Source organism: Lacerta agilis, chromosome 10 (genome assembly GCF_009819535.1).
Source record: "Lacerta agilis isolate rLacAgi1 chromosome 10, rLacAgi1.pri, whole genome shotgun sequence".
In the NCBI taxonomy this organism is placed as follows: domain Eukaryota; kingdom Metazoa; phylum Chordata; class Lepidosauria; order Squamata; family Lacertidae; genus Lacerta; species Lacerta agilis.
The window spans coordinates 47,977,132-48,111,541 of NC_046321.1; the positions used below are offsets into that span (position 1 = coordinate 47,977,132).

General features: G+C 41.7%; 3 protein-coding genes across 6 annotated transcripts; 2 read left to right on the forward strand and 1 right to left on the reverse strand.

The window, feature by feature from the left end:
* The first annotated feature begins 12,714 nt into the window (after positions 1–12,714).
* PRICKLE1 (prickle planar cell polarity protein 1) lies at positions 12,715–79,139 on the forward strand. The gene is made up of 8 exons (XM_033161546.1): positions 12,715–12,801; positions 71,236–71,422; positions 72,309–72,422; positions 74,079–74,216; positions 74,540–74,743; positions 75,054–75,240; positions 75,838–76,695; positions 77,342–79,139. The coding sequence occupies exons 2-8, from the start codon at positions 71,303–71,305 to the stop codon at positions 78,184–78,186; spliced, it is 2,466 nt and encodes an 821-aa protein (XP_033017437.1). The 5' UTR covers positions 12,715–12,801; positions 71,236–71,302; the 3' UTR covers positions 78,187–79,139.
* A 1,038-nt stretch (positions 79,140–80,177) lies between these two features.
* PPHLN1 (periphilin 1) lies at positions 80,178–108,563 on the reverse strand. Of its 4 annotated transcripts, XM_033161777.1 has the most exons (13): positions 108,507–108,558; positions 106,102–106,147; positions 104,820–104,921; positions 103,462–103,547; positions 101,287–101,322; positions 100,731–100,796; positions 98,429–98,602; positions 97,663–97,724; positions 88,831–89,081; positions 87,597–87,679; positions 85,881–86,000; positions 85,063–85,203; positions 80,178–80,697 (listed from the first exon to the last, which is right to left on the reverse strand). In XM_033161777.1, exons 3-13 carry the CDS (start codon positions 104,830–104,832, stop codon positions 80,506–80,508), a joined length of 1,224 nt encoding a protein of 407 aa, XP_033017668.1. In that variant the 5' UTR covers positions 104,833–104,921; positions 106,102–106,147; positions 108,507–108,558; the 3' UTR covers positions 80,178–80,505. The 4 variants fall into 4 exon arrangements, with proteins under 4 accessions (XP_033017668.1, XP_033017669.1, XP_033017671.1 ...); XM_033161778.1 differs by lacking the exon at positions 104,820–104,921 and having other exon boundaries at positions 108,507–108,563; XM_033161780.1 differs by lacking the exons at positions 100,731–100,796; positions 101,287–101,322; positions 108,507–108,558 and adding an exon at positions 107,895–107,943.
* Positions 108,564–109,120: 557 nt separating this feature from the next.
* Positions 109,121–115,336, forward strand: ZCRB1 (zinc finger CCHC-type and RNA binding motif containing 1). Its single transcript, XM_033162690.1, has 8 exons — positions 109,121–109,321; positions 110,868–110,957; positions 111,563–111,591; positions 112,193–112,304; positions 112,398–112,505; positions 113,467–113,597; positions 113,711–113,786; positions 115,094–115,336. Exons 2-8 carry the CDS (start codon positions 110,874–110,876, stop codon positions 115,220–115,222), a joined length of 669 nt encoding a protein of 222 aa, XP_033018581.1. The 5' UTR covers positions 109,121–109,321; positions 110,868–110,873; the 3' UTR covers positions 115,223–115,336.
* The last annotated feature ends 19,074 nt before the right edge of the window (positions 115,337–134,410 follow it).

Sequence of the window (134,410 nt, forward strand, 5' to 3'; positions counted from 1 at the left end):
CTTGGGTTCCATGATCACTGCAGATGGTGACAGCAGTCACGAAATTAGAAGACGCCTGCTTCTTGGGAGAAAAGCAATGACAAACCTAGACAGCATCTTAAAAAGCAAAGACATCACCTTGCCGACAAAGGTCCGTATAGTTAAAGCTATGGTTTTCCCAGTAGTAATGTACGGAAGTGAGAGCTGGACCATAAAAAAGGCTGATCGCCGTAGAATTGATGCTTTTGAATTATGGTGCTGGAGGAGACTCTTGAGAGTCCCATGGACTGCAAGAAGATCAAACCTATCCATTCTCAAAGAAATAAGCCCTGAGTGCTCACTAGAAGGACAGATCCTGAAGTTGAGGCTCCAGTACTTTGGCCACCTCATGAGAAGAGAAGACTCCCTAGAAAAGACCCTGATGTTGGGAAAGATGGAGGGCACAAGGAGAAGGGGACGACAGAGGATGAGATGGTTGGACAGTGTTCTCGAAGCTACTAACATGAGTTTGGCCAAACTGCGAGAGGCAGTGAAGGATAGGCGTGCCTGGCGTGCTCTGGTCCATGGGGTCACGAAGAGTCGGACACGACTGAACGACTGAACAACAACAAAATATGTGACTCTTTGTAATTTGTAACAACTGTTGAAGTTCCACTCATTGAATATGTTATTCAACTCTCCTGATGCTTGCGCCCAAAGTTTTGATAAATAACATATTTAGTCAAATAGTATGATACTTCTGTTTGTCCGAAATCTGTATGGTTTATATGAGTTTATCTTGTTTTCCTCCAATTCGTGTGTGTGTGTGTGTGTGTGTGTGTGTGTGTGTGTAAAAGAGATTGCTGGTGTGAATCTTTGCTGGAAAGCCCAAAAGCTCAGTTTTAGGTCCTGCTATAGACTCCAATCTTGACAGCTGGTATGAATCCATTGTGTACTGCTTCCAACAATATACTAGTCATCATTTGTACGTCAAAAGCTCTCAGCACAGTTGAGTGGGCTTACTGGCCATGTGTCTTCATCATATTATTAAACTTGTGAAAGTTGCAAAGCTGGAACCTTTTAAAACGTGATTGTTGTTCAAACTCCCCTTTACTGTTTGTTACTTTATTTATTGTTGCATTATTACTTGTTGTAAAGTATCCTGGAATTTATTCTTACCCTACAGTAAATTTGGCTCTCTAAAATCCTTACCATTGTGCAAGAGCTGAAACACATCAAGCAACAAAATGTATAGGAAACATTTCTTTACATATATGACTTTTTGGGTGAATAAACAACTTTTAAAAAATCATATTTAAAGGGGGGGCTGGTAACACTTTTACCAAAATATATATTTACTAAATATATTATTGTTTGTTCCCATGCTGCTTATCCGTTGACTTTATATGGGGTGTGTACACATGCACGTCATATACATATATACACACTCTGGGAATCTCAGAAATATAGTGAATGCCTAGTGAGTAGAAGACTCTGACCTGTGAGTGAAAGTGAAATACAATATTTCAACATCAGGGCCGGCCCAACTATTAGACAGAGGGAGACAGCTACCTCAGAGAGATGTTCAGAGCTAGCCTGCCTCACTATTAGTCTAGTTCAGCTCTGTATATGGAATGTGTGGTGCCTATTTTGTCCTTCAACTTAGGCAGCAAAATATTTTTGGGCCTTCTGTGCAGCCTGGTTTGGAATGGAAACATAATACTACAATTCCCGTCATCACCATTCAGTGAGATCTTGGAAGATGTAGTGAGGCAGGTGAGTAAAACCACACCAGTTGTCCAAAGGCAGGAGGGATGAAGCAAACCCTCAGTATTTGGATGCCATTTTTTCCAGATGACTGATAGTTTTGGTCTCCTTCCATGTATTTATAGCAGTGTCGTTTCACTTAGCTATTGATAGGGCAATGAAGAATCTTGGCATAGCAGACCCCTGGGGTGGGATCTGAAAGACCCTAGGACTTGCAGGCAGCCTAAAGTCACATGGATTACTGCTAGCAACTAGTAAAGGTAAAGGTAAAGTATCTGGGAACAAATGAGGAAATTGTTGTTGTTGTTGTTGTTGTAGGTCCTTTTAATAAATAAACAATTAGGAGTTGAAAATGGAGAAATGTCGCTTCTTCTGTCCAGGATGGCTAAATATCCAAGTGTAGCATTGTTCCCTTTTCTTAAGAACCACAGACATTCACTGGCAGGAACAAGGAAGTCCTGGCACTAGTTCCTCAGTCCTTGCCAGCCGAGACCTCCCTCAGTTCCCTTTAGTACATACAACATTCCTGCGTAAATTGATTTACCAGTTCCCTGGGTAGAGGCTACACAGTATCTGGCACACAGAGATCATCTTCTGTAATAGTTGAAAAGTAGAATTTATGGGACTCTTGCAACCCCCCTTTTCTCTCCTGTTTAAATCGTGCTGAGAGGCTCTCTAAACATTCTGGTGGCAATTCTCGTTATATAATGCTAACACGTTTTCACCATATTGCAAGATTGTAGTAATTCTTCAAGCAAGAGTTATTATCGAACCTTAGAGGAATGGCTTTTATTTCCACTGAGCAATAATGGCAGCTGAAAAAGAAATTGAAAGTCTTTCTTTTTCTTTCAAGTAGAGTAAATTCTACTCGCAGGCCTTACATTATCTATGCCATGTAGAGGGTTGGGTGCAATGTTCTTAGCCCTTAAAATTTACCTCAGGGGGTTGCCCATATTTTGGGGGGTCCCATGGGCTCATTTGCAAATGAGATAACCTGTGGTGGGCAACACGCTCGTACCACAGCCACACAAATCCTTCCATTGTGGCTTCAGGCTCTAGGATGTTCAACCTCCACAACAATTAGGTCTCAAAAAGGCCTTTTGTTTTGATGGGGTGGGGAGAAGTGAACCATTCTCTCCTCAGTCACCATCTCCCATTGCAATTAGGCTTGGGGGGAAAGCCTAATGGTTCAAGCCTAATTGCAGTAGGGAGCATTTTTTATGCAGGGGCAAGAGCTAGGAAGGGAAGGGTTAATCTTGCTTTCCCAAGTTGCCCCCCCAAAAAAATCACCCCTTCTCCATTGTAATTAGGCTTGAAGGAAGCCTTCTATTATAAAGAAATGTTCCATTGGCTACAACTCATTGTGGTGATTAATGTTTCCCTCCCAAACTATGACCCCCTCAAAAAAAAAAAACCAACCTTATTCACTAAAATGTTCATCTTTATTTTAGCAGAAAGAGGGGCAGGGCTTGGGAATGGGATGTTACGTTTTGCAGAGAAGGAATCCTGTACTCTCTGTCTTTACTTCCTACATAGCACCATGCCTGAACCCTCCCCATTCTTCCATCTTTATCCCTTTTCCTGTCATTTCTCATTTTCCCAGAAGCTCCACAGTACTACTGAAAGAGAAAGTCCCCATGTCTGTGGATGCCTGTGGTTGAATAGTGGCAAGGATGTTATTTGCCGTTTATCCCAACAATACCCAAAGCAAATGTAAAAAGACCTAGCATGCACATTCAAAAGAAGCTAGAGCGGTGGTTCCCAATTAGCTAAGTACTGTGGCTCTCCTGTTTTTCAAAAGCCAAGCCATAGACCCCCTGCTTTTGAAAATGTTGATATCTCTATGGTAGTTTTTGTTATGTGAATGGGGCTGTGGAACCCCTGGATGAGTTACAAGGACCGCCTGGGTTCTGCAGACCACCCATTGGGAACCGCTGAGCTAGAGAATTACAGGAGCCTCACATTTTGTGCTGTTGTTATTCAACTGAGAATAATTTAAAGATAAAATAGTTGTATGCTGTGCAAAAGATCACTGGACAAAAAGTCAGTCATGCCAGTTGATCATAATATCCCCTTTTGGCCTTTGCAATCTAAGAATCTGTGACCTTCAGGTCAAACAGCAACGGGTATCTGTTTATCTCTTTTCCAAAGGCTGGCGAGCCCCAAGGTTTGGCTAATCAGGGACTTACTATTGTTTGTTTTTTAGCTACTACAGTAATTACTTGGTGGTGTTTGATACTTCTGTTGTTGTTTATGCACTATGCATATAAGATGGTGGTCTTCTCTCCCAATAATGTTTTGAGGAATTCATTGCTCTTATGGAGATGTAAAAGAATATTGACAGGTTGCAAAATGTTAATTTTCCAAGTGCACCTTTTAGCACTTGGTGGTGAAATAGCTTATCCCCATGGGATACAGAAGTTGGGAGTCCTGCTGGTTTTGTTTACTGGTTTTTTTATTTTGGAAAAGGAAATTTGTCCTCTAGCACTAAAGAGGGGAAGAACAACTTTTTTTTTCAAAAGAGGGGAAAACAAATGTTGTGAGGGAAAGGAAATGGCAGTGTGTTTATTGCGGTTTTTTGTCTGGTGTTAAGAGCATAGAATCATAGAGTTGGAAGAGACCACAAGGGCCATCCAGTCCAACCCCCTGCCAAGCACAGTTCTAATCAACAGACCCACTTTTAATGGGTACAGAAGCACTTCCACTAGAGGGAGACTCATCTCAAGAGTTTAAAACAAGGGTAGCATTTTAATTAAATGATATGGGCATGGGCATTTATATTTACTTATATAAAGGTTTATATCCCATTATTTCCAGTCCAAAGGGCACCATACAAAATGAAAATTACAAGGGGGGAGCTAGAAAGAGCCACTGAACCCCATTTCTCAATGATCTCTGAAAAAGAGTGATTGTAACCAGTCTCTGGAAGGAAAACGAGGCCAATCTAATGCAACAATCCAACACATATTTACTAAAAAAAACCAAGGCCTACCATGTTCAACAGGGCTTACTTCTCAGGTAAGTATGCCTAGGATTGCAGCTGTAAGCACTTTTAAACCTGTTTTCAGGGACAGGGAACCTGCTGCCATCAAGATCAGGGTATCCCAAACTTGGGCCTCCAGCTGTTTTTGGACTACAACTCCCCATCATTCCAAGTTAGCAAGACCAGTCAGTGGCCAGGGATAATGGGAACTGCAGTTTCCCAAGATAGATAAACCCTGATCTAGATGCTATTGGACTCCAGCTCCTACCAGCCCCAGCCAGTATGGCCAATGGTGAGGGGACTTGTAATCCTGGAAAATCTGGAGGACCAAAGGTTCTACAGCCCTGTCTGATGAACCTTTTTTTTTAACAGGTTAAGCATTTCTGCCACTGTCCCCCTGACATGAACAAGGATTTTCACCATTAACCTACAACAGTATTAACAGGGGATGCACATTGCAAAGAGAAATGTATTTACTGTTCCACATGAAGAGCATTTTGCATGGTCAGTCATAAATTGCTCAGAATCTGAACGCACAGGAGACAGAACTGTGTCTGCTATTTTCTTACCTTACTCAAGCTTCAGATTCTGCCTTTCACCACCCTACTGATGTGGTAAAAGCAATATCAATAGATATGATACAAAAGGAAAAAAGAATGGGGAGGGGAAAGGAAAGGAAAGGAAAGGAAAGGAAAGGAAAGGAAAGGAAAGGAAAGGAAAGGAAAGGAAAGGAAAGGTGCGGAAAGGAAAGGAAAGGTGCAATTCACCTTCTGCTCATTCACTGGCCATTGGATGCATATAATTGCACTTTTAAAGCAGTTATATATATCTGTCCTTCCAGTGAACACTCAGGGCTGATTTCCATCCTTAAAGAAATCAGCCCTGAGTGTTCACTGGAAGAACAGATCCTGAAGCTGAGGCTCCAGTACTTTGGCCACCTCATGAGAAGAGAAGACTCCCTGCAAAAGACCCTGATGTTGGGAAAGATGGAGGGCACAAGGAGAAGGGGACGACAGAGGACGAGATGGTTGGACAGTGTTCTTGAAGCGACTAGCATGAGTTTGGCCAAACTGCGGGAGGCAGTGGAGGATAGGGGTGCCTGGCATGCTGTGGTCCATGGGGTCATGAAGAGTCGGACACGACTGAACAACAACAGGCTATATTGGAAGATGTGAGCTTAGTATAAATGAAGTGAAACAAACAAAAAAAAAAACATTTGAAGCATCTTTTGGTCACTCATGTCACCCCACATGTGCAAGGCCCCTTCGGGTTACACAGACTGAACTATCATTACTCAATGCCTTCATCAAGCTGCTCGTGTCTAATTTCCATTTTTATATAATTGCAAGAATTGTGGCATAAAAGCAGATCACCATGGAATCCACTTACGGTCTGCCTTAATTGCTGTTCTTTTTTTGTGGCATCTATTCCCATCCAAAGAACGGCGAATAAAGAATTTCACGATCTGCCACAATTAATCTGATGAATAATCAATGGCATTCAGTCAATTTGTTTAGCGATGCTGTTTAGCAATCTGCATGGGAACAAAAAGATTACGATACCCTGTCTAGTTAATAAAGACTTCGTTTTCAAGAACACTCGAGATTGCAGCATAAAGCGACAAAAACTAATCAAGGGGGAAATCAATGTTATGGCTTGCATTCCACTTTAAATATGTTTGATTCCAAACTTCTCTGTATGGGTTTGTTATGAAGGTTATTATCCTGCAAAGCAGCCTCATGGAAGCTGATCACACTCTTCTAGATTGTGTGATTTGACGATTGTGGTCACATAAAATTAATTTTAGGCAAACGTAATGTATAGCAAAAGGGAGGGGGAAGGTTTTATTGTAGATTATAAATATTGTTTTGGTGGAAAATGCCTTTCTACCCCTTTTATGGTGTCTGGAGGCATACTTATACAGTGTGTGAGATATGCGAGGAATGACTTTCCAGTTGAGACAGGTTCAGCGTGATTCCTACTGGCTTCCAAAAAAAAGAAAGAAGTCGCATTTTCTCTTTTCTCTGCCTACTTAACAACAGCGCTCTAACAATTATATCTGCTAGCAAAATATGTTGCATGGGACTATTACAGAGGAAGCTGCCATATACCAGATCAGCCTATTTGTCCATCCAAACCAAGAGTGGGGAGGTTGTTGGCCATCAGCTTCCATATGGCCAAGCTAGCATGTTCAGTGGTGAGATCATAGAATCGTAGAGCTGGAGGGTCATCTAGTCCAACCCCCTACAATGCAGCAATCTTAGGTAAAGCATCCATGACAGATGGAATCCAACCTCTGCTTAAAAACCTCCAAGGAAGGACAGTCCACAACCTCAAGATGGGAGACTGTTCCACTGTCCAACAGCTCTTAGTGTCAGAATGTTCTTCCTGATGTTTAGTCGGAATCTCCTTTCTTGTAACTTGAAGCCATTGGTTCGAGTCCTACCCTCCAGAGCAGGAGAAAACAAGCTTGTTCCCTCTTCCATGTGATATCTGAAGATTGCTATCATATCTCCTCTCAGTCTCTTCTTTTCCAGGCTAAACATACCCAGCTCCTTCAACCATTCCTCATAAGGCTTGGTTTCATCAGAGATTATGAATACTGTTGTCTTGTTAGATGTTGTTACATCTGGAGGGCCACATGTCACCCATCCCTGATCTAACCTACCTGCTCAGACGGGCAGCAGCTCTCCTGGATTTTAGATAGTGGTCTTCCCCATAACTTGCTACCTGATCTGTATATATAACTGGAGACACACGGGATTGACCCTGGAACTATCTGCATGCAAACCAGCTACTCTGCCCCTGAGCCATGTCTCCTCTCTGTAGGGCTCTCATAAATATAACAATGGAGGTAACAGCATAAAGTGGGCCTTTAAACATCAAGCGCTACGCTGTGCAACACAGCATCTGTGTTGGATTGATCTCACCTATCACATATATAGAAAACGATACTTGGCAGTAGGAAAGGACCTCTGTGAATTGTTTTTTGAAGTAAGAGCCTGGCAATAGAGACACCAATCCATAAGGAAGCCAGTTTCAATACCAGAGCCCGACCTTGGAACATGGAAAATAAAAGATAAAAAGAAAACGAAACAAAGAAGAATGCATCTCCGAGCAAATGTAAGATTTTGTCATTTCCTCCTTTCCTTGCCTCCCCACAATGAAATGTTCCTTAATCTATAGCTGCATGGCAGGATGAAATTCTGTAAGGGTTCTTTCCTCCTTCCTGAAGATTCATGCCGAGGGGGAGAAGATTCCCTGCAGCTTTTGCTTGCCATGTGGCCATTAGAGGCAGGAGAGCCTCTTGGAAAGGGAAGCCAAACATATTGGTACTTCATACGTATGTATAGCCTACAGATATAGAAATAACAGCCCAGCGGCTTACGAGGATGTGGAGCAATCGTTTTTCTCCTTGTCTCGGAATGAGAGGATACTGGACAACCCATTTGTTTGGGAATCATTTGGATTTGTTTGCAGGGAGCTTAGATGACCTTGCTTCAAAGCAAGGGTTATCCCACACTTTCCAGGCCACTTCCTCATCTCGCTTTTGTTATCGCAAAAAGTTCAGTCTTCGGGGAATGTGGGTTTCCCAATCAACAATAATTGTGCAACTGGAATTTGCTGGTATGTGATGGAATCCCACCTGAAAACGGCGACAGTCTGGAAGTTCATGAGGCTGTAAGCCTTATTTCCCATTGCCTGGATATACGGTAAGTCCCACTGAATCCAATGGTTTCTTATTTCTGAATACATATGTGTAACCTTTCACTGTGGATCTTTAATGCTTTAACATTTGCTTCTGTCTCGAAGATTGCCGTTGCCCTTTCCACCATGAGCACCGGCTACTGAGCTAATTCAGTGCTCTGATCCTGTGAAACCTCTTCGACAGCAATCCTAAATTGCTTCCAAGACACCTTAACCCTTTTCTTCCATAGTGCAGCATAACTGGAAGCATCAAAGAGTATGACTAACTGGAGGCGTGGTACAAAAAAAGGGGCCGTACTATCAGCTGAGATAGGACGTGATGTCATCTTTATCTTGAGAGCTTCAGAATTCATGGGACTACATATCTGAATTAATTAATCATGTGTAGAGTGTAGTCTACCCAAAGGTAAATTCCACTGAGTCAATGGGGTGCTCTCTCTCAGGTAAATGGGTATCTTACTGTGTTTCCCACATATTGCTTCCAGTAAAAAATATGGAAGGCATGTTTCCATGTGCAAAACTACATATATGATATTGTGGGAGTATATTGCATTTATCCTCTATAAAAGGGGTTTCCAGCCCCACAGCAAACAAATAACCGCATTTTTAATATAGCAGACAACATACAGGCAACCCCAAATTTGTGTGAGAATTGCATTCTGGGTCATCGTGCACGACAGCAGAGCGTGCATAAGCCTGTTCTGCCCCATTCTGCCCCCACTCCCATTACACCCCCCTTTCCCAGCCACTTCCAGGTCACTGTGATGGGCACGCGCACAATCACACATCAATTGGACGTGCATAAATTGATTGTTGCCTGCACACCCCCAACCCCAAATGACCACATAGAAAAGCAGGCAAACACACCTCCCCCCCCCCCGCAAAGAAACAGCCAAATCTCATTTCCAGCGCCATCATACCATTAAAATTCACATCACACATTTCTTGATTTTTGTGAATGGGAGTACAGGACCCTCTAAAACTCAAGCAAATAGCTAACAAACGCTTGAAATATAGTGATAAATGGGGGTCCCCTATACATTTAGGCTCTAATGTGTATTTTGCCAGTGCCTTGAATCTCAACAATCTGGAAGCCTCCACTATTCATAACATTTTTTGTACGCTGTGGGGTTAAATGGAAGGTGAAGGTTTTTCATCGTAATGAAATGCATTTAAAATTAGTTTTAGATAAAGAAATGTACAACTTAAACACAGTAGCAAAGTGCAAGATAATCAAACACCCCAGAGATAAATCTCTTAATATGACTGGAAATACAACAAAGAACCTGTTTTGGGGTTGTTTTTTAATATTATATATCTAATTTCCTATATTAGCCAAGATCAATATGGGACGAAACAAGTGAAGGAAATGATACAGCAGGGTAGATCTGAAGGTGCCTAGATATTACTGTGATAAGAGTTTCAGAAATGCTTGAACAGACAGCACAAAAGAACAGAGCAGAATCTACATGGCATAAATTAAGAGCAAACAGAGCACAACAGTTCTGATAAGGTTTTCTGCAGTCTTCCTCCTCCCCATCCACCATCTATTTCCCTTACTAGGTAATCCTTGAAACATTTTCGTCTAGGGTATGGTGTTTCAGGATATTAGCTGAAACTTTCATAATCTTTCAGTCCCCTCCGCCCTCCACCCCCTAAAATGCTAATTCTAGATCACACACAGTTATGGATGTTATTGGTCTCGCTGAATTTCAAATGAAGTGTACACCACCTCTTCAATTAGAAAATCTCAATGGAGGTGAGATCTGCCCAGGTTTTACCCTGTGATTGATAAAAGTACTCTGCTCTATTTTGATGACCCAGATCCTGCATTAAAACACTGGGAAACAAAGCGTACTCTTCAACTGAAGAAAAGCTGTGCCTGATTGTTTTAATTAGTGCATTCATTTTCTGCATTTAATATACAGGAAGGTTATTAGACTATTATTTTAAATGATTACACATACTTTTTGTTGTGGCAAACCACATGCAACTACACTGTGAGAGAAATGTTATCCATTTCCCCTCAAATCATGTCTGGCCTATTTTTGTCAAGGAAATAAAAAGCATTCTACAAACGATGCTAAGAAACTCATTTAAGCTGCATTCCTTTGCTAACTGAACTTGGTGGGACTTACTTTTGAGTACGGGTGCATTGAATTGCAGTTTTAATATGGGGTAATTCATTTGTTCATTCTCAAGGAATCCATTCTCAAGGAAATCGGCCCTGAGTGCTCACTAGAAGGACAGATCCTGTAGTTGAGGCTCCAGTACTTTGGCCACCTCATGGGAAGAGAAGACTCCCTGGAAAAGACCCTGATGCTGGGAAAGATGGAGGGCACAAGGAGAAGGGGACGACAGAGGATGAGATGGTTGGACAGTGTTCTTGAAGCTACTAACATGAGTTTGGCCAAACTGCGGGAGGCAGTGAAGGATAGGTGTGCCTGGCGTGCTCTGGTCCATGGGGTCACGAAGAGTCGGACACGACTGAACAACAACAATTCATTTGTTATCCATGTAGGTTAACAAGCAAAAAAAAAAAAATTCTAAACAGTGAATGTCAATTCTAGCCAATGTAGGTATTATATTTCAATGTCCCTTGTGAAAATGGCCAGAATCAGAGACCCTGGAAGAATCTACTTGACTTCATTACGATTACTGTGGTTGGAATATTTTTGTAGAATTGTAGAGTCCCTGAGGGTCATCTAGTCCAACCCCCTCCAATTTATACATATTAAAGCCCTAACTCATAAGGCAGCTTCCTAGGCTCACTTCTGTGTTACATACATGATTTGGAAAGCAAAGTCTGAGTGAAGAACACATGCAACTGGCTTACATACAGACTCATAGCTGAAAACTGTGTCGCTTATTAAGAAGCCAGACTTGTATACAGCTCATTCAGAAAACAAATCATTCCCTGCCCCAATGTTGCAGCAATATATGCCTGAAAAGCTCAGTATATATAGCTAACGTGCATATTGCTCAATTAACCCATCACTTTCCACATGTACAACATTGGTGAATGTTGACCATTAAACCAATTTAACAGTTGACTGAAAAATCTTGAGCACAGCTTGCAGCATTTGAAAATAATTTTGTTTTAGCATATTTATTTATTACTATTTGCGGGGGGGGGGAGGTTGCCTTTACTCCTCTTCCCTGAATGCAAATTCCATTGACTTCCGTAGGATTCCGTAGGATTTTGCTTCCAAGTAAACGGCTTTACGAGCCATATGCTTCGCGGTTCATAGGAATACAACTGGCAGCACATCAAACGGTGAAATCAAATATTACGGTATCTCGACGACTTTTTCAGTATGCCAGCGGGTGGGTCCGATATATACTTGTATGCATATTATGGCAGAATCCCAAAAACCTTGGGCACATCTGCGGAGAGATGCCTGGGGCAAATATAGAAACCGAACGGAGCGACCAACTGCCTCCCTCTCCCAAGATTAGTAGCAGTTGTGGCTGGGGGAAGCTAATTGTCAACTTCATCGGAGGAAATTGGCAGCGCCAGCTCTTCCGCCCCTTTCCTAGACGCATATCCATCAAGGGAAGCGTTTAAAACTTTTGCCATGCCTGGGCGAACTTCAAATGGCGAGCAAAACGCTAATCACCAAACGACACAGTTGGTTAGAGCGTGGTGCTAATGATGCCAAGGATGCAGGTTCGATTCCCATTATGGGACATTCCTGCATTGCAGGAGAGTGACCCCACAGACAGGTTCCCTTCCATGCTTCTATGGGACGTTGTCCTTTTATAGCGCGTCGCAGCAGTCTTGCGGGGCCCCTCCTCCTTCTCCCTGCTCTTCCTCCCCGCTTCCGCCCCCCCTCAACCCCTCTCCTGCTTTTGGGGACGGGCAGCGCCTACCCAAAAAACCTTTCCATGCGACACCAGGGGGGAAGCGTCGCGCGTGCAAAAAAAAAAAAAGGAAAAAAATGCCCACCCGTCTCCATTGACGCGATCCACCCAACCGGGTTTTCCGGAGTGGCGACGAGACGAGGCCCTCCGGCGATTGGTTGACGCGGCCAGCTGCAGCCAATGGGCTGCGGGGAAGGCTTTCCTCATGGCAAGCGGGCGCCGGGCGCCGGAGTTCCAGTAGGGGAAGAGGGTCGGCCGCCGAGGGGGTCGCTGCTCGCGCTCTGCTGGCGCGGAGGCTCGCCACTTGCTCGCTAGCCGTCCCCGGAGGCGCCCTTCTTCTTCGCCGCGTTTCCGTTCGACATGCGCGGCTTCGGCGTGTGCTGATTTCTTGCGACGAGTAGAGTCGCCAGGCGAGGCACCCGGCAGGCGCTGCTGCTGCCGTCTCCAATGTGGGGATCGCCGTCCGGCGTACCGACGAGAGCACCTGGGCAGCTTCGTGACCGGAGTCCTTCTCGTCGAGGGTGAGTCTGTGCTGCAGCAGAGACCGGGTGGTGGTGGTGGTGGTGGAGGATTTGCTTTCTGTGGTGTGGGGCACTTTCCGTAGAATCCCTCAAAGGAGGTCGCGCAGGATCGCCGCCCCCCTCCGCCCTCTTAGCATCTCCTGCCACTCTCCAAGAAAAGTCCCCAGAAACTGGTTACTGGAATAGGAAATCTAGCTAAAACAGAGCCTTAACTTCTACCAGTGATCATCTTTTCAAATTCCTCAGTGGTAAGTTTTAGTCTGCACTTAATGAGGGACTTGATACCCCCCCCCCCCATTTACTTAAGAGTAAAGCCCACTGTTTTTTTAAAAATGTTTTAATTGAAGATTTTCTTGGGTTACAAAAGTACCATCGTCTCTGTTTTCAGATCATAAAATCCTTTCTACAGATCGGTTATCTTCGATGTGAGACGCTAATGTTGTATATAGTATAAGTTTGGGGGAGAAGAGAGGTGGGGGGTAAACCCCACTGTGGACTGCGTGCGTCTTGCGTGGAATGTTACTTCGCCTCTTTTATATACGTGCATTTTGATTCGGGCTGGTCAAGGTGAATTACGGAACCGAGACACGGAGTACTAGTTAACTCTCATTAAGGTTGGATAGCGAGAGATTGCTCTCCTTTCTCTGTTGTAAGGGATACATTATTCAGTTCAATCCGCCGTTGCTTCTGTTTGGAAAAGGGTGAGTGCTTTAAGGCTGAACCCTCTAACGCCGCACAGAGTCCACTTTTACTGGGAGTAAGCCCATTTGAACTCGGTGGAGCCTACTTTTGAGTAAAGCACCCGTAGAATTGGATCTGCAAGAAGAAAGGACTATGCGTGCATTGGTGTGGGGGTGTGCAAACCTAGAATTCGGAGGGTTTCGCTTGCAGAAGAATCGCGTCCAGAATGGGGTTGGTGCAACTTTTTGTTGTAACTTTCTCAAGCAGGATCTAAAACAGCTTTTAATTTTTAACTTGGCATGGCTATGCCTTCTTCATGCCCCTGCCCCAACCACCACGAAGAAATAGAAGTATCAGGAATAGAGCATAGCACTAGGAACTAGTGGAACTATTTATTATATCAAGGTCAGGGTATGTGTGTCATTAAATCTCTTTGCACTTTTTTATTTATTAAAAAAACTATATTTATCTCTTATGCCTATAGCAATAAACTGTTTCGCTGCGATCAAAAGGATGCATTTAAAGAGCACGCAGCCAGTGTGGCAGTTGCTGAGGAATATCTGCCACTTTATATATTTATTTATACAGTCCATGCAAGGAAAGCTCCCATCTGTCTTTCTAGCAGCGGGCCATGGCTATAGATGGGTGTGAGTTTCAGGGAGTCTGCCTGAATCAGGCTCCAGATGTGTGAGCTCAGCTGTTGTCTGTCACTTGGGTGACAACTGGCTCTCCCCCCCCCCCAAATACAAGCAAGGCTTTGCTTTCTCCATTATCCTCAGTCAAGTGTCAATGTTTCAACTCCCTCCTATTATTTTGTATATACAGGGCAGCCCCATGGGAGTTCCTTTGGCGATCCCTAACAATATGTCTGGGTCTTGGTTCTTTAAAGTTGTAAAGGGATGGGAGGAATGTTTTTTTTTAACTCTTGAAGGTGAAAACCATCTAAAATTCAGTTTTAAGGTGCAGAGTTAGCCTTTACTACTTCACTTAGAAAGTGCAATGAACGAACGTTAATCTCCCCTCCCCTTTCCAAACAACATTGAGTCTTAGCTTGGAGATCTAAAACTTAAAGCAGTAACCGTTTATTTTGGCTGACTTGGCTGGGGGGGGGCGGGGGCGGGACTCATCTTAAGGTGTATATGTGGCTATGTTTGGGCCTAGCTCCGAAATCTGTCACTGTTCCCACAGCTGGGGGTTGAGGAAAACAAAATAAAGCTCTTTTTTGTACTAGCTTTAGTGTTTTTAAATGCCATCAACCGGGAACCTTGAAGCACAGTGGGGAAGATTTTACAACTCCCAGCGCAATCTTGATGCAGAAGATTTAAAGGCTCTCCCTGTGTATTTCCCACATACTAAAACAAAAAGGTGACACAAATAAATGGCTATCATGCCTTTTTCCATAGCTTGAGGTGTGATTGAGAACATTGACCTTTAGCTAGCGGTTTCCCCACCCACTTTGCCTGCAGCAAATTTAGCAGAATCTAGGTTTTTAAGAATCATTTGGCCCATTTCCCAAGTATTTCAGTTCATGTGGAAGGTTCTGTTTTCAGTTGCTCGCTAGAGGAAACGTTTAGTCTTTATTGATGCTTAAGTTTTAAAAGTAAATATTCCAGCAACAGACATGGATTTTTTTTCCCCAGCAAAAGCGGGTAGAAAGCTAAAAACAATTACAGCTTGATCTTGTGAATGTTTACTTGGAAAAAGTCCCACTGCACTAAAGGGGGGCCTCATGACTGTGTAAGCCTAAAGCTGTAATCCTAGGCATCTTTAGTTTGAAATGAGTCCCATCAAACTCTGTAAGACATAAACTTCCAAGCTAACTTTGCTTAGGATCACAAGGCAAGTTGTAGATTTTATAATTTGGGAGCCACATGGCTATTTTCTCTTTGTATTAACAGATATTGCAGTTGGGTCAGCCTTAGTTATCTAGGCAAACTTTAACATCAGCTGGGTGGTGGTGGAAACCTTACAGGGTTAATAGCTGAGCTATTAAGATTGAAGTCAGATGTGGCTAAAAGCAACAGGGGAGTCTGGATTTCCCTAATATCCTGTAGTATAACTGAAAAGGTAATTGTATTTTAAAGGTTTTTAAAAACCCACCAAAAAACCCACACTGTTTCTGTTTAGGACTTTTTAAAAAAAGAAAAGCTAAATGGAACCCCAAAATGCTTTAATACAGTGGTTAATTGAGAATTACGGTAGGTGAAGATGAGATTTTAAAATCATGCAGTATGGGAATGTTTTTGCACAGAAATGAAAGTAATCCCAAAATTTTCTTGCTTAAATGACAAAGTTTGCCACTATAGAAACCAGGATGTAGACTTGTTATATCCATGTGAGTAGAAAATGTTATTAGAGACTATTGATAATAAAAATGCTTAGTCAAGAACATTATACTTGTCAGAGATGTTGAAATATTTTGTTTCTTGCTGCTTGGATAACTGAGGCGTACTTTGGCGAAACAAATGCGTCTCCCTTGGTTGTTAACTGTTTGGTCTGTCTCCCCCTATCGTCTGAGAAAATGCATGGGTTTAGTATGTCTTAAGTACATTGGAATCTCTTGTTTGCTCATAACTGGTGTGGGGACTCTGGGGAGTTATAACTCTGGGGGAAAGAGGGCCTTTTTGTAATTGTGCATGAACCTCAGCTCATTGCTGTGCACGTGTGCTTGACTAAGCAACAGTAACCAACCAGGCTCCTTTCATGTGTTGTGGGATTCCAACTCCCATCAGCCCCAACCTGCATGGCCAATGGCAAAGGGTGATGGAAGTTGTCATCCAACAACATCTGTAGGGCACCATGTTTGCTACCCCTGCCATATGCAGTAGGAACGACTTCATCTGTATCAGCAGCTTCACATGAAAAATAATAATAATAAAGGGATTGGGCCAACACATACCCAGCCTTCAGTAGAAAGCTAAGGTATTGAAAGTGACTCAAAGGCCTATGCCACATGTAGAACTGCCACCCTCTGCAGTAGGGTCAACATTTTCCAATAGTGGTATGGGAGTCAGAAACAAGAGAAATTCAAACCCCAGCCTGACATGCTGGAGGGGCTTTGGATGTTGTGGAGACATTCCTGCTGCTTGAGGCCCTCTGCCCCAGTGAAAAGACCCAGTGTGCCCATTGGAAGTATGGGCAGGCAGAACTAATGCCAGCTCAAACCCCTGAAATGAGGTCTTCTGGGGAAGAGGTAGAGCTGAACCAGCCAAGGATCTGCTGAATCCTACGTCAGTCTAGCTACTGGTGATGGTCCCAGTTCTGGCATTGCCACTCCAAAATGGAGGGGAATGCCTATTATCCTCTGCCTTGACCAATGAGAGCAGCAGAGCTTTGGGTGTAGTGGTGGCTTCTCCAGTTCATTCGACCATGCTCCCCCCCCAGCCAGAAGTTGGGTTTGCTTATTTCACATTATGCCCGTGAACAAACATACCAATTTGTACCTGACTAATGGCTGTGGCAAGGGGAAAGGAGGTAGAGGATAGGCTTTGGATGCAAAAGGCAGTATATAGCATTTTCTGGCTAGGTTGGGGAAAATCCTTGTCTGCAGTCTTAGAGAAGTGGGGGACCTTTAGCCCTCCATAAGTTACTGAACTGCAGCTCCCATCAGCCTTGGTAAGCATGGCCAATGGCTAGGTATGATGGGAGTTGTAGTTTAGCAAGATCTAGAGGACCAAATATTTCCCAAGCCTACCTGCCCCAGAGAACTGCTACCATTCAATGTAGGCAATATTGAGCTAGAAGAACCAGTGGTCTGGCTTGGTATAAGGAATGTTCTGTGTTTTGGTGAGCATACCTAGTCTCACCATTTGACCAAAATGATTGTAACCTTAAAACTAAACTGTAGATTGTGATGATGATGATGATGATGATGATTTGGTCTTATTGTGCCTTGATATGAATGAGCCTTTTGCCTGCTCTCCGTTTTGTCTGAACCAAGTAACTTTGCCTACCAGGTTTGGAACCATCCAGATTCCTAAACCAGCTGCAGACTGTGGTTTAGACTTCTATGTTACTCTGAAGCAGTTGACCAGAGTTTCCTGTGTCAGATAAAACAGACAGCTACAGTCAGAGGTTTCCTGGTTTAAACACACATGTGTAGTGGAAAGGCTTGTCCATGTCTCAGTTTAATAAGCAGAACTATGCTTGTCTGAATGCAACCAAATACTTGGCTAGTTGCTTCACATCACATTTTCAAGGCCCCTTCACACTAGAGCATAAAGCCATTCCAGTTTCTAGATAACATATCAAGGTATATGAGTGTGTGCTTGCCCTTTTCTCGCCTTTTATTGTCTTTACTATCTACAGTCTTTCTTTGCTTTTTATCTTAGCCAGACTGGCTTATCATTCCCCTCACAGTGATTATTACCTTTTCCTCCTCAGAAGTTGGAATATTCACAGATGTTCCGTGACACTACAACACTATTAAGGCACTAGTGTACTTGTGGCATCATTTTAAGATTAAGCTTTGAACAATAAGGCTAATGTTAGCAGTTGCTTTGACGATGGACCCTAGAGGTTCATTCATGTATAATTATTTGTCATTGTTTCCAAACAAACTTTTAGTAGCAAATGTGAGAACACCTTTCTCCTTGTCTTGTAGTGGAATTTCTAGTATAACCATGCAATTGAGACATCTGATGTTGTAGCTGCCATGAATATTGTGGGATAGCTGTTGGATATGTGTTCTCTAAACGTGAGCAGAATTTAACCATGTGAAACAATTTGTGTAAGGCTTTTATGTAAGGACAAGTTTGTTAACTCAGCCAGCTTTAATTGTTCGGTTTAATGGAAAAGGTAACCTGAAGTTACCTGTTTGGGGCATCAGTCTTCTAGGTATACAGGTCTTCTAGGTATACCTTCCCCCACTTGCTTATGGGTTTGCCATAACAGGAACTGGAGGGAGGGAATTTCTTTTCTTCATCAAGCTGAAGAATAGTGAGAAGCAACATGTTTTACAACTTATAGCACACTGATGTCATGACATTTCTGGCAGCAGTACTCAGACTAAATCAGATCATTTTCCTCCTTGCCAAAATGACAGTCTTTCCAGATGCGGTTTCCTTCGTTCTTGGTCCATTGTCAAAGGGTATTTCCAGTTCTTGAGATAAATTTCTCAAGGGCCCTGTAATAACTCTTAACTTTGTTTTTCTATTATATTCATGTTTAGACTTTGTTCTAACTGAATTAATTATCTTTGGAAGACTCCAGCAACGTGGTATGGCCATGCAGTGTGTATTCATTACAGCTTTTTTTTATCTGCAGAGAGATTTCCCACAATATGCACAATAATTAAGATGCTCCAGTCCATTCAAACACTTAAAAGCTGTCTTTAATAATAATAATAATAATAATAATGCTATAAAGGTGCTGTCATTTACCACCTTCTCTTCCCACTTCCCCCTTTCTCCCTTTTTTTGGGAGACGCAACAGACTTAAATGTACTTGAACACATTCAAATGCCTGGCCCAAGTGCAACTAACCCTGTTGGATTGTGGCCATAATTTGAAATACTGATGACCAAAGGCACGATAATACCATAAAGTTAACCTGCAGGATATTTCCCTACAAACTTTGCTGGTTCTTAAAAAATGTTTTCTTAGAACACTTCTCTTTTGCTGACCAAGCTGTTTAGAGGCTGGACACTGCAAGCAGCAGTGAAGACTTTATGTGCTGTAGTGGTTAAGAGACTGAGCTGCATATAAGTAAATCCCTGGTTTGGATTTTGCCTCTGCCATATACTCGCTAGATACCCTCAGTCTCATATTGGCAATATAGAAATAATACTAGTTTTATTTACTTTGCAGGGTTGTTGTAAATTGGATAATCCAAAAGCACTGCAAACAGTTGACAATGCAGCTGTTGGCAGGTTACTTTGTCAAAATGAAAGGAGATTCCCCACAGGTTTCCCTGCCGCTTCTTATGCTGGGATGGCACTTGCAGATTACAGCCGTACCTTGGAAACTGAACGGAATCTGTTCCGGAAGTCCGTTCGGCTTTCAAACGTTCAGAAACCTGCGGCCAGTGGGAAGCCCCATTGGATGTTCGAGTTCCAAAGAACGTTCACAACCGGAACACTCACTCCCAGGTTTTCGGCGTTCGGGAGCCAAAACGTCCCGAGTGCCAAGGCGTTTGGGATCCAAGGTACGGCTGTATTCCCTGCCCAGACAAAAAAAAAACAAACCACATGAAATACCTGTGCTTTTCTTCTAAACTGGTGATGACTCTCCCAACACCCAATTTGAAGACTTTCAGAAGCTTCTGGAAGGATCTTTCTTCTGATGTTAGATGGAATGTCTTCGGGTGCAGGCCTCTAACTAAGTGCAGGTCAGACCAGAGGCAAGATGAAGTCCATTACCTGTCAGTTGGCTATGTCTGCTTGAAATACATGCATTAAATCTTGCCATCAAAGGTATAGAAGCTTTTTGAGCTGCTCTGCTCTGTTCTACCTCACTTTACTGCCCTTCTTTTGGTCTGTAAGCCAGAATGTCTGGGATATGCCCAGGAATGCAAGCAAATCTATGAAGACATTAGAATGCTTACATTGCATTCAGCTGTGCCTTAAAAAAAAATGAGCTGCAGATCTCTCACTTTACAGTTGTGGTCTTTGCCTTCAGTAACAACTCTTGTTTTGAACTACTGCCAATTATGTACAACATTGGCAGCATGAAGCAGCTGTGTGTTTAAAAAAAGATAGCTTCTCTAACAACCTTCTGAGAATGCAATTGTGATTGTTTTTAATTTGAATAAGGATTCTTGGTTTCCTGTTACTTCCTCCTCCTTTTTGCTAAGCAACTTTCCCAATAGCTCCTATGGACAACATCCAACTTAAAGCCCATTGCTTTCGGTGGGTCCATTATTGAGTATGACATAGTGTTAGATATCACCCATTGCCTTTTCAATCTTGCAGAAAATGGCCCCAAAATGCCCATTTGCTGTAAGACTTGTTGAAACTAAGGACAGATCTACCAGCAATAGAGGGAAACTCATGTCTTTAAACACCTCCTGTAAAAGTGATTTTTCAAGCAGAGGGTAGGACTTAAAAGTTATATTAGTCTAAAGTATTTGATGCTTTTTTTCTAAACGAGACTAGGATATACCCATATGAGATAAGTGAGGTTTGTGTGTAAATAAAAGTTCTGGAAGGCATTCAGTGACTGCTGCAATACTGCAGTGTCATGCTAATACTGAATTTGGGCAGCATGCCAAGCCATGGTTAAGGAAGCTTGGTGTGAAGTCTGATTTACTACAGACCATTGTTGTGATCTATCAACAAAGCAGAACTGGGTACTATAATTTGAAATGTGTTTGCAAACCATGGTTTGGCATTACATCTCAATTGAGAAACTGCTAAGGCTCCTGTTCCACCTGCTAACAGCCTCTGCACCTAGACAATTCACCTTGATTCCACCAGTAGTATTTTCGGTGGCCTCTTCAATGTGGAGTTCACAACTACCGGTACTGGAAAGGAGGGGCAGTACAGCTCATTTAGATGCATAATGATAGTTTAATTATTGTCTTGTAGTACTGAATTGTAATTTTTACACTGTGTTAGTTTTGATGTATCTTTTATATTCTATTTTAGTTACCTGTGCCCCAAGGAACTAGTTGATAACGGGTATAACTCTAGGGATGGAAGGAAGAGACAAGAGTGTGGAAACATAGCATGGCAGGCGTTGTAAACTCTAGAATTTGGTGTTTGCCCTGGCCTTCTATTCCTATTGCCATGGACTTTTTAACCAAATCATCTCTAGTTTTGCTAAGATAGCAGACCTCATAGGTTCAGTGAGTCTTCTGGGAAGTTAAGTATGTGCTGGATTGCAGTGCTAATTGGAATAGCAGCCAATCTTTCCAACAAGCCAAGCTTCTTGCCTTCTGAGACTTTGATGGGCTTTGGGGGATAAATATCTGAAGTCCAAGAATAGAAACGTGAGACAGGCCCTTGCTCAGCACCTGTGATCTGCAGCAGAAGTATCCAGCCAATCTAGTTAGCTCTAGCCAATGCCAGCCCTTCATCTGTTCAAGAGCTTAGCTTCTCTTTGTTTCAACCAAAAATGCTTAATATAGCTTATTGGTGGTTTTGATGACCTGCATGTCTCGAACATTTTCATTTTGTTTAATTTGGGACATTCGTAAGATTGACTATGGTCCACTGGTGTTCTGGTGGTCGGCCTAGTCAGTACCTGCTGGTTCCTAAGATTTCTGTTGGGAGCATTGGATTAAGTGGAGCCTCTTAAGAGGCAAGATACTTCTTATGCTCAGAAGCAAGAGTGCATGCCTGGGATCCCTTAACGCTGATTAGTTATGCCTTGCCTGTTAAGAGTAGATACTTGGGATCTCTTGCTTTGTAAAATTTGAAACACTTGGTGGACCACAGGGAAACAATTGTTTTTTTAAAAAAAAACCAAAGTAGCCCACACACATCTGAATGGGTCCTCCTCTTGCTTATATTACATGCCTTCGAAGAAATAATTAATGTGTCTGTGTCGACTTATAATATACATACTCATTTCTAAATGGAATTACTGTAAGTTTGGCATGAAACCCTGTCTTGTGTTTTCGCAGATGTTTCCTGAAATGTGTGGATTGTGTAATAAAACGTAAGAATTTTGGAAGGCTTTCTGTTCCTTTTGTTTATCATGATTATCTTATGGAGAACTTCATTGTGAGATCTTTCTGCCTGTGTTCAAGGCACAAAGAGAGGCTCTGAAGTGATAAATATAGTTTTCATTTATGGCTGATCACTGAAGTGATTTAGATCTTTGTTTCTTGTGCATGTGGAAGAAAGGAATAATATAATATTGTGCATTTGTTTGTTTTAGTAAAATGTAATCCTATAAATTCCTTTGTGCTCTTTCTATAAGTCTAGACAGCTTGGTGGGCTAAAAGCCAACAAAACGTCCTTGCTCACTGCCCAGTGTGCTTGAAAGAGCAAGACAACTGGCCGCCTATGCTGGAAATAAATTCTTTATTTACAAAAGAGGTTAAACCAGAAGCTGCTTTGCTCGGAAGAGTAAAGTCTTAACGGCTAAGAAGTCCAGATCTCAATAGGCTTCCCTTGTGCTTTCAAAAGGCTTGTTCTGAGCTCCTGATTTATTGGGGTGGGGGAATACTGTTGAAGATCAAATGATGTTGCCATTTGATTGATTGACATACTGTTCTAATGCTTTGTGGTAGGTTGTTGAGAAAGCACTCCCATACAACCATGTCTCCAAGCTGGCTCTAACAACTACAATATAGAAATTGCTGCCAACATCCTTGGATCACGCTACTGACAACTGGGGGTGGGGTGGGGTGGAATGGGCAGGCATGCTCCTTGAGGAGAAAGACTGCTTCCAAACACTTCCAGCCTCTCCCTTTTTAAGGTTAGGCATTGTAGCTCTGTGAGGGGGTAAAAACTACAGTTCCCAGGATTCTTTTGGGGAAGTAATGCCCTTGAAATAAATGGTTGCTGCCATTTCAGTGGTTTTTAACTTTGGGTCATTTTTGGTAAGTCTTTCCACCTCCACCCTCTTTAGATCAAAGCAGAGCTTTCAGATGAAGCCATCTAAATACTGCAAAATACGCATCTTGTTGATGAATACTGAGGCTAAGCACAGGTAACTGTCTCTAGATTTAGCCAGCGTTGTAGTCTTCCTCTCCCCCCACCATGACAACAAAATGTAATAATATATTTAACAGACACATGCGCACGAAATGGGACTCTTATTACACTGTGGACTTGCATTAATTTGGAATCCTTTTGACATGTTGTGTTACCATTTGGGACTGAGGTTTTGTCATTGTTCTTGGCATTGTTGTATTTATGGTCTTGTTATGGATTCAGTTGGTAATGAATAATATAAGGGCTGATTATCTAAATTGTGGAATCAGTCTTTTAGAATTAGCTTATCATCTGATGCTCCTTAATGTAACTAGGAACAGTTAGGACATTTCAGAGACATTTTGAAAGTCCAACCCAGGGCCGTCTTAAAGGGATTGGCCGCCGTGGCGCGACGATCCCTCGGCGCCCCCGGTGGGCCGCCTCTCCACCCACCTCCCTCCAGCACTGGACACCCCTCGGGATGGGGGGTGGGGGATCAGGGGTGTGGGCCTGGAGCGGCGCGGGGCTTTGTGCGCCCTTCCCAGCGCTCCAGCTGGGGCTCCGGAGGGCGGCCGGCTTGCAGCTCGCCCGCCCGCCCATGGGGGCGGGCGCAGGTTGGGGAGGGGGTGCCCAGTATGCCGACGGGCTTGCGGGGGTGCCCCAGCGCCCTGGTGTGCCGCGCCACCCAGCCCCTATGACGAAACGGCCCTGGTCCAACCCTTGAATTTAAATGCTTTCTTTATCTGGGCCCAGCTAACAATGTTGCAGTAAACCAGGCATAGGCAAACACGACCCTGCAGATGTTTTGAGACTACAATTCCCATCATCCCTGACCACCGGTCCTGTTAGCTAGGGATGGTGGGAGTTGTAGTCCCAAAACATCTGGAGTGCTGAGTTTGCCTATGCCTGCAGTAAACTGTGATAGTGGTGAGCTGAACTTCCCACTTTTCAGCATGCACTGACTACAAATGGTTAGCTGTGCAGGATCTCAAAGTTTAAGTGGAAGGAAGCTTATTGGTTACAATTCCCTCTTGGAAGATTTTCCTTGTCAAACCGCAGTCCTGCAAATGATAACTACACAAGGGATCCTTGGTCAAATTGTACTTCCACAGCATAGATGTTGCAACCCAACTGTTGTAAGCCTTTATAAGGAGGTGATTGAGTGCCAATATCTGTCTCTCTCAGAGTTGTATACAGAAATTTCCATTCCTGTCCTGCACCACTGTAAATATAATTTACCTCCAACTTGTGGAAATCTAACTGCTCACTACCAAGCTGGACCTTGAATAACTCAAGACAGATACTGTATATTCTGGCGTATAAGACTACTTTTTAATCCAAGAAAATCTTCTCAAAAGTTGGGGGTCGTCTTATACGCCGGGCGGATAATCTGCAGTCGAGTATATCTCAAACTCTATATTTTAACTGGAAAAGTTGGGGGTCACCTTATACGCCCAGTCGTCTTATACACCAGAAAATACGGTAACTGCTATGACATAAGTTATTGAAAAAAGAAAGAGCTATTATTCATTGTATTTGTTAGCTGCTTTTCTTAAAGGTCACTGAAAGTGACTTACCTGAAACCAGTTAAAAAAAATTGTCAATGAATGCTAACACTCAAGATACAGTAGTTGGCCCCAGAGTAAGACATGTAAAATCCAGGGATATGGACAAGGAGTAAGATCATTTACCGTTAGTCTTTTATGAAGCCACAGAGAGAGGTGGCTATGTGAATTAGACTGCCATGATGGGAGCAAGGCTAACACAAAGCAGTTAATTTGCCTAACAATGTTCTTTTTTGCTCATTGTTTTCTGCTCTCCTTTACCATTGCACATCATGGGGTCACTAGATAAACTCCACTAGATGGGTTTCTCATTGTTCAGCTATACCAGGGTTTCCCCAATCTTTGGTCTCTTCTGTTTTTTTGGACTACAACTCCCATCATCCCTTGCTAGCAGGAGCAGAGGTCAGGGATGATGGGAACTGGAGTCCAAAAACTGCAGGAAGCCCAAGTTTGGGAAACCCTGAGCTGCACCAATGAGACTAAGTGCATCCTTTAAAAAATAAAGCCCGAAAAGTGTTAGATTTTTGCATTTCCATTAGATATCACACACTCTTGAAACTACAAATGTACCGGTATTCAGTGTCTATATCGTATTGACTTGGCTGAGTATGTGATTCTAACTCTTTACACTGTAACTAGCAAATTCTGGGCTCATAGTTTGCATGAACTCTGCATCCTTTCAAGCTCCATACATTAACAGTATGTGAGTAGTACTTTGTAACTTTTTAAAATGTCATTTTGTTTGTAGGCTTGGCTCTTTAAAGGAGGTTCAACTAATGGTGATGAAGAATTAATCTTCTTGGGTGGGGGGGGGACCTGTCTCAATTTGCTGTCTCCATACCGCCGGCCGCCCTTTCTAACCACAAGTTTTTCCATAAATGGAAAACTTGTTCTTTTTCTTCTTTTTTTTCAGACTCTCTCAATAGTTAATCCTGGGGAAGTGTCTGCTGAACAGCTACATAAAAACCTCAGTATTGCTACAAGTCTTGCTTGGATACTGGTACATGTGTACTTCTTGGCAATATATGGAGGTACTTAATTGGCATCTGTGCTCAAATCACTGACTCTGATTATACAGCAATGCTATAAATAATAATAATAATATCCACACAAGGTCTGAGTTTGTTTTCCCACCCCCAAACAGTCCCCTTATTCATCAGAAGCAAGCTCTTCACTGCTAGCTGGTGGAGTTTGAAAAACAACAACCCTTAAACAGGATTCCCAACTGAAAATTTTTCTTATTTGAACAGTTCAAAAAATAACTTTGCCCAATTGGCTAATCTGAATCTGGGACACACAAAAAAGGATACATAGAAATATTTCTCTCAGTCACTTGAAATAAACTGGGCCACGCTGTTCTTAACAGTGGCCAATCAGATGCCCACGGGAAGACTGAAAGCAAAATCTGAATGCAGCAACCTACCTCCCCACTTGTGATTCTCAACGGCTGGTATTCAGAGAGAGACTACTGAATTGCGTACCACATTCCAAGCAATTATTTCTTGATATTTTCTGATTCTATATTATAAACTATTATTTCCTTTATTTGTAGTTTTTTAAAAAAATAAAATAAAAGCCTTACTCATTCAGTTCCAAGAGATTAGACCTGTTGCTGCTTCATCTCAAGAAAGCTCAGTTTTTGCCAATGCAATGTGTTCTCACACTCTGAAACTTCTTGTGTTGAAAAAAAAAGCACATGGTTCAGAAATAGATCTAGAAGTGGTTTGTAGGCAGTGGCTTGCTTCAGGTGACACCATAAACTATAGCTTAGCAGAACTGCAGAAGCATCTCTGAGAGAAACTCTGATCCACTTTGCTTCTCCCCAGTCTTATTTTTAATCTCATTTTTGATAAGCCAAGGTTTGGCCTTACTGTATCATGCAAACCAGGCTAGTGAGGGGAAATTTCAACTGGAGCCCTTTGCAAAGCGGAAATAACTTTGCCTTGTGCTGAAGTTTAATACAGTGGTACCTCGGGTTACATACGCTTCAGGTTACAAACTCTGCTAACCCAGAAATAACGCTTCAGGTTAAGAACTTTGCTTCAGGATAAGAACAGAAATCGTGCTCTGGCGGCGCAGCGGGAGGCCCCATTGGCTAAAGTGGTGCTTCAGGTTAAGAACAGTTTCAGGTTAAGAACAGACCTCTGGAACAAATTAAGTACTTAACCCGAGGTACCACTGTACTGTATATCAGTCATTAGCATAATTGCAAATGGGTCATTGGCAGCAGGGTTTATTTTTGTGTGAACTCATCAGATTTCCATGGAAAGGGTAAATTTGGATTATATGGCAAATTTCGATGGCATTTCGATGGCAACAATGTCATGTGGGAGCTGCAAAAAAACATGTATTCGCAAGAGCACCAATCCTACCATAAACTTGCCTTGGTCTTTGGTTTGTCCTCTCCCATTACTGTTAGGCTGCGCTTGGAAATGTTTATTCATGAGGAAGTACTTACAGCAATCTCTACATGTGGCTCATTTTTTTAAAAGGTAAAAATGCTGACAGAATCTAGTGTGAGGGGGGGGGAACCCAAATTGATAGAGCCGAACTCCTAAAGGCACATGAAAGCTTTGTTTGCCTCATACAATTACTATAATAGCTTACTAGTTTGCTGTGGTGTAGCCCTGAGTTCATTCTCCAAAGGGAAGAGTATATTCTGCACTCATACGCTGTCTGCCACATTTTTTGGCTCACACTGTGAAGCAAGATAATAAAAGCTTCAGTTTAACTTTTTAAAGTTAAAACCTTGGATTGCCCTCTGTTTGCAGATACATATTTGAAAAGATGAATGTAAGGAAGTGTCTTGCTGTGTTTTAAAATTGCTACGCTCCCTGAAATCAGTGTAACGCTGTGATTTTTGTCTGTTACACTGCTTCTTCCTGGTGTTTTTGCCACTATACATAGCTGTTTCTGTTGCCTGGTGCCTTTGTACACCGTTATAGCAAGCAGTGTTGGCAACTGAACATGCACACTTGAGAGCAAGCCCAGTGAATTCAGCAGGACTGACTCCTGGGTAAACATTCGTAAGATTATGCTGTTAATCTCAGGAATAGCCGGTTTTTGCTTTCCACAACTTGACTCTCTCCAGATGTAGCCTTAAACATCTGGAGGGCATCAGGTTGGGAATAACTGTCCTATCTTAATGTTTAAATGGAACACCTCTGCTCTGTGCATGCAACAAAGGAAACTGTTGGGAGTGAATATATATGCACTCTCTAATGATGTAACAACTTCTGTCTAAAGTTTTCACCCTTCCACATTTTTTTGCTTTCTTCATGGGATTGGAACCCTGTGAAATTGTGCTTCTGGTTATCTTTGACATTTAAGAAGATTGAAACGTTTTGGAGTTTAAGACTAGGTTCTCCTACTGTTGGGGTGGCAGAATTTTTCTGAATACAGTACCAGTTGCTGTGAATCACAAGTGGAGAGAATGGTGTTGCCTTTGGTTCTGTTTTGCGGAGCTTGCTAGAGGCATTTAGTTGTCCATTGTGAGAACAAGATGCTGAGTTAGATAGGCATTTGACCTGATCCAGCAGGGATCTCCTTATGTACTTATGAGTTAAGAACTACTGTTGAATATGCAGCATAATGTTATGGATGGGGTTCTGGGTGTCCTGGGTGCCAATTAACCACCCCTGTACTTGTGAAGGGGGCTCTACTCTAAACATTTTTAAAGCTGATATTTCCTGGAAATACCTTTGTCCTATGCTCTAATGTATTACCTTTATTATTATTATTATTTTATTATTTATACCCTGCCCATCTGGCTGGGCTTTCCCAGCCACTCTGGGCGGCTTACATTAAAAAAAAATTCCCAATACAGGGCTGCCTTCAGATGTCTTCTAAAAGTCAGATAGTTGTTTATTTCCTTGACATCTGATGGGAGGGCATTCCACAGGGCGGGCGCCACTACCGAGAAGGCCCTCTGCCTGGTTCCCTGTAACCTCGCTTCTCACAGGGAGGGAACTGCCAGGAGGCCCTCACAGCTGGACCTCAGTGTCCAGGCTGAACGATGAGGGTACGGACTCTTCTTCAGGTATACTGGGCCGAGGCCGTTTGGGGCTTTAAAGGTTTAGGGCACCAACACTTTGAATTGTGCTCGGAAACGTATTGGGAGCCAGTGAAGATCCTTTAGGACTAGTGTTATATGGTCTTGACGGCCACTCAGAGTCACCAGTCTAGCTGCTGCATTCTGGGATAGTTGGTTTCCGAGTCACCTTCAAAGGTAGTCCCATGTAGAGCGCATTGCAGTGGTCCAAGCGGGAGATAACCAGAGCATGTACCACTCCGGCTAGACAGTCTGTGGGCAGATAGGGTCTCAGCCTGCGTACCAGATGGAGCTGCCACACAGCCACCCTGGACACAGAATTGACCTGCACCTCCATGGACAGCTGCAAGTCAAAAAATGTAGCCATTGATGCTGAGCATTTATGCAATAATTGCATCTGTTAGGCAAACTGGATGTATAGAAGTGGGAACACAGAGTGATGTTGTTCAGCGCAGAGGGAAATGGGGATGGGGAGCGTAAGAACATGCTAAAGCTCTTAACTGTAGCTAGCAGAAATCTGTTTGAGATGCTTATATAAAAGAAAATGCCTGTTGACAAAGAAAACTGGCTTGTTGCACAGGGGAGACCTTTAAAAAAAATTCACATAATGTAAAAAAGGTGGCCTACTACTTTGATCTTTTGCTTCTTGGACAGGATGTGTAAGTAAATAAGTTAAAAGGGGAACGGCCTGCCAATAAGATGATTACATTCCCACATTCATTTTACCTGACATGAAACTGATGCCTTTTGCAAGCATGCAGATCTTAACAAATTAATTAACGACCTGTTGTCTCTGTGGCATCAGAGAACTGTAGGAAAAAGCAAAGCATAATAACGCTTGAATCCAATTTTAATCTCCAGCCAACACAAAAGTGATGGTTGCATTGCTGGTTCTTCTTGGCCCCAAAGCAAGTACCGTAAGCTTGAACCAAGAAACCTTACAAATGGAATGATCTGTGGGAAGTGTTTTTATGTTTAAAAACCACATTTAATCATCAGTGTGAAAACCCAATCGAGATCAGTAACGGGGGAAAGCCAGATGCAGCAAGAAAACAGATGGAAGACACTCACTTTGTGACTGGGCCAGGGCCAGTTTTGCTGGTGATTTGGCATTGCTCATGTGTGGATGAGAATCTTGTTTAAAAAGTAAGCACAGCTCATTGGTAGAGCATCTGCTTTGCATGCAGAAGGGCGTAGGTTCAATCCCTGGCATCTCCAGATAGGCCTGTCACCGACTGATGTTTGAAATGTTCTGGGTCTGCTGCCAGTGGTTCCAGCTGCTTTTGCACTACGATTCCCATGATCCCTGACTGAGCACTGGTCCTGCTAGCTAGGGATGATAGGAGTTGTAGTCCAAAATCAGCTGGAGACTCGAGGTTGGGAAACACTGGTGTGGACCAAACTGGCTGGACCCATGGTGAATCTGTATAATGCAGCCTCCTTCGTTAGACAAACATACAAATTGACACCCCTCCCCCCAAAAAAGTCTTATTGCTGCCGTTGAAACTAAGGTTAAGTTTTTAAAAATCAGAATAGCAAAGAACTGGAGCCGTTTGAACAGCTTGTGACAATACTTCCTTTTTATTTAAACAAACAAAAATATCTGAAGAATTAACCACTCAAAGGAGCCCTTCCCAAATGTTAATTGTCTAGAGCAGTTTCCCCACCCCCCACCCAAGCTAAACACTGATAATGGAAGGGCTTCAGGGCTGGGAGTGTAATATAGCGGTAGTATCTGTATGCCATAATTTCTGCAAGTCGCTGCACTGGGCTTCTTTCTCAGAGCCACACAGAGCCGTCTCATTCATAGGGGCAGGTGGCGCGGTGCACCAGGGCGCCAGGCCCCCCAGGGGCGCCCCCGCGAGCCCGCCGGCATACCGGGCGCCCCCTCCCCAACCTGCCCCCGCCCTGAGGGGCCTGGCACTGCAAGCCAGCCACCCTCCGGAGCCCCAGCTGGAGCGCTGGGAAGGGCGCGCAAAGCCCCGCGCTGCTCCAGCGCCACGTCCATCATCCCCCGAGGGGCGGCCAGCGCGGGAGGGAGGTGGGCGAGTGGGGGATGAGGGGCGTGGCGCTGCAAGCCGGCCACCCTCCGGAGCCCCAGCTGGAGTGCTGGGAAGGGCGCGCAAAGCTCCGCGCCGCTCCAGCGCCACGCCCCTCATCCCCCGCTCGCCCGCCTCCCTCCCGCGCTGGCCGCCCCTCGGGGGATGATGGACGTGGCGCTGGAGCAGCGCGGGGCTTTGCGCGCCCTTCCCAGCGCTCCAGCTGGGGCTCCGGAGGGTGGCCGGCATGCAGCGCCACGCCCCTCATCCCCCGCTCGCCCACCTCCCTCCCGCGCTGGCCGCCCCTCGGGGGATGATGGACGTGGCGCTGGAGCAGCGCGGGGCTTTGCGCGCCCTTCCCAGCGCTCCAGCTGGGGCGCCGGAGGGTGGCCGGCTTGCAGCGCCACGCCCCCATCCCCCGCTCGCCCACCCCCCCTCCCGAGGGGCGGTCAGCGCGGGAGGGAGGTGGGCGGAGAGGCGGCTCACCGGGGGCGCCGAGGGATCGTCGCGCCAGGGCGCACGATCCCTTTGAGACGGCCCTGGAGCCACATTTGTGTGGCTAAACTGTGGCCCTCCAGATGTTGTGATTCACATCTGCTTTCACCCCTGAGACCACAGGCTATGGGTGGCTGGAGCTGATGGGGAGTTGTCTAAAATATCTGGAGGACATTGCTACCGGTACCTACCTGTAACTGGAGGACACCTGGTGAAAGAAGGCGGCCTTACAAGCTTCCAAGAACACATTTGGATAAATGCTGGGGCAATCGTGGTTGTTGTTGTTTTGTACCAAATATATGCACTCACATGTGTGCTGCAGCACTGGATTGGGGTTGAAGGTTTGGTCCAGAAATAAGTTTTCTTCTGAGAGTGTAGGCCTCTTCTAATGACTGTTTTGGAATTTGGCGAATCTTGGATGATCAAGTTTAATTCCTCCCCCCCCCCTTTAACACTTGAGATGAGGTCATAGTGAGAGCTGGCTGTGATGTTCTTTGCTTTGAGAGCTTTGCTTAATTGCAGGGGGATAATTAATTTTAAGCTTTGTAGATTAGTGGTTACAAGTGTGTTGGGTTTCTTTTTACCATCCTCGTGGTTGCACAACTCTCCAGTAGTTATGCTACTTACGACTGAAGCTACTGGTGAGATCTTTGGCACTGTTTGGTTTTTAAAAATAAAGTCAAGGAATCCTTTTGAGGCTGAAGAAAACGCATGTATAATTTTATCAAAGTTTTCCTTAAGGAAGGGAGGAAAGGGAGTCACTAGATGGCACTCTTAAAACGTGAAGCAATAATGACTCCTGGTGTGTGTTTTTTCTCCCTATCTACTTCAACTAGGAAGAGAACTCTGAAAATTAAAAAGCTCAGTTCAGGGATTTTGTACCTTAGGGAAGCAGTATCAGAACAGATAGTAATCAAAACCCTTGTTCTCCCATGTCCAGTTCTTATAATATTATGGCATATTTTTAAAGGGGAGGGATGTGAAAATGCAGTGAAGAAATAATCAAAAGCAGATTCCGTAAAAGTATTTGATAAACAAAATATATTGTGCAGGGTGCATTTCAACCCACATTCCTTGGTGCCAAATGTGTTGACAGCATAAAACTTGCTGCATATAGTCTTCTAATTTGACAAAGTGGGTTGTCCGTGTGAAATAATTTTATTAAAAACCATAATACAACAAACAACTCTACAAACAGAAACTGTAGGACATCCATGCCAAAGAGACGTGCCTGCCCTCTGGAACGCCATTCCATCAGATGTCAAGGAAATAAACAACTATCTGACTTTTAGAAGACATCAGAAGGCAGCCCTGTTTATGGAAGTTTTTAATGTTTGATGTTTTATTGTATTTTTAATATTTTGTTGGAAGCTGCCCAGAGTGGCTAGGATATAAATAATACTTATTTATTTATTTATTTATTTATTTATTTTATTCATTCATTCATTCATTCATGATTGCATTGTCACCTCTACAGATAGCCTTCAGTCTTTCAGCTGTGGGCATATGCCTTCTCAGAAAGATTTCTGGGAGCTCAGAGGAATGGGTTCAGATTAGCCATGCCCAAATTCTGTTTCGGGGGCTAATCCTAATCCGGCTCCCTGTGGGAGTATAAGTCTTGGGGTAAAATCTTTTTAAAAAGTCGACCAACTTGCTTCAGTCCTAATCCTAAAAAAAGCTCAACAACTTTGGTCAGCCCTCACGCAAGTTCACTTCATCAAATCTGGCCCTCTTTGAAAAAAGTTTGGGCACCCCTAGTTCAGACACTCCCGTGGCTTACCTGCAAGATGAATGGGCGTCCAGGGTTTCACAGCTCTGCTTTGTGCTACTTACCACCTACTGAACCAACAAGTGCGAGTGAGCTTCTCAAGTAGAGCTGGGCCCCCAAGCACATTTTTACAAAGAAAACAACATTACGTGTACAGCATAAGACTTTGAGTTAGTGCCATGTTGGCATCAAATCGTGACCCACCCATCCTGTAGCTGATTCCTCCTTGAGAGCTGTGCGTACTGCACAGTCTCTTGCCGCTATCTTCCCTCTTGCTCCAAAGGTGGCGCAGTTCTTTTTTTAACATGTTTTTTCTCAGTCAAAGAAGGTAATGAGTTAATAAAGAGGATAATAGTTTCAGTGCCCCCCCCTTTGCTTTTCTCCAAATTATGACAATTTTCTGTTTATAGCGGAATGCATGGGAGGAGGGTGTGTCTTGGTAACATACAGATGGAAATTATTGCCTATGACTTAATCTGCCGCCGCCCAAGGGTATTTCCGAACCCAACTATGAGAGAAACCAGCTCAATCTGCTTCACTTGGTTTTAACGGTGCCTTCGTTTCCGGAATTTGAAGTCAGCACAATATGGCTGTGGGCAGAGTTCTGGAATGTCATCTTCCTCTGCCTTCCCATCATATCGGCCTCTTTTATTAAATTAGATGTCATTGTTCTTTTCAAAGATTCACATACTGATCTTGGGTTGTCCTATCATTCATCTCCTGTTCTGAAATCACTGATAGATTTAGATTGATCCTAAATGTTTATGGGATGTGCCCTTGCCCTTGGAACACAAGTGGCTGTTCCTTGCCCCACCCGATCATGGGAGAGATGAAATTTTATAAGGGGGTTTCAGCGCAAAAGCTGTTCATGTGAGCACAAGGACTCAAAAATTTAGTTCACCTAATACTGAGTAAAACAACAGTAAATTAATACTTTGAAATTTAGCAACTTCCATGTGTGAACAAGGGCGTGTTTATTGCAAACAAATGGAACTAAAACTTGCATCTAATTGAAGTGAGTTCTCTCCCTCTGTATTCTTTTATTTATAATTTTGGTTACTGTATAGTTAAATTGTTGACAGCTGTAAGCCTTGCATTGGTGGGCGCATAATTAAATTACTTGAATCGTTACTTTTCCAGATGTAAAAGCTCACTGATGCATCCTTTGCCAAAACTGAATAACATAATAAAAAAGTGTTTTTCTGCTTTTTTAAAACTTTTGTTGCCTTTCATATTTCCCCAGCACTTACTGTAATTCCCCCCCCTGCCCATCCTCCCCCTACTTACTCCTTTTTTTTTGGTGCCTCCTTCATTTTGCTATTAAATGGGTATAGGAAAATGTTTCCTAAACCTTTAAATTTCATCCTGCCCGAAGGCATTCTCATTGCAAAGCCAATGTTCTTGGAATATACCAGTTTCTTATATGTCCCAGTAACCTTACTTGCAGACAGATTACCACCACCTGCATAACCTCAGATCGCATGCTGAATGCCAGTTGTTTAGAAGTAAGGTCTGCTTGAAATTCAGTGGGTGAGTTTAGATTCTCTTGAGGCTCTTTCTGCTATAAAGCTGCCCTTAGCATAGAAAAAAAGAAAGGCACAAACAAGGCAAAAATTCAACTACTGAATTTGTTTCTTAAAACAGGGTGCCCTTTCCCTTCTGCAAAAGCAGTGACCTGGAATTAAAAAAAAAAGCCTATGCAAATTAGGCAAATTTGTGTAGAGTTATTTGCACTGGGAAATTTGCAGTTTGCATTGGAAATTTTTCTAATGCCATGGGGAGCAAGCCAATTCTTAGTACAGTGAACCTCTGGATAAGAATTTAATTCGTTCCAGTGGTCCGTGCGCACTCTGAAAATTTTGTAAGAAGAGGCGCCGCTTCTGTGCATGTGTGCTGTGTGATAAAGCGCTTCTGCCATGTTCGCAACCCGAGGGTCCACTGTACATTCATTCTACTTGTAGTTGGTAAGCAAGAGTGTTAAAAAAGTACCCAGTGTTGATATTTTGTTCCAATATGCTACAAGTTTTTGACCTGAAATATCTGAGAGGAGAAATTAAATCACATTTTTAATGGTTTATATTGGAGATAGCCCCCCAGCTGCTGTTGAGCTCTTAACTCCCATCAGCCCTGGCCATTATAGCTAAGGATGATGGGAGTTGGAGTCTAGCAGCATTTTGGAGGAACACACGCTCCCCTTCTCAGCTATAAGCAGTGCAGGATATTGGATGGTGATGACTTAGTGGAGAAAGGATTATTTTTTTTGTAGAGAGAGATGCAGAGGAACAAGAAGTAGAAGAGCCGCATGTTTCCTATCTCCTTGCTTCATGGTCATGTCAAAAACAACCTTTAACACTTGCTCTGTAAGGAAAGTAGTAAACCATATCCGTGTCTAAGACAGACTGTAAAGGAATCAGATTTTTTTCCCCCTGGAACAATTTGAGATACTTATGGAAGATCATTGTACAGATTCTGCAGTTTGTTTGTTTTTAATGTGGTGAGCATGAAAAGCTTCTGTAGAGGTGGTCTTAGTCCAGAGAGGCCCTCTTCCTCTTAAAATACTTCCTGCATGCTGGCAATTAAAATTTTAAGAGTTGGAACGCCTTAAATTCAATCCAGATTTGCCAATGTATATAAAAACGTTTGCTTTGTTGTATGTGCACAAGCGATGAGGGCACGTGCAGTCACATATGTTCTGTAAAAGGATAGTACCAGTTCTCTGAATAGTTAGTTACAAGAAACATTAACACTGTTTCTGAGTTCATAGCAGAAGCAAAGGATAGATGAGTCAGATAAAATAGAGACACACACGTGTGTGTGTGTGTGTGTGTGTCCCATGAAATCACCGTCATTTTTAAATTTAACCTGTATGTAATTTCAGCTGCAGGAAGTATATCTAGAGAGACGGTGCTTTTAGATGGAATTGCTTCTTAGTTTTGGCAATACGTATGAGAAGCAGTCCGACCTATAATAAGCTTATTCTCAAGATAGAATTAGGAGAAATAAGAAATGACCCTCATTTCAGCAAATGTACAGTTTATTGAAGACTCAGCATTTTTGGAGGTAACAACCAAAGAAATGCTTTTGCATATCTTGCGTTTTCCAGTACTTGGCTATTAGTAATCTGGCTGCTGTTGTGGCATACAAAAAGAATGCACCATCCTTCCTTGGGATCTCATCTCCTACAATTCCAAGCAAAAAGGCTTCTGGCTTTTTAGTAAAAGTGTTTTTAAACACTTTTTCCAGTTCATTGTAACCCCCCCCCCCAGAAGTCTTTTATCTTGGGGCATGTCCACCACATGTGGAAAAAGGTGCCTTTTTCTTTACATTTATTATCAGCTGCGTAATGCATTTTTGCCAATTTCACAATTTCACTTTTGTTTTCTGTTCCGAATAAATTGCATTAATACCATTTTAAAAGTTCTGAGCGACCTCCATCTTTTGCAAATTCCTTTTCATAAAATTCCAAGACACATTGTCAAAAGCTTTTTCTGCATCAATAAACATCAAAAATGCTTTATGGTCCTTTTTCGCTTCCAGCTGTTCTAAGGTATCCACAATATTTCTAACATTATCCTTCATATGTCTACCAGGTAGAAAACCTGCTTGATCTTTGTGGATAAAATCACTTAAAACATTCTTCAATCTTCTAGCCAATATGTTTGCAAAGATTTTGTAATCCACATTCAGTAGTGAAATACAGGTAGGTTGATAGTTTTATCCGTATCTGGTTTTGGAATCAATGTGATAAAGGCTTCCTTTCATGTTTCGGGTGCTTTGATCAGTGGGGCTACTTTAAGTTAAAAGCATTATCACATATTTCTTTTTAAAAAACTACAGCTATGGGATCTCCAATATAAATCCAAATAACCCTTTCCCTTTGTGCTGTTTTGACAAATATCACCCTCCCTCAAGCTGCTGTTTGCTCTGGAACAGAAGCAGGGGGATAGCATGGGGGTTCCAGGGGTGCCATGGTCCTGGGTGCACTCAGACTCCACCTGCCCAGTGCTGTACCAGCCAGCCAGGCTCCCCCCTGCACTGGGTGGGCAGGCAGCTCAGCACGGCCCCGCTTTGTTCTGGTGGGGGTGGGGTCCCTCTAGTGGCATTGGCAGTGAGGGATGGGACTTCCGGAACAGATTACCTTTGAGAACCATTTCCATTTGCCAATTCCGTATCTTTATTTATATTCCAGGTACAGTAGTAGTACCTTGGTTCTCAAACGTGTAATCCATTCCAGAAGTCCGTTCCAAAACCAAGGTGTGCTTTCCCATAGAAAGTAATGCAAAATGGATTAATCCTTTCCAGACTTTTAAAAACAACCCCTAAAACAGCAATTTAACATGAAATTTACTATCTAACGAGACCATTGATCCATAAAATGAAAGCAATAAACAATGTACTGCAGTCACACAATCAATCAATCAATCAGTAGCTGAACTGGGTTCCACACAGTCACAAAAACAAAAAACAAAAAGGGCCGCAAAAACTAAAAACGCAAAATAAATAGCAAAAACAGATAGACCTCAGCATAACACTCAAAACGGAGCACGTTCAGCTTCCAAAAAAAGTTCGCAAACCGGAACACTTACTTCTGGGTTTGCAGTGTTTGGGTACCAAGTAGTTTGAGTACCAATGTGTTTGAGAACCAAGGTACTGTAGGACAAGTCTGTACATAACTACACATTCTTTAGACAACCATATGTTTAGAAAACTAGATGGTTTAAAATGCTATCATTTGATATGGTATAGACCTTAAAATCCTTCTTTTACATTAACCTTTTTATGTATTCAAGAAGCGCCCCCCCTTTCCTACCCAACTTCTCAGCCTAATTTTGTCTGGCAGTATGACATGCCTTGAGGGACACTGCAAGCTTTCCAAATACTTATACCTATGTAGCAGTTTCACATCTCTGTAAATGCCATTATATGACACATTCCTTTGGGAACACATGTCTTGTGTGACATATCTTTTGAGAACACATGCACACAATTAACCAATATGTTTGTTGAATCTTTCAAGAACCGTAATGGATTTTGATTCACATGCTCATTCAAAAGATTCCAGGCAGAGCTCAAGTGTGGCTTTTTGACACATTTGCAAGAAGTTAGTGGGATTTTGGATTTTAGCTTTCATTGCTTTTATGCTGCATTTTTCTTTGAACTGGAAGTATTCTACATATACAGTGGTACCTCAGGTTACATACGCTTCAGGTTACAGACTCCGCTAACCCAGAAATAATGCTTCAAGTTAAGAACTTTGTTTCAGGATAAGAACAGAACTCGTGCTCTGGTGGTGCAGCGGCAGCGGGAGGTCCCATTAGCTAAAGTGGTGCTTCAGGTTAAGAACAGTTTCAGGTTAAGAACGGACCTCCAGAACGAATTAAGTTCTTAACCCGAGGTACCACTTTACAGTATTGGGGGAGAAAGGATAAAATACACCTGACAAAATACAGCAGGTTAAGGTATTGAGAGAGAATTCTCCAACCAAAGCTAACGTCTGCAAATTGCATTTCATGCTGTAGTTTTTTGGGCTCATTTTTAAAGTGTCAATACTAACTTTTGAAGCCCTTAAAGTCAGAGTTGTTTGAAGCACAGCCTTCATCCTAATGAACTTGTCTGAACCTTTCAAGTGGCAACAAAAAGCCTACTCTCTGGCCACCTTTAGCGGATATCTGGTTGGTTGGTGCAGTAACTAGGAGAAAGCACTTTTCTCAATAGTGGTGCTACAGTTCTTGGATTTTCCTCTCCAGAAACATCAGACAGACTCCCCTGTTTCACATGTTTATTCCAGAAAACTTTTTATATTGACCTCCTGATGCTTTTGTACATAAATCACAATATGCCAGATTTACTACTGCTGGGTTTGTGTTAGGAATATTTAGTGACAGAAACTCGCATCCTTCCCCACCAGCACTGCCAATGGCCAAGGGTTATGGGAGTTTTAGTCCAACATATTTGGATAGTAACAGATGGAGATGTAGGCTGCTTCTGCAGCTGTTTTGTTCAACTGATAACAATAAAAGACTTGGAGCTATTTCAGCTATGCCATTTTTAGTCCACTCTCTAATGACTTAGGTTCATAACCACATTTAGAAGCTTCAGGAAAACTCCAGGTAGAAATACTTCCCAATATTGGGAAGGTGACCTCAGTTTTACACCTGTACTTTTGTCAGAATAAAGGTTCGCATCATACTTCATGCATGACATCAGACTTTTTCTTCCAAAGCTACTATTAACATGGGCATATAGGTTGGAATGAACCATGTGAATTGGCTCTTGGTACAGGAAGTTTGTGACCTGGAGTCTGGACACTTGAAGGTGGATTTATGTTCTTAAATTAAACAAAGATGTGATCCGATGTTAACATCAGTAGGGAAGAGCTATGAGATACATTAGTATGATAAATGTTTTGTGGTAGCCGAAGACTTCGAGGCAGAATTTGATAATGGGTGTTGTACTGTCCATGCAAATACATTTCTAGAACTCCTGAGGGTGTATTAACATGACTCATTTGTGCTTGTGTTCAAATCTGCTAGTGTACGCAACCCCTAGCTACATGCAGGAAAGACAAAAGTGTGAGGACATCTGTGTTGCAGTAGTAATACCATTTCTGCTAACAAATCTGTGTGAACTTACTTGTGTGAGTTTTAGTGGATTGTTTAGAGGATGACTCCTTCTAAATTGCCAATAAAAAATAGCAATTTAAACTAAAAGTTCCCATTTCCTGATCAAGTCTTCATGCTAATTGCTTGCGAGAACAATTAAAACACATTAGTTTGCAACTTAAGTATGAGCTTTTTGTTACCTAGAATCATAGCCCCAAACCAGTTGTCATTCTGTCTGGTTCAAATGCTTTCTCCTCCCTCTCCAAATGATTTCCAGTATTTCCACACTTCCATTTTTTCCCCAGGTCGCTGTCCTCTCTTTCCCATGTGCATAGGCATATAAATTGTAGTCCTGTCCCAGTGGCGGATGGTGTCCATTGGGACTGGTGGGGCAGAAGACTTGGGCGACAACTGTGGACCATGACTGGTGGACCCAGCTAATTCTGTTTTTGTCCCCATACTCCTCTATGCTGAATTCTACCAAGGCAACAAAGGCAAAGGGTGAAAAAGCTGATGGCTGGTGCCATGCTCAGGACTGACTGTAAATAAGGAGGAAGGCAAGTGGTGGTTGCTTAAGAGCAGACTGAGATTGGTGTGGCAATGCTCCATGCGCATTTGAAAGCTCATACGCACATGTAAAGGTGCTCCTTGTATTGGGATTTGTGCAGGTGAGTAGTGAATGTGCTGTAGCATTTCCATGACATAAGACACTTTCCCAAAAAGTTGTTATAACAGAAGTGGCTGATAAAGTCAGTCAATAGCTCTCTGCAAAGGAAATCGACAGAATTATCAAGCAAATAAAGGTTCTGTTTGGAAATAGTCAAATGCTGCAGTTTGCGCAAGAGAAAATGCTACTGGAATTTTCCTGAGGCAATTTTAGCATCTGGAGTTTTACAGAAAGCCTAGTCTTCAGGAAAAAAGGGTAGTAAATCTTAAGGGAAACATTGTACCTTTTATACTTAATTAAATTTGCATTTCTTAAATAAGTTATTACCATGCTCTTAAGCTTTTTTTTTCATTTTAAAGCAGCAGAATGGATAAAGAAGAATTATTAAGCAGGTTTGTTTTTATTAAGCTAAGGTGTCATGTGAGCATAAACTAATTGTAAGCAAAGTGTGCATAAAGTACTTTTTTGCTACATAACATTCTGGTTACAAAGACTCCATTGACTGTATTTGAGCCTATTGAATTTATGAATTGACCTTCACATTTCCTTAAGAATATTCTCTTAAAACTTTTTACTTGTAGGTAGGTTCTCTGCCTCCCTCCTAGTTTATTACCCTTCCAAACCGAAACATGTTTACTGAGGGGAGGGTTTCAAATCACAATTAAACTCACTTCCAAGCAACTGTACTTGAATCAAAGATTTGTGGTGATTCTAAGGCTGTTGCTTAATAAGCAACAAAAGGTTTGGTCAATATGGGAAAATCCAACATTCAGCCTTAGACCATATCCTTTTTGGATTCTTGAGCACAATACATCCCCAAAAGTTTAGTAAGGATACCTATTAGGCACATTTAAAAAGAAAAGGCCAGTCATCCAACCAACAAAGAAGTGTGCATTCTCATATTGGATTGCAAAATGCTTGACAGAAAAAGCATTTGGGTGATAACCTGTGTTTGAGCTGCTAAATCATCTCTGGAGCAAGGTTAATAAAAAGATGAAGAACACACATAATCTTCTCTTCATGTGATCTTCTGGTTGGGGCTAAGCATATGACATTGTGGGGGAAGAGGTGCCGAGTTTCCCTCGGCTCCTGGCTCGCTGGCCTTGCCATGGCTGGCCCTGCAGTCAAAGTGAGCTCGGTGGAGGGGTCTAAGGCATGGTGGGAATTGTAGCCCCTGCGCACCATGGATTCTGGGCCAGGAGGCACAGCAGTGGTGACGACCCGTTGGGAGACAGCGCAGTGGCTGGGAAGGGGAGCCTTCCTTTTGCCGCCATGACTAGGAATCTGACCGTGGGGAGGGGCTCAGCCAAGACAAACTGGGGGGCTGGAGATACCTCTGCCCCCTAGAGTTGGTGCACCTGGATGGGGTTTTGGATAGAAATATAGAAAACCGCTGCCAGGTGATGGTGTAAGTCTTTGCTGATTTTAGCAATGTTATCAACTGTGGATGCAAATTACAAAGAGGCATGAATTTGGTGCTGCACATGTGGAACATCTGGTGTGGCCCATCATATATTGTTGCTCTGAGCCAATGGGAGGCTGAACTGCTGTCTGCCGTTTGCTCACCCTACTCCTAACTTCAGACTCTGCCCTAGACCTCCCTCTCTTCTCCCTGCTCTTGTGCTAGAAACCTAGCTTGATGTCTTTGTTCATATCAGCAGGGGCTGTTGAGATTTCATCACTGTTGGGGAAACGGAGCAGTTTTCAAGGGGATTATCAAAGTGCTTTCTCTCCCCCCCCCCCCAGTGTTCATTCATGAAAGTATGAGCTGCTGTGTTTTAATTAGCTACTCAGATTCTTCATATAACTTCATAATGTGTGAAAGCTGTTAGTTCTATTTGTGTTATGTGTAATGCAATCTAGAGTTTATGATGTATTCCGGTTCACCTCCTCACAGAGAATGTGGTGGGTAGCTGTACTGACTGATGCCGTACTAAATCATTCTCCTATTTCAGTTCTGAGGTGAAAGCCTGTACTCTGAGAAGACACAGGGCAGCTGCTTGCATGGACCATTCCACGCATCTTCAAACTGATGGACACTCGATAGGAAGGGTCAAGTGTCTACAGGAGGCAGGAATTGCAAGAACATTCTCTAGGAAGTGATCAATGGTTTCATGGGAATAGCTTGCACACAAAGTATTTAACATAACCTTGTTTGGCCCTGGATTTGGCTCATTGACATTTGCCTTGGTACTGGTTTTCTGGTGTCTATATTAAAATTCATTAAATGCGCAACAAGGTGGAAGTTGAGTGGCTGCCAAGTACGGTTGCATTCTGTATATGGATGGACTCAATATTCAATGAACAAATGTCAAACATGCAATTTAACCTCAAAATATTCTTTAACTGGGGGCCACATGCACCTGTTCAGTGAGAGTAAATCTCACGAGTTCACACTTTGCTGTATGCTATAGATCTGCTGCTGTTAGCTGGAGCAAAGCTGGAGAAGTAGCACATTCTGCAGCCTCTGTTGCATGACAAAAGGTAATATCTGAAGGTACCCTGTTAGCCCAGATTAGCTCTAATAGCTGCTTTTGACTCTGTTCATTACTGTTTCTTATTTTTACTTCTTTGTTAAGTAGGGGCTTTGAGGAGATATTAATAGCAACATGTTGTGAACAATAGGAAACCTTAATGCAAGTGATCTAGCTAAAATAATGTAACTATAGCAAACAAATGACAAGAAGTTGGTGGGTGTTTACCTGTCTATTCTGGGTGTTTCTGGCACAAAGTATGCCTTTCTCGTGCTGCTACAAAATTAGCTACAGGTATGCCTGAACCATATTTTGCATCTTTGTGTCTATGCCTCATCCTTAAAGCTTACAGGTGGGTCAATATTGACAGCCATCAGGATAATAGATGTTTCTCACTGCTGAGAACCAACAAAGAGCTCAAAACCTGCTTATTTTTCTCCGACCCCTTCACATCTGCTTAGAAGTCCTGAATGTTAGTTTAGTTAAGAGTCTAGAGAGAGTCCTAGTTCAAAGAGAAGGGTGAGTTGGAAATGTTTGTGGTTCTTTTCTTTCTCAAAAAGGAGCATTTATGCCAAACATGGATATTTGGTTTAGGATTGCAGATAATTTACGCAGAGAGTGACATACGTCTCTGAAAAGAAGGGCTTGAAATATATTCAGTGTGTTATGTCTCTGCAATTATAGTTTCTAAACACAATATAACTATAAAATTGAAGGGTGTGAAGGCATACATTATCAAGAATAGTGTTTGATAAATTTGGACAAAAAACTCAAAGGCAGCTGATAAGAAATCAAAACAGCCCTTTAAGATTAATGAATGCTATTGATTTAGGGGTGGGTTTCGTTTTTTTGTCTGTCAGGTTTCCTCCCTGGTGCTATTTTGCATTCTCTCCCTCTAGCAATAGAAGTAATTACAGAGCTTGCTTATCATTAAACAGATGGGTTCTATTAATTCTGAATGAAAGTAAATGGTTGCAATTAACCATTTTACTTCAGACTTGAAAGGTTGTTCTGCTGCTCCAGTGCTGCAGACTGGCAGTCAGCTGGGTGGGTTGTCATCCACACTGGCTCCATTAAATTGCGCAGTTCGGTTGGCTTGTGTGTATTTGTGTGAATGCTACAATAATAGGAAGACTTGACATAAAGAGCAATATTGTCATGGTGTCAAAAATAGGGCTGTGAGAAGCACAACTGGGCTCACTATTTCCTGTTCCTAGAAGACTCTTGAGAAGAAGTCTTCATGAAACATAGAAATCTGCCTTATAACGAGGCAGACCATTGGTCTGTCTTGCTCAGTATTGTCTACACTGATTGGCCACAATTTTCAGAGCTTCAGTTGGGAGTCTCTCCCCCCCACCTCCCACACAGCCAACCTGGGGCCTTCTTCATGCAAAATAGATGTTCTACCACTGTGCTTTGTGGTCCTGTCCCCGTGAAACTCCAGATTTTATTTCCTGCCAGCAACTCCATTTTCCTTCTATTTCTGCACCATTGTGCAGTTAATGCCTTCCACTCAGCTGGGGTAACTTACTGTTCCTGGTGCTGAACAGAAAATTGCACTTATTGCTTAGCAGCCATCCTGTTCTAATTGCAAAACACTTAATAGTTATTAACTTTTGTTGATCCTGCTAGACAGATGGGAAGCAGAGACCATATTACTTGCTCAGGGCTGCTACACAAAGTTCAGCTGTGCACGTTTATTTGTTAAAACCTTTAAATGGTAGCTGTTGGGAGGGAGCACTAGGAATGGGGACTAAGGTGGAAAGGAAGAAGTTTTCTCCTCCTCCCCATACCATGTTTCCTAAAAGAACATGGATATGGAAGGGAAGCTCTCCTCTGGACCAACAGCTGCTCTCCTTATATGCTAAATATTGCAGGGTGGGGCTGATTTTTCTTCAGGACCACAGTATGGGAAGAATTAAATTCCACCTTCCTATTTGCTACAATCCTGATGGAGCCTTCCCTTTGCCCACTTCCCGGCAGTCACAATTTAACCCCCCCCCCCCACAAAACTAAATGTACGTGTCTAAACTACATGTTTGAAATATACTGTTTTTTGGCCACCATGAATCTACAATGCAGATGGTAGGTTCTCCATCTTATCTCTCTGGGATTTTTCTTGCCACACCAGGACAGTGTGTTGTGTAACTATACACAGCTCCTCTGTAGGGACGTGGATGGCGCTGTGGTCTAAACCACTGAGCCTCTAAGGGCTTGCCGATCAGAAGGTCGACAGTTCGAATCCCTGAGATGGGGCAAGCTCCCTTTGCTCTGTCCCAGGTCCTGCCAACCTAGCAGTTCGAAAGTAAGCCAGTGCAAGTAGAGAAATAGGTACCGCTGCGGCGGGAAGGTAAACGGCATTTCCATGCACTCTGGTTTCCATCACAGTATTCCATTGCATGAAAAGTGGTTTAGCCATGCTGGCCACATGACCTGGAAAGCTGTCTGTGGACAAATGCTGGCTCCCTTGGCCTGAAAGCGAGATGAGCGCCCCCATAGTCGCCTTTGACTGGACTTAACTGTCCAGGGGTCCTTTACATTTACCTCTTTTCTACCTCTCTAGTGCTGAACAAGTTGGCCCAGAGCCCACCCTTGAATACTGTCCAACTCATTTTCTCATTTTGAGTTAATATGGCAAGTCTATATCTGACAAACAAGTGACTATTCTCACTCACCACTGACTCGTATAAGGGACCCAACCATAGTAATTTTGCGTTGTGTATGTAAAATATTACCAGTTGCCAGTTTTAAACCTCTGCCATCTGCAGCGTTCTTCTACTGGACTGCATGTAAGTGTGCAAAAACAGGTTTAACTGGGCAATTAAGGATGTGGCCAACGTTTCCTGTGGAACACTTTAAATACAAGTAAAACTTTGAATATTTTAATGCCGAAAGATCGTGTTCATTAAGTTCTTTTGTTTTTACTTCCATTTATTCCAACATCCACATGGTAAATGTGTTCCATGTGGGAACCTAAGGTTTTCAGAATGAATTGCTCTGCTTGGGGTACTATACAAACCGGCTTGGATGGTGAAACAACTGGGTTGTCTACCTCTTTCTTGGGCACACATCAGGAAAGCAGCGTTCTCATTCCCCACAAGCATGTCCAGAAAGGGCTAGACAGTCATTAGACAGAAAGGATGGTTTATTATGACAAAACAATGCCTATGCTTCCTCTGCCTAAACAGTTGGTATGATCTGTTATATAGTCCTAAAATCTTGGAACACTGCTACCTGCATTGAGTGACCTATATTTGAATTGCTGAGTAAACTTATATTTCACCTTTCCTCCATGGAGATCAAGGTGAACATTGACAATGGGAAACCAGTGTCTCCTCAGATGCTGTTCAAACTACAACCCCCACTGCCATGTATCATTGGCTGTGCTGACTGTGGCTGAAGGGAGTTTAGATTATATGCCTCCATTTTGGGGGTGTTGTCTCTGCTACCAGAGCTCAACCCAAACTATTTATGTTCAATAAGTCCAGTCACAGACGACTCTGGGGTCGCTTTACTGGCCAAGGGAGCCGGCGTTTGTCTGCAGACAGCTTCTGGGTCATGTGGCCAGCATGACTAAGCCGCTTCTGGTGAACCAGAGCAGTGCACGGAAACATTGTTTTCCTTCCTGCCGGAGTGGTACCTATTTATCTACTTGCACTTTGATGTGCTTTCGAACTGCTAGGTTGGCAGGAGCAGGGACCAGTCGTGGGGATTCGAACTGCCGACCTTCTTATCTGCAAGCCCTACGCTCTGTAGTTTAGACCACAACGCCACCCATGTCCTTTATATAGTACCTTATAGATGCTTTAACTTTGATACTGCAGATGTAAAAGCACTTTGTCCGGATGTAAAACTATTTGTCATAATACAGCAGGGCATATATTTTCCAGCCTTCTTCTGTTTCAGTTCCAAAACCCCAAAAAGGCCAAAAAGTAAAGTACTTAAGAGTAGAGCACTGGCAAGCTTTATTACTATATATAAATTTACCAAATTCCAAGCCAATACAAATGTGATTATGACGATAATGAAAAGTTTTTAACTGAGGTGAGAAGAATTTTAAGAGTCAAGCTGCCCGTTGTAGTTTTCCTAATTCATGTTTCTGGGAGAAGGAATATGTCATGTGCATAATGCTATTTGTCTGCTGGTGTTTGAGCTAAAGTTGGAAAATCAGGGAGTGGTTAAGAAAAAAGGGAGCAGAGTGGCATTCTTCCTGGTGCTTAGGCTCTGAAGCAAACAAACAGGAGCCTCCTGTTCAAACAAAGCCAAGTAAACAGGCAGTGAAATAGCCAAGCTCTGGCACTTAACTTTTTATAGATGCTTTGCATCTCTCTTTAAGTGTCCTACTCTGGAGAGATCAAGGGATGTTTACTGCAGCAGTTACAATGGGGAAGGAGGTGTCATGATTTGATTATTTTTTTTAAGGGGAGGGTGGAGAGGGCATGGTCCTGATCTATAAAGCAGCAGCAAAGCATCCTTTTATGAACACCTGAGGGCAGTTTACCTGCATGCTGAGATGCTGCATATTTAAAGCTCATAAGAAGATGTGTGGGTGATTTTTTTGTTACTGTGATCACATCCTGAGAGCTGCTCATGGGGAGAGGGTGAGGTGACAGGGCTGAATGAGCTTGGTTATAGCTGGTGGGTGGCTGTGTGTCTTCTATTGTTTTTGCATAACTAAAAGTTTTATTTGGGCTATTTCTGCATAACTAAAAGTTTACTTGTGCAGGTGGGCAAGATCTGGCTGTTGTTTTTCCCCCCTACCTGCTGCCATTCCCAGAGGTGTTTACTAGTAGTAAGACAATGGACTTTTAATGTGCAAAAAAGAGGACCTGTTGACTGCTAATCACTATCACCTTTAGATGCTAATACTCATTTTGCATTTCACTACCAAGACTATGTCTATACTATATATACCAATGGCTGGGTGTATATATAGATAGGTTCCTTGTGTCCAATTTGTGACATTGACTTTTCACATTCTTCTATACATAGTCCTGAAGGGTGTGTTCAGATTTCTTCATGAAGAAAGCCTCTTGGAACTTAGCATGAAGACTGTGGTCAATTCAACACTATCTTTTGAAGTGCCTGTTTGATTGTGCCATTGTCATAGCAGTTGAAGGCAACACTTCTCTTTACAATTATGAGGCCCCTGGTGAAGAGTAGGCTGATAAATACTGGTATCCTGGTGTGAAATTGACCCTTTGAACTGGGAAGAATGCTTCAGATAAGCGGCAAGTGATGTGATAAAAATGCCTAAACTTTTATTGTTTGGTGTGTTCAGCATTTAAAAGTTCAGTCTGGTTGCTAAATAAGTGTCTTTCTCTCACCTCTGCTGGGGTGCAGATAACACAATATACATCTTTTGGGATCTGCCACTTCCTTATGATCCTTGGAGTTTGTTCAGAGCAAGTAGGACAATGGAAATGCTTCTTGTCTCAATCCCGTCTTGGTAGTGCAAGGTTAGTGCAAATCTCACTGGGAGTAGATAGGCTTTCTGGAGGAGGGTCCCTTTGTCCCAGGAGAGGGATGGGGGAGTCTTTGTTGTTGGATCTCACTCCCTGATCAGCCCTAAGCAGGATGGTCAATGGTAGGAAATGGTGAGAGTTGTAGTCCAACAACATCTGGAGGGCCACAGGTCTGCAATCCCTCTCCTAGAGACGTGTTTTTCCTGTGCAAAACACTCCTCCTTATGTTGCCTCCCTCTGGACATCTCATGGTGATGATTGCAAGGTCTCTTCATATGGGGAGAGGTGGTCCTTTGAGGTTTTGCAGTCCTGAGCTGTTTTATACTGGACCATCCACACATTATTCTGCTTTAGCAACAGTTCTGCTATGCTTCCCCAGTTTGCCACATAATTGCCGTCTGGAGAGGCACCCTTGAACTATAGCACAATGGAAGTCTGACTAAACAAACAAACATACATACATGCATACATAACCTATGGAACATTTGTGGTATGAAAAGTTACAGGATTTTAGCAGGAAACTACTACAGGACACGTGCCTATTGCAAACAAACCTGAAACCTTGGCAGGAGCCAATGGTGTTGAAGGTGTGATCACATATAACCACTCAAATAACATACATAATGACCACAAATCATGATGTATGCTCAGTTACAAGGGATATCTGGAGGGGTTGCGTCCATCTCTTCCTATCCATGTCCATCAACCTTTTATTGGCATCAAACAAACAAACATACATACAAAACAGAAGCGGATTAATACTTTCACAGTGGCACAGACTATGTTAGAAAAGAAAAGAGACAAGACTCCGCTGATAACTCAGACGACTGCAGGATATTACGACGAGAAAAGAGCAAATGTAGGTATTGAGCTACCAATTTGGTAAGCTCCTGCTCAGTCCCCGTTAGTAGGAAACGTAAGACTTCCCGCTCTGGTCTCCTTCTAGGGATACAGAGCTGGTCCAGGAATTGCTGACGGAGATCGTCGTAAAGTTTGCAGTGAAAAACCATATGAACAAGGCTTTCCACCTGGTGGTCATCGCATGGACAAATCCTCTCACCCTCCACCCTGCCTGAGAACCTTCCCCATAGGAGGTTTGATGGATTTGCATTGAACCTGGCCAACGAAAAAGCCCTTCTTTCTGGGGGGTTCAGTAGAAAATCAAGATAATTACAATTTGTTTCATGTGCCCATGGAAGATGAAAATAAAGAGGGGAACATGTTTTGCCTGCTGCCTCTATGCTGCCATTGAGAGAGGAATGGCTTAGCATCCTCTGTAATGGTGTAGCTCAGGCATGTCCAACTTCCAAGAGACAGTGATCTACTCCCACTACAAATAAACTGGCAGCGATCTACCCATTGGATTGACAGTTTTTGTTGTTGTTGGTTTGGGGTGATCAATCAGGATCCCGCCCATGATCGACCAGACACCCCATGATTGACCGGTAGATTGCGATCAACCAGTTGGACATCCCTGGTATAGCTGATGTAGCAGCTTATGCATTCCCTAATCAGGAGTGTCAGCTGGATGCTCAGCTATTTGCTTGACATTAGGCGGTGGAACATGATGGCGATTCCAACACACACATTCTCTCACACATGTCCGTTCTCATGCTCCCTAATCAAGAGTTCTTGGAATAAGAAGTTCCATTATTTCTGCAGCCACACCCAAGGCTCCTCCCTTGTCTACCATGACAGCAATTGCTTCCTTCCTAAGGAGGAGGAATCTCAGGTGTGTGTCTGTGGAGGACCTGGAAGGAGCTGGAAATGAAGTGAAGAACTTCCCCACACAGTCTTGGCGCAGGAGAGGTTTTGTGCCATTAGAGGGGGCACAACAGGGAGATTTTGGAGGAGGAAGGATTTGGGACCAGGGAGCCCAAAGAAGTAGATTACATAATGGTGGGGGACTAAATGGAACATATTGGTTGGAGTTTCCCAAGCAATTATTGGCTGCAGACCTCTTGTGATTCTGCCACACCTCATCGGTTTTCTTTTGGAACAGAAGTCTCAGTTTCTTGGCCAAGGATCATATCTCGGTGTGTAGATCACATGCCTTTCATTTATAATGCCCCAGATTCAATCCCTGATATATCTCCAGTTAAATCAGTTAGTGGATGATGGGTAAAGACCTTCCTGAGGCTCTGGGGAGCCACTGTCAATCAAGAGTGGACAACACTGGGCTTAGAATTAGGAAGACAACTGTTTTTGCCTGGTATAAGGCAGCGGTTCTCTGTACTGGTGAGAGCTTCAATGTCTGTTGCTTCAGGTTATTTTCTTTATCTTTTCCAGTCACCCTTTCAAGATTAAGCTTAGAGGAGGAGATGAACCCTAAGCTATGCATGCCAATTTATCCAGGAGTGTCCTGCCTTTGAGACGGCTGTCACTGCATATGACAGAACTCCTTTCCCCCCTCATCTTAACGCATTCCAGTGTAGCCTTGGGAAATGTTCTCTGAGCTAATAATTTGAATCTTGTTTCAACTTACTCAAAAGGGCGTTGTTCTGATAGAGGATAATTGGGAGGACTTAAGAAATATATAAAATTTCAGATTAGGGGATGGGTGCCTTTGGAATGACTAGCTTTGAGGAAATTGAAAAACATGTTACTTTAAAAAAAATTGGAAGTGGCTCAAAATGAGAATGATGCATTAATTTAATTATACTGAACTATAAGTATATAATATGGGAAGAAATATGGTCTGTGCCTGGAAGCAGTTTAGTAGAATTAAACTACTGTATCAGCACTCATTTATTCTTATTTTTTGGAAAGAGCGTCAGTTTTTGAAAACCACAAACTGCTTCTGTGCATGGAAGCAGGGGAACATATCCCACCCCCAATATGTAATAAGTAAATGTGTGAGAAGTCAGAATGTGCTTGTTGAATCTAGGGATCAATTCTAGGGAACGGTCATGACTACTGCATTGCTTTTGTACAGGTAAGAAAAATGTTTCTCAGATTTTGAAATGGTTGTGGATGGGAACATAGAAAGTTGTCTTAGTACAAGACCTTAGGTCCTTATAGCTCCATCAGCTATATATTTTACAAAGAGTAAGTGCAGTGTTCCTGTCTGCTCATATCAAACGGAATACTTTAGCATTTATTTGGAAGTTAATATTGTTAAAACCACATAAGAGTGTGCTCAGGATCATAGCCATCCTTGTACAGATACTAAAAAACTAGGGTTCCAATCCAAAGATTGTTTTGAAAGATTAAGGAAAACGAATGATTAATGTTTTTTGACTGGTGCACAATTAGCAATAGCGTCACTGCAACCTACACAACAGTGGATTAAAGGTCTCACTGTAGGAGGTAACAGAAACTGACATCCAAGAATAGGCCATCTGACCTTGAGTAACACTGAATATAGTCTGTCTGGTTTGGAGAAGAAACGAAGATAACAGAATTTCAACCAGGCTTTGATGCTTCTGTGCTAGCAATATTGTGCACCGAACAACAACTTCCTTGTTCATCTCTGCTGCTTTTTCATCCAAGAAGTTGCTAGTCACTTTTGGAGTAGGAGGGAGAGCAGATAGTGGTGTAGGAGCGGCTACAATTGCCCACCTGCATCCTTCTTATCATGTGGAGTCTTACTCACTGACGCCCATGTGAACCTGGACTCCCCGGATCCAGACTTAACTTAGTCTGATTGAGAAAATTGAAACATGGCTAACCTGTCACATTGATTTTAATGGAACTTGTGTTCTGCTGCAACCTTATACTCCTTTACCTGGGAGTATGACTCATTGAACTTGGGGCTTACTTTTGTGTAGAGTTGTATTGCACTGTTAGTCTGCATCGAACCTGTTGTTTATTCAGCATAAATATGAGGTGAAGTGGTAATGCAAGAAAATAAGTTTCTGGAGTTGTACCCAGAGTTCTTCCTGCTCACGACTACTTTAGGTCCATTAATTACATTTAGTCTACTTGAAGTACAACTTGTTTGGCTACCACCTTCGATCCAGCTCTCACATCTGATCAAGTAAGCATGGAGGAAGCTCCCTTGCTGATTAGTGAGGGAAAAGATGATGAAACTAACTAGGAAGAGTGTTGTAGACTTACCACTGAGTAGCTCATGATAGAACAAATGTCAGGTTGCGGGCACAATTGCGTATTTCTTAGAATTTGACTCTGGATAGATGGCAGTTCTGTGTACACCAGCGTGTATAGTGGTTAAGAACAGTGCACTCATAATCTGGTGAACCGGGTTCACTTCCCCGCTCCTCCACATGCAGCTGCTGGGTGACCTTCTCTGAAGTCTCTCAGCCCCACTCACCTCACAGAGTGTTTGTTGTGGGGGAGGAAGGGAAAGGAGAATGTTAGCCGCTTTGATACTCCTTAAGGAGAGTGAATGGCAGGATATCAAGTCCAAACTCCTCCTCCTCCTCCTCCTCCTCCTCCTCCTCCTCCTCCTCCTCCTAGCAATTGTGTTTTGCTTGCCTTGAATTTTGGGAAAACCCAATTGGCTCAAAGCCCATGCTTCACTTACCAGGGCATGGTTGCATTACAGCTCCCTTACACACATGTATGGGTGTGGTGAGGGCCTGGATGGGAGACTGCTTGGGAACACCCATGTATGCTGCCTCAAGCTCCATGATAGAAGGAAGGCAGAATATAAGTGCATGTAATCCTGTAGCCTTCAGTTCAGACTCTTTCTGAACTACAGCAGTAAAACACGTCCCCGCAACAGACAGCACGAATGTTTTGGAAATAAAGGTTTGAGTTCAGACTTTTTCCTGCAGTTCCCGACAAATGACCTCCTCCTGTTATGGAAACTTCAAGGAAAAATCCCCTCCAGGAAAGATGTGAGTGAATAACTATTCTTTACTCATAACAGGATCCAGACAGCTATGTAAGCTAAATTGACAAGCAGAAAGTTGGTCATCCCCCTGTTAAGGTGGAACTCAAGTTTAGCTTTCAGATTTTTTGTTGGTAGACTCTTTCTTGGATTTCTTCACAAACTTATGCAACTATGTGATACCCGTGAAACTCATCTTAAACATAATATAGTTACTTGGCTACCAGCAATCATGTATGAAAATGTTCAAGGAAAAGTATTTTGTGTGTGATGCATTTTGGAAATTTCTGCTCAGCATGGGACCAAGATGGCTTAGAACTGTCATCTCAGTATAACTGACACCCCTTATCTATTCTCTCTGCAGTACAATATATTGTTGTATTTTGGCTGGATAACACCAGAGTTTTAATTAATTGTTCTGACTGAAACTTACTAGTGGTTCAGTCCAATAAATAGGTTTTTGTAGGTTTTTAAAAAAAGATGAGCTGGGATAGCTCAGTCAGTAAGGCATGAGACTCTTAATCTCAGGGTCATGGGTTGAAGCCCCACAATGAGCAAAAGATACCTGGATTGCAGGGGATTGGACCAGATGACCACCCCACTCTACCGTTCTGTGATTCTATGCGTGTCTCGGTTTGATCTGAGTTTGATAGTAGGGAGTGAGTGTTGTTAGCACTCAAGCAGCCATAAACAGACCTGCAGTTTCAGTGGGTCCTGCCCTAGGGGGCCAAAAACCCAGCACCATCATCTGTTCCATTGTGGGAAGGGCACTTCCTGCTTCCTCTCCTATAATAAACACTTTAACATCAGCTGAGAGTCCAAAGGGAATTTGGCAACCAGTTGAAAGTGTTGCTAGCGCTCTTCCAACCACTTCCCACACATCTACCTGCCAATCTAGTGTGTGTGTGTTTTGTTGTGAAAAGGGTAGGGAGAAGTGAGTGGGCAGCAACAAAGTATTTGAAGTAGCATCAGCGAAGCTTCAAGGTGAGACTAGTGATAAGCAGCAAGAGGGAAGTGGCAGCGCATCATCAACAAGAAGTGGCCACAAGAGGCTTCCATTGATCAACTGCGCAGAGCATGTTTTCTGAATGGAATTTGTTCTTCACCTTGAAGGGTTGTAGTTCCATGGGGAGAACACATGCTTGCTTTGCATGGAAACAGTCCCTGGGATCTCCAGGTAGGGCCGAGAGAGACTCGTCCATTGTTGTAGACAGCATTGTGCTAGATGGGCCAGAAAATGGCAGCTTCCTATGTTAAACAAACCTGATTAAGAAACAGACCATAGGTATTTCAGCCAAGTCCTATGAATAGCATGTGAGTACTCTGGCATAATAACTCTGTATGTTCAAAGTTTGCTTTACTCTGTATGTTCAAAGTTTGCTTTTAGAACTGCCTCTTTACCAAATACGTGAGTTAAGATTTCAAACAGGCAGAGTGTAAATATAATACCTAGTCAGAGATTGGTTGTAGATTGGTCCGTCCATCTGTCCGTCCGTTCATCCCACCCCCCCGAAAAGAGCAGAATGTACTGAGCCATTTTAAAAAGAAACTTAAATGGCAGTGACTTTTAATCACCTTGATGTCTGGGTTTAATCTTTTTCCATGTAGAAAAAAACCATAGTGGTCCATAGACCACTATTTATAACAGACCATTGTTTTTATTTATCTCCCTGTTAAGTTCATTCAATGGATAGACACAGTTTCAGGGAATGGGAAGTTTCAGTATCCCTGCCCAGGGCCTCTCCTCTCCCTGTTTAATAAGAGTGCTCATATTCCTTGACACTGAGCACAGGGCACAAGCTGAAGGGAAATACAAAGACCCTTTTCTCCCCTTTTATGCTCAGCTTTTAGTGAGGTGGTTTTTGTTTTCTTAAACCACAGTTTCCCATGGCATCTGAAATGGGAAACTGTGTCTTAAGGGCTCCCTGCAAACCAGCTTATGAATTTGGATTAAATTCAAAGAACAAGGTCACAAGTCAATATTTTGTCAAGATCTGGAAATACAGTGTACACACACACACACACACACACACACACACCCTTGCAATGCACTGAGTTAAAGGGGATTATTAAATTAATTACCAGGAGGTATATTACTGCTAAGCGATTACATGTGATGATGGAAACTACAATTCTGTATGTTGCAGATCTGGACCATATGTAGGAACTTTCTTTGTTTAATGATGTGTCCTAGAGTAAACTGTTGGGAGGAGGAGAATAAATGGTTTTATAGGACCACAGCTAAAGTTGTATTGTCTCCTGTTTTTGTATATACACAGAAAAGTTGCTGTAAAAAGAGTGGGAATATATATCCTGTGGCCTTTTTAGCTGGTGTTTGCTGAATATTGGAAGGCAAATAAAATCCCCCAAGAAGAAGAAATAATTTGTCTATGGTAGTTCTTTCCCTCTATTATAAAAGAGTAGAAGTGCGAAGATTGGAAATAAATATATTTGAGAAATATTTGTTCAAAGTGACTATTCAGGTTTCATTTCCGCAAGTATTTACATACTGTATTAACATTTATAATGTTTATGGTGCATTCTGGTTATCTTTACAGTTTTCAACTTGTTAATTTGATTTACTCTTCAATGGACCTAAAACCCTACATTACCATCTTCCAACTTTATTTCCTGCGCCTAATTTTGAGAAATTTGTGCCAGAAGAATTTGGTAGTTGACTACCGTACTGTACTTTGCTTCAGGTCAGAATCAATACAAAAAGCAGTGTGGAAAAACAAGCCTAAACAAAAGTTAGTAGTTACTTTATGTGGATTACTAGAACTGAATGAGAATTTGGGCCAGAACTTGTTGATTTTTGCTGTCTAGTGTTCTGTACTCCCTGCATATGCAGATTTGTTTCACAGCACTTTGGAATGCCAATCCAAAACATCTTTTCCTATGATAACCCACTGAGGCAACAACTTTACCATCTTCTTCAGAAGAACATTCTTAAACTTTGCAGCAGCATGTGACATGCCCCACAATCAAAGCATTTCCATTGTCATTGAAAACAAGTTTTTAAAACAAAACAGCAATGCTAAAACTTCTCTACAAGTGTAGCTATTTTACCCCAGGGTGTCCAGTCATCCCTTAGGAAGTGATCTGCAATACACAATTTGCACCTGGATAATGTGTATGTGATGTTTAAACTGGCCATCAGTGATGTAGGCTGATTGCTATCAAGAGAGAGATCCTCTAGCCTGAAGGTATATGTCTAATAGTAGAGGGATTAGTCTAGATAAGGATGTTTATACAATGTTTATTCCAAGTCTCTGCCATGTACTGAGAGGCAAGAGAGTCTCCTCATGACCTGGAAGTGCTTCAGTAGCCAGAACCAAAAGTAAGATCAATACTACTATGGCGACGACTAGTAGTAGTAGTAGCAGCAGCAGCAGCAGTGGTACTACTACTAGTAGGCATTATTGTTGTTATTTTGTACACCACCACTCTGGATGGATTCCAACATATATAAAAACACAATGCATGTATGTATAAACCCTCATTCCATTGTCATTTTAAAATTAACAATGCAAAGAAATACGAAAGAGGAATTCTTCCCCTCAGCAGCAAAGATGCTAGCTGTTCCTTCATAGTGCTGCACAAAATAGAGAGGAATGGTGTCCCATTAAACCAATAGTTGAGACATGATTAAATCATCCTTCTAATGTAAGATGTAAGATAGAAAGAGAATCGTGGTGAGCAGCAAGCCATCAATTTAATGTATTAAAGTACCATCAATGTACATGGCACTTGACAGAGTAAGGGAAGTAGAACAACAACAACAACAACCCAAAAACACACAAAACAGGAGGAGCTTTCAATCTAAAGGGGAGAAAGATGATATAGTAGAAGTGTTGTCACAAGGCTACCTGTTTCTTTATTACTCAGATATGGGCATTTTCTTACTCCAGTCAGGAGTGGTCAGCTCAACACCATTACAGTCGTACCTTGGAAGTCAAACAGAATCTGTTCCGGAAGTCCGTTCAACTTCCAAAATGTTTGGAAACCAAAGCACAGCTTCTGATTGGCTTCATGAAGCTCCTGCAGCCAATCAAAAGCCGTGGAAGCCATGTCGGACGTTCGGCTTCCAAAAATAGTTTGCAAACTGGAACACCCACTTCTGGGGTTGTGGCGTTCAGGAGCCAAAACTTTCAAGAATTAAGCTGTTCAAAAATGAAGGTACGGCTGTATTATCTTTCTCTAAAGAGGCATGGACATCACTATTGATGTTTCAAGGGAACTTAATGTGTAGCAATACTTCTGGGAGCAAAACCGTACCGACGAGTCAGATTTTGTCATGTTTTTGGGGTGAGAAAATGCTTCTCCAGTTGGAGCTGCTCATGTTTCTTTCTAAAACTCTTTAAGAACAAAAAACAAACAAACTTGGAAGTCCCTTTTAAGAGTTCTAGTGCACAATTTTTCTCCTGTCATCTAGAACTTTGCCTCTACATTTTGCCACAATTCCGGGGGATGATATCTACACGAGGAACCTCTGGAATAGAGGCATCTCTGTCTGGCCCTTGGGGACACTTCCCAGGCTGCACCCTGCACTCCAAACCCTTGACTGCTTTTGCCCATCTAGATGGTGCCCCTGAACTGTAGCAATTCTTTTTTGCTTACCTGGGTGGAGGACGGACACATTTTCTAAGCAGAAACCCTCTGACATTTGCATGGATGGAATGTAAATTAATGTGCAAAGTAAGAGTAACATCTGTTTCTCCAACTGTGCTTCGCGTTTGTCTCCTGGGATGCTGCACCCAGAAGCTAACCCACAAGGAAGAAACATTCCCTGCCTGGTCGACATGCTTTCTCCCCCCAACCCCCAAGGTTCTTGAGCTCAGTTAGCTGACTACTCTTTTTGCCACAAATGTGGGAGAGCTCTTCCATCAGCAACGTGTTCCAAATAATTCAAACAAGACGAGTGTGGGCTGCAATATGGTGTATTTGCTACTGTGCCACAAACTCCTGTATAGCCTCCTACTTTACTTGGAACCTGGCAATAATAGCAACAAACAGGACATTATAGGGGTTGGGTTCTGCCCCAGTGTTATCACACTGGATTCACAATTGCTAAGAGAGACAGACCTTGAGGTGGGGATTCCGCGTAGAAATGGGCTTCATATAGATCAGATTTTATAAATAGGTGTAATATCTTACAGCATAAGCAGCAATTAATTTTGTAGGAAGGGAGTGCTTGCCAAGCTGCATGGAATTTGGCTTAATGTCGCTTGTAACAACAACAGTCTTTCTATGTGCTCTTAAATCTGTTCTGCCTGACAAATGTCATCTACCAGTAGTTTACTTCATGGTACTCTTCTTGGATAATTTATGAGGCAAACAGTTTTATCTTTATTGATGAAGGCTTCAAGGATGGGAGGGGGGAATGGGTGGAGCCGGTTAAAAAAAGAATTCATTCTGCTGTGCTGCCAACTCTGGGACGGCTAAACTTCCCCACTGAAATAAGACTGAGCCTTGATGGACCTTGTGACACACAACCTTTTCCTTTTAAGAATGGTGAAAAAACAAAACAAACCCAAAAAAAGAACGGATTCACCCTTGGCAATAACAATGCATTTGTGACATGATTAATTCCTCTTGGCATCCTGTGGATAAATTTGCCTCATTCAAATTTTGAACCTTGTAGGAAGTTTCTGCAGACTTCTTCATCCCACCCAAAAATAGCAGGCTGTAAAATTGTAGTGCCATTGCACATGGAATAGATTTAAGCAGCCCCCAGTTCCTTGTACATATTAGCCATTAAATATATATATATATACCTCAAATAAAACATTCCCTTCTGCCTCCCTGCTGTCACTTTTAAAATTAATGACTGGAAGCAAGAAGATGGTGTCCTGCCTGGAATCAGTCACCTGAATGAATCATATGCAAAGACCAGCCCTGAGTCCATCTTTGTTTCCTTCCATTATCTTTCCATTGTAACAATTTCCAGAGGGATAGCTGTGCTGTTGCCTTGAGTTACAATTACTGTTAGCTTGGTGTTCTTTGTTACAAAAAACAGAAACAAAAAGCCCTTCACATTTAATTAACATAGACTTCCCCCGCACCCAAATAATGTTTCATTTGTGGATTTAGATCAGGCATAGGCAAACTCTGCCCTCCAGGTGTTTTGAGACTGCAATTCCCACCATCCCTGACCACTGGTCCTGTTAGCTAGGGATGATGGGAGTTGTAGTCCCAAAACATCTGGAGGGCTGAGTTTGCCTATGCCTGGTTTAGATGAATTGTTTTAAATAACTATACATTCTTGTTTAAGGTACATAAACTCCTTCCTTGAGAGGAATAAAAAACAAGTCACCTGTATATAAAACATAGCCACATAATGTAAAATGTGTGTGGTCAGTCACATTTGGGATTAGTTAGCAGCTGTGTTTGTCTTACGGATAATGTTGCAATATGTGTTGTGCACTACATACTCTTGATAATGCATTCTTACAGGGAATATGAAGTTGAGAAGACACTTCATATTCCCTGTAAGAAATTTAGTGTCCCAAAGAGGATTAAAAAAAAAGTATGTATCAAAGACAAACTTCCTGAATACCAAACATGAACAGCTTTTACAAGATGTTTGGGATTCTTTTAAGTTTCAATATATATTGTTTTAAAATGCTTTTTTTTAAAAAAAAAATCCTGGACAAATCTTTTGCATCTTGGACTGAAAAGTTGCAGCTACAGATGAAATGGATGGTTGGAAAAAGTATTCACCTTCAGGTGTTTTTTGTAATAATTCTTCTATGTAAGTAAGTTGGAGATCTCAAGGAGTAATACGGCTAAATAGTTGTCATCATGCAGGTACGGGGAGTGATTAATCATCACAGAGATATGCCTGCAAGCTCTGTTATCTTCTCCTCTGGCAGGATCTGTTTGTGTCATTCTCCCCCAAGTGATAATTTGTTTGCTGCGCACCATTTTAAGTTGGGTGTAACACAGGGTATCATTTAAAGAACAATGCAGATTAACTGAATTCAATAAAATGTTTTCGGTTTCTGACCAACAAACAGAAACAGAGGCTAAACAGAAAAATAAATTGGATCTTATTTGAGTAGAGTTTAGGGTGGATAAATCTGCATGTGTACTGTATTTAATTATTTTTTAAAAAAAATCTGCACCGAAAACCATTTAAACATGCACATTTGAACATATATTATCTCACAAGAGCGTCAATTAAAAAAAAAATCACTGTTATGAAGTTTGGGACCTGAAAATTGTTGCACTGTGTAGAGAAGTGCAAAATAAGGTGAACAGTTATGTTCCAGTGCACAAATTCTTGTGGATCCACTTCTATACTGGAATTGGTAAAGATTGAATGTCTGAGGCATACCTAGTAGAGTTATGCTGCAGGGTTCCTAGAGTGAATGGCAAGCTAGTTGCTGAAGGCTGTTGAAGCCTGAAAAATCATATCTAAAATGAGAGCTGGAAAAAAGGGTTCCACTTTAAAATATACAAAAAAGGAGCAGCCGTGTCATTAGTTCATTCCGTTCTGAAAGTTCATCAAGTTGATTCAGTGCTGGCTGTTGGCCAAGCATGTCTGAATTATAAATACTGTTGTCTGACCAGGGCCAAGTCTTGCTAGCTGTTGCACTTACAAACTTAACCTTCAGCTATCTGTGCTCAAATACCGACATTCTTCGCCGGTGTCCCTGTTACTTGGCACTGGAAACCCAGTTCTACTTCTGAGCTGTTAAGCTTTACTAAACTCTTCACTGCTAAGTGTGCAATGTTACACTGAAGCTTAACAATGAGGTCTGTTGTTCGGCTGAATGGAAATGTTTGTTTAGACAGCTTTTGCACCCAAGTTCTTAGATAACACATGTTTAAACTCCAGTATTGTAGGTAGTTCAGTCATTTCACAATCAGTAGTTTATAGATTCAGATGTTGCAGAGGCTTGTTCAGCAGTAATACAAATTAATCACTGGCGACATTTGGAAGGTCAGTTTCCTCACCCCTGATATAAACCTTTGACAACTTTTGACAGCAGACTAATATGCCTGTTTTTTCAGGAACTATAACCCTCTCATCTTCCTTACCTTGTTGACTTTACAGATGCCCTACACTACATTTATTCATACCCATTGTAGGCACCGAAGTATAGATTGAAATCCTATTCAGTGTTACCTCGGGTTAAGAACTTAATTCGTTCTGGAGGTCTGTTCTTAACCTGAAGCACCACTTTAGCTAATGGGACCTGCCGCTGTGCCGCAAGAGCACAATTTCTGTTCTTATCCTGAAGCAAAGTTATTTCTGAAGCGTTATTTCTGGGTTAGCGGAGTATGTAAATGTAACCTGAAGTGTATGTAACCTGAGGTACCACTGTACACACTTAAGTCCCACTGAAATTCATAAGTTCAGTGTTTCTGAGTAGACATGCAAAAGACTGTACTATTAAGTATCTTAATGCGGCAAACGCCAGTGTAATGTAATGGCAGCAATTCATACTGGGGCAGAGGGAGCATGGCTTGGCAGATTTACCACTGGATCAGGCAGAAGGTGCTAGCATAGTGTTGCTATGGCAGCTCTGGAGTGGCACCGCACAGGGGCCCAAACTGTGTCAGTTCACAGAACCTGGACCATCGCTGGCCCTGCTGCCATCTGTGTCCCATTTTGAGGCATTCTGCTGGCTGCTTCAGAATGCAGGTGCAGAAGGGGCCTGCCACCACTGAATCCTACTCTATACCAGCAGCACTGATCAAGGAATAGGATTGCTCCTGAGTTAAATACAAGTAAACTGTCTTGTGTTAAACACAAGCAAGCACCAGAGTTCTATCTGCAGCCCAGCTAAACCAGGCTATTTGGCTATGCTAGAGTTTAGTTCTACCGAAGTTAATGGGACAAAAACAGAGCTAAAATGAAATACCTGGGTTCCCGGAGTCGTGCAGTAAGCTGCTTGCACCACCTGCCCACAAACTGAGGATTTTGTGACTTCACAAATTGGTTGTGAGGCTAATACTTGAGCTTTGAAAGAGAATTACTTAATCGCTTTTGACTATAATTGTTAAAGGGATCAAAGGTTCATAGAGACCTGAAAAAGCAGTGAGGCATGCTCCTATATTTCTACCCCAAGGTGTATAATTATTAGGCGGTACAGTTTTAACACGTAAATCCAGACTTTTAATGGCATGTGCAGATACATTTTGAATTAGATCTTGAACCTTGCTGTAAGACCCATGGCCAATGCACAGAGAGATGAGAAGTGGACAAACATGAAGTTCCAAGCGATTGTTGCTTTTTGTAGTCTGATGGGGAGCAATGCTTTTCCTTCCAGAAGTACCTAACCTTACTCGGCTTACATGGTAGGGAATGCTTAGGCGATTCATATGGAAATGCTTCCCTTCTCAGAATAGCCAATATGCTTGTTAATTTCTGACCCAGTGGCATCCTCTGGCTGACTTCCTTGTTGTGCAATGATGGAGGGAGTGCCTGGGAAGAAAAGGGAAATTGATGAGGCCTCCCATCTTTTTGGTTTTACGCACCCATGTGTTTCAGGACTGACTTGGGCTGCTCCTTTCCCCAGCTTTTATGGCCACTTGTAGTTCATACTGGGTCACCAGTGATTGATTGGTAGCGTTGACTGGCGCTTAAGGAATTAGAAACTGCACAGGGGTCAGCTCAGATATGTAGCCAGGAGGGCTTTTAGGCACAATGGAGGGTGGAGTTAGGGTGACATAGACTGAAAACTTAACATGAACACCATTAAAAAAAACCCTTTTCTCCAGCACGTCCCCACCCTCAGGATGTGAGCTGCCTCCTGTGTCTGAAAATATCCTGCCTCGGACTCAGTTGCCTGAAATGAGAGAGGAAATTGAGAGTCTCCTCCCTGAGGAAATGCAATGCACCCGTCTCCCTCTCAGGCAGGGCAATTGATCTTCCAAGTGGGCAAAGACTGACAGCAGAAAGTGGAGGAATTTCCTTAGCTGCTTCACAGTGAAAGAGCTGAACTTGGCGTTAAAGAGGGCCGTTTCCCGCCCCATTCAACTGCGTGTCCTGCTCTGAGTAAAACCCCCTTGAGGAATGATTTTCTGTGTGTGTGGGGAGGAGGCGACTGACTGAAGACGCTCCTTCGGCGGGATTTGTCAGGCCCCTTGAGAGGCTTGCGCGGCGAGCTCGGCGGCGAAGGGGGTGGGCGGCTGTGAGTGGGGGGGGGGAACGTCGGGGAGGAGCGAAGCCCGCAGCGGACTCCGGTCTCGCGAAGAAATGGGCAGGAGCGGCGGGGGCGTGCAGGGAGCCGGAGAGAAAGGGGGCTGACTGGAAGCGCTGTCCAAGGGGGACAGCAGAGAGGCTTCTTCCTCCGGGAAGTTTTTTCCGTGTGGAGGCGGCCGCTTCCAATGCAGTGGAGCCACCCACCCCCCAGTCCTCCCCGCGGTAGGTATGCCTTCCTGCGCGCCGTGTGCGTTGACTGCGGTGCTTCGTGTGGGGGTGCAACGGCCATCCGTTTTAGAGCGATGGTAGCTTCGAGGGGGGGCGGGAATCGGGGCCTGAGTAAGATGCTGCGGAATTTTGTGTTGCGGGGAGGTTTGAGAGTGGGGAACGCTCTATCCTTCTTTTTTATTGTTGTTGTTTATGCTTTTTCGGCTCCCCTCAGGCGTTGTGTACGGGAGCGGGAGAAGCCCTCCGCCCCGCCCGGGCCGCAGAGCAGCGCGCCCTGCCTGTGGCGTTTGCGGCGGTGCTTCGGGCTTGCGGAGACTGCGCGCGCTTTTCATTGGTGGCGAGGAGTCCCGCGCTGCAGTCCTTGGCGAGCCCAGGGGAGCGAAGGAGGAGCGCGCGCGGGGAGAGCGAGCGAGAAGTGAAGGGCAGGCAAAGCAGTTGACGTAGGAAGGGCAGCCCCCTGCCTCACCGAAAAAGGGGGCGAGCTTCCCTCTCCTGAGGAAGCCTGGGCTACTTCGGGTTTCGGAGTGCGTTTCCCTTCTTCCGCGCCCCGCACAAGTTCCCCATTCATAAGCTCCAGCTTTATAAGTAAAGTCACCCATCCATGTCATGTGTGGGGGGGGGTATTGTCTGGGTCCCAAACAGAGATGAGTGCTTTTTTTTGGGGGGGTGCTCTTTTGTAATGAAGATGCATTTTTCCCGGGGGGGGGGGGAACCCTTCTGCTTCCGCGCCCCCTCCTTTTTTTAAGAAGAGGCTTATGGTTTTCCTTAATCAACATTTAAAAGTTCAGCGCCTTCCATTGTGGCAGAAAGTTGGGATAGAAATGTCACACAGAAATGATTTATTTCTTAGGCAGCTTTTCTCTTTGCCTGCACCTCTGAGGAAGAAAAGCATCCTGGCATTTCTGCCCCAGAGCCCTGAGCATTTTTGTTGTGCCAATTTCTCTCCTCTTGCTCCTGTAGACATGCCACAGATGGAGGACCTTTAATTAATTCATCAGACCTGCCTCCTGGAAATGACCTTTTTTTTTTTTTTAAGACAGGCAGCATTGACCAAAATGTAGCAAAGATCTTCCAAGTTTAAAGCCGATATCTTCGAGCCATTAAAAAAAAATATATTATTATTTTTAAAGAGGAAGCCATTCATAAGTAAGGTTTGGTAGAGGGAGTCTTGAACACTTCAGAGAGACTAATCCTGACTGAAGTAGTTTGTCCAGACTGCATCCTGTGTACTTTTGGGAGTAAGGCCCCCACTGGGTCTTCACAAATAAGATTCCCCTTTAAAGTGAAGTTAAAAGCATTCTCTTTTATTTTTTAAAGATAATCAGGGCTAATTTATATGCAGATCTACTGCTTACTTTACTACTTCCTGGAACAGTTTTCTTTGTAAATGATTTCCCTCCCAAAACTTAGAGTGGTATATTTAACAAAAAAGTATGGTGTTCAAGAGCCAATAGGTGATGGGAATGAAACCTGAGTATATATTTACAATGGAGTAAAATCTGGCCGCTGTTTCAGAGAAATGTAAAGCATATATCAATAGGGATATTTTTAAAAGTTAGGAAAAACTACTTCTTTGGGATATTGCTTTCCAACCTAAACTGTTTTGTTGAGCTTTAATTTCCATTGAGAAATTTTGTGTGTTTCCATCCAAATTAATATGTCATTGCTTTTCCTCTGCAAGATACAGCCAAGTTAAGCATTTCTAAAATCTCATTTCTTTCCAGTGGGCGCATATTCTCATTTTCCTGGGAGTAAATCCTATTGACCTCAATGGGACGTACTTCTGAGTAGACACATATATAGAATTATGCCCTTGAATCTATTCCAGTGGCACTTTGGATCATGCCTATAGAGATTTAGAGGGACAAATATAATGTGTTTTGGGATATCTGAAGACAAAGAGAAACTAAAGCATTCTGAAATCTTTTAATCAACATCTAAGTGCTTTTTGCTATTTTTTGTTTTGTTTCTCAAGTGTTACTAAAGTGCAAATGATTTCAATATAGAATTTAATAAGTCTGGTTCCATATCACCCCATCCTTTTGCACTTGAAATATATGTATGTCAATATCCAGCTTTGGTAATATTGCCACTCCTTGCTCTCCTAATATCATGCACATTAGAACAGCAACAAAGACACCTGCTTTTTAACCTCAAGTTCTGACCCTTTGGGTTATAGTTGCAGTGTACTGTGAGCTAGGGGTGTGATATGCATCTTGAATTCCCCATAGCCTTGTTAACAAACAGTTTAACAAAAAGTTGTTAAACAATTTGCCCTGCAGGACAGAGTTAAACAGCAGGGGGCAGGGAAGGATGTTTGTGTAACTGGCCTTATGAATTGTGACCTCTTAGGGATCTGGTCAGAGGTGACCACAGAGCATACATACTCTGGGGGCTGGAAATCTTAACATAAGGGCTAGTTTCACACATGGCTTCAACTGTTGCCCAGAGAACAAGGATACATCTATCTTTTAGAAACTGGGTGTCTCCGGTAGCTTTTATGCAGAGAGTTCTGTCTTTAGAACAGTTTTTTTTATTAAATGACAATAGGTGAAATTTACACTGGTGTGTATCTAAACATCATAATCAAATTACCCTTTAATCCAATTACATGGTTAATAATTGCTCATTCACCAGTACAAGGATTCTCTTTGTAAGCTTTAGTAGTTAGTCAGCACTTATATGGAGGTGGCACTTAAGGTCATTCATGTTCTGCAGAACAGAGCAGGAGGATGTCACATAGTGTTTTCTTCTGTTCTTCATAACAACAGTATATGTTTAACACAAACTACAGTGGTATCATGAGCTGAGAACTTCCTTCAATCATAAAAACTGTTCTTCACTCATACAGGTGTGTGTTTTTTTTAATGGGTATAGTTAGTTCTAAAACTTGATTTAAAATTAACTTATAAGTACCAACCATTGTTGCTGCTTAAGCAGAAACAGTACCTGAAATGTGTGCAGAGTTGTGGTTTTTCTTTTCTTTTTAAAAAAATCCACATTTTAATAAAGCAATTTCATACGTTAGCTTTCTGTTCCTCCAGTGCAGAGGAAGACTATATTTATTTATTTATTTAGTTGATTTATTTTTCTCCCACCCTTTTATATGTATATACTCAGGGCAACATAACAATCATATAAATAGATAAATACAATAATGTCTATCAAAACAAAAAAGCAACAACAGTTAAAACAAACATAATAGTAAAATCTGAGGGTTGCAATGCAGCCTAAAATTAACTTAACCATCATTTAGAACGGGGTGGGAGCCTGGGGTCCTCCAAATGCTGCTGGACTGCAGCTCCTGGTGGCTGGAACTGGTGGAAATTGAAGTCAGCGACCACCTGGATGGCCTTTACGTTCTCCACCCCTGTTTATAAAAGTTAAGAGAAATGGAGAGATCCTGATGCTGGGAACCCAATATATGATGGTGGCTTCCAGGCAAGCTAAGCTGCCTTGGAAGAGCATTCCAAAGGTTAGGGTGACACACCTGGGAAGGGCCTATGCTCAGTTCCCGGTTTCCTCACTGCAGAACGTGGGGGGGTACCCAAAGGAGGGCTTCCAAATATGGAAATTGTGAATGTGCTGGTTCATGTGGCACTTTGTTTTAGTGGCTTAAAAGCATGCTTTTACTTTTTAAAAATATTCTCCTATTTAATGTTGCTTATTGAACAAGATTGGTAAAGGAGGCTGAGCAAAGTTCTCGGTCTTTTCCATTGGAATTGTCTAACCTAGCGGAATGGCAACGCTGGCCAAAATATGCGTTGTGTCCAGAGAGTCATGCAAGGCAATGAATGGGAGATTAACTTAATTAGTCTTATTTAGTGTTCCGCCAAAACTTGTCCTCTAATTTTTTTCCCTGCAAAGAGAGGCTTGTTCTCTCTTTTTTCTCTCATTTGCAGACTGCTCAATAAATAATTTTTAAATGTATAATTTTGGTTGGTATTGTGCAGGCTTCCTCAACCTTGGCCCTCCAGATGTTTTGAGACTACAATTCCCATCATCCCTAACCACTGGTCCTGCTAGCTAGGGAGTTGTAGGCCAAAAACACCTGGAGGGCTGAGGTTGAGGAAGCCTTCTATTGAGCTAACTTAATCTTTGTGAGGTTTCGTTTTGTATGGCTTTTCTTTCCACTGACCATTTCTTCAATGCTCTGCAGTTCCCTGCAGCTGCCCATTAGTTTCCTGATCTAAAAAAAAACCCACATTGGAGGAGAGATACCTTATGATATCTTCCCCTGGGATTAAGAGTGGGAACCTGGGGAGATTGGGTACCAAGTTCCCAACTTTCTATGCATTTGCCAAGTTTCTCTTTATTATTAGTTTACCCCCTTTTAAAAAACTTTAGGCAGTGATTCCTTGAAAAGTTAAAACTTATTCACAGGAAAAGCAACAACAAATCTGTAGCTGTCAAGAGCATGTTAGGCAGCCCCCCCCCCCAGATTCCTGTGCTAACAGGAGAGCGCAGCTGTGGGTTTGGGGGAAAGTGCAGACCCCTGGGAAGGCTATATAATGGAAACACTAGAGAGATAACATGTAGAGTGAAGCAGTGCTTTTCCCTCCTTAAAAATGTTTAGGGGTACTCTCATTTTGGCTCAAGAAAGCCACCATTTTATAGTTCAAATCGTGAAAAATAAATACAGTAAATGGACAAAAGTACAAAAATTCACAATGTTTAGGGGTATGCTTACCCCTGCGACCCCCCTCCCTGGAAAAAAAGCAATGGAGTGAAAGAATGGGCAGTCACCAAAAACAGTGGCCACCTTGATAGTAAGGTAAATGCCTTGCACTTCATCCATAATAATTTTCTCTCCTTAGAAAATTATAAAATCCAGGCTCCCCCCCTCATTAATTGATAGAGAATGGTTGAAAACCGTGCAGAAGAAATTTTCAGCACAGTGCAGTTAAGCTTCCTAATGAAGAAAAAACCAACACCATAGTTATTAAAGTGCTGTTTTTGAAATTGTGGATTGGGTCAAAGAAACTGAGCAGCAGGGAAGTAACATTTGGTTCGTTAAGTGCTGTAATTGGTAAGCTCTGTATAGTACTGAAGCTAATGCAGTCTTTGGATGCTTAAATAGAAACATGGTGTCTAGATTGCAAGTGTCTAGACCGCAAAAAAGGTCATAGTTCTGTTCTATTATGCACTTACTGGTCAGGCTTCATGTTCTGGCTACTGTATTTTAAGGAGGAAACTGGCAAAACCCATAACGGTAAGGTCTCTGGAAATGCAAGTCCCAGGAGGAATGCCTGGAAGAGATAAGCATGCTTGGAAAAGACTAATGAGAGACATAGTAACTGTTTCCTGGTATCTGAAAGGCTGTCTTGCAGAAGATGGAGCAGTCTTTTTCTCTACTTTCAGAGGACAGCGTTAGCGCTAATGGGTAGAAACCAAATTTTGGTTAAACATAGGAAGCTTTCCCCAATCAGTAAGAGCCTCGATAGCGGAACAAGCCACCTCTTGAGATGGCGGTCTGTTTCTTCATTGGTGGCTTTTAAGCAGAAGGTGTATTGTAGAGTTACTGTGGAGCATGGAGTTGACCTCCAAAGTTATTTCCAGTGCTTGTAACTGTCTTCGAGTTCTCTTGCTTCAGCATACACAACCAGAATATGATTTGGGTTTTGCTTCAGTTTACTCTTAGAAAACTCTTGGGGAAAATGTAAAAGGTGCTCATCTATGGATAATATATGTGATTGGTATCCAAATGAATGCCTGTATATTTCATGATATTTTGAACCATCAGTGTGCTCCATATTCTTGGAATGGCTCCTTTCCAGTTACTGTATAATATATCAATAAAATGGCAAAGCTGATCTTCAGTATATAAATTAAAGTATTAATTAGCATACTTTCTTTTGAGACTGCATTTCTAACACACACTTTCCTTGGAGTAAGTCCAATTGAACTCAGCCTGGTTTACTTCTGTATTTTTTTGTTTTGGAACTGATTAATATTTTCCATGTGCTTAAACTCTGTAATGAAACTTGACACTGTGCTACACTGAGTTTAAAAATGGGGTTTTGATCAGCTCAGTAAAATGGATATTAGTCTTACCAGCTTCAAAAACAGTTCATGAAGGTGTGGCCTAAATGTCATCAGCAAATTATTTTTACTATCTGCAATGTGCTGAATAAAATTAAACTTACAGTGAAGATTTGTTCCTAATAATAATAATAATAATTTATTATTTGTACCCCACCCATCTGGCCGGGTCTCCCCAGCCACTCTGGGCAGCTTCCAACAAATATTAAAATACAATATTGATCTCTTTTCATTTAGCATTTTGCATTCAAGGAAAAGAGAGATTTGAATGCTCAAGAGACTGTAGTATTACTTGCTGTTTCCCATCTTACATTTTTGCAAATGACACCAAGAGATAAGAGTTAGCAAAATCTGTTCTACTAACATGAAACTGAAGATAAACTGTTCAAATGTAAGATAGTCCCTCTACCACACACAGCTATCAGATTGCATAGGAAGGACAGGAAGTTCATTCAAGACAACAAGAGGAAAAGGAGGGGCAGAGGTGAGAGAAAAATAGGGGGTATATTTGTAGCACACACACACACACACACACACACACACACACCAAATTTAATCTTGGCAAACCTATTGAGTTAGACTTCTTTTCATTGTCCAAAATGTGCAGTTCACCACCTAGAAAAGCATGCACTGATTGGTTTACCAGGGTTAAAGCAAATTTGTAATTTAAACCACATTGAGTTGCCCCTTGTGATAATTCCAACAGTTGTCTCGGTGCTATAGATTTAACTTGCAGAAGTTATCTGATGGGAAGGGGATGAGTCACCTTCCACAGTGATAACCCTGTTTTATAAGTAGTTAGTGATGGTTCTTAATGATCTCAAAATTTGTGTATGAGAGAAATTCAACATTGTGCTAAGGCAAACGTTCCATCAGAAGTTAAGCTTACTCAACACATCCCTTCCCCCTCTGCCGCCTGCCTGTGCCCTGTTTTAGGAGTTCTCCCAACCCCAACCAAGCCAATTTTGGAAGGGGCAAGGGGAAGTCTTTTTGCGCTGGTGGAAGTCCTTGTGTGGGCTTCTGCTAGTGGGACTAACTAGTTTAATATGTACAGCCCTGTGTTTCTCAAATTGGCTAGTGTATTGACACATATTTCAGGGTCTAACTCAGCATGATTATTAAAGAATTGCGGTCTGTAACTTTTTTTTTTTTGTAAGTAGCTATCACTACCACCATAGAACCCCAAAGCATATTTTTGCTTGAGGAAGTTCATTCTAGTGGTTTAAATAGTGACACTTCTTTCCAATAGTGTGTTTGCGTTTCAAATTAAAAGCTAAAAGTTGTTTCTCATCTAGTCTGAGATCTTTTGTTAAAGTCCAGTGCATTTTACAAGTTGAAATCATGCAGCCAGAAGTAAGCAGTTCAGCGAAGCACAATGTGCTTCTGCACTTCAATATTTATCATTATGCCACTGAGCATGAGATGCTGCTAACAAGCATCTAAAATGTCCCAGAGTATATGTAAGAATTGCCTTGGGATCGTTTATGATGACCCGACCACATCATACATTTTTTCTTGACATTCCCCCCCCCCCATTTGCTAATTCTGTATCTTTATTTATATTCCAGGTATATAGATTATAGAAGTATTTTCTCCATTATACTGCTGCTCAGTCTGTAGAGTTTTTGTGAGTTTCGGCTTTTTTAGAAACATGCAATTAAAAGCACTCAACTGTTTATTTGAAAAACAGGTTTGTTTTTTTAAGCCCCTTGGGCTGTTATCACCTAATATATATGCACACCAGCGAGTTTGACATTTCTTTGTTTTGAAAACAGCAACCAAGATTTTTTGTTGTAACATTTGACTTTCCAACTTGTTTTCAGAGCTCTTAATTGATGAACTGCAACTGAGTGTCCTGACACTTCCCCACTGACCGTGTGTGTTTTAGAAATGGAGCCAAAGGGAGGCAACCTGACATTTGGCTTCCAGCGAAGCTCGACATCTGATGATGACTCTGGTTGTGCCCTAGAAGAATATGCATGGGTTCCTCCAGGTCTCAGACCTGAACAGGTAAGAGCTTACAAAAAGAGGCAGCTCTTTTATTTGTTAATTTGATTTAAAATATTTTCTACAGCAAGTTATTTGTCGGACCTTAATTTCTTTGACTCTTTAAGTGTCCTTTTATGCTGACATGCATAGTTAGTGGTCCAAAAGCAAAAGATTAACCCAGTTTCCCCTTACTTAGGCAGCACTATTCTCGTGACTTTCTGCAGGAAATGATAATCAAACTTTGAACTCCTTAACTGTGTAGATGAAGCAAAAGACCTTTTTTATATTGGGGATTTGTCAGTAGTTTTGTTAATCTTAACTTAAAAAACAATGCTACCCATAGAGCAAAATAAACTTTTGGTGGAATAATTTTATTTTTTGAGAACTACACTGAAAAAAAAGGACAAATTCTTAGTGGATTTCCACTTTTATCAGATGGGAAATGGGAGTTTTTTCCAACCTTCTCCAAATTTACAAACAAATGTTTGTTTCTTTATTTAACCTGAAAGATTAAAACCTGTCGATTATAACTGTTATTTTTTTTCTGGATATCTTCACACGTTGGGTGACAAAAGGCAGAAAGAAAATGTGGAATTTTAACAGACTTGCTGACAATCCTTGAAGGATGTGGAAATTAGATGTGCATAATTTATGGCACCCCTAATTGCCACTGCAAATAGCATTCCAAAACAGCAATTCAACAGCTGGGTTCTGGCTATCTGAAGCAATCCAGTTTCACAGAGTTGGCTCACCTGCTCTTCTTAGCAAGAGGAATGCAAACTTTTGCCGGACATCTAAAGAAGAAAATCCTAGTGTCTCTTGTTAAAAACAACAACAGCCCTAAGATAACAGCAGTAGATAAGAGGGAGTGCATGGGTCATTATGAATATTTCTGGTCTCTGTTCAGGTGCAGCTCTACTTTGCTTGTTTGTCTGAGGAGAAGATCCCTTACGTTAACAGTCCTGGAGAGAAACACCGAATCAAGCAGCTTCTGTATCAGCTGCCACCCCACGATAATGAGGTAGATATGGTCAAGCATTTCTCGCCCTGCAGTCCGGGCAGAAGGTCCAATTTGCTGAATGTGCAACAAGCCTGTGATTTTCTCAATTACGGCACTGTGTTAAGGGAACTATTATATCTGGCCACAATTCTCCATTCCCTGGCAAACTCCTGAATGCATTACTGTGGTAGTGGTACGTCATGCGTGGGTCTGCCTTTGAAGACAGTATATAGATGCTTCAGTTGGTACAGAATATAGCTGTCATCATTTTGACTGCAGAGTTTATTTGGGTAGTATCTTATTTAGTGTTAAGGGTTCCACTTCTTGTTCACTTCCGAGGCCAACTCAGGGGACTGATACTTTGAATGACTTGAGACATAGCTACCTGAAGTGCCTTCCTCCAGCTCCCACACCATTGATGTCTACATTTCTGCTTCTTCCTCTGTTAGGGGTGTGGGTGACACTTGAATTTATGGGAGGACTACCTTGCACCAGTATTGCTATCTTTTCGGCACCAGGCTATTAAATAAAACACCCTAGGCTTTTGAAATGCATTTGGCGTTTTACAATCTTGCTGGCTGCTAGTGTGTGCTGGTTGCTTTACTCTGTGGCTTATGCTATTTTAACTTTGTCAAAAGCCCTTCACCAGATAACGTTGTGTAGATTTAGTAAATAAAAGTGTGTTGCAAGAGATCACGAGATTCCATTCTACAGAGGAATCTACCTTCTGTGTATTTGCATGATTACCTGCTCTGGTGTTCCAGCGAACTACTCTGAGAGCAGGTAAATAGTGCTGTATCTCTGCATCTGTTGTGATTGTCATTCCTGGTGCAAAGATGCAGAGACACAGCAGAATGACCTGAAAAGGAGTAAACTAGGAAGGCCAACTCACACAGAAACACAAGAGGTGAGGTTCTCTGAGGCAAGTAGCTCCCTTGTACACTGAATGCAAACATCTTTGGATGTAAGTAACCAAACCTCTCAGCTTTTTCCTTTGAAAAGTACTTGCTTAATGATATCTAATCATTATGCTGGTACAGTGAGTATAGGTGCCAGATGTAGTAGAGGTTTGGGCTGGGCAGGTTGGGTTTGTAGTATCTCATTAAAGGTACTAGACAAGAAACTACTGTCAAGGCTTGGGGCAAGTACTGTTTGCCAAGTCTCGGTGGTATATCCATTTGAGTGTATTGTGTTAACTGTGCTGATATAAGTAATGTTTCCCCAAACAGTCCTAAATTACAAAAGCCTGAGGCTCATACAATGTAATCAAGTTTTAATCTATTCCATCCCTTTACTTCACTGTTATAGTCTAAAGGGGGGGGGGACCTGGAAGGAACTTTGCTTAAAGCATTTTGTATTAACTTGTAAAACTAAATGCCCTTATACCATCTCCAAAAAGCAATGTCTGCATATAGGGTAGAACTGCACTCACATCTTCTGATCGTTGCCTCGTGTCACTGTACCAGTTCACATTACTAAAGACCTGAATCATTGAACAGGAGTGAAAACGTCAGAAGGAATCTGTTTTCAGCTCTCTTCCATTTTGATGGACATAGTCCCTTCTGAGATAGATTTCTGAGGAAAGACAGACTGGTTTTTATGTATATATAAAAGTGCATTTCTTTCCAATATAACTAGCATAGATCTTAAAGTTGTTATCCTTTCCTTTTGCTGAAGGTGAGATACTGTCAGTCTCTAAGTGAAGAAGAGAAGAAGGAACTTCAAATATTTAGTTCACAACGAAAGAAGGAGGCTCTGGGACGAGGCACGGTTAAGTTGCTCTCAAGGGGAGTGATGCATGCACTCTGTGAGCAGGTAACGTTCTTATTACCCAAATTAAAAATAGTGTTGGACCTGTGTGAAGCTCAACTATAGATATTTAAAGCTACATAAGAACCAAAGTTAATGGACTAAAGCTTGAAAACGGCACGAATTTAATAAGGCTGCATAAAAGGTATGCAGTTCAGCTCTGTTAAAATGGAAAGAGCAAGTAAATATTGAACTAGAATAAACTGTTAATTATGTTAGTTGGAAGAAAAAGCAGGATGGAATTAGGCTATAGAGTATGGTGAAGATTCAACATTCATACAGTGGAAAACTAATTTGAACTTGTCTGTTCATTTGTATTTTATTTTCAGTGTGGTACAAAGATCAGTGGAGGTGAAGTTGCAGTATTTGCCTCAAGAGCTGGGCCTGGAGTCTGCTGGCATCCATCCTGCTTTGTGTGTTTCACATGCAATGAACTACTTGTTGACTTAATCTATTTCTACCAAGATGGAAAAATTCATTGTGGAAGACACCATGCAGAACTACTCAAGCCGCGTTGCTCGGCATGTGATGAGGTAATACCACATTCCCATAACACTTAAAAGCTGGAGGTCGAAATGAGAATTGTGCTCTTTGCTCAATTAAGCAGCTAGCTTCCTGAAGACAACTGAAAACTTGAGGGTAGTATTCTACTAACCTTTGCTCAGACTAAGACCCATTGAAATAAACACATTGAATACCACCCTGAGATTCTCTTGACTTTTCACACATTAACTTCTCCAGTAAATTGAAGAAACGTTCCTTGCAAAAAAAAAATATTGTTAAACATAGTGGCTGCAAATGTGCTATCCACATCTTTGCCTAAACTATTTCCTCCCCTCCTAGATTATTTTTGCTGATGAATGCACAGAAGCGGAAGGTCGCCACTGGCACATGAAACACTTTTGTTGCCTTGAGTGTGAAACTATCCTTGGAGGACAGAGATACATTATGAAGGACGGGCGCCCATTCTGTTGTGGCTGCTTTGAGTCCCTCTACGCAGAGTATTGTGAGACTTGTGGGGAACACATAGGTAAGTGTATGTTAACACAGGGGAAAAATGGGTACACTACAAATTAAGCTAGAAGCTCAAGTTTCTAATCTGTAGGTGAAGGGGTCTCTGAAAATGAATGATAAAAGTGTTGCCTGTTGGGGGGACAGTTGGCATCTAGGGTTTTGTTGGGGGGGGCTTAATCTCCCAAGTTTGTGTCTGTTAAGTTATAAAATAAACATTTAGTAACAATCTCAGAATGATGACCTCAAAGTCACCATACTTGATGAAAGGCTTCAAGGAGAAGCTCCAAGCATGTTTGCTAAACTAGTCTGCTGGCAATTTCAATTTCATTTAATTTGAAGTATGAGTTTCTTTTATTACTTCAGCTGTGTTAAATTAGCAAAGAACAGCTAGTTCTGAAAACTGGTATACCGCCAAGTGAAAACTTTTCATCCATCCACTGTTGTGAAGTGGGTTCTGGTGCCACAAAAAGCTTTGTTGCAACAGATCTGTTAGTATTCAGTGTGGCTCCGATTTTTTCTTTTCTAATTGACACCAGCATGCTTCTAGCAGATATGTGCACACACACACACACACACACACAAAACCCATCTCAACTACTCCTTTTCTTAACAGGGGTTGACCACGCTCAGATGACTTACGATGGACAACATTGGCATGCCACAGAAACATGCTTTTCTTGCGCTCACTGCAAAGTTTCCTTACTTGGCTGCCCTTTCCTTCCCAAGCAAGGACAGATTTATTGCTCCAAGTCATGCAGTCTGGGAGAGGATGTTCATGCTTCGGACTCTTCCGACTCTGCTTTCCAGTCTGCTCGCTCAAGAGACTCCAGGAGAAGTGTTCGCATGGGGAAAAGCAGCCGGTCAGCAGATCAGTGCAGGCAGTCTCTCCTCTTGTCCCCAGCTCTGAACTACAAATTCCCTGGCCTTTCTAGCACTGCTGATGATACACTCTCACGGAAACTGGATGACTTAAGTCTTTCAAGGCAAGGAGTAGGCTTTGTTGATGAAGAGCTCTGGAAAGGAAGGCAGGAGGAAATGCCTGATGATCCAGAAGAATGGGCTGAGCATGAAGACTACATGACTCAGCTGCTCCTAAAGTTTGGCGACAAAGGCCTTTTTCAGCAGCCAGTGGAAGCAGACGTTAGATCAAACGAGCAGTGGATTTGCGAGAGCATGGTGAAAGGCAGATCGGAGATGAAGAAAAACAGTCAGAGCCTAGCGAGCAAGAAATACCACTCAAATATGTACTGGGCACAGTCCCAAGATGGCCTAGGCGACTCTGCCTATGGTAGCCACCCGGGCCCTGCCAGCAGCAGGAAAATCCAGGAGTTGGACATGGAACATGCCGCAACTAGATACAAACATGACCAAAAGCAATGGTATGATGATTCGCTGGAGCGATTGTCAAACCTGAAACAAGAGCAGTGTGTTCGGGATTCAATGGATTCCCTGGCTTTATCTAATATCACAGGTAAGAGGATCAAGAGAATGTAATATTGTGATTTGCACTTCCATTTAGAAAGCACTAATGATACCTAATCTATAGTTAGCATTCATCCCAACAGATTTGCTTCTTACTAGTAGGCTGTAAGAGGTATGCTCTGTGCAAGGCTTTTCTTTCTTTCTCTTGGGCTTGTTGTGCAGATACCACCCCAGTTGAGGCGTGGGAATTTAAGATGAGATATGAGTCTTTGATACGGGGTTCTTCTCTTTTTATTACTAACCAGCTGAACACTGCATATAAGTTTCCACTGCTGCCTTCCTCCTCCCTTTTGCCTTAGCTGAGCCTGACAGGGTAGGGGAGATAAGGGCCTACGATTTTTACTAACTATAGGGCAGTGGTGTCCAAACTTTTTTCAAAGAGGGCCAGATTTGATGAAGTGAAGGGCCAACCAAAGTTAAACATTTTTTTTAGGATTGAAGTTGTTGAGCTTTTTAAAGGATTTTACCCCAGGAAATATACTGCCACAGGGGCCAGATTAAACCAAGCTATCCTTCGTAACCCACACTTGAGTAACTTAGCAAGAGCTGAAATTTATAAACATTTGGATCTGAACTGTGGGAAATAATGGTGGTGGATTAATGAAAACTACTTCATTATATTGTATTCCTCTTAGGTGCTTCGGCTGATGGAGAAGTCAAACCAAGACCTTCTTTGTATTCCTTACAAACCTACCCAGAGCTGGAAGTAGAGGATTGTGAGAAAATGAGCAACATGGGCACTCTGAACTCCTCAATGCTTCATAGGAGTACAGAGTCTTTAAAAAGTTTAAGTTCTGAATTATGCCAAGGCAAGACACTGCCAGAGGAAAAGCCAATGCATGTGCCAGTACTGAGAAGATCCAAATCGCAGACTAGACCTCAGCAAGTCAAGTTTTCAGATGATGTCATTGACAATGGAAGTTACGAGAATCTCGAAATCCGCCAGCCTCCTATGAGTGAAAGGACTCGAAGGCGTGTTTATAAGTTTGAAGACCCTGGGAAGAGACACCAGCATCGCCGCAGGAGGAGTAGGAAGTCTAGGTCCGATAATGCGCTTCACTTGGTTGCAGAAAGAAAATCTCCACCAAAGGAAAGACTTAATTTTTATTCTCCTCAGGATTATGACAAGTTTGTTCAGAATAAAGGTCCTGCCGTTCGAGCATACACTCCAAACCCATACAGCCAATATACTCATATTTCCTCAGACTACACAATGAGGAACCAGAGGGACCAGTTTCTTGGATTTTTTGGAGAGGAGGAAGACTCTTGGTGCTCATCTTCATCCTCCTCATCCGATTCTGAAGAAGAAGGTTACTTCTTAGGACAGCCCATTCCACAGCCCCGACCAGTCAGATACCCCTACTATACAGATATCCTTTCCAGCCCGACTGCTGAACTCCCCAGTTCTCAGTTTGGACAGAGGGTAACCAAATCTAAAAAGAGAAAACCTCCCAAAGGCAAAAACTGTATAATTTCTTAATTTTGAACTGTTTCTTCACTGTTCTTCAAATGTTATGTACATAAATGGTTAAAACAACTTGTGTAACCTGTAACGGGGCAGTCTCTTGTCCATGTTCGCTATAAAGGCCTTGCAATCAATAATCAGTTGAATCAGGAGGGAGTGGTAGAAGAATAATTTGAAAGAGTTTATAATACTGTTCAGATGTGGTTTTAGATAGCCTTACCAGCAAGAATGCCAGTCAGTATCTTAGGTTTAGACATTGCCTGCTACTTCTGTTGCCTAGCTAAGACACAGTATCTCAATTATAGTGTGCAACCCTATTCATCCTATAGATATGACTGTAGCCCAACCATTTTGATGCTAAGCAAGAATGTTGTTTCTGTACAGGGCAAAATGCATCAGATTGACTATTCTATTTGCTTTGCATTGTATCTGAGTGACCCTCAGGTAAATTAATTTAAATATATGGTGTTCCTTGCCCTTAAAAATATGGTGTAAGCTACAGCCCCTACTTATGAAGTTAATTGCATTAAGTCAGTGAGTCTGCTTATATTAAACTTTTGTGAAAATAAGTCTGAGAATCCTGTATATTTGAAACACTACCCCAAGTTCCAAATGTAGCACATAAGCAAAAATTAGAGCCATCTGATATTTATAATGTAGTATTTCATAGCTAAATCTGTATTTGTAACTTAATGGTGCAAATAATGTACATATTGTAAAGTTGAGATTTAACAGACTATTTTTATATCCCTGAATTGCAAGACATTTGTTTAAAATACCATTAGTTTTGTTTGAGGGTTTAACAGCAGTTTGAGTCAAGCGGGGGGTTTGTTAAATGTTCATAAGTTTATAGTAGTGAAATGTTTAATTTTTGACGGAAAAGCTCTGTTTTGCATGGTAGGAGCTATGTAAATACTGTTTAAGCTATGGTACGTAATATTAAAGGAATTATTTATGGGTTAAGACAACTAAGTGTAAAGCAACATTACAACAAAACACTTCATTTTCACTGTTTCCATATGGCAGGCTTGAATCTAATAACATGCTTTAAAATGAGCATCTGATTTGTGACCAGGTGAAATGCACCATGTTGTATAGAAGTAGTTGAAAAATAAATCAGCTATACGGTAGTGTTAAAAGCTGCTTGATAGCAGCAGGTTTCCTAGTAGCAACCAAGCCACCCCACAGGCAGTAAACATGGCCCCTATGCTGTCAAAGGAAGACTTTGTGTGTGTGTGAGAAAGAGAGAATGCAGATGTTCTTCCTACAAAAGGCATTGACATCTTTCAGCTCAGTCTGTGTCTTAGCAGCGTTTGCAATGTGTTATTTGCTGTTCATCCACCACAACCATGTCATAGTTCATAAGCATATGCTTAACCTGCTTATACGGACAACTATTATGTTGTCCACTTTGGAGATAACTCAGGCAGATTTAATTGATCCTAATGTGATGCCATCCACACTAAGCGTCACACTGGTGAATCCTTTGAGGTAGTTTACTTAATCCCATATTGCAGGTGAAAGCTATGAGCAAGTTAACACATGTTCACTCTCCCTTATCGGTGGAGGGGAGAAATGCACACATTAAGCATCATTGCTTCTAGAGTGATTATGCTACCTCCAATTACCCTATACGTAGATGTGTGTACACACACACAGTCATACCTCGGGTTACGGCCGCTTCAGGGTGCGCCGAACCCGGAAGTACCAGAACGGGTTACTTCCGGGTTCAGTGCTTCGCGCATGCGCAGACGTGGTGCTGCGGGTTACGAATGTGCCTCCCGCACGGATCGTGTTCGCAACCCAAGCGTCCACCGTATAAAAAATATGAACTATGTTTTTATGTACACACAAATGAAAACGCTGGAAGGGGAACAGCATACCTTTTCTTCCATTCCTTTTAGGATTAAATATTTTTTTTAAAAAAATGCAAATTGTCAAAACTTAATTCAGAAGTATTTTGTTTAATTTCAGTTTACAAAAGGCTATTTAGTTTTACAACATAACAAAAAACTACCCTAAGCACATTTGTAGATTTACTCCACCATTACTATTGTATATACGTAGCCAGCTTTGGTAATGGGACATGTCACTTTGTTAAGCATGTTCTAATGTATACTGCATACATGGAATGTACATCTGCACTGAAATTCAGAAGTGACCATAACAATACCTCAAACATGTTTTCGCCTTCTTGAGGAATTTACTTAAATGTTAATAATAATAAAATAGATTACTACGAAGGAAGAATTCTGCTGTCAAGTGTGCAGATGCTGATGGGAAATCAATTTTTAAATAGTTTCCAATTTACATATGGACAAACCCAAGCTGATCTTACGGCTCTTCAAATTCGTGCCTGACTGTGTCGTATTCTGCAATGAAGTGCTTAAGTTCTTCAATACATCTCTCACCAATCTCGTGCAAATTCTGTCTCAAGGAAAACTGGATGGGTTTTTCTAACGCAGGGTCTTTTTCAATCAGCATTTTCACTACAGCACCAAAGGTTTCGCAATCCTGTCTGTACACCTAGAAATGATTTTTTGAAAAAATAATTCATGAAATACAGCAATATTGTGTATGCCATCAAATGCAAACAGCACCCTTCAGCTCTCTATATTGGACAAACAGGCCAAACCCTACGCCAAAGGATAAATGGACATAAACTGGATATCAGGAATCACAAGACCAGTAGGAGATCTTCCAGGACATTCTATACAAGATCTCAAAGTAGCTGTCTTACTGCAAAGGAATTTCAGAAATAGACTAGAAAAAGAAGTTGCTGAATTGCAACTAATCACCAAACTTAAAACCATGGAGAGACCTGGTCTGAACATCTCATTATACACGACAAAGCTATTTTTAGCCATCTCACCCCTTGAGTTTTCCTGTAAGACCAATTGCAGTCGTTAACAGGTTTTCCACACCTATCAGCCAATCACCCATTCCCACCACCCTTCTGAGTAATACCCCTCCCCACTCCCTCACTCTATATAAGGGTCTGGTGACTTCTGTTTCAGTTTATCTGAAAGCTCATACCAAGAACAAACTTAGTTGGTCTCTAAGGGGCTACTGGAAGGAATTTTTTTTTAATTTTGTTTTGGCAAAATTAATGCATCCTCCACACTAAAGAACAGTAGGCTAACTGGTACAACAGACTTTCTCCAGAAAAGTACAGAACTTTATCTCAATTTCCAAAAACTGGCAGCTGTCATTCTGTGCCCTTTCCCCTAAGGTAGGAGTAATGGCTGGAGTTTCCCCAAAGATCTCTCAAACAGTACAACTTAATGATAAAATTAAAAGTATTTTCCCATTACATACAGAAAATCACAGCATCAGACTAAAACCCAAGATACTGATTTGTAATTTTCAAAGACCTGAGAAAACAAAAGGCTAACGTCTAGGCATCAGCATCGGACAGGCCACTTTGAGGACTTCTCTGGTTATTACCTGCAGCTTAACTTCTGAAGACAGAAAAGGGCTCCCAAAGAGTGTCATAGTTTGGTGGGAGAATAATCTCCATCTAGCTACCTAGGGCCCAGCAAAAAAAAGGCAAATACTGATAATAAGTCACACGGAGAAAGAGACCAGCAACCACTGAAGAGATCTGAACTGGTGAGAGATTTCCTATAGCTGTTTCCAGTCTGCAACCCTGCAACTGTATTTTGAACTAATAAGTTCCCAAACTTGGAGAAGTCATGATGTGCAACACATTGCAATAGCTTAATATGAAGGTTTCCAGATCATGCACAAACCTGTACCCAGGAGCAGCCAATTAAGTCCATGGCACAGAAGCTGCTTAGGCCTCCTGTGACAAGTTGTATCTCAGAACCTGGGCTGCAAACTTGATCCTTCAGAAGTAATGCAAATACATCTCCCTGGCCAGATAAACCCACAGTCAAACTCTGGGTGGTCAGGATTTAGTTTGTTTATTGGCCTTCATCCTGTCTGATTCACTACTTGTCCATTTCCAGAAACACCACGTCTCAACTATCCCACCTGCTTACTATTGAGGCATACAACAGAATTTGAATATGTAAAATGGGAATGCATGCAATCTGCATGTATTTAGTACAGCAGTTGAATTTATTTGACCTGGTTAAAAAAATAAAAAGAACATAGTTCTGCAGAAACTGTGGGCTGAATGGAAGGTGATTTCAGATTAAGAACATGTTGCGCTGACTAGTCCTCTTAAGTGCAAGTCCAACTTTCAAAACCTCTATAAAGACTGATCTGTATTACACACAAATAAAAGGTGCCCAGCCACAAAATGTTGCAATATACCCTGACACTGCCTAAAAACTCAAATGTTAGTCCCTGCTCTTTGCACACAGTTTCCTCCCTATTTTAGTACATGTAAAAAAAAGTGTGAGACAATGGAGTACAAGGCTTCTGTATGTAATTTGAGTGCTGGATTTGCCTGGGGAGAACTGATATTTGCTGCAAGCTGAGAGATGTGGAAGACTGGGATTAGGAATCCAAACCAGCTTCAGCTTCAGTTTCTCCTGACTTGCAATATTTAACTCTGATCTATATTTGCTCTACCTGCTTCAAGCTACTCTCAGCTCAAGCTGAAATGTGGAGGTCTGAAACATGGAGGGCAAAAGCAATGAATAACAGCAGGGTGGTTGGTAAGCCAGGGGTGGACAGACTTCAGGCTTCTGGGATCTACAAAGATCTAATTAGAGCTGGCTCTACAAGGCGAGTCATCTCCGTTGATTCTACTAAGATCCACCAACAGGAACCTGGCATAAAATACAAAACACTTTGAATTAAAGAATTCAGAGCCTGAACAGTGCAGCGTTCAGTGACAAGACAGCTTCACAGTTGTGACAGATATCATGAACTTGGGGTTGTTCAACACCACACCCAAGACCACCTCAGCCAGGGAAACAGGAAGGGTGGTGCACCAACAGCAGCCCTAATCTCTCCCTCTGGCCCAATACTAGGCATAGGCCTTCCACCCCCGCCCAGAAGAGAGGGGTTTCCTGGCCTTTATGTACCATCTCTCCAGTCGAGCTTTGTGCTGCACCAAGTACAGTACCTGAGTAGGTCAAATCTACTCTGTCTAGCTCATCCATCTATATTTTGGTAACACACCTTGCATGCACAAAAGTGTTTTTATGCTACCACGAAGCAATCACTGAGCCATCCGTTTAAAATGTTAATTAAACCGCTTCCAGTGATTTCCAAAGATTTTAAAAAGGACAAACCGCTTTACTGAAAACATTTCAAAATGCAACTACCGGTAGGGAGTAACAAACTTTTGACTGCAGGAAGGACCCCACCCTTCAATGGTTTATTTTAAAAGTAGCAAACTGACCAATGCTGTTTCCTAGTAAAATTTGCTTCTCTGTGAAAACAGGAAGGGTGTCGTTTATCTACAAACATTGTTTGCTTAGTATTGATTTGATAGCTAGAAATGCATTAATGATTCTGGTTTCAAGTTTATAGCCCCCTCATAGGAAGAAAATTTAATTTAGACTTCATCTAAAGGAGAACAAAGGTTAAGTGAGGGTGGGGTTTATTGTGCTTGTATGGAAACAAAAGCAGCCCATTTTTAGCAGAAATGCAATTTGCTGCTGAGAACGTATATTCATTCTAGCACGTATTCATGAGGCCTACCGCTACACATATGCCATAGAGACTTACAATGATTAGCTTTTAATATACTCTGTATTTTTCATTCCTAATTTCACATAGTCTTGACTCCACTTTAGGTGGTTAGAACTAAAAAGAGCAAAATACAAATGCAATGTTTGTGAAAGCTAGTCATTACTAATTTTCTGTAATGGACTGGATCATTTCCTTAATTTAAGGATTCAGAAGAGGCACCTGCATATGCTGAACAGTCTGGACTGGACTGTGCAAGAACTGGGGTGGAAGAGTGTCGTATTATTGTTCTAGAAGCGTAAATATCTGAGGTTTGCAGCTTCACTCCTATGATAAAGAGATTACATCACACTGTATAGACACCGAGAAGTTTCTGGTCTTTGTAGCTTTGGAATGGAAACAGTTTCTCACAAAATTAAAAGAAGCAATAACATCCAGTCATTTACATTCTTAGCTAGCAAAACTATGGAGCAAAACTATGAAATATAATTTTGTCCAGCAAAAGCAAGTGTGGTGCTAAGAAAACCAGGAATATTGCAAAAGCTTAATTTATAGAATGGAGTAGACTAGATCCAAAGTACATTGATTGAAAAGCAACTTCGAATCAACCACGGATTTATTTTTTGTCCATATTCTTTAATGTGAATGGAAATATTTTAAATTCATTTTATCAATGAAACTACTGAAAACGTTAAGTAATAGAAGTAGCCTTCAGCCCTTATTGTGCAAGTATTCCCTATGATTGAAGCAGCACATTCTCAAGAACGATCATTTTCATTGCAGTCTAAAAAAAGATGCGGCTTCCAAGCAGCTGCTGCTGCAGCTTCATAAAAACGAATACTCTGATCTAGATCTACATTGCTTTATTCTGTAGCTTGCTTTAAGAGCATCTGCACCAAATCTACACTTAACATTTAAACTCTCATTAGCTTGCTATGCTGCAAAAAGCCTGATCTGACGGCTGACAATCGGCTTTATTTTAAAAGATAAAATACCAGCTGGCAGAAACCACAGAAGCACATGGCAGCACCATGTTTGCCCCACTACAGCCACTCATTTAGTCATTTAAAAAATAATAATCTTTTAACCCTGAGAAGAGATGCAGCCTTCATGCAAGTACTTTGTTTTAAAGTACTTGCAGCCACCACGCAAGTCTCATTAAAAAGGATTTTTTCTTCTTATGGATTTTCAGGATTACATCCTAAATAAACTTAATAATGAAATAAACAATAATTACAAAGAATCACAAAGAGAACAACAACTCCCAGAGGTGAGGTTTACCTGTTCAATCTCCTTTGTCTTCGCTGCAATTGCCTTGGAACGACTAACATGCGGGCTGTCTTCAAACAATTCATTATTGTCTGGTATGCTGGCGCCAGTTTCTTCGTGCTGCTCTGCATATAACGGTTCTGAGGATGCAGCCTTTAAGACAGGTACAGTAATTTTATGCAGTTAATGTACAATCTGTGTAAGGGCAGGAATGAGAGAATATGGAAAACACGCAATTGACACAATGCAGCAAAAAGCCAGTGGAATCTAGGGTGCAAACAGACAAAAGAGTTATAGTCTTGTGCCTGCTATGCAGGACTGCTCTCAGCATTCTGGAGATATTTTCTCCTAGATAAATATCAGAGAAACCAGTTTTTCAGATGAAGATGGATTTCCAATCTGGATCTGATGCAGTGGGAACTGAGAAACAGTGTTAAGTTGAGAGGCTGCACATGGAATATGATAGCAAAGTCTCTCTTTGAAATTCCTTTACTGCAGAAAAGGAACAAGAATTTCAAAGTGTGAAACTGCTGAATCAGAACTATCAAGAAGTCTTGACTCACTATTCAGGCAATGGTTTCCAGACCCAAATCTGTACAACAGTGTAATTCCCAAAGGTAGTTATAGTATAAAGTTGGCAAATTAAGCCACTTAACTTAGGTCTATTGATTTCAATGGGTCTATTCTGAGTAGAACTTACTTGAAGACTGGTTACATGGCTCTGCTATTGGACAAGTTTGGAGTTTTGCTCAGTCACTAATTGGGACGTACATGAAAATTTAAGACAGCCAAAAATACTGCACAGTGGCAAATTATTATTTTTAACTTACTTCATAATCTGAAATTTCAGGTACGCTGCTTGTGTCTGCCTTCTCTGCTTTTTCAGCTGCCCACCTACTTGCAGCCTCTGCAAGCTCCTTTTCTGACAAGCGGCCACTTTTGTCCAAGGCCTGGTGAGAAAAAAGAAACCCCAGAGTGTGGCTGTTAGTGTAACAAACCTGCTGTACCTGGAATTGGGTGTGGAGAGGGGCAGCAAAATAGGACACGGCTGTGGGCAGCCTGAAGAAGTGCCACCCACCTTCAGCTTGCCCATAAAAAGCAAGTCTCAAGTGAGAGACTAGGGTGATGTCTACTGTTTCTAAGGACATTCCTCTTTGTGAGACTTTTACAGGTGAGCAGAGAATTTGTTTGGATCCTGGGTGAGAGTCCAGAAGGTGAGAGGGTGTGTCAGAAGGAAGATAAATATATGTAATAATAATACACCAACATCAAATGCACTTGAATACACAGAGAAGCTTAAAGGAGCAGTTTTAAAGAGCCATTACTTGCAAAATGTTACTGTTACAAAAACTAGCTTCTATATTAACACTCTAAAAAATAAAAATAAAAGGAAATTTACAGCTGAAGGGACTCTGTGAAAGATACAAAAGGCCCAATTTTTCAGAGATAAAACTATGCTTTTCAAGGACAACCCACGAGCAATAAATTAAATGTAACATATTAAATAATGGTTCAGTGTTGACATAGTATTCACAGTCTCCTGAACAGTTTATACTTGCATGTTCCTTCCCCTTATTACTCCTAGTTTTACTATTTATACCTCACCCATCTGGCTGGGTTTCCCCAGCCACTCTTGGGTGGCTTTCTGCATAATATAAGAACATATTGCTGACTATGGTTAATGCCAGCAAGTTGCCTTCATAACCAGAATTTGAAACCAGTTTCGGAAGCTGGTTTCAAATTCACATTAAGAGGGCAATCTCGGATAGCAAGATAAAGGTGTAAGGCAAACCAATGAAGGGAAGGACAAGAGTACAGGAGACATGGGAGGGACCAGGCCTCCTGCATGATCCATCTACTCATCATGTTTAGGAGACTGAGAACAGTACATTTTATTTATTTCAAAATTTATAAACTACTCTACATTTACAGAATGGTTGAGTGAGGTAGAGAAATAAAATATAAAAGAAAACCAATAACAAAAACAATATTTAAAACATAAAAAACAGCAAAAATTAAAAATGGCAGGGGGGGAACTAATTGAGGAAGACTTGGAAGAAAAGAAATGTTTTCAACAACTATTGAAATATTAAGCCTGCTTCATTTCAAATCCAACAGACTTGGATAAAAATCTCCACTTAAGAGCATTTGTTGAGGCCCTCTCCTGCAGAGTGCAGCAAACAGCTTGGTATAAAATGTGTGAGATTATATTTTAGCTATCCTAGTCCCAGGCTGTAGAGGGCTTTTGCCAACGCTTTGAACTTAAAACCACTGCAAAAGGATAGGACCAGGGAGAGAGCTTAATTAATCAAACTTTTGCACATCTGCTAAGACCTGTGAAGGAATTCACCCTCCCTTAGCACACCAACAAACTTACACCTTGAGAATCCACACTATAGACTTGTAGAAATATGAACTTTAAAAGGCAAAAACAAATGCAGGTCTCCCTAGTATTTGAAAGAAACCTAAAAGAGGCCAGGATGTAACGGAGACTTCCTGCATTCAATTTACTATCTTTTACTATTGAAGTCTACTAATGAATTCACCTTTGAAGGTGGCCCTGCTGCTGTTCCTGAGGGAGATACATCTCTTGATGTTTTCAAGGACTGAGAGGAGCTTTTCTCTTTACCTAAACGGACAACAACATAAATGTTTTATTAGTCATATGAAGAAAAGCATTTGAAAATGAAACTGTTACACAGCTGTGGGTTCTGTTTGAGTTATATGGTGATTAAACTGTCGAACAACTGTTTGATGACATCTCTCCTTCCTCAGTAAAAACCTGAAATGGATCTTCTCTCCATCCAAGCCCTTATAAGATTTTAGGGTGGGGCGAAAACAGAACTTTGGACCTCCACAGACTTAATTATCTAAAATACTGAAGACTTGTGTTGTTAATGTACATGATTGTTAAACATACGGTAAATTAATATTTCTGAATCACCTTTTCACCAGCTGGGTAATACAAGACCCACTTATGTGTGAGTAAGCCTTAATGAATTTGGTGAGACTTGCATCTGGCTAAACCAGCAGAGGAGTTTACGTTTAGGCATGCAAAGCAATTTCAGTGCAAACCCAAAGCAAATGAAGGATCTCAAATTTTCTCTTACTTGAGGCTTCCAGACTTTGAATGCTTTACTGTGATCACCTCCTCCGCTATCAAGTTATTCTTTAATGCAGCCTTTATAAATCACATGATCACACATAATAAAATACTAGCAAAATTGGTTGGTTCAATCTGCATAAACCCAACGCTTCCATGATTTACAGACATGTCCTTTTATCCTGTGCTGTTTTTGCACACGAGTCAGACAGACTTTACTCGTACCATGGGACTTCATCTTCCTTGCCTTCCCACTGCAGTCCCCTATGCACCAGCCCAAAATCTGTTCTAGAGAAAGGAAAGTGGGGGTCCCATTGTACGCATAGAAGTCTGCTCAATGCAACCTTCAATTCTGCCCACTGTGCTTCTATTTATGTGATATGTGATCTCTGCATCAGAAGAGGCGAGGGGAGGCAATTTTTGAGGAGCCTTTGTAATGATATAATACATGGCAACTGCAGAAGAAAGGTGGAACTGGGCAAAAATCAACTCGTGCCTTATTTTGGACTCATAGAAACTTATGGATCAAAGAGCCTTCTCAAAAAGTGCAGGGATGCAACTAACTACAAACCTTAGAGCGAGGGGCTGAGTTCCCTCAAGCACTTAGCATTGCGACCTTGTAAATGGGGAAGTCAGTGCCAGCTCACTAATGTTAGTTTCCATCCATCCTCTATTACCTGGTTGAGAAATATTTCTTTTAGGTAAAGATGACATACTTCTGCTATGCTGGGACTGGTGGTAGGCATAGGCTTTGCTTCTGTCAGGAGAGTAACTTCTGCTGCTGACGCTGGACCCAGATCTGCTGTGCGGGGAATCCCTTCTGCTGACCGGCGATTCCCTGAAGTAAGGAGAATCTCTCTTATGTGGGGATCGATCTCTCGCATAGTGAGGATAGACGGGTTTCCGGCGCATGCCGTCTCTCAGGTCCCTTTCAAAGTCCCATAAAAAGAAATTAAAATTACTTAATAAATGTCAAAATTCTAGGAGCACATAACTAAATATCTGAAGCAAGTACCCATCTTCTATTGAATCTTTCCTCCGAGACAAATCAGTTTATTATTATTTAGAACAGCGTTTCCTAAACTCCTACCCACTCAAACCTCTCTTGTACCTGCGTTACATTGACGATATTTTTATTATCTGGACACATGGTCAACAGACCCTGGACACCTTCCACCAGACATTCAATGACTTTCACCCCACCATCAACCTAACAATGAACCAATCTATGCAAGAAATACACTTTTTGGACACTACTATAAAAATACAGGATGGACACATAGACACCACCTTATACCGTAAACCAACTGACCGACAAACATATCTACATGCTTCTAGCTACCATCCCAAACATACCAAACAATCCATTGTATATAGCCAGGCCCTACGTTACAGCCGCATCTGTTCCAACTCTACAGACAGAGACTCTCACCTAAGAGATTTACAACAAACCTTTTTAGAACTTAAATATCCACCTGATGAAGTTAAACAACAGATCAACAGAGCCAGACTGATACCCAGAGAGAACTTGCTGCAAGACAGACCCAAAAAAGAAAATAACAGAACACCACTAGTAATCATATACAACTCCCAAATTAAAACAGTACAACGCATCATCAGAGATCTACAACCTCTCCTAGACAATGACAGTTCTCTTTCTCAAGCTCTGGGAGGAAGACCCTTCATCGCCTACAGACAGCCACCCAATCTCAAACAGCTCCTCACCCAAAATAATACAACAACAGGACTCAACATGGACACTGGTACCAGAGCCTGCAATAAACCCAGATGCCAACTTTGCTGCCACATAAACCCGGACAACACCATTACTGGCCCCAACAACATCAAACATACCATCTCAGGACTACTTAATTGCTCATCTTCCAACATTGTGTATGCAATCAAATGCCAACAGTGCCCTTCAGCTCTCTATATTGGACAAACAGGCCAAACCACACGCCAAAGGATAAATGGACATAAATTTGATGTCAGGAATCACAAGACAGAGAAACCAGTAGGAGAACACTTCAATCTCCCAGGACATTCTATAAAAGATCTCAAAGTAGCTGTCTTAATACAAAGAAATTTCAGAAATAGACTGGAAAGAGAAGTGGCTGAATTGCAACTAATCACCAAACTTAAAACCATGGAGAGACCTAGTCTGAACAAAGACATTGGATTCTTATCTAATTATACATGACAAAGCTATCTTTAGCCATCTCACCCCTTGCCTTTCCCTGCAAGACTGATCACCCATTCCCACCACCCTTCTGAGTAATACCCCTCCCCACTCCCTCATTATATTTAAGGATCTGGTGACTTCTGTTTCAGTGTATCTGAAGAAGTGTGCATGCACACAAAAGCTCATACCAAGAACAAACTTAGTTGGTCTCTAAGGTGCTACTGGAAAGAATTTTTTTTTTTGTTTTGACTATGGCAGACCAACACGGCTACCCACCTGTAACCAGTTTATTAGTGTTATCCGAGAAGGAAAAGCATCGGTGTAAAATACATGGTGATGGTTGCCAACTTGGATGGCATTAGAAGAGGATTAGATACATTTGTGGGAGTTGGGCTACCAATGGTGATTAGGAACGATGGCTATGCTCAACCTCCACTGCCAGAGGCAGCATGCCTCTGTGTATCAGTTGCTGGGGAAAACAAGTGGGAGAATGTTGTTGCATTGAAGTTCTGCTTGTAGGCTTCCCCATGGCATCTGGTTGGCCACTGGGAGAACAGGATGCTGGACCAGATGGGACTTTGATCAGATCCGGCAGAGCTCTTCCTCCAACTTCCTCTAATGTCTTATACATCTTTACTTGTGATTTTCTTCAGCTGAAAATTATTCTCAGTGAGCCAAGAGGCTGATTCAAGTGCAGTGTGCAGAGCGAAGAGATACAGTGCAGAAGACAGGATAAACACTCTGAATGGGCAGCCTGAGATGTAAGCACTGATCATTTGGTAGATCACATCTTCAGAGGTTTCTTCTCCATATTCACTTTACCATTCTAAGGATAAATAGCAACTTTCATTGGGTTGCAATGAATGCTGGTCCTATTCAGAGCAGACTGACTGAAATTAATGGACACAACTAACTTAGGTTTATTAATTTCAATGCCAGGGACGTGGGTGGCGCTGTGGTCTAAGCCACTGAGCCTCTTGGGCTTGCCAATTGGAAGGTCAGCAGTTTGAATCCCCATGATGGGGTGAGCTCCTGTTGCTCTGTCTCAGCTTCTGCCAATCTAGTGGTTCAAAAGCATGCCAGCGGAAGTAGATAAATGGGTACCGCTGTGGCAGGAAGGTAAATGGCGTTTCTGTGCGCTCTGGTTTCCATCACGATGTTCCATTGCTCCAGAAGTGGTTTAGTCATGCTGGCCACATGACCCGGAAAGCAGTCTGTGGACAAACACTGGCTCCCTCGGCCAGAAAGGAAGATGAGCGTCGCATCCCCATAGTCACCTTTGACTGGACTTAACCGTCTAGGACTCCTTTACCTTAACCTTAATAATTTCCATGGGTCTATTCAGAGTATAACTTAGCAGGATACAGCCCATGCTCTGTCATAGCTGCAAATCTTTCCTTTCAAACTCACGGATATTTTCACATTCTCACGTTGAAATAAACATTCATCTTCTCATATGGCTAAACTGACAACATAGATAAACATTTGACACATAGCTTGGTGTAGATTTGTTGGCTTCCAATAGGGCAGTCTAATGTATCCCTCCTAGAAATAAGGTACCTTGAGAAGAAACATGAAATTTTCATATCTTATAAGCTATGGGTCTCCAGCTGTTTTTGGACTACAACTCCCATCATCCCTAAGCTAGCAGGACCAGTGGTCAGGGATGATGGCAGTTGTAGTCCAACAACAGCTGGAGACCCAAGTTTGGGAAACACTAGTTTAGATTGATGATCATTTTAAAAAAAAAAACGATCATGAAAACAAAATTCCATCAAAAGATCCAATAGCCAAAATTTGGGGTGTACTTGGGCAATAACTCAACCGTACAGGAAAATACTGCATTAAAAACTAGAGTCAAGTTTCAAACCGTGAAGATTCACATAAAGTTAAGAAGTGTGGAAACCAACACCAACTAGATCTAGATTAGGAATGTCCATGGACCAGCCAGGAAACACATTAAAGTGACCTGAAACTTTTTCACATCTTCACTGGGCTTTTACAACCGTTATATTGCCATGCAATAAAAGGGAGATATTTAAAGCAAACTGAAACACGGGTTATTTTATTGCTTTACTTCAGTCTCTTTGTAGGTTTGTGCTTTAAGTGTATGATCCACAGAGAGCCACACATAGATGCAGTGGTTAAAATAATGGTAAATGGGGGGAAAGAGCCCTCTAGTGTACACTTTGCAGAGCGCCTTCAATGCTGAAAGCAAGCATTGGGAGGAATGCAATGAACAGTCCGCATCACTAATACAAAAATAATTGTGCCAGTATCTATCAATTTCAGTTTCAGGTATGCATGCACTTCCCAATGGACCTGAAAGCCTGGTCACTATTTTGTGACATTTTGGTTGCTTCTAATGGTTGCATTCTTTTGCTGCCAAGACAGCGGAAGGGAGACAAAGTGAAGTCTCCTCCCATCCGTCCATTTTCTGCTAACATCCTGCTGTCCCTTGCTCATATGAGCATTTTCTTCACACTTCCATGCCTTATCGCTTCTGTCTTTTGTCTTCGCCTCCTTAGAATCTTGGTTTTATTTCCTACTGAACTAATTTCTCACTTTCCTCCAGAGGAAATTGCCTACGAACCTTCCACACAGTCTGTTTCATTCTCTCACAAGAGTTATAAGGTGTCGATGAGAGCCATATGCGTTATCTCAGATACCACAAACACCTCTTAGCATATCACAAATCTGGTTGGCAAATCAACAACAACAACAAAAAATGGTTAAAGGGGCAAGCATCAATTAGCAAAGGAAGCTTGGCATTAAAAGAAAGGTAACTAAGCTCTTGGAGCAAATAGTTGGGACCTAGGTTTCAGAACACCAATAAACTCATTTTGTGATAAAGCTCAAGCCCTAATCACATGCTTGCTCTAATACAGTAAAGCAGAGTGGAATGGCAGCAAGATGGCTGAAGCAGAATCAAGACAAGGCAAACGATGGTCCCACTGTATTCAAACAGGACCTACTTCTGAGTAAACACACTTTGGGTTGCATTTTAAGAAGTCACTTGGATCTCCAAATGTTTGCTCGCTCTCTTGTTTTTTCAGCTGCTGGTGGCGGCAGTGAAGAAAATGATCCCTTTTGTTGGAAGAGGAGCGGTGCTACTTTTAAATGCACTGCATTAAAACATTCTATACTAACAAGTTTTTTTGTTATGAAGCACCTAATGTAGTAGCAGCAGCAGCATGCCAAATTCTAAATAAAAGCACATAATAGGATCTAATATTCTCTCCCCCCAAAAAAATTTCCAGTGTGAATTTCAACTTTGCAGATATGTCCATCTTTAGGATTGCAAAACTGAGTCAACCATGGAATAGGAATACTAAACAGTATGCCTATTTCTTCAGTTCTAGCCTTAAAAATACTATTAGCGGCCTTGGATTAATAAAGAGCAGAATTCATATCTTGTACTGTTAATATCTATATTAAATGGCTTATCACCAGCTAAACACTACCAAAAATAAAGCCTATATAAGCTAGCTCTTTGCCTGAAAACAGAACTGCTTTAAGAGTCTTTAAACCACATCAAGTAATCCAGAAAACACAAAAAGAAGAGAAGTAACTGCTTATAGCCTCTTACTCCACTGCTAACAAAGCAAGCCTTCATGCGATCACATCTTTTAAGAGCAAGGTCATGGAATAGACCCAAGGAATACATCCAGGCATTGTGACAGTATGTGAAAGATGGAAAAGAAGCTCTGGTTTCCTAAGCACCGAAACCATTTTTGGCATACACGTGTGCAAACACACACAAAAACTCCTTTCTCTCAAAAGGTTTTTCAGACACAAAAACACTTCTCCAAGACTTGTTAAAACTGCTCATCTGATGGGAGAGCAGGCCAATCCGCATGGCAATAAATCACACAATGGCATTTATTAGCCACCCTTTCCCTGAAGATCCTAATCAACTCCATCCCAAATTCTCCCTGCTAAGAGCATACTGTGCTATTACAGATGTAAATAAAATGCACCTGGAATGAGTGACCCTCATCTGAACTCATGATGTGTTGGTGGGGGGGGGGAATTGTCGTGTCATTGCTTACGACTGAGAAATATAGTACGTGGTCAAAACTGAGGAAGCTGCACTGTTAACACAAAGCAGCAGAAATGCATCGGGTTTACGGAATCTTAAGTGTAACTTCACAGTCACTGATTCAAAGTTGGTTTGTATTTACTGATTTGATCCTGTTATCGAGGGAAGCTCAAATTTAATATTTCTTCTGTTTGGCCATCGGAGGTCACTACTGCACTTCAAACACTGTCTACCATTTGATCCAGTTTTAAGTCAGAAAAGACAAAGATTTAAAGTGCATGCCATTTTTTTTCCTTTAAACACTTAAGTCTATGACATTTAATGAAGTGGCAGGTTTTAGGAAATGGATAATGATGTTAAGTCCTTAAAGTTTTGGTGCATTGTTTTGATTGTTTTGTTTGGACTTACAAGTGAAGTCCACAAGGCTATCACTAAAGGAATGGACATCGGATTAAGTCCAAGAGGGTAATCCATCCAATACAGTCATGGATACAATTATATCTGGAATGAATTTAGAAGCATACCAAATCCCCCCCCCCACCAATGCAGCTTCTTCCAACTAATTTATTCAGATAAGCAATAAAACCTATTAAAAGTTTGTCAGATTGTTAAATTTCAATACCGCACTCATCCAAAGATCAAAAGGCAGTTTATAAGACAAAAATACCAAAACACATAACATTAACAAACAAAAACAATACTCCCTACAGTTTAACAGGCCATGTTTGCAAACTAAATGCTGCTTAATGTCACTTCAGGGTAATTCTAATTAATTCATACCTCTCATAAAATTTCAAAACACAATTTCAATGTAAATGTCAAAAATCTGTAATATTCTAACCAAAATACATTAAATAAAATCAGAAATCAAAGTTAGTTGGGGAAAACATTTATATACCAAGAAAGACCACAACATCTATATTTATTTTTTTTAGATTGAAGTAATTAGGAAAACAGATAAAATCAGAAATTCGAATTAAACCTTACTGTTATTCTACTGGGAAACCAATGAGAGAGGGCTTTAAAAAGATAGAACTATGGTGACAGAAATAATATACTGGTGGCAGCAATAATTTTAATATGGGGGTGGGAACAGGAGGCACCATCCATAAAAGAAAGGCAACAAGCTACCAACACAGGATTCTAATGCAGAAGAGGAGGACAGCTTGGCATAAGTTTATTAATTATCTGCATAGTAAAACAATATACAAATACTGGTAAAGCTGTTGTGGAGATAATTACTTTAGAAATCAAAGAACAATTTTTATTTAGACACCAATAACTGTTAATATTCTCTAGAATATGTATAATAAATGTTTTTGTTTCTTCTTTTGAATAAATAGTTCATCTGTTTTTTTCTTTTTCTGTTTGATCATGAGCAATGGATGTTTGTTGTACAAAATGTTCTATTTCTTATCTTAAATATATATGATATTGATGCATTTTAGTAAAATTATGATCGATATATTTCTTCCTTAATTTTTCATCAATCCTAACAGCATGCATTTCAACATGGGGCTCACAGGCAGCCACTTCTACCTACCCTCGAGTTATAAAGCATTGTAGACACACACTGATGCAGATACTGTATGTTAAAACTGACAGAACAGAACTGCCCCTCTGTCAGTCAACCACTGCCCTCCACAGGTTGAAGTCTGAACTACAAACCAAACACACTAGGAAGATCTATAGATAAAAATAGCCTGCCACGCTTGCTGAAATCTCTTGGCAAGCTATTAAAACAAAGTGAAGTTTCATCTACGCACAGATTTGATCTAAGCTGTGGCCCTCTCATGGTTGTTCAACTACACTTCCTGCCCAATGGCCATGAGCAACTTTGCCAAATGCTTTGCTGAAATCAAGATAAATTACATCCACAGCACTCCAATAATCCACTGAGCTAGGAACCCAATAAAATAAAAAACGTCCTGGCAGGATTTATTCTTAACAAATTCATGCTGCCATCAACCAAACACTACACGGGGATCAAAATGCTTACAAACTGATTTATAATTTATTCTAGTATCTTTGGACTTGGAAGTCAATTGTTAGTTACCCATTGTCAAAGATGTCTCAAGGGCAATAGACAGCAGTCCTGAGAGTACACCAGCAGATTCCACTAGAATAATAGAGCTGTAGAGTTGGAAAGGACCCTGAGGAGCATCTCGCTTAACCCTCTGCAATGCAGGGATATGCATTGTCCCATATGGGGATCAAACCTGCAACTCTGGTATTATTAGCACCATGCTCTAACCAACTGGGAATCCTAGACCTTGAACTCATTTCAGGCAGATAGGTAGGTATTACCTGACCAACCTTGAACTACAATCCTGATTTCTCACCAGTTCACACCGGCTTATGGGAAATCCCCCTTTCTCTTTGTACCTGTTAATATTTCATCATCCTTACGAAGAACACAAGAACAGCTTGCTGTATCAGTCCAATGGCCCATCTAGTCCAGCATTCATTTCTCAAGAATGGCCAACCAGATGCCTGTGGGAAACCTGCAAGCAATCCTGTGGCTTCCAGCAATGGACATAATGCCATTCCAGTGATATCGTTACTGAGAGGAAGAACTACCGTTTCCTTCCTCTCCCTTTGAACATACCTGTAAAACCCTTTTTAATGCTTTTACCAACTCTTGCAGCCACAGCTGGCATGCATAGCTTTCAGCATCAAGGTTGCAGGTAGCATAAGAGCTTATGCATTCATAGGTCCTAGACCCTGGTGAATTGGGTGACACGGTAAGTAGGTATTTTACCATGCAATGGCATTGGGGCGATATTGCACCACAGGGGGGGTGTTCAATCTTATCTGGTCCTCCCCATCATCCGCTATGCAGAGTCCAATCAAGTACAGGAGCAACAGGAGCAATACAGTCATTTCCCCTACCAGATTAAAAGTTCCCATCCTATCCAAACCAACATTGGATTCAGGTCCCAGAAAGCTCTGTGGCCTGGAAGCAAATATCAAAAATAGCTCTCACTAATCATGCCTGGCACACCAACAATCAAAATAATAAAAAAATTACTATTAGAGACACAGAAACATGGGTAGAATTCAAGGTATTTAGCGGTAAAGGCGTTTCAGGAACTTATAGTATCAATGCAGAACAGCATGAACACTACCACTCTTACTTTAAAGTTCCAATACGATATATATTTGTAAACCTGGCATTCAAATTGCTAGGCACAAATTGATCTTTAATATCAACAAAATAATTCTAAAAAATTCAGAAGTGTATGCAATTAAAACACCATTATTTTATGTTAAAGACACAGTTACCTATAATCAGGCTGACGACTAGCAGGATGGTCGTCCCTTTGCCATCTATATCCAGGATCATCCTATAAAAGTGAAATTGTACAATGCAAAATCGAGCATAATGCAAGATACAGTTTGAAGAATTAAAACTTCATTAGTTTTCTACCTTATCTTAAACACAATCCACATAGTAGTAGGGCTCTCAGTTTCACCATACCTCTCACAAATATTTGGAGCAGTTCTCTGCTGAGAATCTCTTTCTCAACAATATAGAAAACACTATAGGTCGTTCACAGACACTGAAGTTACTAAGTATTATGAAACCAAAATTATTTTCCCCAAAGGGGCAAGGAGCAGAATGCACTGATCAAATGTTAAATCCAGAGATTATATCTTAATTTGCATGTTGCTGATAAGCTTGTTTCATTAGGCACACAGAATGATAGACTGATGAGACCAAGACAATACTTCTACAACAGCAATAGCCATCCTCCAAACAAGGTACCGTGGAACTATGAAAATCCATTATAGAAATGAGCAAAAAGGAGGCTAGTCAGATTTGATGCACCATTTTAAAGGTGACCTAGTGTGTTACATTTTAGGAAATAGAATCAAAGCATTGTGGTTGCTTTCCTATTGTGATTACATAACAAGTTTCATGGTGGTTGAGGTGCAAATTCAGGTATCATTTCTTTTGAGCTGGTTACTTTAAGACAGAAGCCCAAAAAACCCATCAGGAGCATGCAATTTCCAGCCGTGTGCCACAAGGGGCAAAAACCTAACTTACCATTCTGTGTGGTGGTCCACTTCTTCTTTCGTGGACCAAACCGCGGCCATCTCCGTAATCTCTATAGCCAACATGAGCGTGACTATATTCATATCTACTATAGCTTCCTTCCCCAGGTCTCTCTGGAACTGGTGGTTTCTTGTTTGCAAAGTTGACTTCTCGAGCATAGTCATCCTAAAAAGGTGAAATGGTGTTTTATTTATTAGGGGAGTGATAGCCCACCCAAGGCAACTCACAGGGATTTCCACTCCCTTTCCTCCTCCACACACACACACACACACACACACTTTATCAGGATAAAGAGTAGTTATGCCAAAATAGCCCAGTTTCTTTCACGATTCTATTAAGATTTTACCACTACTGAATTTACAGTTACTTTCCCATAAATATTTAGGGCAATGTCAAATTATATCTATCTTCTTACACAACGGAAATCCACTGGTACATTAAGACTTCCAGTGTCACTTCTTTCCCCTTCTGCCTTCCCAATACCATCCAAAATCTACTCTAGAGGGGTGAAGAACTCTCCAGAGCAGAGCAGATTTTGAGGGCACAGGGGACATTCTGGGCAGATTTAGAACCTCGCTGCTCACATGATACTGGAACTAAAATCTAAAATTACACACTTCTTCCATTACGTTTCCTTTTCAATAATTCAAAGTTACTATATACTTGTTCTGTTTGTTTGTTTAGTTTACTGCCCTTCCTCTGAAAATAAATGAGAACACAAAATACATAATAAAACAAAAACAAAACAAATAAATCACCACCAGACTACAAACACATTTAAAAGGCCATAGAACGTTAATCAGCCAAAGGCCTGCTTATACAGAAATGTTTTCGCCTGGTGCCTAAAGATATGTAATGAAGGGACCGGGCGAGCCTCCCTGGGGAGAGCATTCCACAAACGGGGAGCCACTGCAGAAAAGGCCCTCACTCATATTGACACCCTCCAGACCTTGCATGGGGGAAGCACACAAAGTAGGACTTCAGATGATGATTGCAAGGTTTGAGTTGGTTCATACAGGGAGAGGCAGTCCTTGAAGTATTGTGGTCCTGATCCGCTGAAGGTTTTGTAAGTCAGTGCAGTGGAGCCAGGTTTCAACTGACTTGCCCCAGTGAGCAGCCTGGTCGCCGAATTCTGCACCAGCTGAAGTTTCTGAACAGTCTTAAGAGGCAGCCCTATATATAACACATTGCAGTAATCTACTCTAGAGGTTACAAGAGCACAGACCACAGAAGTTAAAAGTTATTCCTGTCCAGACAGCGGTGCAGCTGGCTCACCAGCTGAAGCTGATGGAAGGCACTTCATCCTTTGGAATTATTTTTCTAAAAGAAGTGCAAAATTCTGCAAACTAATAAAATATATTGGGTTGGATCCAGAATTGTGTTCAGCGAGGTTATGCTTGCAGTAGAGGAAGTGGGCGGAGAGAAAACTATCACAAATTTATTTTTCCATCTGCAAGTTCCTGAAAACCTGTTCTCTTGAACACTGTGTAAAGTAGGCTAATACATGAAAACGCTCTCCCCATCTTTCATTCAGAGGGGAGTATCTGCTTGATTCCAATTCCCTCTGCAAATTGAAGAGCTCTTACATTTTCAGAGGAGGGAATCTGGACCCAATCCTTTGGTAATACACATTTTAAATTTTTACTGTGAATGATTTTTCTAAGCTTTTCGAAACTAGTATAACTTCTGCTTTAAAAGAAGTTGGGGAATAGAAATTAGAAAACACATGACATCTAATTTTTATATTGATAGCAAAGATTGTTATCCATCCACTATTCTGTATATGGAAAATATTCAGGAATACAGTACATACAGTTGAACTTAGTGATAATTATGTGCATTTCTTGTACAGTGGAACCTTGGTTCCCAAACGGCTTAGATGCCAAACAATCGCAAACCCAGAAGTAAGTGTTCTGGTTTACGAATGTTTTTAGGAAGCCGTTCAACCGACGCGGCTTCCACTTGAGTCCAGAAAGCTCCTGCAGCCAACTGGAAGCCGCGCCTTGGTTTTCAAACGGTTTCAGGAGTCGAATGGACTCCTGAAATGGATTAAGTTCGAGAATCAAGGTACCACTGTATTGGAAACATAAAACCGTTTAAAGAACCTAAAGCAGATCCCTCAAAATCACTTAATAATTACTGAAATGCAATGATCCTTAGCTAAAAAATACTTCTCTATTACTCTATTACTTCTGATATTACTGTCATTATTGAATTAGTAATTGTTAGTCAAATATTTTTACATCCTACTGCTGCTTAGCTATTAAAACAAAACAAAAAAAGACTGACTGACTAGATATATGTCGTTCAATCTCATCCAATATCCAGCCTGTTGAAAATGAGAAGAGCATTCTGACTCCTGTAAAAGGAATTAAGAAGCATCACAAACCAGAAGAAACTTCAGTGAGTGAGTTTGTATTTTGACCTTTCCTTCCTTTGATTTATTTTTCCCGAATGTGTTGCAATTATATAGTCTCCACAAAATTCCCACTCCAGCTACTGCAGATGGGGCAGCTTCTCTGTCCTTGGGGGCTATCAGGAATTAGTCTTTACTACAGGTTCCTTAAGTTTATGTATAAGGATGAGGTAGAGACTGAAGTCAGAAGCAGCTCTTCCAGGTATGGGCCTTTCTACGCTGCTCACCCCGGCCAAGTATCACAACATGCAGATATACTGGACAGTTGCAGAGGAACCTTAGGGCCCATTTCCATCTGACAAAGAAGAGTGCTTGGTAAAGGCAAACAGTGCAATATGTGAAAGCCAGAGAAAGGTGTACGAAAGTAAAACCACCAAGATTTACCAAAAGCGAGCTAAAAAACTTAAAAAGAATGACAACCTAGTACTAATACCTTGTATTCTACGCTGTCAAACTCATACGGCAAACACTGTAAATGAAAAAAATTAGAAAGTTTTCTTTTAAAAAAAAATCCTATTTGTTACCACTAAGGCTTAAAGGAATTCGTATATTTAGGATATTTCTATACCACATTTTCAACAACAGTTCTCAGAATGGGAATTCTGGGAATTGTAATTCTGGGAATTATAACATATAAACAATGATAAAACAGGAAATTGAAGCAACATGTAAATAACTAAATGATTTGAGAGGCATGGGGAACTGAAATGATAATGTAAGCACCAGGCAAACCTTCCTGTAGATGGAATTACAAAGGCAGGGTGCCACAACCAAGAGGTCTTACATCAGGGGTCAAATGTTCTTGAACACGGACATCTATAGATGACCTCATGACATGGGCAGATGTCAGAACAGACACTCCTTTGTTCAGCTAGATAAGCCATGTAGGGCGTTAAAAAGGAAGCATCACCACTTTGAATCGTCATTGGAAATGGGCTGGGATTTGCTTAACAATGCCCTTTTTAATTTAAAAATACTGAACAGTTTTGACATTTTATTAAAGTCTAAGATACAGTATGTCAAAACTGTATCTTGACTAGGGGTAAAACATGCAAATATTCTAAGTTTCCATTGCTGCTCCGATTTCTCTCCCTATAAAGGCTAATTCTATTATTATTTTTCTACACAGATAAAAATGTAACTGGGGAGGCAAGTGAGGTCTAAAGGCAAAAGTCTTTGCACCACCCAAATGTTCAAGTCTGCCATATAAAACTGGCAAGGTTCCTAAACCATCACACAGGTTTCTTTTAAATCAGACTTGTATTCTTACCTAAGCTTTGCATCTAAGACATTCTATGTTTTGCTCCCTTGGGTTACATAGCCATTTTACATTTAAGGCACCAGAGAAAACCAACTTAGAAATGGATTGGGTAGTACTGAACTATTTCAGAACTCTATTGATCCAATATGAGTTCTGCAGCTATGCTAGGCTGTATTTGCCCTCAGTCATTTCATGGAAATCAGTGGGATTTATTTCTGAATGGACTTGCCGAGGATTGGGATGCAAATGTGATTTTAATTGGCTTTTTGAAGAGCCAATATCTACTCTCTGAATTCTTCAATCCAATATGGCAAACCATGTTTTCAAAGAGAAAGGTAATGATTTTGTAAACTGCTTACAGGGTTTCAAGTGGTATTTAAATTTTGTTAAATAAAAATTGCTTTAAGTTTAAGTCTTTACAACTCCCAATAATTCTCTCTCTCTCTCTCTCTCTCTCTCTCTCACACACACACACACACACAAACACAAACACACATACAAACTTTACAATGTTGCCTTTTAATGTCTCAACTGTAAACTTCTCCGTTCACATCCTTTCTTCCAGGTTACAAACATATCATTAAAAAAGTGGGGTGTGAAGATTCACAGACCAGCAAATAGTGGGAGAACCTATGCGCAAAGAACGCATGGCTATTATTTGGTGGCAGCTTCACTACCTTTTGAAAGTCTCACAATGCCCAACACGGGTATTTGGGAATGAACTTAACAACTCTGATCTTCGCAATTTAACAAAATCTAGCCACATTTTTAGCACTTTGCCCCCAAAACAATTCATTGCTGCCTACTCTTAACATCCACCAAAAGGTAGACTGAGGTAGAGAAGGTAAAGTATTCCCTAGTGATCCAATATAGCCCAATAAAGGGCACTTTACCTAAAACCTAGCGTCCCCATAGTCACCTCCTTTGGCGCCTTTCTTTCCCTCTATGGTGGGGGATTGGCTGCCTCCTGTTTTTGATGGCAAGTTGTGAGAATTAAAAGTCTAAATAAATATTTTGTGGTGCTCACAACAGTTTCTAAGATTTCCAAATGTGTCCCTGAGCCCTAAAAGGGGGATCCTGCATTAAATTAACCCAACAACTGAATTCACAAATATATGGGAAAAGTTTACACTGAACGGCCATCAAGACTCCTATTCCAATTTTCGAAACATCGTTCTATATAACCCTGCTTGAGTTTGACTCACACCCCCTGGTTACATGTTCAGTGTCTTTAATAGAAATCCTCAGTGTACAGTCCAAGATAAAAGATTTGGGAAAAGAAAACGATAAAAGACAAAGAACTATGAACAGGAAATATGTAATGCAGATTAATGGCACTATACTTACACCAAGACGTGGAGGAAGCCGCTCTCGCGGAAGTCTCTCATATTCATATCGTTCATCAGACCACACATCATCTCTTCTGTATGCCACTAAAGATAAAGATTTAATTAGCCAAAGTCAAAACTTGGTGATGGTACAAATACCTGAATACATCTTCTACTTTTCATGAGATACATTGTCCTATGCTGGGGGAAACCCAAAATTCTAATATACCAAGTTGACACTTCTTTATCTGGAATTGTCAACCGATTTCAATAAAACTTTCCCAATGCCATTAGCATTTTTTGGTTTTAATTATTTGCCTGTAAATATTCTACAGTATACTTCAAGGATTCTTTTTTGACATGATTTTGTGGTGCAGAATTTTAAGACAATTTATACATTTGAAATATGCCAATTTTTCATTTTGCATTTTACACATAATGAACTCAAAGCTTCTTTGGCCTGGTTTTCATAACACATTAAATTATAGCTTAAAACAAACTATGATTTAATGTGAACGAGCAGAGTGCTAGTGTATGCTCCTCAAAAGTTCTCACACAGCTCCTCTCCTGCTGCTGCTGCTGCTGCCGCTGCTGCTACGGATGAAAACAAGCCAGATTCTGGCTCGGGGGTTACTTCCCCTAAAAAAGTTATGAGCAGTAAGCAAAGAAAAAAACTTTCGTCCCTATGCGAGGTATGTTTGCAACTCAAATAAGCCAGATCAATTCTGGAAAACACAACAAGCTAGACTGTGGTTTGTTTCCTCTTTGGTGCAGCAGTGGCAAGGACACGAGCTTAAGAATTGTTGAACTCCACTAAAAGTGTCATAAGGCAAGGAGGGAGCTTGTAAAACTAAAGCCTGCTCACATACTGTAATACTAAAGCATGGTCTGCTATTTGCACAAGCCATAATTTTCTCATTTATGACATAAATGCAAACTAGGATTTGTCAAAGGTGTGAAAGATGAGGGCATGCAATCATCTGTGCCTTGGAGAACTGAAAATACTCCTTGGGGCATATCCACATTTTCCTGCAATGTGACTAATCAGTATGCTCTCATGGAACAAGTGGACCAGTTTTAATTTATAGATGGCTAAATTAAACTGGGCACACCAAATGTAATTAGAAAAGCTGACACGCCACAAACTCCATATTTAAATTATTACCTGCTATTCAGTCTAGGTGAGATAAACGCCAAGGGTCAAATAACTTTACCTGTTTTAAAAGTGTTATTATACACTACATAAGGCTTGTTCATTTTCTCTGCAATGACTCAATTACCTTTTACTAAATTTACCTTTACCTTTTGATAAGCTGTCAGTAGGCTTAAAAAAATAAAACCCCACTCTTAAGCTGTCATGTAGAACTACTGTTGTACCTGTTGTATCCATTCTTATAGTAGAACACTGAATCAAAGCTCACTGACTGAACTTGCAGTCTTGTGGCTAGTCCAAATATAGCTGTATTGTCCAGGTTGGCACTACCATATAGGAAAACAAAGAAGACAGCATGAAAAAGCCAAACAATTATTTAGATTTGTTCATTATTATGGCTTATCTCATCTTAATTTCAATGCTTACAGTGAAATTCTAATATTACATTTTCAATTGTGTTCACTGCTCTACTATTTCAGCACACATAGGTGATTTTAATAATTTCAGAACATTGTACATGCAACTCCCCACTTGTGCATGTTTCCACTGACACACACGTCAAAAGGGAACAGGGAGAGCAGAACAGGGGGATCCTGGCTTTCAGTGTCCCAGTGATGCACTGCAGTGATGCACGCCCAGAACAGAACCCCCATGCAAGTGGGACATTGCCCTGTAATTACATAGGTTTTATTCAAAGCAGCTGTGAGAGGAGTTCTCAGTCCCTGCTAAAGAAAGGCGAGAGGAAGTCAGTTTTCACTCACTTATCTTTTAAACCAAAGGTTTTCTCCCAAGGGCTTAGGGGTCCTCTGAAACATGTGGGTGGTTCACAAGAGAGGCAGAACTGGTTAAAATTACCTCCTTCCTGTGAGTAGATGCCCCAACTGGATCATAAGCCCTTGAATTCACAGAAGGACTTCCTCCTTCCATGGATTCACCTTCGTTTGAATCCAGCCACATAAACTTTTTGACCTGGTGTGCATAATACTTTATGTAATAATTAAAGCACATCTGTTTGCAATGACCAAATACTACACACATCTGACATGTAAGATGGTTGATCGGGTAAATAGATATTATATTCGCTTGAAAATTCTAAGTGACCTATTGTGTCATTGTATTTACTAAGGTTGTTACATATTTTACACAGAAGAGCAGCATTTAACTCATTTTTAACAGATGAGAGCACACATGTTTATGTTTGGGTATGATTTAATTTTACTTCACACATTTTTAAGAGGCCGTGGATTGAATCCAATCCTATCTGTGTGCGAGCAGAATGGATTTTCATTGATATAACAGAACTTCCCCTTCCTCTTCTCCCCTGCACCCCCAGAATCTGTCCTGGATGGTCCCCAACTCTTCATTAGCAGAACTTTTAAAAAATATTAAATACACCACAATTATAGCTTTTATTGAAAAAAAACTTTTTGCCCACTGTGTAAAATAAAGAGCTTTGTTATCAGAACTAATTTTAGTTCAACAGACATAGCATTTGTAATCACTTACTTTTGTTCTTTCTTCAACAATGTTTTAAATCCCAATAAATTCGTTCCTGTGTATTTTAAAAACAAATGAAAAGGGGGAATGAATCTATCTCAATTAAAAGCAAAATAACATTAAGTTGGAGCCAAAGAACTATGAACATGAAGACAGTTGTGCAAGGGGGCTCTTCCACTTTCCCTCACCTTCTACAATACTTCTGAAAAGCTACTACTGACAGTCAGGAGACAGAACCCTCCAGGGTAATATGAAATGGGGCACTGGGGAATGCAGTGGGGGGGGGTAATCTACTGAAATTGTCCAATTAAATGTTTTCCCAATCTAAGAAGTTGCTTTTTGTGTGGGGAAAATGCCTTGTTAGAACATCTATACAGACACACTTCTGAGGATCCATCTCATTATTTAGAAGCAAAATATTTTGCACAATAGTTTATTTACAAGACTGACAATGAGGGTTTTTTATGGGGGATGCACTTTATCATTTAGTCAACTAGAATGATTAAGAACCTTTTGACTTATAAACAAGATGCTACCATTTATCATCATCACCATCATTTCATTTGTATGCTACCTTCTCATAGTTAAAACCATGCTCAATGCAGCTTACAACATGAAAAGATTTGCATAATTACAAACATAACAAAAGTAGTCATAAACAATAAATAAAACATATCAGAAAGTACACAACAAAATTAAACAATTTCCACATAAACCGTAAGGTAGAAAAATAAAGGTAGAAAAAATTACTATCAATAACAGGAACAAAAATTCCCAACAAAGTACCCTAAACAATACCCCAGCCCAAGACTTTGTTCAGCACCCTCAGCTTTTGTAGCTGGAGTCAGTCAAGGCCCTGCCCTCCCAGGCCAGGTAGAAAATGGCAAGCAAATAAACAAGCTTCAGAGCTTTTAAAAAAATATGTCTCATACAGTACATACACATACAAAGCCATAGGTGGCAGGTACCTTCTTCCTTCTCTCAAGCAGCAGTAGGGGTACCTTTTCTAATATGGTGCCTGCTTCAACACATATATACCATTTAGAACCAAGATTTGGCTCTAAAATCTGTACAAGCCGAAAAACAATTTCATTTCCAGACTTCCTCAAAAGTAATTCTGTACGGTCATCTATCTCTTGGGAGTCAGTTTCCAGGAATTTGAGGAGCTGCTGATGGGGGTGGGTGGACGATAACACTGATTAACCCATGCAGGAAAAGAAGACATCTGAGGAGCAGAGCCCTTTGGTCAGTAGTATCACTCCCCTAATAGTAACCTGACACTTATAAAAATGAGATGGTTGTGTCGAAAAAAGCTCCAAGAGAATAGGCACCTACAAGGGCGAGGAGGCTGAGGTATGCAGGAAAAGCACCCCTTGTCTCTCACACAGAAAGCAGATGCCAAAGTCTGGAAGCCAATATGCTGGTTCCATGGAGCAGGGTACCATGAGAAGATAATGCGTGTACATTCATCTATTTTACCTCTGGTTCCTGATTTGTGTGTGGATTCCCTTAGTTAGCTGGGGTGAGGGCTTGTGGATGATCCGCATTTATTATCCAACACAAAATAAGAAATTGTGTTTAATTTACAAGAAGTGTGTTCAGTTTGCATCAAGGCAGAAAAGGAGGAGGGTGGCAAGTGGAAGCAACTTGGTCACTGTTAAGAGTAACGCAGATCTCCCGTCTCTTGACTTCTGTTGTCGTATGCAAGGCACGTTTCATGTACTGTATTTTTGCTGGGAGTCGCCCAGAGCGGCTGGGGAAACGCAGCCAGATGGGGGGCTTATAAATAAAAAAACCATTACTATTATTGCAACGCTGCACAGACGCGACTACAACAGAAGTTCATCGTGTGGAGCATTTCTCACCCTTTCGCTGTCTCATCAGAACTTCTAGGCGTCAGGTTCCTGTTAAAGAGACCCAGGAACTGAATCAGCAGCAAAGGAACTCAGCTGGCGTGTTTTTTAAAGACGTGCTGCTAGTAGACGTGTAGTACTGTGCCCCTGACACCACGTCTGAGTGAGGGACGCGTGAATCCCCTCGCCCGCACGCGGCTCCCTAAGTGCCTCGCTGCCGCAAGAGGAAATCCCATTCCCCTCAACGGGGCTTCCTTCCGAGGACACGTGCACAGGGCTGCGGCCGACTGGCTCAAGCCTATAACCTCAGCCGAACTGGCACTTGTCTCCTGAGGCGCCCTTTGCCCCGCCGGGCGAAAACCGAAGGCATCATCCAGGAGGAGATGTGAGCTCCGAGGGATGCCCAAGCGCCGGGCAACGCCGTTCTGCGCGTGCGCCTCCCGAAAAAGAACGAGGCCGGCCATGGGAAATTGAGAGGGGGGGGCTCCTTTTTTCTCTCTCCCGCCTACCCCCCCACCCGCCCTCGTTCCATAATCCCTTGTACTGTACCAACCAACTCACCCGCCGCCAGTCAAAATCGCCACAACACAGAGCTCGTCCTAATCCACTTCCGGCGCGTTAGGTGACGCTACCGGAAACACGCGCGTCCCAAACCGAGAAGTTTACCATAGAGACGCGAGCCCGGCCAATAGACCTCCCGCAGTAGAGCTTTGCAAAGCGGAGCGCCATAGAGTTGTGGGAAAGGAGCGGCTGCCCCGCATATGGCGGCGAGCAAAGGGGACCCGGAAACGAGGGTCCTTTAAAAGGAATAGACTTGGGGTGGCCGAGTTTGTCCGCTTTCCCCGATCCCCACCACCCCCAGGTAACGCTAACAGGGAGTCTCGTGCTCAGTACGTCATCAAAAAGGCGCCCAGGCGTGAGGCGTCCTAGAGGGAGGGCGACACGGCTCGGGACTACAGGAGTGGGAGGCGGCTCCAGAGGAAGCGAGCGCGATGGTTTGGCCCGACTGAGCGGCTTCTCTTGGCTGCAGTGAGTCCCTCAGTTCCTACCTTCGGAGGTGTGCGGCGTCCTTAACCCTTCGCATCCCCAGTGGGTGCTTCGGACCCTCCCGCTTCTGGGTTTACTTGGAGTAGAGACTAGTCGTCTCGTCTCTTAAAAGCCCTTCAAGCGCAGCCAGTAGCCCTGCAGAGCGCTTCACCCTGGAGTGGTTGGGCCCTCCTCCCGCAAGTCTTCATTCCCATCGAAATCCCTGCGAGTGACTTGACATCTGAGGAAGCAAGACCTAACCGAGCTGTCAATTCCACTTCGTGACAGCGTTGTGAAGTCTGCCGTCCAATGAAGCAGAGATTAATGAAGCCCGTCTATCCGTTCCAGGGGTAGGGTTCAGACTTTTAACTACTCACTTAAAATTGCTGAAATATGTTACAAAATCAAGCCATTCGATTTACCCATGATAGTCCCAAACGGTACTGCTCGTAGCTTTGAATGGACTTTGTTAACAGATTAGTTGCATATTATTTGTGGCACAAACGGGGGTGAATATTTACTTGCCGCATGCTGTTGTCCTGTCGTCTTCATGAAGCTGTGAAAAAGGTTCTCCTTGGTGGATGACATCCAATTTCTCACAGTGGTCACCCAGATGCATATGGGAATCCAACCACAGAGCATAAGTGTAGTTTTCCAGCAACTAGTATTTAGAGGCATGCTTATGAAAGTTTTGAGTACTTCCATGAGTTTGTCTAATCCACTTTTAAAGCCAACTAAGTTGGTGACCATCAGCAATTTTAACAGCATAGCAATATGTTGTGTGCAGAAATATTTCCTTTCTACCACTCGGCTTCATTGAACAACTCAAGGTTCTAGAACAGGGTTTTCTGAAACTTGGCCAAGCTTCTAGGGACTGCATGCTAACAGTGGGCATGGTCACCCAAAGTCTGCAGGCACACTATGCATACGAATAGGTCAAAACACAATCCCTCTTCAGGGTGGAGAGATTACTGTGATCATCTCCCTGCGATCTCTCCCCCACTCAGCTGAAGCAAAGGCCATCACCTTTCCCAACAGAGTGTTAAGGACACCAAGCTGACCTACCATGCCCCATCAAAAAGGGAGCAAAGGCAGGGTTGGATGGAACACAATCTCCAATGTTGGCTGAGCTCTCTGATGTTATCCAAGCAGTGACACTGGTGTCTATTCCTTCCATGTCTTACCGGTAATTTAGACTGCTGAGAACACTGGAAGTTGCCAACCATTGAACATTCCCTGTTGACTGGTCAGGATTTTTATTTTTTATTTTAAAAAGTTTTTATATTGCCACTGCTGCTCATAAAGGCAGGAAAAAGAGGAGTTGCAAAGAATGCTGGACGCTGGTTTGTGTGTGTGGGTGTTTATGTTGCTGCCACCAAGAAAAACAGCAGGAGATTGATGGGATGTTCAGAATGGATTGGTGCATCATTGGTTCCCCACCCCTGTTCTAGTATTATGGGAGGGAGAAAAACTTCCATCTATCCACTTTCTTTATGCTCTTCATAATTTCATAAGCTTTCATCACATCCCCACCACTTGCCTTCTTTCGAAACTAAGAAGCCCAAATCTTTCCTCATAGCACCATGGTGAAAAGAATGAAAAACTGGTTTGTTACCTTTCTGCTGCTATATGTTGCTGCAGCCAGAATTGTAGCTGGCTTGCTGGGGAGCGGGATTCTCACCTGGAGGTATCTGGACAGGATAGATACCGGTACTTATCTCCTGCCTCCTTTCCTGACCACTTTCTGGAATGATAGTTGGTCTGGGTGGTTAAGCATGTAAATATAAATGGAAAAAACTGAAGTATTTGCTGTCTAGAATTTTGTACATGACTATAGTTTATAAAATGGTGTGTTAATTAGCTAAGTTAATTTCTTTCTTTCTTTTTGGTCTCTAGAAAAAAATGAGTGGAGGGTTAGCACCAAGCAAAAGCACAGTTTACGTGTCCAATTTGCCCTTCTCGTTGACAAACAGTGACTTATACAGAGTAAGCAAGAATACTTTGAAATTACGTATGAATATTAAGTATGACATATAAAGCCTTAGGCAGCTCAGGACCACAGTACCTCAAGGACTGCCTCTACCCATATGAACTGACCTGGACCCTGTGATCATCATCTGAAGCCCTTCTTTGTGTGCCTCCTCTGCAAGAGGTCCAGAGGGTGGCAGCATGAGAAGAGGGCTTTTCTGCAGTGGTTCCCCATTTGTGGAATGCTCTCCCCAAGGATGCTTGCCTGGCTCCTTCATTACATATCTTTAGGCATTTCTCTGTAATGAGGCCTTTGGCCAGTTAAACAATCTGTGGCATTTTAAATGTGTTTGTGGGAGGGCCGTTATTGATTCGTTTTTGTTTTTCATGTATTTTGTCTTCGCATTTTGTATTTTTTATGTTGTGAGCCACCCTGTGGATCTTCAGATGAAGGGTGGTATAGAGATTTAATAAATAAATATCAAGTTTTAGCTATTTTGTGCATAGCCGTGGGCTGCATGTTACAGTTACATTGTTTCTTTTGTCCTACGGAAAAACTTATTTGCATTCTTGTGACACATTGCCTTACCTAAACAGCTAAAATCCCTGTTTGTCTTTTTCAGATTTTTTCCAAATATGGCAAAGTGGTTAAGTGAGTAAAGATATGACATATGTTGCATATTTTTAATTATGGTTTGTGACAATTAACATAGGGAGCTGGTTCACATGTAACATTTAGAGTAGATTGTTTAATATTTACAAGCCAGCAGCATTATTTTTGAATGGGAATGGGAATTTATGCATTCATGAGTAATCTGATAATGATTTTTTTTGTCCTGCCAGAGAAACATGAGCAGTTCTATTTCTCATCCAGACATATTTTAGATGGCTAGAATTCATTTTTTTACATATGGAAACTGATCCTTCAAGTGGTGATGGACCCTGACTCTGACCATTGGCTATGCTTGCTGGGGCTGATGGGAGTTCAACAACATCTGGGGGGCCACAGATTTCCTCTCCCAGCTTTAAAGCTTCAGCCGGCTGATACTATTGAAGGTGATCCTTCATATAACCTGGTCTCAAACCACTTAGGACTTCAATGATATATGAACTGTTAACAAGCTTTGTATTGTAATAATCGTTACATATAAAATGAGTCAAAGAGCAAATAATTCTAAAAGTGCAGTTTTATGCTGAGTGATATGTACACACACTGTTCTTTTGTTCATATTAGTAACTTGCTTGTGTTTCAGAGTGACAATTATGAAAGACAAAGACACACGAAAGAGCAAAGGGGTTGCTTTTATTTTGTTCTTGGATAAAGAATCAGCACAGAACTGTTCTCGGACGCTTAACAATAAACAAGTGAGTGATAACAGCATACATTGTTTTGAGGAAGCTTTTGATTCGTTCAGAAAACTTAAGGTTGTATTTGCTTTTCTTGCCACTTGCATTTAGCTGTTTGGAAGAGTAATAAAAGCAAGTATTGCAATTGACAATGGAAGAGCTGCAGAATTCATCCGCAGGCGAAACTACTATGACAAATCAAAGTGCTATGAATGTGGAGTGAGTATATTTATAAGGTCTCTAGCAGAAGTATCTATTTTTGATCCCGATCTTATTCTTAAATCAGTTCATCTTGAAGCACACTTCTGGATTACCAACTATTAAATTGATAGATAAATTGTTAGAATTATTTTCCAGCAGTGACTATAACTTTCAAAAGTCAGCTTGCAGATGGCAATTCCTTCTTGCTTTATCATAGTTTGTATGCTAATATTCACATGAACTCTAGTTCATGCTTCTGTTTTAAAGTGTTTGCAAATACTATACTGTCTCTTCCAAAGAGTAACACATACCTGAGGTATAGGCCCACTTTCTCAAAATATCAATTTGTGAGGTGGGGAATATTAAAGGTCACAGTCCTTCACACATTTGCTGTGTGAGTATACTCGTGTGTAGGCACCTCGTTAGAAGCTTTCCATTTAGCAGAGTTTCTGGAAGCAGTGGTCAGCAATTGAAGCTACACTTTGAGAAGAAACACTTACAGATGCCATAAAATTAAGTCAAGTGATTTATTGCTTGACTGGTCATAAACGCATCATGGTAGCACTATTTATAATCATTATAGCAATAGCTGTAACAGCATACTTAAGTTTCAGTTCCTGTTTCTTTTTAGCAACAACAGAAAACACAGTCTATAGGCAGTCATGACCCATCAGTTTGCAGACCGCATTTGGTGGTCAGTCGTCTGCAAATGTAAAAACGAAAGTTCTCCTTTTATCGGCCCTTCCAGCTGAAGCTGCACATGCTCAGAGTGCCTCTCCCACTTATATACAACTGTTCTGGCATCTTCTCCCTGTTTCTGGATGAATGACTTCCTAACAGGGAAACCCTAGAACCCCTTTGCACTTCAAGAATTAATAAATAATTAGTTAGCATAATGGTTTGTTTGTATATTGATTCTCAAAGCTGTTGTGCTTTTCTGTGAATTCTGTTCACAAAAATATATATCTTTTCTCTTAAGGAAACGGGGCATTTAAGCTATGCATGTCCTAAGAACATGCTAGGGGAGCGTGAGCCACCAAAAAAGAAAGAAAAGAAGAAAAGAAAGAAAGCAATTGAAGAAGAAGAAGAAGAAGAGGAAGAAGAAGAAATGTAAGTGCAAGGAGATGTATGAAGCAGGGTTCATTTCCCCATTTTTTAATTGTGAGTTTATAAGATATATTTGGGTGTCTCCCCTCTCCTTCCTTTCTTTCTTTGCTGCTCAGTGAGGGAGAACGAGAAAGTGAAGAGGAGGGAGAAGACCCTGCCCTTGATAGCCTCAGTCAAGCTATAGCTTTCCAGGTACTAAAAATACGTATTTTGATTCTAATTAAATGTTAGCATTCTAATTTTTAAAGGAAAGCTGGAGAGATCCAGAATGTGCAGGAAGGGATTGTTCTGCTCGCTTCTGTTCAGTGTCATAATTGGTGCTAGTCTCTTTTCCAAAGCTATGCTCTCCAGGATGATCTGTACATGTAGCCAATGGACAACTGGGGATTTATCATGATTCACATCATGATGCTCCTCTTGTCCCTGGTTAAATGGCTGGTTACAAGCAAAAAAGCAAAAAGAATGCAAAAAGGGAGAAACTAGTTTGGAAAAGTGTGAGCTATTAAGGTTTACTGTAGTTCTAAACATGTTTTGGAACTGAACTTCTTTCTTTGGGAGAAATCCTGGACTTCCTGAAGCAGATTTTTTTTCTGAAGTGGCTTACCCAAATTCTTCCTCATGGTGCTTGTGCAAACTGCTTCAGATATTTGTGCAGGCCACTACAGAAAGTCTAAGATAGCTTCTGAAAGTTCCATAATGCCACGAGGTGCAATAAAACATAATAGCTGGCACTCCTTGAGAACTGGTTTCTTCTTTTCTCTCTCTTTCCCATTGGAGATCAACAATTCTTATGCATCACAAGTTGCCTGGTACTAGATTTTGATCAAGTGCCCTGACTCTATCCTATGGTTTTAAAACTTGACATTTGGGTGTACTGTAATGGGGGTTTGTTTAGTGCAGTGTGGGTTGTTGTTTTAGAAAACACTGTATTCTGCTTCGTTGGGTTCCTGGAGAAACCATTATCATTATAGTGTTAGCAATAAAGATTCAGAAGCCAAGATGCAAATCCCATACTTCCATTAAACTGTGTGACTTCAGAACAGTGATTTGAGTCCAAATATCCTGCCATGCAAGTGAGAGATGCTTCTACTCACATAGCAAGTGGAGTAGCATGTTGCTTTGTCATCTCCTGAAAAGCAACTCCAAATGGCCAAGGGACCATCTACAGCAGCTCTTCAGGGTGGGAAGTAAGCGACAGACATTCATCATGTACAAGCAGCAGACCATCTGCCTTCATAGTGGGATCTATTTTGTGTTGGCTATTTACAATACTTGTCAACAGTAATTCATCTTGCACTGAAAATCTTTCCATGGCCAGGGAAGTCATTTTCCTAATCCTTCCAAAAGGAAGATTGCATAAGAGGGAATGGCTCAGTGTTGCAGGTGAGGCGATGGCGCAGATTCAAGCAATGTAGTACCAAGAAAAGGACTGGCCCGTCAATAAGTATATTTCGCATTACATAATTTCATGTAACTCTCTGTCTTCAATTGTCATGCAGCAAGCCAAAATTGAGGAAGAGCAGCAAAAACTGGTGCAGGCAGAAGAGGAGGCCTCAACCTCTGATTCAAGACGACCGCGGATCAAAAAAAGTGCATATTTTAGTGACGAGGAAGAACTTAGTGATTGATTCATATACCATGTACATTTATAAAATGTAGGCTTCTTTTATTCTACACACATTTGTGATGCTATGAAGACTTCTCTCCTATTGTAAATAAAAAACAGTAATTTGAGGACATCAGATATTGCTTATTTTGTAAATTCTGATGAAAAGCACAGCATTTTACCAATTTTTATAATCTTATTTTAAAATCATGAACTAAATTGTTTCCATGTCATCCTCAAACATACTACAGTAAACACGGCATTTATTTCTAGAAGAAGCAGCTCTAAGCTCTTAAGGCATACCTAGAGAATTTCACTCTTGGAGACATAATGTAAATAGCAGCTGTACTCCAGTTGCATCCAATCTTAGTCCTATTCAGAGTAGACCTGTTGACATAAATACACACGACTAAGTTAAGCCCATTAATTTCAGTAGGTCTGCTCTGAGTAGGGCTTAGTTGGCTACAACCACATACCTCTGAAATTATGCTGAAGAACTGTGTTGCAATATACATCTAAATCAGTTCTTTGTTATAGTTTGGACATGGTACATAAAATCTGAGGGCCGAACTAAATATGACAGGTGGGATGGATGTCACAGTGTCTTCCTCTTTGAATAATAAAACCAGCCATGTGTCTTTCTCCCCTTTGCCCCTCCCTTCCCACATCTAAAGCTAATAGCACCATGTTGGGAGATAACTAGGAACAGAGCCACAGCCTGGGGCAAAGGGTTAACCATCCCTCCTTCCTCAGTGGTGCAGCCATAAACCAAGTGGGCAACTCACGGTTGCTTTTACAACCCCCCTCCCAAAAAAAAAGACAATAGGAGTTTCAGTCATTGATCTCCCCAACCCATCCTTTGGCCTTGTGAGTGGTGTTCTGTAAACCCATAATTTAATTCTTGGGGAACTCCCCCCACCGACTGTAGTACAATAAGTTAACACTTGGTTGACCACCCAGCTGTTGGAAGCATCAAATTAAAAAGGAAATCTAAGGAGGAGGAGTTGTGATGACACAAGGTGAGCAGAAATATCAGTTTATTATTCATAGCCCTGGATTTGTACAGGACAATAGCCCATTGAATTGTTTTGCCTTGAACAATTATCTGTATTTTCTAATACCTCTTTAATATAGTGCATGGATGTCAGAATTTTTGGACTTTAAAAATCCATGGATTTTAAAGTCTATTGTGTGCTAAGCAGCCCATGTGTCTTGTGGCGTTAAAGCAGATTTAAGTATTCGTGGTCGTATTGAGAACCTGCTTTCACTTTTAAAAAAGAATCCTCGTAGTTATTCACAAAAACCAGAAACGTGAGTCTGCGTGGTGAATGGTATAGAAATCTTCATACGAGGTGGGCATTGTTTTAAAGAAGCAGAGTCAGAATTTCACATTTTTTCTAAATCCTGTATTTAAAGCAGAGTGTATAGTATAATTCTGCAAACACTATGCAGGCTCCTTGTGGTGTGAGAGTGAAAGCCACTCTGAAATCAGTTGCCCCTGAAATCAGTGAAGAAATATGGCAAAAATACACTGAAGAAAGAAAAAGTAGGCAATGGAGGTGCATAAGAAGGTAACATGGGGGGGCAGAGGCAAAGGACACCTGGCGGTGAAATGAAAGTGGAGAAACAGGAACTTGCATTATAGAATAAAGAATGCAAGCTAAGAAGTACAAGAGCACTGTGGATGGGATGAGAGAAAAGGCAAGAGGATTAAGGGATGAATTTGGAAGATCTTTCGTATAAAGGGAGGAGTGAACTGCAGAGAGAAAAGAGGTCAATAGAACAGCTTTCGAAATAGTTAGAACTGCAGTAAATTTCCTCTCCACGGTTGACACTGTGAAAGCGGTCCTCAGAATGATTTGGGTTGTGTGCACCCTTGATTTAAAATAAATGTACATAGATATGGGTCCTTACCCAAGCAAACTGTTAGCCTGGAAGCTCTTTGCAGCGTGCAAACTTTTCTGCTGATGAGATCTATACCCCTTTCGCATATAGCTTGAAATATGAAGATTCAGAAGGAGGCAGCGCGTCTGAATCAAGGCATTTAAAATAAGATCCAAATTATTTTTTTAAACAAATGAACATCAAATTAATTCAAGTTCAATACTCGACTTCTGCAATCAGCAAAGCTTGCACTTTTACAGATGTTGCATAATTCTTGTCCCCCATCTGTGAGAAGCCAACATTTAGATGTGCAGTACCTATGCACTGGAACTTCCTATTAACAATACTGTCTTAAATGCCTGCTGAAAACTTTTTTGTTCTAGCAAGTATATCCAGGCATTTAGTTGTGTATATTTGCTTTCACTGATTTTTATCTTTGTTTACCCCTTACAGTTTTGTTGTTCTTGGGGGTTTTTATGTAGCAATGTGTAAGCTCGACATACAAACCCCTCTCTTGTGGAAGTTGACCCCTGTCACTTTGGCAAGCTTCTCCTAAATGGGGAAGGGGTTGGAAGTGGCCTTCGGTAGCATAAGGAGACAGTGATGGGAAGGGGACCGAAAAGGAGGTGGACATTAATTGACATACTGAGTAGTTTGCCATACTTGTGCATGGTTTGGATCCCAGCCAAAGTGAAGGAAGTGTTTCCAGTTGATCCTAGATCAACTGTAATGGTAAATAAAAGAGATCAAAGGGCCCAAGTCAAACTTCTGTAGTGCTCTGTCTAAGTATGTGAGTTGTGAGCCAAAAAAGGCTTCAACCTGATGCCCTTGAATTTACTGCTCTATAAACCCCCATTTACATCTGGATGCCCCAGATTCCATACTCCAGGCAACAGAAAACAAGAAAAAGAAGGCTTAGGACTGGTGCTAGATAACTTGCACAATGGTAAAATGACCACATTCTATTGGTCTAGTTACAGGTAGGTAGCCGTGTTGGTCTGCCGTAGTCGAAACAAAATAAAAAAAATTCCTCCCAGTAGCACCTTAGAGACCAACTAAGTTTGTTATTGGTATAACAAACTTAGTTGGTCTCTAAGGTGCTACTGGAAGGAACCATACTCTCCTCTGTATGTATCAGCAGTGGTACTAAGAGGGGCTCATGCTTCATAAAATTATAGTAGCTTGAAAACTAATATTCTACTATACCAAATTGTTACATACTCTTGCGCTCTGATGTGTTCTTAGCGGCTGTGTTTTTGCACAGGTGCATTTCTCCTATACTTCCCCTCCCCCCCCCAAAAGAGAGAGAGATGAAGTCAGTAAACCAGCAAGCAGCAAGTTATAGCAATTAGGTCAACAGGATGAGATAAAAGCATATATGAAAGGCTTAGTCCCTGGTGAGACATAGAGGTCATACTAGCTTGAAGCAATTCCTGAGACATCAATGTAGGAATCTTCCTGTCTGATTAATATGATGATTCCTCGGGAGAGTTTCAGATCAAATGCATCACCAAGGTTATAAGACCATCAAAGGCAGCTGTTTGGAAGTGGGGAGTGGGGAAAGAATCCTGCACCGTAGTGAACCAATCCCCCGTAGCCCTTTCTTATCAGTATGCAGCTAAGGGAAGTTAGAGGACATCCAAGTTTAGACATCATAGCAACAGTGATACGTTGCGAGCGATCACATGACTTCCTGGAACTAACTGCGTTTATTATAATTCACAAGGCAGCAGATAAAAGATTCAGCTCTGCAAGCTGCTGCACTTTGGAATAATCCATCGGGGGCTAAATAAATGCATAAGCCCTGCACTGCTTATGTAAGCAAATGATTAGGGCCAAATTTTTAAGGCAGGGGTGGGGAACTTCCAGGTGTTGTTGAAATCCAGCTCACATCATCCCTGACCATTGGCCGTAATGGCTGGGAATGATGGGAGTTGGAGTCCTAATGAATGCTGGAGGACTACAAGTCACCTGTGTGTGTGTGTGGTTTTTTATGTGTGTATGCAAACTCTATGTATGGCTTTGCCTAAGCAAGCATGAATATAGAATAATTCGGCTCCTATGTTGCCACTAGGGATGCCAAGAGCACTGGGCATATTGTGCACCTTTCAAAAATCTACCAGTATTTGTTTGCCAGAGGTGCTGAAGCTATTTCAGAAAACCCCTTAAGGCCAGCTTTCTAGGCTACTACATTGCCATTCCTTATTCTAAGCAGAAGCCCTGTTTCTGCTAAATAAGCAACTATTACTGTAAGCCTACGTATGGTTATAAGGTTGACTGCTACACCTAATGCAGGATGTTTGAAAGAAAGGCAGGTCTATAGGCCTGGATTACAAAGAACTAACAGCAACCACCTGTTTTGCATGACAAGGTGGCATGACATAGGAGTGAGTGCGAATAATGCACAAGCTTTTAGACATGCCAAAATAGCTCTTCAGACAACAGTCCTAATCTCCAATGCCCACATGGAACTGATTATCTGCTGTCTTCTGATCCCTGATATGGTAAATGAGCATGGTATAATTTATAGAGCATCATTAATACATAAAATACATATGATTTCTATTTTAATGTTGTTAAGAGCACAGTCATGTTTCTTACCCTTTGAGCTTCCTTAATTTTGTTTTGTTTTGTTTCCCTGTTATCCATTTACTTAAGCCCGACTTTTGCTTACATTTCTCCATCTTTTCTCACTAATCATCTGGTTTAGTCAAAACTTACTCTCAAATATTCAGTTCATTCGTCATGCATATGATTAGAAGGGATGAGTATGTGCATACTCTTGTAGGAAAACAGAACACAAGCAGTTTCAGGAGTTCAACAGCCCAAACAATTTTTTCTGTGTCTCAGCAGACACAACTAATGGGCCCACACAACAGTCAGTCCTTTCCCAACTGATGTCATCTCCAATGTCCCCATACATAGAGGCTGAGGTGAACTGTGAAAGTTGTTAGCGGGGAGGATGCTAGGCACTTGGGTAGCACAGGGTCTTTAGAGTTCATTTGAATTATTTCTTTGAATACCAAGCTTACAGGTCTGACTTTCTTTACACTCTGATTTTTCTGCCGCTCAAAGTGTAGCTATAATTTATTTCCCATTTTTACCCCCAGGCAGCTCAAAGCAGCATACAGAGTTCTCCCCACCCTCCTGAGAGGTGCCGGCAAGTTCCGGCTGAAAAAAACCCCTGAATAACATTTATTTTCACAACAGGCATGTGTGTGTGTGTGTGTGTGTGTGTGTGTGAGAGAGAGAGAGAGAGAGAGAGAGAGGAGAGAGAGAGAGAGAGAGAGAGAGAGAGAGAGAGAGAGACTGCACCAGGGCCCTTGATTAATCTTGGTTGACCTTATGACATAGCTGTCAACTTTTCCCTTTTCTTGCGAGGAATCCTATTCGGAATAAGGGTTGTTGTTGTTCAGTCGTTCAGTCGTGTCCGACTCTTCGTGACCCCATGGACCAGAGCACGCCAGGCACGCCTATCCTTCACTGCCTCTCGCAGTTTGGCCAAACTCATGCCAGTCGCTTCGAGAACACTGTCCAACCATCTCATCCTCTGTCGTCCCCTTCTCCTGGTGCACACCATCTTTCCCAACATCAGGGTCTTTTCTAGGGAGTCTTCTCTTCTCATGAGGTGGCCAAAGTACTGGAGCCTCAACTTCAGGATCTGTCCCTCCAGTGAGCACTCAGGGCTGATTTCTTTAAGGATGAGTATGTTTGATCTTCTTGCAGTCCATGGGAATAAGGGAGTTTCCCTTAAAAAGGGGGGAAAGTTGACAGCTATGCCTTATGACCTTACGTCTCCTGAGTCCTAAAAGATACTTGCACCATACATTTAAAGCACTCATCTATCATCTTAACAGTCATGGCTTCCCCACCAATAATCCTGGGAACTAGTTTATTCAGGGTACATAGAATGGTAGCTCTATGAGGGTTAAAATACAGTTCCCAGGATTATTTGGGGGAAAGCCATGAGTGTTTTATTGTTATTATTATTTTGACTAATAATCATAAATAAATATGAATGAAAATGTCCACCCCACCACCGAGACCATTCCATTGTAACTAACCAACCTCCCAAAATTTCAACCCCTCTTGCGATGGTTTGACCCCTTTCCATTTTAGCAGTGCAAATTCTACAAACACCCTCCATATCTCCTCAAAATCATTTCTCCTGCATATTCCCCACCTGACTTTAATGGCACATGTTAATTTATCACAAATAGCTATATCCCACGCCTCTTTATACCATTCTTCCATTTTATATTCTGCTTGCCCCTTCCACTTTGAAGTGATAATAATTCGTGCAGCTGTCAATGAATTTGTGAGCAAGTCCTTCATGGCCTGTGAACCTTCCACCCCATCGTAAATTGGTGATAATGCTACCTCTGGACTTTTGGTCAGTTTTAACCCAGTGTTTTCTGTTATCTTCTTATACACCCTTTGCCAAAAAAAATTTGTACATATTTAGACCCCCACCACATGTGAACCTAATTCCCTGTTTCCTGGGATCCCCTCCAACATAACACCGAATATTCCTTGTTTATTTGATTTAATCGGACTGGTGTTAAATACAATCTCCAATTTAATTTATAGTAGTTTTCGGTTATTCTTATAGACAGCATTTTCAATGTACGATTCTCCCATATTTCCCCCCAGCTTTGTCTATCTGCCCTGTCACAAGTGCTGAAGTGATATAACTGGGTTTTAAATGTATGTTGTTGATGATGTGAGCCTAGTTTAATGCTCTAGCCACCATATTGTTTCTAGCTGTGTGTTTTGGCCAGCCCTGGCCAGCCACCCAGTCCTGGCTAACCAAACTCAGTGGGTTGGACACCTTTATCCCTTTCCTTATCCCGGGTTATTCATTCAAGCGGAGGCACGCTTTATTGGAAATGCTTGTATTGGCCTTGGAGCCGCTCGTGACATACAGAGAGCTCTCCTAACATCTGGCTACCTCACAGGGTTTTGCACAGAGCAATCTTATTCTCATCAGTATTTCCAAGATGTAATCCGAAGCTGACTTCCTGAAAATGAACCTGCGGCAGTATTTGTTCCATTAAGAGTCGATAAGATTTTTCACCCTAAAGTAGAGATGGCTGACCTGTGTCTCTCCAGATGTTACTGTAGACTCTAACTCCTTGACCATGGGCCATGCTGGCTGGGGCTGATGGGAGATGGAGTTCAACAACATCTGTGAGGCTGCATGCTGGCCACCCCTTACTCTAAAGGTTAATTTAATGCCTGTCACATATTAATAGCTTTTAAAGAGGCTGGCTGACCTGTAACAGCTCAAGCAGAGTTTATTACTAAAGTGAATAAATTTAGGAAGATAATAGCCACTTATCCACCTTGGCATTTCAGGCAAAAGACGAGAACACCCATGGCAACAGAATACATGAAAGGGGTAGGAGGGAAGTGTGTCAGAGATCTGTATTAAACTTATGAAAAATACTGATGCCTCAAAGGTAGAGAAGAGCAATTTGGCTCTGCCAGAGAAAAAGAGATCTATCATTGTGAAGGATCCTGAGCCTTTTATGCCTTTAGTGTGTTTTCCTTGCAAAAAATAAATAAAATTAATTGTGACTATTAACAGGTATATAGAATTCACATTATATTGAAAGGCTGTGAAATACAGCTTGAACAAATGTTTATTCATATTTTTTTCGACTGTATTTTTTGCTGCTGACTGATTAAACATTGTGGCTAGGTTTGTATAGGTGATGGTTTGCAATTATTATTATTATTATTATTATTATTATTATTATTATTATTATTAGAAAGGTGGATTTTAACTGTTTTATGAAACTCCACAAAAAGAATTAATTGATGTTTAGATTGTAAATTCCTTGGTGGGAGGGGGGCCTGGTTTTTGTTTGATGGTTTGATTATGACCCTCTAGAAAGTGCTGTGGACGTTGATGCCACTTTACAAATAACAACAACTATGTGAACTCAAATTAGCAGCGCAATCCTATAAATACCCACTCAGAAGAAAGTTCCATTTAGTTCAATAGAGGTCCAAGTTAAATGGATTCAGACCCATTCAGCTCAAAATAAGCCCCAATGAGTAGAAATGTACAGTATAGGATTGTGCAGTAAGCCAGTGGTTTTCAACCAGTGTACTGTGGCACCCTGGGGTGCCTTGAATGATGGTGAGGCGTGCCACAGTGCAACACTGGCCTCTATCCCTCTTTCCTTCCTTTCTTCCTTCCCTCTCTCCTCTGATGCCCTCTTGCACCTCTGCCTCCAAAGGCTTGCACAGCTTTTTGCTGCAGCGGCCCTGGCTACAAGCTCCCCAGGCAAATGGTGCCTCTGGGGCTGGCCAGGGGGTGCTGGTTGCCAGGAGCTGAGGCAACCTCTGAGTAAGCAAGCAAGGGAGCCCAGCCAGCCAGCCCACCAGCCCTTGTTGTTGGGAACAAAGAGACAAGTGGGAGGCCGGGCAGGCAGGCGCTGCGCTCATAGCTGTCAAGTTTCGGATTTGAAAATAAGGGATCAGCAGTCTCACCTATCCTGGGGACAGTCACATGTCAGTGGTGGGCGGAGCAAGAAGCAAAAGTGGGCGGAGCAGCAATGTAAACTCCAAGCAGGCTTGGGCTCGGAGCGGAGCAAAGAGGAGGGCAGCCATGTGCTCCACGCGATGGAGCCCCATTGCCTTCTTGTCTGATCCCATCAAAACAGGACAGAAACAGCAGCTGCTCAAAGGCAGCCAGGCTCCGCCCACCAGCTAACCCTATTGGCCGGCTGAGGGGCTCGGCGGCAACGGATAGGGGCTGATGCAAAGGGAGGAATACACCCCCCCGTAAGCACTGGAAACGGCTCCCACTTGCTTTGAGGGCTGAGGCTTTTCTCTCCAAGTAGGCGAGGTCTTCCCACCCAGTCCCTGGCCAGCAGGGGAGGAGCTGCTTCCATTAAAAATGGGAAATTTAAGGGAAATAAAAAATAAGGGAGAGCAGCGGGAAACTGCTTGAAATAAGGGAGAATCCCGGGGAAAACGGGATACTTGACAGCACTGGCTGCGCTGGCCTTTCTTGTGCTTGTTGTGTGCAATGCCTGCCTGGGAGCTGAGCGTCCAACACCAAAGGGGAGCCTTTCCACCATGCAAGCCAGGCAGCGCCTGTTGCTGCCACTGCTGCTTCCCAAGGTAAGGTGTTGGCCCAGTGTTCACCTTTGGCCAGTCACCGTAGGGCCACTAAGGCTGGGGGCATCCTCTTTCTAGACACCTGTGGAGCAGTGTGAGGAGGCACCCCTCTTTGGGGCGGGGGGGGGGGGGGCAGCTCAGAGACTGGGACAGCAGCAGTGGCTGCCCAGAGGACTCCCAAGGAGAGGAGGCTGAGGGAACACTCCACAAGGGAGAGTGTTCAAAAAGAGGTGAGAGGCTGCCAGCTTGGGAGGCAAGGGGTGACATAACTGGGCTCCTGAGCCCCACAAGGGTGCCACAGACAGAATGTAGCTGGTCAAGGGAGCTGTGGACTCAAAAAGGTTGAAAACCTCTGCCATAAGCAATTGTAAAAATATTTCAGGAGACTCATTAGCTGCTTCTAGAGTACTTGGGAACTCTCACAAATCAGAAATAAAAACAAGGGCAACAGAAACTGGCAAGGAGAGGGTACAGAAAACAATTGCACAAGATAACATCCCAGATTACATTACTTCTCGACAGCAGGTGATTTGCTTTGAATCAAAAGAATCCCATAATTGATTTTGTTATAATTTCATTGTACTGAAAGTCAAAGTAGAGCATCATATGCAAGCAGAAAGAAACAGAGCCACTGGGCAAATGGTCAGAGTTCTTAAAGAGGCATTTGTTTTGGCAGCTCCCTAGCTCCCTATAGTTCTATCCTGAGCATCTTCCAGAGGAATAGGGAAACTTACTATTTTTTAGGCAGGGTGTTAGTGGCAGAGACAAAGAACCTGTAACAACCCAGATGCTGTTGGCTTTCCATCAACGTAGGCAGCACAGTCAATGCTCAGGGATGATGGTTTTCTGGCCCCACCTTGGGTTAGTGGTTAGGATGAGGTGGCACTGTGGTCTAAACCAGGGGTAGTCAACTCCCAAGAGACTGCGATCTACTCACGGAATTAAAAACTGGCAGTGATCTGCCACCTTTTGGGGGGTTCAGGTCAAAGTTTAGCTTTTTTGGAGGAGGAGGAAAGCCCCATTTTTAGGGAGTTGAAGGCTAAACTGTTGGCCATTTTTAGGGAGAAAGGGGTACAGCCACTCACCAACAGATCTCTGGGGAAACAAACACTCTCACTGGATACTCTCCGTCTTTCATTCTGCAGATCGTGCAACAATGGAGGGCAGGGCGAGGGGGCAGGGCCGGATTCTATTTTACCAACGCTAAGGAAAGGGACCCAGCGATCGACCGCAATCTACCAAAACCTCCCGGGGATCTACCAGCAGATCGCAATCGACCTGTTGGATATCCCTGGAAACCACTGAGCCTCTGGGGCTTGCCGATCAGAAGGTCGGTGATTCGAATCTCCGCAATGGGATGAGCCCCCGTTGCTCTGTCCCATCTTCTGCTAACATAGAAGTTCGAAAGCACGCCAGTGCAAGTAGATAAATAGGTAGTGCTGTGGTAGGGGAAGGTAAATGGAGTTTCTGTGCACTTTGGTTTCCATCATGGTGTCCCGTTGTTCCAGAAGCGGTTTAGTCATGCTGGCCACATGACCCGGAAAGATGTCTGTGGACAAAAGCAGGCTACCTCAGCCTGAAAGCAAGATGAGCATCGCAACCCCATAGTCGCCTTTGACTGAACTTAACCATCCAGGGGTCCTTTACCTTTACCTTTTACCTATCTGTAGCTGTCAATTCCCATTTATATGCTGGCTAATTTTAATCTTGCATACAATTTTTTTATGTATTAATGCAAACAGAAACTAAACCAAGTCTAGCGCAATATGTAATTGTTGAAGGAGGTGCATATTTTAATTTTATTTTTAAATCATCAATGCAGCTTACGGTACTTGCCTTTAAGATGTTGCCTTTTGTACAATCAGAGCACAGTTTTCCCTACAAGGTCAAGGTCTGTAACATTAGAAGGCGGGTGGATTATTACTGTTCCTTGTTCAAATAAGACCAGCAGTCATTCTCAAATCTATTCCTTCTAGTCCTATTGGTATGCTGTCAGTTCTGTCTGGAGGCAAAGATATGAGATAATGCAGTGTGACTGATGGGTGTTTTGTTTCTTTTAATTAATAAGGCTGCATGTTTGGACAAACTGGAAACAGCGTTTCATTCTGAGAATAGCACGTAAAAACTGGGAATGCATTCTCTTCTAGAAATGCTGATGACTCCTCTAGCAACTGAAGTTTCAGAGGGGCTTAGGAAATATCATATTTGTTTTCTTTCTTTTGCTGCGGCTTGCAATTTAGCTGATGACATGCTATGAAAGGATGGATGCAGCTTAAAATGCCTTGCTGAATAATTGATCATCATCGCTTCAGGCTACATCAGAGGATGAATGGATGTGTGAGATGCAAAGACGATGTCTCCCTGCTGATGTACTTAATTGGTAAACAGATCATTTCAACTAAATAATAGATAATAAAAAGAATTTCATTTATGCTAAATACAATTTTATGTTTTCCACATCAGTTTTGTGGATCAAAAAAAATAATGCAGTATCTTCCACTTTAGTGTAATTTAAGCAATCCCATATTCCCACCAAAATGCAACTCTTTCCATATATCCTTTTGAAGATGCAAAACCGGCGCAAGCAATCCCACTGTTACCAACTCATTCGTAGACCGTGCCTATCATTCTGTAGAATATCAACCTGCCACAATAGATAAGACAGGAAGGAACTTAAAAGAGGCCTCCTTGACTCCCTTTGCTCTCTTGGGTTTATATAAGTGCAGGATAGTCTGGGCTAATTATTGTCAATCAAAGGAAGTGGCGACAACTTAAGTTTTAGCAGGGGGGGAAGTGCTTGAAACTATCTTTTGTCTATATGACAATGGCAGAAATAATGGACTTGTAGAGTGCATTATTTCCTGACAATGAGATCCAAATACTATATTTCAGACTGAATGAGATTTTCAAAGCTGGCCATGGAACTGTAAGGCCCCATATGTGCAGTCAGAAACGTCTGTCTCCCAGATCTGTCCAGAAGGACACCTCAGTTGTGTGTGGAAGCTAATGTGATAGCTTTGATGAGGGTGGCTTTTCTTGGTGGCATGGTATGCAGGCTTTGTTATCTTCACAAGGCAGAAATGAAATGCTGAAATAATAGCGAACCCAGACTGCTTCCCGAAAGCATACAAAGATACGGTGAAAATGAGAATGAGCCGACATTTGTCTCAAACATTAAGATCCCATAATACATCTTGTTGCTTTTACAAATGATTTTACCAGAGAACTTAAAAGCTATGACACTTTTATTATTAAAAAAATGATAAGTGCATTCTTTTTTTTAAATTTAATAATACAGATTCTCCTTGCCTGCTTTTATAGTAGAAAATCAATTAGAAAGGTTGCAAGGACTCAGGCCAGGATGGCAATAAACAATGGTTTCCCCTATTTTTGTTGTTTAAATATTCTTACCTGGGTTTTGGTCTGATGAATTACAGTACTGCAAATTCCTGTCCCAAAATCCTTACTGGTAGGCAGGGTTGGAAACATTCCAAGTGTCATGTTGCCCAAGGGCCAAAAAGTTTAATCCTGGTGCTAAGAAACTTGAAATATTTCCATTCCTTTGTAGGTCAGGGTCTAAATACTTGAATCTGCCAAAAATCATATGGAAGATGAATTAACAGTATATCCTCAAGAAATAGTAACAAGGTGACGTACAGCCAGAAATGTTGACATGATGGGTTGCCATATGTCCTCTTTTTCCTGGACATGCCCTACTTTTCATGGGTAGAGTCATCATAGTGATCTATAGTTAAAAATAGAAGTCGGCAAATGTGTCCTTCTTTTTGCTCTTTAAAATATGGCAACCCAAATTTTTGTGCTCACATCTGCCAGAAAGTGGGTTCAGATTTTAATAGCTGAAGATGCTTTCAATTGATGTGGGGTTTTGGGGGTTTTCCCCCCCAAAATCTCTCTGGAATGACTGCCAAAGGAGTGTTGCAACAGCAACCTGCTTGCACATGAAGTGCCTATGTTATGTTGGTTCATTTTGACCTGTGACACTTTGTTCTCATGTATTCAACAACCCAATCTTCTTTACAAAACTCGAACCCCATGCTTGACACCTGCTGCCAAAGCACGACCGCTTTTAACTCGGTCAAGAGTTTGAAATAACTATTTCAGCTCATTCAATAACATTGTCATGAATGGTACTGCTCTGGGGAAGCAACCTTGAAAAGTTTTGTTTTCGATTATTTCAGAGAAAGGGAGAATTGCGAAACGAAATGTGCTTTCAGTGAATAGCTGATGGACATCACAAGTGCAGCAATTATGGGAACAAGCTTTATCTCTGTCAGCACATCAGAAATGTCAAGTTGTTTTAAGGATGAAACTGGTACTTTCTGAATGGGAAGACAGTGCTGTTCTATTGTTCCCCTTTTAGCTAGGTGGGAACAATAGAAAAGCAGTCACAGTTGTGATGCAAAGTCTCAAGAGGTTGTCTGTAAATACATAAGGAGAGCCCTGGTGGGTCAGAACAAGCTCATCTAGTTTGGCATTCTGTTAACACAGTGGTCACCCTAGTGACTGTGGGAAGCCCTCAAACAGACATTAGTACAGCATCATTCTCCAGCTCTTGTCCCCCAGGAACTGATGTTTAGAGGCAATAATTATAGCCATCATGACTAGCAGCCATGATTACATCCTTCTCTGAGAATCACAGACATAACTCTACTGCTGCATAATGATTGAAATAGAAGACTTCTTCCATGACCAAAAAGTTCTTCCATTCACAGAACTGACCCAGGACTACCATAAGCCACTCTTATAAGTAAGAGATCCCATGGGTCACATTCAGCAAACAGAGCTTTCCCTTCCATTCTCTCTTCTCTCCCCCACCCCACCCCTGGTACCCACACAATCGGCTGAGCTGGGGTTTGGGAGCACTCCCAGAACAGTGCTGGGGGAAGGAGACGAGAGATCATTCCATCTGACAAGAGCAGAAATGTTTGGGAAGCCTTAGTGTGACACTGAATTCCCACCACCATTTTGATGTTACAGCAATGCTGTGGAAGCCATTTTCTGCAGCCTCACCCCTCTATAACATTTAAAGGACCAGCACCAAGTCTCCACTAGGTGATGACTGCTTAGACAGGGCCAGTGTGATTGGACCCACCTGCATGACATTGGGACAAGTATTATAGCAGTGGTGTGGGGTTAGACCACAAAAAGTGGCTCCTACAGCACTGTTTTAACCTGTAAAATACAACTAAATGTGGGTGCTATTCAGAATTCAGTACAAGTATATATTGACCCAGTTCTCACATCATGTCACACCAATCCTAAACCATGGATTTATTGAACGAGCCATGCTTAAGCCAACGGTGATCAAAGTAACTATGGTTTCTTTCATCCTACTCTGCACTCCTTCCACTTTGCATTCTTCCTGCCTAAGCTGTTTCTCTGTCTGACATCCCAGCTGCTGGCATTTCCTTGCAGCATCACCATTTCCCTTTCTGCTGGTCAGCTGCAAAAGAGCAAGGATGTCACTTTTCATCAAACAATAGCTCTTCCCTTCCATGGCAGCCATTTTGTGTCATTCCACAGCCCTATGGCTGCATTTTCGTGACTCCTGTTTTATTGCATTGCAATGTACTTTGTAGTTTTTTGCCCTGAAACCCCACACCCACCTGTCAGGTTTTTAATGTGATATTTCAATGCTCGTGGATTACATTGTAGGGATTTCCCGCCCTCTTTCATTCCTGGCTTTCTTGCAAATAGGTTCAAGCATAAAACATAGAACAGTATTCTAAGCATGCACACTATAACTCCGCAATCAGAATAATCAGAGGGCATATTGCAATGTGGAATGTTTTATATGTTTCCTGAATCTGTTGAAAATGAACACAGATGCCAAGCTGGAGTTTGAGCTTAAGACATAGGATGGTCCCATTATTGTGTGTGTGCATGCCTCATTCAAAGAAGATGCCACATTATTCACGGCACCTTTGAAAATGGGCATAGCAACATCTCATGATAAAACTACATGCAGCTAATGAAGTCCACAAAACCTTATGCCATAATAAATAGGTTTAGTCTTTAAGGCACCACAAGACTCTTTGATGATTTTGCTTGTTATTACCGTATTTTCCAGCGTATAAGACGACTGGGCATATAAGACGACCCCCAACTTTTCCAGTTAAAATATAGAGTTTGAGATATACTCGACCGCAGATTCTCCACCTGGAGTATAAGACGACCCCCGACTTTTGAGAAGATTTTCCTGGATTAAAAAGTAGTCTTATATGCCAGAATATACAGTACTTTGATTTTAGCCATGATAACAATGATAACAATGTCCTGGCTGGTCCACACATCATGTTAAGCCACAATATGGCTTCATGTGACTGTGCTTGCACCTGTTTTGTTTCTTCCCGGGCTTTCAAGGTCAATGCAGGATGATAGCTATGCCAAAGTTTGACTTGGCGTCTTGTGTAAGTTTACCAGATTTTTTTCAATGAATCTGGGGACACTTTTCAACTTCAATGGATGGGGACTGATCTGTAAATCCAGGGACCGTCCCTGGGAAACGGAGACATCTGGTAACTTTGTTGTTTAGTCTTGTCCGACTCTTCGTGACCCCATGGACCAGAGCCCGCCAGGCACTCCTGTCTTCCACTGCCTCCCGCAGTTTGGTCTGACTTATGCTGGTAGCTTCGAGAACACTGGTAACCTTAGTCTTGTGTGAATCCAAAATCGTGGTTAAGGTCTTCCCTATTTAACCATGACCTGTAACCATAGGGCAAAGCTTGGCTATAGTGTGTGATTAAGGAGTAGAGACTTTAACCACAATCCAAAGTTCGGACAACATGCCAAGCCAAATTTTGGCTTTGTTGCCATGCAATCTCCTGGGAAGCCAGCATGTTTGAAAAAAGCCAAAATTTGTCTTAGTGTGAAGGATGAACACGACCAATGAATGAAACAGTGAATGAGGATACAGACAGAATGAAATGCAGGTATCTCCAGATAATATAACTTAATATTGTTCCGTTCTGTTTTGCAAATATTATCAAATGAATTCTCCTTAAACATTTTACAGAAGTAGCACCCCCTGCACAGGCAACATAATTAATTGGCTCTACTATAAAAGCAATAATAAAAAATAGGAGTCCTTGGGGAATTCAGAAAATCAATTAGAAAGGTTGCAAGGACTCAGGCCAGGACGGCAATAAACAATGGTTTCCTCTATTTTTGTTGTTTAAAGTATGAAACAAATTCCAGTTGCAATGATGTTTAACTCCAGTTGATTTTTAACTCTAGGACAAGGCCCTGTTTCGTTTATTGTTCATCAGCTGTTGTTTCTTAGTTTTATGGTCTAAGTGTACCAAGTGTGTGACCAAAACTCAGGTAAGAATATTTAAGGTTGTTAGACAACAGCTTAGGGGTGCCATTTATAATATCTGAAAAAAAGCCCAGTTTCTTAAGCATGAGGCCACACAGTCTTTACTGTTTATTATAATAAACCTGTGGAGGAACACATTGAGTACATAGCTAGTTCTGAAAGCTAATATTCATAAACAGCATACAAAAGCAATATTCTGTTGAGTAAATTTCCATTTAAATGTTTTCCTGTCTTCAGTTTCCCTATGTCATTAAGTAGTGTGGCATTTGCCCTGCTATATGGTCCTTAATCAAGTTTTCTGCAGTTGTCCTATCTTTTGTGTCCACTCTGCTTTGCATTCCATGAACCCCCTCGAAACAGTATTTCCTTTGCAGCTGGAATACATTCATTCAGTCATTTTTGCGAGCAGCCTGGAAGATGCATGACACATGCTTGAAGTTTTATGTCAATAACACTCAACTGGAGATCTGTTCAACCTCAGATGGTTTGTCTTTGGGCCAATACATGCAAACCAGTTTCTCCCACACAATTGCCCCCTCCCTTCGTTTAAACTGGGGATTCCATGTGGGCAGTTCATTATGTGACTATCACAATTTCCATGGGGAAGTGCTGATGCCACCATGTAAATATTTGTGGTTACACAAATACACAACCCACATGGAAATACGGGTTCACACAAACATGTCACTTTTGCCACAGAGATGTGGCCAAAAACAGCATTATTGTGGTGGCAGATCTTATTCCCCACTGCAACGTTTCAAATTACTCACCACTGCGTACCATTACAGCACTTTCCAGAGGAGCAGCTGCGATAGCCTTGTGCAGAAAAAAGGTCAAAGAGTTGTGTGGCTCTTTAAGCCTAACATATTTAATTATGGAATGAATTTTCATGGACTACAGTCCTCTCAGAACCTTGAAGTGTTATCCTGAAGTACAGGAATACACATATGGTTTGGGGATGGATTTGTAAACACTGAGGTCTGAGGGAAATAAAATTACCATTGCTAATTATATTTTTAAAAAAATCATTATTAATAACAGTAATTCACAAAACTGCTGTTGATGACTCAGGAACTCTGGCACTGGTAATCAATCAACTCATATAATGTGCTAAAATATTTGGCTTCACTTCAGTCCATAAGTGATAGCATCAAACCCCTTGCTCAAAGGCTGCCCATCTTAAGATAGCTTATAGAGTGCCTAGAACTGGCTTATGAATATTGCCATTTCTGATGTCAGATTTGTGTCCATGTTTTCTTTGGAGCAGATAGAATGTGGAAGGGTACTGCTGGCAAATGATGGCATATATCACATTGCAAGATGAGCAGGTGAATGAATGTTGTGGATGACATTGTTAGATCAGAGTAGACATGGGGACAGAATTGGCATCTGGATGTGTGAAAGAAGTTCAGATTATTTTGATATCTTCTGAAATCACCTGGAGGAGGAGGACAGGACAGAGGGTGTGAAGAAAGAGCTATGAATGGAGGGGAACCCCTTTCCCGCCCTTTAGACCCCCTGAGAAACTCAACAAACCTGCTGTACTTGGAACTGGGTATGGAGAGGGAAGTTAAATGGAACACAGCTGTGGGCAGCCTGAGGAAGTACCACCCACCTTTGGCCTGTCCATGAAAAGGAAGTCTCAAGTGAGAGACTAGGGCGATGTCTGCGTTTTCCAGGGACGTCTTCTCATTGTGAGACTTTTGTGGGTGAGCTGAGAGTTTATTTGGACCCTGGATGAGAACACGGAGGCTGAGAGGGAGGGCATGTCAGAAGGAAAACGAACTGATTGATACATATATTAGTAACTTCATTTTTTTGTTCACCGCTTAGAGATATTTTAAAATATATTAAGCGGTATATAAATTTAATCATCATCAACAGCTGTCTCTACCAAAAGCATGTTAACTGGATTATATCCAATTCAAATGCAAATTCCTCTACTGACAGCAGTCCAATTTAGACTTCCTACAGTGGAATGGGGAGATTTTTGGTGATCCCTACTGCAAACTCCCAAAATCTGTCCCAGGCTCATTGTCTGCAACTACTATTTTTGATATTCTTGTTTTCTCTGTTTAACTAAATAAAATATGTGTTAGCAACGGGCTCAGTAAAGCTCCAATCAGGCAGAAAATACGTATTTGTTTTTTTGTTTTTTAAAAAAAAGAATACTGGTCATATGAGATTGCAGAAATAAAGAACTGTATATTATCTTCAATGCATGCAATCCTATGCATATTTACTCTGAAATAAATCCCACTGTGTTTGTAGCCAGGAACCTAAGTTTTCAGTTCTCTGTAAAATGAATTTGCATACAGACCAGATTTTTTCTACTTCTGCTTTGTTTTATCATTGATGAAAAGAGAAAGTATGGGGGAGTTTCTTTAAGAACTGGTCATGATATGATGTGTGACAAGACTAATGTAGCAATATATGCTCATTTTAATTGTCCACAGACCCCTCCCCACAGCTTTCCTATGAAAAACTGAGCCAATTAATCAAATTAATTAAAAAACAGTGATGTTGGCATATTTTACACTCTATATCCCTTTCATCTCTACATAGAAAGATTTTCAAGACAATCCACATAGGCCACACTTCTATATGGTTATAAATGTTCACTTTATCAAGGACAAAATTTGCCCTAGGAAAAGCACCGAGACACTGTTAATGAACCCAAGAATGTTGTGTGTCCGAATGTATGAATACACCTCTACATGTTTAAATTGTAAAAAAAGCAATAAAAATCTGTTTATTTTCATTTAATTAGGCATGAATAGAAACATTACATCATCATAATCAAAACTTTATTACGGTCATAGAGCAGCATAATAAATATTACTTACAATACGG

Excerpts from the sequence above, each read along its gene's own strand:
- PRICKLE1 (XM_033161546.1), top strand. The coding sequence starts at position 71,303 with ATGGAGCCAAAGGGAGGCAACCTGACATTTGGCTTCCAGCGAAGCTCG. Across the intron at positions 75,241-75,837 it reads GACTTGTGGGGAACACATAG|GGGTTGACCACGCTCAGATG; the intron begins GTAAGTGTATGT and ends TTTTCTTAACAG. Across the intron at positions 76,696-77,341 it reads GGCTTTATCTAATATCACAG|GTGCTTCGGCTGATGGAGAA; the intron begins GTAAGAGGATCA and ends TATTCCTCTTAG.
- PPHLN1 (XM_033161777.1), bottom strand. Across the intron at positions 100,797-101,286 it reads TTGACAGCGTAGAATACAAG|GAGTCAGAATGCTCTTCTCA; the intron begins GTATTAGTACTA and ends TTCCTTTTACAG. Across the intron at positions 87,680-88,830 it reads AAGAAATATTTCTCAACCAG|GTAAAGAGAAAAGCTCCTCT; the intron begins GTAATAGAGGAT and ends TTGTCCGTTTAG.
- ZCRB1 (XM_033162690.1), top strand. The coding sequence starts at position 110,874 with ATGAGTGGAGGGTTAGCACCAAGCAAAAGCACAGTTTACGTGTCCAAT. Across the intron at positions 112,305-112,397 it reads GGACGCTTAACAATAAACAA|CTGTTTGGAAGAGTAATAAA; the intron begins GTGAGTGATAAC and ends ACTTGCATTTAG. Across the intron at positions 113,598-113,710 it reads GAAGAGGAAGAAGAAGAAAT|TGAGGGAGAACGAGAAAGTG; the intron begins GTAAGTGCAAGG and ends TTTGCTGCTCAG.